The 143,582-nt window shown below is 37.5% G+C and overlaps 8 protein-coding genes, 3 long non-coding RNA genes and 3 other non-coding genes across 18 annotated transcripts; 4 read left to right on the top strand and 10 right to left on the bottom strand.

Moving 5' to 3' along the window:
• Positions 1 to 14,315: 14,315 nt before the first annotated feature.
• LOC132139638 (LIM domain transcription factor LMO4-B-like) lies at positions 14,316 to 26,166 on the bottom strand. Of its 3 annotated transcripts, XM_059548141.1 has the most exons (6): positions 25,797 to 26,166; positions 24,430 to 24,573; positions 19,789 to 20,034; positions 17,138 to 17,234; positions 15,564 to 15,722; positions 14,316 to 15,337 (listed from the first exon to the last, which is right to left on the bottom strand). In XM_059548141.1, exons 3-6 carry the CDS (start codon positions 20,025 to 20,027, stop codon positions 15,329 to 15,331), a joined length of 504 nt encoding a protein of 167 aa, XP_059404124.1. In that variant the 5' UTR covers positions 20,028 to 20,034; positions 24,430 to 24,573; positions 25,797 to 26,166; the 3' UTR covers positions 14,316 to 15,328. The 3 variants fall into 3 exon arrangements, with proteins under 3 accessions (XP_059404124.1, XP_059404123.1, XP_059404125.1); XM_059548140.1 differs by lacking the exon at positions 24,430 to 24,573; XM_059548142.1 differs by lacking the exons at positions 14,316 to 15,337; positions 24,430 to 24,573 and having other exon boundaries at positions 15,558 to 15,722.
• A 2,901-nt stretch (positions 26,167 to 29,067) lies between these two features.
• On the bottom strand, positions 29,068 to 32,239 carry LOC132130711 (CCN family member 1-like). The gene is made up of 5 exons (XM_059542510.1): positions 32,154 to 32,239; positions 31,298 to 31,511; positions 30,736 to 31,083; positions 30,384 to 30,586; positions 29,068 to 29,856 (listed from the first exon to the last, which is right to left on the bottom strand). Exons 1-5 carry the CDS (start codon positions 32,226 to 32,228, stop codon positions 29,539 to 29,541), a joined length of 1,158 nt encoding a protein of 385 aa, XP_059398493.1. The 5' UTR covers positions 32,229 to 32,239; the 3' UTR covers positions 29,068 to 29,538.
• A 13,888-nt stretch (positions 32,240 to 46,127) lies between these two features.
• On the top strand, positions 46,128 to 47,516 carry LOC132139642 (DNA polymerase epsilon subunit 3-like). The gene is made up of 5 exons (XM_059548147.1): positions 46,128 to 46,261; positions 46,452 to 46,532; positions 46,661 to 46,746; positions 46,833 to 46,951; positions 47,060 to 47,516. Exons 2-5 carry the CDS (start codon positions 46,467 to 46,469, stop codon positions 47,215 to 47,217), a joined length of 429 nt encoding a protein of 142 aa, XP_059404130.1. The 5' UTR covers positions 46,128 to 46,261; positions 46,452 to 46,466; the 3' UTR covers positions 47,218 to 47,516.
• A 594-nt stretch (positions 47,517 to 48,110) lies between these two features.
• Positions 48,111 to 51,764, bottom strand: LOC132139641 (large ribosomal subunit protein uL11-like). The gene is made up of 7 exons (XM_059548146.1): positions 51,601 to 51,764; positions 49,897 to 49,970; positions 49,542 to 49,640; positions 49,374 to 49,455; positions 48,611 to 48,697; positions 48,245 to 48,357; positions 48,111 to 48,161 (listed from the first exon to the last, which is right to left on the bottom strand). The coding sequence occupies exons 1-7, from the start codon at positions 51,635 to 51,637 to the stop codon at positions 48,156 to 48,158; spliced, it is 498 nt and encodes a 165-aa protein (XP_059404129.1). The 5' UTR covers positions 51,638 to 51,764; the 3' UTR covers positions 48,111 to 48,155.
• Positions 48,431 to 48,558, bottom strand: LOC132140136 (small nucleolar RNA SNORA65). Its single transcript, XR_009433728.1, has one exon. It is a non-coding gene; the product is annotated as a small nucleolar RNA SNORA65 (small nucleolar RNA).
• On the bottom strand, positions 49,155 to 49,281 carry LOC132140135 (small nucleolar RNA SNORA65). Its single transcript, XR_009433727.1, has one exon. It is a non-coding gene; the product is annotated as a small nucleolar RNA SNORA65 (small nucleolar RNA).
• LOC132140137 (small nucleolar RNA SNORA65) lies at positions 49,711 to 49,840 on the bottom strand. Its single transcript, XR_009433729.1, has one exon. It is a non-coding gene; the product is annotated as a small nucleolar RNA SNORA65 (small nucleolar RNA).
• A 108-nt stretch (positions 51,765 to 51,872) lies between the features above and the next one.
• Positions 51,873 to 60,877, top strand: LOC132139639 (E3 ubiquitin-protein ligase LRSAM1-like). Of its 3 annotated transcripts, none has more exons than XM_059548144.1 (25): positions 51,873 to 52,041; positions 52,268 to 52,428; positions 52,528 to 52,584; positions 52,730 to 52,774; positions 52,855 to 52,932; positions 53,030 to 53,098; positions 53,736 to 53,820; positions 54,069 to 54,190; positions 54,318 to 54,408; positions 54,623 to 54,732; positions 54,830 to 54,859; positions 54,944 to 55,066; positions 55,207 to 55,346; positions 55,477 to 55,521; positions 56,171 to 56,241; positions 56,505 to 56,604; positions 56,936 to 57,023; positions 57,196 to 57,270; positions 58,050 to 58,130; positions 58,420 to 58,515; positions 59,324 to 59,422; positions 59,508 to 59,639; positions 59,750 to 59,819; positions 59,926 to 60,089; positions 60,252 to 60,877. In XM_059548144.1, the coding sequence occupies exons 2-25, from the start codon at positions 52,357 to 52,359 to the stop codon at positions 60,372 to 60,374; spliced, it is 2,166 nt and encodes a 721-aa protein (XP_059404127.1). In that variant the 5' UTR covers positions 51,873 to 52,041; positions 52,268 to 52,356; the 3' UTR covers positions 60,375 to 60,877. The 3 variants fall into 3 exon arrangements, with proteins under 3 accessions (XP_059404127.1, XP_059404126.1, XP_059404128.1); XM_059548143.1 differs by having other exon boundaries at positions 52,331 to 52,428; XM_059548145.1 differs by lacking the exon at positions 58,050 to 58,130 and having other exon boundaries at positions 52,331 to 52,428.
• A 1,758-nt stretch (positions 60,878 to 62,635) lies between these two features.
• LOC132130722 (uncharacterized) lies at positions 62,636 to 64,633 on the bottom strand. The gene is made up of 3 exons (XR_009428762.1): positions 63,901 to 64,633; positions 62,934 to 62,999; positions 62,636 to 62,826 (listed from the first exon to the last, which is right to left on the bottom strand). It is a non-coding gene; the product is annotated as an uncharacterized LOC132130722 (long non-coding RNA).
• Positions 64,634 to 64,835: 202 nt separating this feature from the next.
• LOC132139643 (carnitine O-acetyltransferase-like) lies at positions 64,836 to 74,120 on the bottom strand. The gene is made up of 14 exons (XM_059548149.1): positions 73,956 to 74,120; positions 70,202 to 70,480; positions 69,967 to 70,085; positions 68,562 to 68,615; positions 68,254 to 68,419; positions 67,874 to 68,048; positions 67,341 to 67,519; positions 67,105 to 67,205; positions 66,898 to 67,017; positions 66,649 to 66,771; positions 66,382 to 66,517; positions 65,797 to 65,859; positions 65,531 to 65,668; positions 64,836 to 65,325 (listed from the first exon to the last, which is right to left on the bottom strand). The coding sequence occupies exons 1-14, from the start codon at positions 73,980 to 73,982 to the stop codon at positions 65,110 to 65,112; spliced, it is 1,896 nt and encodes a 631-aa protein (XP_059404132.1). The 5' UTR covers positions 73,983 to 74,120; the 3' UTR covers positions 64,836 to 65,109.
• Positions 74,121 to 74,577: 457 nt separating this feature from the next.
• Positions 74,578 to 83,804, top strand: LOC132139644 (serine/threonine-protein phosphatase 2A activator-like). Its single transcript, XM_059548150.1, has 10 exons — positions 74,578 to 74,701; positions 76,452 to 76,561; positions 76,903 to 76,989; positions 77,139 to 77,264; positions 77,581 to 77,698; positions 79,057 to 79,156; positions 79,369 to 79,493; positions 79,827 to 79,927; positions 81,136 to 81,243; positions 82,606 to 83,804. Exons 1-10 carry the CDS (start codon positions 74,662 to 74,664, stop codon positions 82,678 to 82,680), a joined length of 990 nt encoding a protein of 329 aa, XP_059404133.1. The 5' UTR covers positions 74,578 to 74,661; the 3' UTR covers positions 82,681 to 83,804.
• Positions 83,805 to 87,754: 3,950 nt separating this feature from the next.
• On the bottom strand, positions 87,755 to 88,866 carry LOC132139645 (immediate early response gene 5-like protein). The gene has a single exon (XM_059548151.1). The coding sequence runs from the start codon at positions 88,697 to 88,699 to the stop codon at positions 87,791 to 87,793; it is 909 nt and encodes a 302-aa protein (XP_059404134.1). The 5' UTR covers positions 88,700 to 88,866; the 3' UTR covers positions 87,755 to 87,790.
• A 20,036-nt stretch (positions 88,867 to 108,902) lies between these two features.
• On the bottom strand, positions 108,903 to 112,733 carry LOC132130736 (uncharacterized). Its single transcript, XR_009428766.1, has 3 exons — positions 112,496 to 112,733; positions 111,675 to 111,857; positions 108,903 to 109,855 (listed from the first exon to the last, which is right to left on the bottom strand). It is a non-coding gene; the product is annotated as an uncharacterized LOC132130736 (long non-coding RNA).
• On the top strand, positions 112,434 to 114,137 carry LOC132130728 (uncharacterized). The gene is made up of 3 exons (XR_009428764.1): positions 112,434 to 112,620; positions 113,161 to 113,215; positions 113,763 to 114,137. It is a non-coding gene; the product is annotated as an uncharacterized LOC132130728 (long non-coding RNA).
• The last annotated feature ends 29,445 nt before the right edge of the window (positions 114,138 to 143,582 follow it).

Consider the following 143,582-nt stretch of genomic DNA (forward strand, 5'->3'; position numbering starts at 1 on the left):
CAGTGCTGAGGTAATCACATACTCTCCATAGTCTATCATATGGCTATTCATAGTGGTGCTCCCTCTTGACTTTTTCTCAACATTTTGTTGACTAACTTGGCTTGTCTAAAGCTCACTGGTCACTTTGGGGTAGCGCTCTGTGGCCATGCACACACACTAGATTTCAACTTAAGCATGGTGTTTAGCCTCCTCACTCTCCTTCACATACACTTATGCTCCTGGTTTTGCAAGCTGCAAATGAAACCAGATTGACTCATTTATTGCCAATTAGCTCCAACGCTGTAAGTGAAGCCTCACCTATACAATTTAAACTTTTTTTTATTGAAACCTCCCAGCAGCTCTAACACTGTATCTCAATAAGAGGGCCTAACATCTTCATAACTCCACCTCCCACCATCCCACCAGGAAAGAAAGAGAAAGAGGCTGGAGTCTTTGAGGTTTCTTTCCAGGCAGATGTAAAGGTATATATACCTACCGTTCATTAGTTTAGGTTGGAAAGATTAAGAAGTCTCTTTTGCTTACAAGGCTGCATTTATATGATCCAAAAATACATAAAAAATAAATATTTAAATGTTTTCTATTTTAAAATGTCATTCATTTCTATGGTGGCAAGGGTGACTTTTCGGCAGCCATTAATCCAGTGTCACATGATTCTTCAGAAATCGTTGTAATATATTGATTTGGTTATCAATATTTTTGAAGAGACCATTAAACTTTTTTTTAGGACTTTTTTAATGAATTTAAAGTTCAAAAGAACAGCATAAATTTGAAATATAATTTTTTAAACAATTTAATATAAAAACAAATGAATCTCAAGTTAATATTTATTGTCTATGTATTTATTTGGTTTATTATCCCTCACATATCTTTATATGCTCAATATTTATTACGTTCTTAAAAAGTTTGTTTTATGTTTTGATATATTTATACACACACACACATCAGACATAGATTGTGTAAATTATGTGATTCTGAAATATATAAAAAGAAAATGGGACAGCACTGAAGACTCAAACGGTCTTTATATAACTTTACACAGTGAGCCAAGAGGAAATGGCTAAAGGGGGTGAACACATGTCATTAATCCATGGAGCCACACATTTGGAGGTCCCAAGAGGAGGATTTCCCATTAACACGTCATTTTGGTCAGATATACACTGTGAACTCCGTACCAGTCACAGACAATAATGCTTTCTTTCCATAGTGGCATATTCTTACTCAGTTAATTAGTTAACTGTAATGATGTTAAGGTTTAAGAGTAGACTGTTAGTCTTTCTTTAATCAGAAGGCCATTTGTAAGTATTCATGGAGCCCTAACAGTAGAACTTGGTAGAACCAGGGTCATGGGTTTGAATTCTTGGAAATGCCAAAATTTAAATGGACATAGTGATTTGTGTTTTTTGACACACATGTACTCAAACACTTGCTTGTCTTCCTCTGTAGTGACCTTGCTTCATATACCATATAGTTTCCTGTGATCTCACCAGGTGCTTTATATTGCTTCTAAGAGGGTACTGAACAATTTAATGTTTCATGTATTGAATAGACATCCAATCGCTTTCTTTTAATTGTCAGATACATGGCAGCTGGTTTTACAGATTTTGAGACTCAAACTTTGATTAAAGTCCTCACATTAAAATGCCAAAGTGATGAAGTCTGAAAAGTTGCATGTTAATACAGCCCCATGCATGTTTGCTTATTAAATATTTGGGCTTGATGGATTATGCATTCAGCTAACAACACATTGTAATAATTTCAGCACACGAATCTGCATTAAAAATGTGAAAAATGTCCACCGATTTTAACCTGGGCTTCATGTTTGCTCTTTAGGTTTCATTAATAAGCTTCAGTAGGGATGACCTCTGTAAAATATATTAAATGTACCACATGCAGTCCAATTAGGTATACATCTGAAACCTCATATCACATGCCTCATGACCTTAATTAAAATGCCACATAAATCTGACTGACTGTTCCTTTATCAAATAATATACTCAAACGTTTTGTTTCCGTTCTGAATGTGTGTCGATGGACACGAACCATTAATCACGTTCCATGTGACCTCTCTGTTGTTTTATTTTTCTCTCCACCCTCTATAAGCCAAGCCATATGTCTGCTGACTTGCATGTCGCATGGCTCATTGACACACAGCCCCACCCACCTCCTAATATGTCCTGCCCCCTTTCTGCTCTTCTCCAATCAGTTAGCTGTTAACTCAAAACCGCTGTGGGGAGCATTCTGAAGTGATTGTCATTTCAGTTGATAGTGTAGTTTAATTCATCATATTTTTATTAGTGCTACTCTTTTGAAAGCAAATGTAAGTGCTCAAATAGAAAATGAAAAGTCTGTCATCATTTATTCACCCTCATGTGAGTTCAAACCTGTGGTACACAAAAAAGACTAGTAATAAAAGAGAAATTAGTGTATAGTGTTATTGTGTTTGGGCAAAAACATAGATATGTTGATAAAGACTTACATCTGAATTAAAATTACAGAATCGAAAAGAATCCAAGAAAGTTTTGTGAGGGGAAGACACATGGATGAAGCATTGACGTTATTTGTCTCCAGGCGGAAGGAAACACGTTCAGTTAATTTGTGTGTGTGCTGTTTCAGTGGACTGAAAATGATGAGGAAGAGGTTATTTTCAGTGCTCCTCACTGAGACTGGCGCTAATTGTCCCTGCAATGCTAATCAGTTCCGCCAATCCCAAGTGGGTCAGAAAGAGAGACCAATTTTCCTGTTACTGATCTCATGAGGGGGTGCGTGTGGGTAAAGGTATGTGTGTGAATGTGTGAATGTGTGTCTTTACAGTTATGTATGCTTGTGTGTGTGTACCTACTTAACCATATTTTGGGGACAAATTTGTACCCAAATGTAAGCAAAACCTGACAAAATCACCAAAAACTTCCATTTGGGAATGTCCTCATTTGTAAAACTGGTATAAAAATAAAATAAAGTTCTTTTTTTTTGTGAGGGGTAAGGTTAGGGGTGGATTTAGGTTATATATCCATAACTATCAACTATATAACTATTATTAGTGTATAACTATCTCTATATAAAAACAATAGAAGTCTATGTAGTTTGTGTGTGTGTGTGTGTGTGTGTGTGAAGTGCAAAACACCTAAAGAGTTCCCCTGGGAATCTCAGTGTAGGTGCTTGATTAGTACACCTAGCACTTAAAATGTTTGTCATTTTTAAATCAAATTTTAAATAAAGAATTTCAGGCAGGGGTATGATTTAAGCAACCCATTTTAATATCATGAGCTAATTCTTAATGGCCAGTCGAGGATTAACCTGATCTAAGAAGTAAACCTTTCTGGGACAGGCCTGAACAGCACATGACCAGATGGACAAGATTATTTTCAATTCAAGTTTATTTGTATAGCGCTATTCATGATGCAAAGCAGCTTTACAGAAAATTAAAGTTTCTACATTATATTTACAGTAGTAGTAGTTTATCAGTGGTGACTATCTCAAGTTGATTTCGGTTGTGTTTACAGTTTCAGTCAGATATTGTTCATGGGTGTAACTAACATTAAATACTTAAAATGTGGAAACACCATAGCTGCAGTTTCAATCTGGTCAGCCAGCTGGATTCTCCCTGGAGGATTTAGCCCGGCAAGTGCAATTTGTGTCTGACAAACTATCACAACACATTACATGTGACTATGTGGTGCTACACAACACACACTGCGGCTACTGCACAGATGTTAGAATTACAATGGAACTATATCTGATTTTCTGTATTCCATCTTTATGAAGTCCCTTGAGATGAAATTGTAGGTCTTGAGTTTGTTAACAGCACAATCAACCGACCTTATAAATCTAATTCCTACCTACTGTATAAAGAAATGTAAAACAAGAAAGACCAACTTGCCTCAATTCCTGTATCCTCATACTTAATTACTCATAAAAATAAAATAAGTAAGTAAATAAATACATTAACATACTGGATTTCTTCACTCAAATGTTTCAAGAAGCAAAATATAATTCTTAGCACTAAGGACCTTTATGGTTACTGACACACTGTAAACTTCTGGAGTGGTATTTTGTTTACTTTATTTAATTTGAATTTAAAAATGCACTCTTTGGACAGACTCATATCATTTTTATTTTATGTTTTTGCTGTGTGGCAAAAGTCTAAATGCATGTCGCTCAGATGTATGACTAGTTCACCTGAAAAAATCAGTTTGGATCCCTGTGAGTTTCATTGTATGGACAAAAAAACTGTTCTTGTTTATTTTAGAGCGAACTATCCCTTTAGGACAGAGTGCAAGTGAAGCTCTGTTTTATTCAAGTGGAAAGCATTTACATTTCATAATATGTAGCATAACTTCATCTTCTCAGAAGCATATTTATAGAAGCAGTGTATATAACAGGTGATGTGATTTCAGTGGGACATTAAAAAATGATGACGTTTGACCAGTCCTTCCTGCCAACAGTAGCCTTTTCTGGATGAGGAGTGCTGTGGAGACGTGGGAGGCCTGGAGGGGGTGTCAGCAGCGTTAATCAACAAATGACTCTAACACCATTGTCAGCTCCAGCCCCCCTCATTAAAACATTCCCCAAACTGCCCATGTTGGCCGTAAAGTACGCATTTTATTTTTAGGTGTCTAATTAGGGGCCTTTGGCTTAGGCTTCTCGCACTCTGAGTTGACTTTAAAGGGGTTATTAGGGAGATTATGTCTAGGCTGCTGTGAGAGTTTAGGGAAAACAGACCAAATGGATGGATAGATCAGGCTGGAAGTCTGGAGCAGGCAGAAGAGCATATAAGGTTGTGTTCCTGTTTGGCACCAGCTTGGCATTGTGAGGCTGGCAAGACAAACATGTCCCATAAACCAGACCCAAAAAACAAGCTCTAAATAACCATGTTTTCCATTACAGTTCTCGAAAATAAGGTGAAGTAAACAATTTTGTGCCAATCGTTTGTATCATAAAGTATTTATGGAATATAATTTATGAAATCAAATAAATATAAAAAATATTAGGGCTGATTTAATAAATCAAATAAAGATTTAAAAAATCAGTCAAATATCAAAATTTTTGTAATTAATGGCTTAGTACAGTTACCTTTTTAAAGGAAAGAAAAAAACCCCAAAACAATAAAGTTTTGGGTTCAGGAGTTTGTTTGGACGACACTTGTGACACACGTGTGTATAAAGACTGGCATGGAGGCTGATTTATGCAAAAGTGCTTTTTATTCATCTCATTTACACCACTCTTTTCTATTTTTGTTCTATTTTGTTCTTTATTTCTCAGACTAAGTTTTGAGAGGAAGCTGCTAGGTGAGTATAACATATTTGAATGCATGTTAATTTATTTCTTTAAAAGCGAGTCATTAATATTCGCCATTTTAATATTAATTATATATACATATAATATTATTTAAAAGGATTGCATTTTCTGTTTGGTGTCAACGAATGGTTGAGCCTTTATGATGGAAGTGTAAAGGAAACAATACAAAAAAGCTTTGGAAAAACTTAGAAATGTGATATTGAGTCTAATTAGCAAACCCAGTAGAAATTCCGACCTTGTCTTAAACAGCATGCATGCTGTTTTCAAAAACCCAGATAAAAAATCCTAGCAATTTCCTTTAAATTCCCACAGGGATGTGGGAAGGGATGAGTGCAGAGGCACTCATTTCAAATGCATACACGGCCCTTTTTTAAGAGACAGGCTAAGATTTTGGTGCAAAATCTAAGGTCTATTTCATTTTTAGCTAGTCCTAGCTTAAACTTTTCATTATAAATAAAAGCCAGAGCTTGCTTTAGAATCGGTACTAGAGGCAGACAGAAAAACAGAGGGTGATTGGGGAGGGTGGCACTGGACCAACATGGTGTAATGGAGTTGGAAGTGTCCTTAATTACACATGTAGCTCTGTGAGAGTGAGGCAAGTGAATCTGCTCAAGAGAGAACACGCAAAAAACTATAAGCATCACTTCTCAAAATCATACTAAACATCTAAAAACAAAGAATCTAGAAAGAGAAACAAAATGATTCTGTAGGCAGACAGAAAAGCAAGAGGAAGCAGAAAAACAGGGAGGGAGGAAGAGAGAGGAGGGCTGCTTGGTGTGGGCCCCGTGCTGTAAATTGCATCTGTTCCTAATTAGGGAGTGCTAATGAAGGCCCGTGTTCGTCCCGGTCCCACTGAGAGACGGGCTGGCCCACAGCCTTCATCACAGAGAGACTAAAAAAGAGAGTGAGAGGGACTTTAATATCATTCGGTTACTTAACACACTACCATCTTTATTCTAAACAAAAGACTGAAAGGGAATATGGCCGAAACTGCAGACAAATTCAGCTATTTGGATGCATATTCCTACAGAACTACTCTGGTGATGGTGTCTTGTGTCTTTTCAAGCTTACACGCTTGGCTGTGTAAGTGTGTGTGTGCACATTTGTAAGCAGCAGGCGTAATTAGCAGGGATTTCTCAGATAACGAGTTTTTCCTCCAGCAGCAGGGGACGCGGTAAGGTCAGGCTGAGTCGGACATTCCCACACCCTGCAGTGAATACAGGTGGCCTTCCTCTTCAACACACCCTCCACGGCGTGCACACGCTCACTCATTTTTGTTGAGTACAAGCTCGTTGCTAGCATCTCACCATCCCAGAAGTGCAAGTCCATTCAAGTCTTTTAAATACTACTAATTTTACTGAAAGTTTATTGTACGTCTCTCAGAAGAAAATGTCAAAAAGCTGTCACTGGGGTGGTCGAATGGTACCATATACCTTTAAGTACTCATATGCACCGTTTAGCAGCAAATAAGGTACGAAGGTGTACCTTTTGGTATACTGTCCCGGTGATAACTTTTGTTATTTTTTTCTGAGAGTGAATAGAAAAAAGTTACATGAGCTCAATAACTGATTATATTAGGCTACTGAACGAGTTCCAGCAGATGTCTAGTTCCCAGCATGCTTTGGATCAGACTATATAGAGAGAATAAATGTTGATATTTTGTGTTCTTTTGTGTATTTTTGCACAATCAGATTGTATGAGTTAGCTTAGTCATTTCCAATTAAATTGCAATCAACATGCTTGTGTAGTAAAAAAATCTAACTTAATTTATGGTCACATTTACTGTTGAAAAATCCAGTCATTTCAATAGGAATCAGTGTGATCAATTACACATGAGGCCGAAAGGTTTTACCACGCAGGTTTCACTCATTTTCAAGCTGGTTGCATGAACTGCCATGTAGACTAACAGAAAGCTGCTTAGTTTGAAATGGACATCTTCGTGAGCTGATTCATACATCTCTATGCTATTGTCAATAAATGATGCAGTTTCGCTAAGGTGACCTCACCCTCAATCTTTGAGTTGTTAACTTAAAATGAATGCAAATAAAATCAAGAAATTATTTGGAAAGGGTCAGTACTCCCTGATTGGAAGCACCATTTGACCAGAGGATGGAATGCAACCAATGTGTAAAGCTAGTGATGTGGCCCAGTCACAGTCCGTTGTAAAGGTATTCAACTCGTGCAAAAGGAACAGCTTGTGTGCTTCCCTTCCCAATTACTGACCCTGACAGGGGTAAACAGAGCTCCCCTCCAATCTCGCCTACATCTCCCACCACCCAGGCCAAGCTGCGGCCCTTTGATCAGCCTGGAGCTCATTAATGCTCTTATCTGCTTTAATTAGCTCCCAGGGTCACGGCAGCCCCTCTAAAGCCGACCCTAGACCAGCTGTTCAAGAACTCAGATCAGCACACTACAGAGGGAGGATCTGGGTCGGAGTTCTTTCCAAAAGTGGAAACAGGATCAGTTTTTTTCAAGTTCCATCATGAAGCTTTATGCATGTATGCTCTGGATCAATAGCTTTTGAGTTTTCACTCTTCATTGCTTTTGATCTGACAGGGTCAAATTTAATTCCATATACATTATTTATGTTTTAATATGTCTGTATTTGGGAAGAGCGTGACAAAATCCTCATTAATGAGTTATTTGGAAGCTTAGGCCCAGATTAGGTCATACCACCCAATGTTACCCATCAGCCAACAGCCGTACGCTCTCAAGTTTCATGAGACATCTCATAATGAGGTCTGCTGGCTATAAAAGCTTACAAAGTTACTCAAGCATTCAGCTGTGCTGCTGGAGCTGAAGACAAACATTTGTGTCATTTAAAATCAAAAATTCATGCACACATGTATACAAGCAGGTGTCTGTCCATTGTTGTTTAAACTAGCACACAGCATGTCTCTACTGTACTCACAAGAGAGGGGAATAGTGCATCAAAACCAAAGCAATTAATCCACAGCATGCTCTCCTGCTGCTCAGTAGGACAGAAGAAGGTAACACAGACAATTAACTAGAGATCAGGTCTGGACTGGGCCCACAGATGCAGAGACACAGGGAACTGAGAAGATACTACACGAAATGTTCTGAAGGTTTTTAATATGATTAACTGGGTCATTGTTGTTATGAAGTTTACGAACTTTTACAAACTTATTTTTAAATAAATATCCCAGTGTTATATAAATACTGCAATTCAGAATGTTGCTGAAAAGCCTCTTGTAATATCACCAGGGCTGCTTTTATTTGATCAAATATACAGTACAAAATGCAAAACATTCTTATTACTACAATTTCTATTTGAATATATTTTCAAATGTTATTTATTTTATAACAGCTGAAATTTCAGTAGTCATTACTCTCACATTCAGTGTCACGTGTTCTTTCAGAAAAAATTCTCATATGATTATCTGGTGCTCAAGAAACACTTCTTATAATTATCAATGTTGAAAACAGCTGTGCTGCTTAATATTTAGTTTAAACCATTATTTATCATGATTTATTAGATTTATTTGTATAATGTCATTTTTGAACAATTTAATGCCCTTATGCTGGATAAAAGTATTAATGTCTTTAAAAAAAGTCACATTCACCCCCAAACCTTTGAATTTATTATTATTATTTATTATTATTATTAGTATGTATCATAGCAATCATCTAATTGTAACTAAATCAACTACAGAATTCATTTAATCCATTGTTAGTAGTACTTTCTGATATGTGTGTTGTTTTGTTACTGCTAGAAATGATTTTACAAAACACTCAAACAAAACGGTCAAAGGACGAGGGCACATAGTAATACAATTATTACTAAAGAAAACAATAGTCAGGAAAAAAACATTGTTTAAAACATTTTGATTACATTAAGGGAATATATAAAAAACTGTAATATTGATTAATAGGTTGTCTTTTTTTACTATTAAAATTCCAACACACAAGCGCATATCGCAAAATATTAAAATCCTCTCAAATCAAAGTTTTATAATTATTTAAAACTCACATTCAATGCTCAATTAATTTTGACTGATAGACAAGTGTGATATTTCATACAATATATTATGAGGTATATGATGAGGACATGAAAATATACAAATAGGCACATTGTGCATAAATTCCAAAAAACTATGCTGGGAAAAATTGCTAAAAAGTATTGAATCTTGATCATGAGTCTACAACAGCAGTATCAGCAGTTTATTTGGATTTTCTGTCTGTTTAGTTGCGTCCATTTATAATTATTCAAAAAAGCTGTTCACTTCAGTTATGACATTTAACACTTATTGTATGCATACCATATAAGAGCAAGAAAGACAGAGCAACAGCCACACAAGTTCCAGTATACACAAAAATCTATGCTGAGGTGAGGCTCCACATTGCTCCTGGCGTCTGCAAGCACCTGTAACTTTATGACAGTCAATCAATAATGATTCATTTCATTAACATCAGACGTGTCGGGCACTCGAACGTGTGCATGCAGCATGTGCACAAAGTTATTCCTGTAAGTGAAGGTGGATTGGTTAAAAAAAAAACACGGCGAAGACCCTCGATGTTGCTAATTCATTTACAGATTTAATTAGATGGATGGAGCCCCTCACAGTTATTAAAACAGAGGGGAGAAAATGTTGCCAGCACCACAGCACTTTTTAATTATGACTCCAGATCCCTGCTTGCTGACGTCTGGGGAACTGCTTAATTAAAATCCTCATTATTTTACTTTTAATTAGTTCCCCCTCTTTTGTTTCCTCTCACCATATGGCCATGTTCCATGGTCAAATCAACTTAATTGAGCTAATTAAACTGATCAGTTTAATTATTCAAAGTCTTCTGATTGGATGGAATTGCTGTCCAGCATCCGTGAATCTGTGCACCCCCCCCCCCACCATCCCCCCTCTTCCTTATCACCCCCTAATGAAGAATTTTTGTCATCCTCTCCTCCTCAGTTATGCTCCGGTCGAGCTCATTTATTTATCAGTGAGGTGCACACTATGTCCAGTGACCTCACACCCCCTGCTGCTGGGACAGCAGTGTCTACTGAGCCTATTTTGGTGTCCCTGAGGTACTTTACAGCCACATAAATCCCTTGGTAGTAAGATGAGCTGACAACCAAAAATGTACTTTGACCGTCCGTCAGTAAAATATATCCTCACAATATTTATCTGTGAATAAAAACAGAACCTTGCTCTCTGGTGTTGTTTGCTGACTCTGACTGGCCTGTCTGAGTAAAGTAGTTACAAGGTCATTAGGAACAAGAAATGCTCTGCTAAGTCTACTAATGAGAGCCACTAATGATGGCTGACTTGTCTATGTTTCTGCCAGTAACACCTCCACCCTTCACCTTTTATTCTTCTTACTGGTTTATTGCTCTGTTTAAAGAAATAAAAAAAGAAAGGATACTGTTGTGTTCTTATAAGCCACAGCCACGCTAGGCAAAGAGTGATGCAATATAATCTATATTGATCAGTTTGTTTGTATTTCTGTTGCGTCACGCCAGGTTGCCCCGCCCACACTGCAATCTCATTGGACCGGAGTAAAGTCACCAATGTATGTCGGACATCAAACAAAGATGAGATGATTTTGATTGTAAAAGCTTACAAGGAAACTTACCATCTGAAGAGTATTCATACCGTGTGGTGAAGCATTACAGAAGTCATGAAAATGTGACGTCTTGGTTTTATGCTTTTCCGCTGCAGAAAGAGCATTCAAATCAATCCACTGTTTTGATTGGCTGCGCTTTGAGATTGATTGCGTCACATCACACACCATTTTGTGTGAGGTGTAGACAGACATTTTGCTTGTGGAGGGAATCCAGCCATCTAAAATGCTTAGAGTGAAAAACATGTTGCTTATTAATGTACATTCGTGTATTTACTAATACTTATTAAAGACAATGATATTAAAAGACTAAATTCGGTATACAGCTTGATGATGCATGCTACTGTATATACAGGCAAGCATAAGTTTTCTCATTAAATAATTAAAATGTGATGTAATGCATTATGTGTCATTGCATGTTTTGTGTTTGTATTCTTGTCTGTGCATTTGCTTGCCTAGCATCATCAGTAAGAATTTGATTGTTTAATATACACATTTTAGAATGTCTCAAGGACAGATTAACCTGGTTAAAAAATAGTATATACTTTCTTCTACCGCTTTTGCTGCAAGATGTTTTCAAAAGAGATACTGTACAATCAGCATTGAGCATTCTAAACTGTTCATAAAGTTTCCTTACCCATCTTCAGTCTCTCTTCCGTCTCTCTTTCTCTCCAGTATGCTGTTTGGCACTCTTCTCCGCTGCTTCTCTACCACTGAAGCCAAACAGCTGTGGAGTTTATGATGCTGGCAGCTTAAAAACAGAGTCTTATATATATATATATATATATATCTCAGACAGGCAACAGGATCTGACTCCATAGACTGCTGAAACAAAAGATAGCTGTGCAAAAGAGTTTCAGATCAAATGCACCAAAGTAATACAGGCAGGGTATTAAACCAAAAGCCTTCTCCTATGACTTCTCATATTAAATGACTGAGCATTGGATTAGATTTTCAGATTTCTGTGCCTTTGTGGGACATCTCTGAGTTATTAGAGTTACTTTGGCTGTGGTTAGCAAGCACACAATGACACATGGATATTATAATAGACCTCTTACAACGTGACTGCTCTTATCCAATTGCCTGAGCTGTTACTGAATATGGAAGGCCGTTTATGATACAAAATTAAAAAAAATAAATAAAAAAAGTTATTTGCGACTTTTTATCATACAATTCTAAGGTTATATCTCACAATTCTGACATTGTGTCTCACCAACTCAGACTTGTGAGATACTGTATAAACTTGCCATGCTGACATATAAACTCAGAATTCTGACTTTCTTACCTCGTAAATCCTGAGTATACATCTCACAGTTCTGACTTTTCCACTGAATTCTGAGTTTGCATCTTGCAAATCTTTGTGTTTTTTTTGGGGACAACACTTTTATCCAAAGGGTCTTAGATTGCATTAAAGGTATACATTTATTCAGTTCTGAGTCTTTATTGTCACAGATGTCGGAATTATTTTAGGAACAACGTCACATAATTTTCACACAGAATGATACAATCTATTTTTATAGACTGTGCTTAGGTTATTGTTTTCTTCGCTTAAAAAAAGTATTCATAACATTACGGTTGAACCACTGATGGCAGATGGAGTATTTTGACGACGTCTTTCATACTTTTCTGGACAAAATATCTAAAATATCAAAATATCTATAATAATATATATAATTGTGTTCTGAAGACGAACAAAGCTTTTACGGGTTTGGAACGACATGGGGGTAAGTGAATAATGACAACATTTTCATTTTGCGGTAGAGGATCCCTTATAGGAATAATGTAGAAGTTTACAGCCTATGCCTTCCTTCATCTGTTCTGCTTTTTCCCATCTTCACACAACATGAGGTGAGGAAACAACGTAATTACACTAATTTGCATGTGTTAATTTGATTAATTAGTGAATTGAAGATGGGGGTGGTGGAACTACATTCATGTCCTCACAGACAAGGGCTTCTCGAAATCAGTGTACTTAAAAATATAGTTTCTCCCTTTTTTCTTTCTTTACAAGTTGCCAAAACCTTGTGGTAGAGTTCTGATTTGAGAAACCGTTAATTGGCTTTTGAATATGTCAGACTAATTAGAGATGCACAGTTGAAGCATGATCCGTTTGAATGCAAAGAGCTACTCGAATGGCCAAGGGATATTTTTATTTTATTTTTGCGATTTGCTATCCCCTCCTCTCACTTATCTAGATTTGGAGATAATTGCAATTAGAATCATTTGCATAAGTTAATGAATTTCTTTTTAATTTTTTTTTAATGATCTCATGCCACAAAATAATTATGGAGCATCGAATTTAAAGTACATGGTCTCAGGATGCATGGGACGCCAGATTGGCTTCATGAGAACCTCCAAATGATTTTAATTGGTTAAACGGTACTGTAAACATTCACCGTAATGGGTTTACCACACAGCAGCTTTCTTTTCAAGCTGCTTTTCCTGATTTATGTTTGCTTTGACATTGATATCAGTGATTTTATTATTTTATTAAATTGTTACCTTTTTGATGTCACAAACCCCCAAATATGATCCCTGTAAGAAGTACCTGCTTCACAAAATATATGCTGCTGTTGCTGTATATTTAATGTACAAAGAACTACTTACAATATGGAGAATTGTTTTTTTAAATTTTTATTATTATTATCTTGTATCCTCTGGTACATTTTGCCCACCCCCAGAGTGCTATATATAATATAAAGAAAGCACACTGAATATATATATATTTTTTTCAATGTGATTTAACCCCGCACATGATTCCACAAACATACAGAATTCTTCAATGTGAAGAAGTCACAGCTGGTTTTACACCCTCTACCCAACATTCACACAAACCAACAGCCATAATGAGGTATGCTTGCCTTCCATTTTTGTCATAAGAAATGCAAGGGAAAGGATTTTTTTATAATTCGTAAATTGGAAAGGAGCACCTTGTGATTGCAGGCCAAAGTTAGCTGAAAAAAGAAAGATGGGTTTAATTAGCTAATTAAATAAACAAGAGATGGGGGGAGTTTAATGCCAAAAGGCAATTACCAAAAATGCCATAATGAGAAAACTTTTCAAACCTCAGCAAATCAGATAAAAAAAAGACAGATTTTGAAAAAGTAAATAAAATGTTCAAAGGAGAGCCAGATGAAAAAAAGGGCGGGAATCTAATGTTGATTTCTGTAGCGACGTTCACAAAGATGCACAAGACCTCCTTTAACAAAACCCACAGATTGAAATCTCGGCAGGAGAAAGAGAAAGTGCCAGCTCAAAAGCCTTTCATTACTCTCTATAATGATGCAGATGCAAGAGTTTGTGTTGAAATCTGGAGGTAATGAACCGTGTATTTGGCCAAGGACTATTGGAGAGCCGTCTCGACTTCCAATGAGAGTCCAACACACCGAGCCAAAACCATCGAATGTTGTTGTACACTGAACAGAGATGTAAAGATGACATTTGTGATGATTATAGTTATTTAATTAAGTATTTTATTTCTTTTACAGATATCTTATTGTTATGAATGCTCCTCCATTTAAACCGAGGACACAAGGAAACAGGTCAACCATTGAACACAATACAACAGCACATGAAATATGTACAATTTTACTCTCCATCTCCCTCATTCTCCCAAAAGTCTTGGCAGACACTGAATAGCAGTCTCTATTAGAGAATATGCATAAAGACATATCATTTATTCTACCAAACCATGGGAAAAAAAACATGCTGTTTCCTCTGCAGTCTACGGTTCTCTCAAAAAGAGTGCTTTATATGTCTTAAACTCGAATAGACAAAACAATACATGTTCACGTTTCTGTACTGTGCATGTGTATGATTACTTACTAATAGGAAGTAAATGACAAAGGAGGAAAAACTGGACATAAAAAGGGTTTTAGGCACCAAAGATGACAGAGCCTTTTAAAAAAAGAATAAAATGACACTTAAACCGTGAAAAGAGCCAGTAAGCAAAAGGCAACCACCGCTGAAACAAACGGCTAGTTTTAACAGTCTTTTGATCTATGGATGTCATTTTGTTGGCAGGTAGTGATATCTATCATAATCCACAGACCCCCGCAATCCAAAATATCAGGTAATGTCCACAACATTTCTTGAGAAACTTCTCAAAAGGGAACAAAATCATGCTGAGCATCACCCCCACTTAAATTAGCTGCTCTTTAAGAGTCTAAGCCTTTCAGGCTCGGGCCATTCCAGTCATGACCAGACAGACCAAATACGAGTGCATATGATGATTTTCAGATTCTTTCTTCAATATGATTATGTTTCCCTCGTTAGGGGTGATTGTCTCGCAAGTGACTCACAGTACTTGCGTAGTTCTCTAAGATGGCTGGATGCACGAAAGTGGGCTGGAAGATCCTGGGTGTGGGTGGACTTTCACAATGATAGATTGAAGGAAAGGTGTGAGGAAAAATTTGAAGAAAAGGCACACCGCAAATTAAAAATCCATGTTTTTTCAACACACCTGTGTAAAAAGTTCAAATAGCCGATCAGTTTGTTTGCTAAATAGAAAAATTATTCAGTGTAGCAATCCCTCTTAATTTTTATCAAATGTTTTTCTATTATCTGGAACAAATTTACATTTACAACATCTGTTAAAGTTACAGCTTTAAATGCAAGTTGAGGGATATCATTGACACTTATAGGTTTGCACAAAGATGTCTTAAAAAGTCGCAGTGTTTATATCATACCTTTTGGTCAGGTAGGAGGGTGTTGTTCTGCAGGGGGGTCAGGTGACTACTGAGCAAAGCTCCACCTGGTCGGTCATGTTCACAAAAGATGGTGCCGTTGACATAGTGGAATCGGTCACCAGGCACCAAGCGATTTCGACATGTGGCACAAGTGAAACACTGTGGCGAGAAGAAAAACAAAGCAAAAAGTTATTTCACTGGAAGTCTCGTGTGTCATTTAAGAAGTCAATTAGGCTAAAACATGATTAAAGCTGAGAGGAAATGGAAGTAGTGACATCTTTTCATTCATATTTTTAGATATGATATGATTTCAGAAAGAAAGTTGTATATATAAATAGTCCTATATATAAAGTTCTTTATATAAATATTTTTCCACTGTTAGAAGAATTGGGGGGGGGGGGGGGGGGTTTGTTTGAAAAAATCAATTATATTCCAAGCTCACATTTCTTCAGATACTCACAAATTAGAAATTCTGTCAGGATGCAGTTACCCAATTTTGGAAACTTATGCAAACATGGACCACTGGGAAACCAAACTGATCCACTCAGCTTAATCAGGGAATGGTTTCCTTTTCCAGTCAAATATTATTAAGACAGGTTGACACCTACACCACTATAATTAAGAAGGAACGTGTGGCGCAGTTGGGAAAACGCTTAGTTGATGAGTTTTGGTTGGCGTCTCTTGAGATTATCCTGCTATCAGTGTTCAGTAAATGCAAGACTTCAGCTGACAATTCAATGAGAAATATATTTCCTCATAAAAAGGCTACTTCAAGTCTTTACAGATGTTTCCATTCCAACCAAATAATGTGAAGTATAAACACATAGATTAATACGATAATCTCTCGAATTCTCACTCTGGAGATATGGAATGTGGGTCCAAGTCTTACCAAAGGCAAGAATTATGCATTTCAGTCTTTCAACTTTTTTCCAGTCTTAAGGGAGTTGCAATGCAATATTTAAAAAGAAGTACAATTTAATAAATCTAACTGTGAGGCACTGACTCAAGCTTATGTTGAGCAATTCCTGCTGGCTTACATGCCAGTGTCAAAGGGAATTAGGTAATTGCAATGTACAAAACATTCCCTCGTGTTTGGGATTGGTTCAGAAATTGTAACCATACAAGTTTCGATGTTGAGTAATTCTGTCTATGACCTGTCCTGTGATAGAAAGGTTTGGCTCATCTTTTCTCAGATTCATTTGAAAATAGTCTTTAACTTGTTTTTTTCTAATGGTTTGTTGTCAGATAAGTTATGATGTAACAAAAGTATCAACATATCTTTTCTTCCGTATAGTGACGTACTGTACATCCATCAAAAGAAACAGAAAGGAAATGGGGACTTTGTTCTATCCATCAGTAAATGTGAGCTTGCATTCATTGTAAGAAAGGAGCAGGGTTTAGGTGGACAGAATTATTGGATAAGTCTAGCACGTCACCAGAAAGACATCATTATTCCACTGAGTTGAGGTCAAAATTCTGAGCTAAAATAGAAGGAACCTACTGACAATGGTGTCATCCATTTTTTTTTAAAATACTGACAATGTGTTAGTGTTTGTTAACAGGCTATTGTTCACCTTTAGATGGTAGACGTTACCCTGGGCCCTCATCACCATCTCACTGGCAGGGATAGACTGCCCACAGGCATTGCAGGCTCCACTGTGACCAAACAACCTGCACAGTTGGGGGTAAAACAACAACTCAATAATTATTCAATAATATTTAAAGAGTTACAAGAGATCAGTTGAAACTCAACATATTATAACATCCAAAATCCCATATTGCAAAATGACGCACAAATCAACCAGAAAATAAATAGGCTCGCACTGATCCACTTTTCCTTCCACAATTGGGGAAATGTATTTATACATCTATAGCTTGAAGTTGGAGTGCTTTGCAATGTAAGTTTGTGAGTGTGTGGCAGGGCACCAGAGCTCCTCTAGTCCTAGACTGCAGCCTATCAGCTAATCTGGAGTGGCAGTGTAATTGGTGGCAATGGGTGGGGGTGGCTATAGGAGCCTCTGATCCACCCTTGGCTCCTAATTAGGGTGCACTTGATTACTCTGCTGCCTAAGCTTAAGGTTGCTATGGGCAATTTTAGGAAAACATTCAAATGAGTTGTTCTCTTGATGTGCTGAAAGAAAAAAAAAACGCTTCTACACACAGTCATATAGAGATAAAACTCAGATGCACACAAACAACACGCAACATACACGCATTGTACTCGCACACATGCACACAAACAACTTGTTTTCATTCAAAACACCTGGAGCCACCATGTCACAGTCATGTTTCAGTAGGAAACATTTCTTCCACTCCCTCTCTGGGGTCTTTATGGTGACGGTAACCAGACCAGTTTGGCAGCTAATTCTCACCGCCTCACTTTCTCCTCTTCCTCCCGCCCTCTCTCTCTCTCTCTCTCTCTTTCTCAACCCCTGCTCCGCTATCACTGTCCCAGCTCTGAATGCTTGCAGTAATGAATTTTTGATCTTAATCCAAACAGTAATTTAATAAGAGACGGCAGAAAGGAGCCCTGTTTTCCCTAATTAATGCACCCGACTTTTATCAGACCTCAGGCTCCAAGCTGTGTCATTTGGTAATGAAGCTCTGCCCTTTTGATTAGCTGTATTATCCATATTTAATACACTGCAGATTGAGTACAACTTACATGCATTCATAAAGGAAATATCCACATGACCACCCTTGACACGTATAACATGTTTGCCGAATTACAGAGTTGTAAGAGATGTATGTCTTTCTCAGCTAGAACCCAGAGTTGTTATTAAATAACAACTAATAATAATTTAATCTTAATTTAAAATGTATACAATATAACCAATATAAAAAAAAGATTTTATTTTATTTATATATATATATATATATATATATATATATATATATATATATATATATATATATATATATATATATATATATATATATATATATACTCAATCTTTACGTTAACTTACAATTAACTATGACAGCTGTTCTGTATTTGTAATATTTATTTCAAATATGGCAGGTCTGCACAGTTTCTCTGGCACTTCTAAAGCAATCACAGGCAAAAACAAAAAAAAGCATCTGCGTGGCAATGCCAAACAGTCAGACATCCCTGGTTGAGGTCCAAACAGACCAGTGTGGGTCTAACAGGCAACAATGGCGTGCCGTCATGGACCAATGCATCACTGAACACATCCAAACACACAGAGGTCAATTTCAAAGCCTCAGTGATTATAAACAAATCTAATCTCCTCACCTCTGATGCCTTCAGCTTAAAATATACAAGGGAATACAGGCCAAATTCAATCAAAGAGCTATGTAATCATCATACAGACATACGAGCAATCATAGACCCCAGCGGAAACCGTCAGAAAAATAAACAAATGATTTTTAGGGTTTGCAAAACAAGGTTATGGTTGTTTTGTAGACTGGTCAAAATTTATAACATAATGACAATTCTGAGTTTACTTCTAATTTGATCACCAACTATGTGGTTAAACACTACGGCTTGAGTCTAAAGTGGTGTACAGCACATGAAAAACACGTGGGAAGCCTTTGATGAATATGGCTGCTCCAGATGCCATGTTACATGCACCCACACACTTCCTGTCATGATCGCTGAACTTTTCTTGTACAGTTTACACAGTAACATGTATTACAATGCGTGACCTCCGAGAAGATGTCTAATATCAGTACCACACACATAAATGCTCTACATTCATCCCAACAAAATCTGCTAATTTCAGATAAAATTATTTTTCACAAATGGCCAAATGAACACTTGGTTTACTTGTGTAAATTTGCCCTAAACTTGGAATTCTAATTTTGGTCAAAATAAATATTAAACTATAAATAGAAAATCCTGGCCCAAAACAAAAGTCGTGCAAGATAAGTAACATCAAAAAAATGGCTGTTTATGCGAGATTTGGTGGTTTTATCTATTTTCTTATCTTCTGTTTAGGCCAAAATAAATAGCAAACACGGATTTAAAACAAATCTGTTTACTAAATCTGGAAATGAGATATGGACATCTTTATTTCATATGGACACGATATGAAATAAAGATCAAGCTCACAAATCAATGACATATTATTGATTCGTCTCAGTAAGATTCTTGTGTAACACATTACGCCTGATGCTGTGACCAGAAACATCATTTATTTGCTCTTATTCAGCGTTTCTGCATCAGTCCAACCAAATCCCGTATGCCCGTTTCTTTTAGTACCTGATGTAATCGTTCCTGCAGAGGATCATTCCTCCTTTGCTGAAGCAGGTGCTGCCGATTTCTCCGAGCTGAGCCTGGCAGCAGGAGCACTTGAGGCAGCGCGTGTGCCAGTACCGATCCATGGAGAAGAGCAGGAAGCGATCTGAGATCCCACCTCCACAGCCTGCACAGGAGCGCACTGCCCCGCCACTACCTCCTGTTACCGCAACGGCGGAGGTTTCCACGCGGCTGTTCACCATCGCCTGTCTGCAGGATAGAGCGGAGAAACTCGTAAATCAGCAGATCTGGCCTGTGTTCTCCAGAGGCATAGTTCTACCACTATCAGAAGATCAGCCATTAGAGATGTTCCTCCAAACCTCCTCAAACAAATCACCATAATACATCCTTATCATCCTGAGGACACATCATAGCAGAATAATGGGACAGATATATTTGTCGCCCCGTTGCTGATTGCGTTTTCAGTGTCCCATCCAGAGAAAATGGATAAAAGAATAAAACTGACTGACTGGGATTATAATAACAATTCATATAAAGGAAAGAAAGAAAGATGTATACTATTGCAAATTTTCCCAGGATGCACTGCCAGTTGAATACATAATGTGGTTTCATAATGCGTGGAATTTTTTTTTTTGTTGTTGTTATTTGCTTTTTTACTTCTCTATGGCTCTGGTCCCCATTAGGTTCTTGTAATGAAACATTCATTTTATAACATTTAAAAAGATAATCACTTTTCTTTAATATTCTGAATGAGGAAAACTCACTAGTCAGCTCACAACAACAGTAATGCAACCCTCCAACAGTAGATATCTTATAAAAAGTTGAAATATTTTTTATTTTCTTTAAGTAATGATTCCTTATAAGGGATTATTTCTTATTTCTCTATGTAACAAGGTGGAAGCAAATGTATTCTGTACAAGTTTTGCTGGCTAGGAGAAACTTAATAAAAGTAAATAAGTTTCCCACTCAAAGGGAACAATAATCAGCAGAACTGCATAACAACATATTTTATCCCACATTGCAGTGCAAAAATTGATGTGGTCTATACCATAAACTGTTAATGAAGCTAAAAGCAAACAGATGACTGATGATAAACAGAAAGCAAACTTCCCTGTATGTCTTGGCAGAGCTTCACCAGTACAGAGAACAACCCTCTCTTATTAAAATGAATGAGTAACGGATAAAGCCATTTCTTTAAGGCACTGCTAAACAACCTATGACCACCATAGAAATGTTATAAATGTGATATTTTATTAACAATATTTAGCAACATTATGAATAACACATTAAATCTGTATTAATAATAAATCCATTCAAAATTAAAATATGCTTGTACGAACATAATGATGTTCAATAAAGTACCTCAAGAAAAGTTATAGTTAAAAGTTGCAGTTAAAGTGCAATATTATTGCCACGGAACTATATTAAAACTCATGCTGCAGGCGATTCTATGGAAATGATGCAGTCCACAGATTTTTATATCTGCCTTAACATTATCAGTTTATATCTACAGCTCATTTCCAGAACTTTCACTGCAAATATCAGTGGAGATCAAGCCCAGCTGGAGGCAGTGCTGCTCTCAAATGGCAGTAACTAGAACCATAAGGACAAACTAAAGTCTGTTCCCTTTCAGAGTGTGAAAGCTGATCTGAGGTCATATCCATATGGCATCTCCAAATAAGAATATTAATTTTAGAATCAGTTATCCTTAACTGTATGAGACGTTATAAACATGACCTTGGTTTGCCACGGTTCTCACTGTACCATGTTAACAAAAACAATTCAGAAATTAAACTTCAACTCCTTTTCTTTTTTTTTATGATATGTCCTAGTTTGTAGCTGGTATGCCTTGTGGTAAACAGCCTTCATCCAACATGAGAACTCAATCACAACACCAACCACTGTTAATGATGTTTTCCAAATGGAAGTGCAGCTGATTTGTCATTCCCTGTCTGATGATTTTAGCTTGAGTATGTTTTCACTTATTTGGAGTATATTCCCTTGATGAGTTACTGTTCACCAGCAGGAACGCAAACTATTCCCACTCTCAGTATGCACTTCCAGAAGGATGAATTCAGACTAACCTCTAACCATCCGCACTGCACACACATACAACTACATTTTTAGTATGTCTAGCTTCAGGCCAGCGTATTACCTTTTCTAACATTATCTGAAATAAACATGGAGACTGTGGTTTGAGAAGGTTAGACCGTCCAACTGAGCAAAAGACATTCAGACTCGAGGCACAATACACATATGTGCAAACACATTTGGAAATGCTTGCACATTTTATTTCTAAAAATAACTTTGTGTCTTTGCATTGTTTTCTGAAAAGACACAAAGCGAGCTTCACTGCTGGATTCGGAAACCTCAGCAAAATCCCGTGAGGACCAGACAGTGCAGTTTTCTGTTTTTGGATGGCAGCAGCAATGCAAGGAAGAGGCTTTGGACATCTGGCTGAGGCTGTATCACTTGTTATTTCCTCCCTCTGTTGTTCTGAAGGAGAGGTCAGTCGGCAGCAGACTGGACATGGAGGCCAGGTTAGAGGTCATAACTGAGCCCTGTTGATTGGTAGGGTCGACCAGGGGTCAAAAGAAGAGAGGAAAGCAACAGGAAAGCTCTTTGTGCTTTGCTCTAAAGGACTGGGAATGCTTTCCTCAGGTCCTATCTGTCTTCCTAGCCTTGTGTCGGACATAAGATATCAGCCACCATGCGCTTTCCCACAAACAGATGCATGAACATCAGGTACATTAGGTTCCTAAAGGGACAGTTACCCTAAAATGTCATCTTTTACTCATGTCGTTTTTCCAAATTTCTTGGAAAAACTTCTCCTGGCTTTTTTTATTTGTTTGTTTTGTCCATACTTTTAAAATATCTTATTTTTTGTTACACTAAAGAAAGTAAAGGCTGAATTACACTACACAAGTTTTGTCCAGATTTTTGCCCCGATTTACAGTCTAGACAAATTGATGCTGGTTGCAGGATGTCAAAGACAATCTGCAGAATTTGGGCAGTCTGTGTTCACAGATTTCACAGAAAATTGTATAGTGCATGATGAGCACAGAATCTGATTTTTAGCTTCAGACTATGATTCTATCCATTCTTAGGATATCAAAAATTATATTTTGAGACGATTTTTGTTTTCATTTGTTGTGTCTCCAAGCAAGGCGAGTGTTCTGCATATGTTTATTTTGTTCAACAAAAAAAAAAATGTTTTAGTCGTTTAGTGTATTATCCCTAGTTTTTCTTCAGTTGCTATTTACAAAGTTATACATTTATAATGCCTAGTGTTTTAAAATTATTTCAGATTTCAAAAGTCATGTAGTGTATTCGAGCCTTAAGTCATTCAGTTTTGCAACAACATGACAGAGTATATGTAAATATACAGAATATTCATTTTTAGGGGGAACTATAATCCCTTTGAATTTTGGAAGATACAGAGGATAAAAAGTTTTTGTTATAACACCTTAAACACAAAGTGGAAATCCTAAACCTAGCAATCTGTAGAAAAATAACCTGGAAAGACAGATCTTTTGCACGTGAGTGGTTTACATTCCCTCAACTTACCTGATAAAACTGACCAAGCAGGTCTAGTACAACGCTCAGAGCACTGCATAAGCATTTCCTCCACAAGCACGAGTATGCCGAAACTGACATGAACCTGCATGCCTGAATTTGCCAGGCACCAGTTTAAAGCAATTTCCAACACCCTCTGCTCTAATCTTCTCATTGTCATGTCAGAGTAGGGTATATTTGTAAGTCTCAGACAAACTACAAGCCTGATATCTTATTAAGTGCATTGGGATCAGCTGTACAAGACAATAACCCTAAATCAAAAGTAAATTTATTCAGCGCTCCTACACAAACAGATTTTGCCTCAGGACCTTTCCCCCATAAATGACACCGGTAACAAGCACCACAGATTGTCATTCTCACACACCTGCAGAAGTGCCATTCCAAAGCAGGTTGCCAAAAACTTCTGCAACAGTTAATTTCATGAAAATGCAAATCCCCCATTTTTTAATCATCCCTTTCCTGCAGACCGGAGAGCGAGAGAAACAATGCAGCCGAATGGGACCCTGGGGGAATATCACACGCTTTGAGGCTTGGCTGTTTCAATACAGAACAATTACATTATCCCTCTAATAACTTAGGTAAGTTAATCCTTCACAGGAAACGTTTGGCGACATCCTTTTTTAAGCTATGAGGCTTAATGTAGTGTGTTATCACAGGGTACCAGGAGTTTGTAACGCTACAGGCCTACATCTTTGGCAGTACGCATTGTGTTATTATGACCAGTTCATGACTAAGAAGGCAAGCCAAATTATGGCTTACATACTGCTTAAGAGGGGTGCAAGGTTTGTTTAAAGGTAAGACAAATAGATGATTTAAAAGCTGTACATCAATAGACAGATTCATCAAAGAATTTGATATATGCCAACACTTCTGGAAATTAGATAAATGGTGGAGAATTTCATCAAAGCTCTGCAGACTTACTTTAACTCTTTATGACACATCTCTCAGTTAATTATACCTTATACAAGTTTAATGGAGCAAGATTAGTTAGGCTGCATTTACAAAGCTGGTCTTCAAGTCGAGCATTCATCCTATTTTCCCAAACGTATAAACTGAACTCTGATTAACCAAGTACAGCTAGATTCGACGTGAGCAGCTACTCCTGAACCAGACCAAACTCTTCTCTCTCTTTCTCTCGTTATTTAAACACTGTCATCAGAAAGGTCAGAGAGGGGTGGGGGGGGGCTCGTTCAGTTCCACTCGACTAACGGCCTGATTGATGAAATAAGAGGCAAAAACAGAAGCTAATGAAGAGAAACACAATACCGTCGCTGACCGAGCGCAGACTGATGGATTGGTGTCGGCTTGACGGAGCAAATGATGGGTCTACACCACGAGACAAATCACATATAATCAATTACTAGCCTAATGGTGTAGTAGGAGACTTAAGAACACAGTATTATGTTTTATGGTTGCGCCTCAACTTTTCCTTTTCTTGGGCGGAACGTCTGTTGAGAACTAACGCGAGAGAACGACCGAACCATTTCGCTATTTCAATAACTATATATTGACTTGTGTTGTAACTGTTCATTTTAAGTGTCATAACACGTCGCTTAAGAAAACAAATAACTACACAAAAACCCAGTGAGAGTCGCTGATAATTAAAAGCATAAGCATAACGCCGTGGTTTGCAGCCTCTAAAAATAGTATCGAGTCCAGTCACAGTGAGCAAATGACCAAACCCTGTTCGGCACCACCGCGAATTAGCAGTATATCCTTCTCTGTTAATAATGCGCTCTGGGGCCTTATAACTACACGCTTCGCAGTTTCATTAAAACGGGTTTCTTTTTAATTAACACTCCGCGCACAACTCCCCATTGTGCACAGTTCTCCGCTCCAGTGACCGCGTACATCCAAGATTGTGTGTCAAAACATAGTGTGCTGCCTACTTAGACAGCATTTAACCTAGTCCCCAACTGAGTCCAACTGTCTAGGTTGGGAGCTCACTATGATTTGAGATCAAGCCACTGAGTGTGAGTTTAGTGAGTTTACTGCACGGCGAAGTTGCAGCCTAAGCACGCATTACGCAGCAATGTAAAGTTTGATTATAAAAGGTTGGCGATGCTGTGCTTAAATAGAAAGAATTATCATATAGCCTAACTCTAAATAAAACTTACATTTTTTGGCCCATAGCTAAACTTGTAAAGTAGCACTTGCAACCCCAATATATGTGCACTAATGGTCTGCTTTTGGGAAACGCAGCTCTGGTAAATGAGGAGTAAATTGCATTAGATAAAGCAGCTAAATGACAAATAACTACAAAATGTGTGATAAAAACCAACAAAATGACATCTTATAGGAATAGACGTTGTGAGGTGCGTGTTTGAACACGCACCGACTTAAGTGGAAACTGTTAAAGCAGAAAGCCATATTGCAAAAATCTTAACTATTCACAATCTCTACGAATGTAATTTTTATTGTATGTTTTTACTCACCGTTATTTGTACGCAGTCTGGAAAGAAGTCAAAAGGTGTTGGGATCACTCACAAAGTATTAAACAGTGAAAGACTGGCTGTTTGCTTATGTATTCTGTTTTCGTCCTCCCAAAAAGCGTTGAAGAGAATGCGTTTTTGATAATCCGAGTGTCTCTTGTTCCAACAAACTTCAAGATCGTCCCTCTCTTTAGAAGCGCTCCGCTGCGACAGTAAGATTCATGTTAGTGTTGAGCTATTGCACATGATATTTGCGGCGCTTTCCTAAAACTATAGTTTATTAAAATTCGCTTCCTTATGACTCAGTGTCTAAAACCTCCTAAGAGCCGCGAAACCTCACTTCTGGCATCTGTTGACAGTGAAATTACTCATGAACGAACAGGGAGAACATTTTAAAGTCACTCCTCTGATGACGTGCCATAGGTGCTACCTCCGCAGCCAATGAACGCCGAGGGGGCGTGGTATTTGACAGGATGATGGATGGCTGTTTGGGCAACTTTAAACAATTTGAAACTAATTTAAATTGCCCATAATCACTACGGCTGAGTTATGCTGAAAGGACTTAAGAGCAGTCTTTATCCACAGCGTTTAAACCTCCTGACGACTGGCGCGGCAGTTAATTTTTTTAATTAATCAGTTACGCTCTTTAACCAATGGACAGTTTAAAGCTATAAAGAAAACGACTATAGATTCAAAAACAGACAGTCTAAATAACAGATGTGCTTACGCGAGAGGAAAACAGGCAGCTGTTAAACTGAACACCACCACGTGCTCTCACCTTATATTTGCTGCATCTCTCGGCAGATCGAAGCTGCGAACATCTGGCCAAGATGGAAAGCCAATTACCTCTGGCGCCGTAAATCTTTATTTAACCAATGCAATACTGTCCAATTTGCCTTGATTTACCATTACAGGCTTAAATGAACTGGCCTTGGCCTCTCACTTACAGGCAGTGAGTGCTACCACTGAGAAATGCTGTGAATTATGTTGTCAAATACTAAACACACCTGCGAGGCAAAATCAATGCCTTATAACGGTAATGGCACAATTTGACAAGAAGTCTTATACCTGCCTTTGTTCTCTTTGTATTATGTAGTATGTTCATAGTTTAAGTTGCATGAAAATTAGTGTAAAATGCAAAGGCATTATGTAATACTTGATGTATTGATGCGTGTGGAAGAACTGACAATAAAGCAGACTTGACTTGACTTATTATTCAGGTATTGAGGGACTAGCGACATCTAGTGGAGGATTCTATGAACTGTTTTGTTTATACACATGGCTAAACTGGAAGCATAAATATATAAATAACATTTCTAAATTTGACCAATTTCTCTCTCTCTCTCTCTCTCTCTCTCTACTCTAGAATAAGAATATACTATATATACGATATTCTGTCTACCTTTGAATTTGCTCATTGTGCATTTTGCTACATAGCCTATTCCTCAACAAAATCTGCAGAACCATCTCTCATTAACCCGTAAGTATCATTAGAACACAATTAAGTGAACACTGAAGGGGTCAAAGATGGGTCATAGAAGGATCTACCAGCTCTATTCTGATTTAAGGCAATGTCATTTGTTTAAAAAAAGGGGGACTATCTATTCAAATCCAGGCTCTGCATACAAAGACTTCAAAGCAAGCAGCTCTAAGACACATACACTCTGCCTTGGGGATCACCTGAGCAGACTGGTCTTTGATGAGACACTGTGGAGTCCCCTGCCACTCTTACAAAGGTAGATGTATCCCCCAACCCCCTGGTACCCATCTCCCTGGTGGCCCCATTGTTTCATAGAAAATCAACCCTTTGCATGAGATAGAGAAAGGAAATAGACAGAGAGAAGACCACGAGAGCTGGACAGGGCACATCAGCATGGGTGAGAAAATATCTAAGTCAGGGAGGGAAAGAGATAAAGAGGCAGACAGGAAGAAACTGTGAATAGTGAAAACAAAGTCAGAGGACACTGGGGTGTTAGACCAGTTTTCATTGTGGAAATTGCTTATATACATCTTACTAAGAATCTTTTTTGTTTGTTTGTTGTTTGGATGACCTCTCTCCCTCTTTCTCTTGTGAGCACATTACAAGCAAAAATGAGGTATTTTGACATCTTAAAAGGGATTTGGGTCTGTTGGCTATAAAAAGGGGTTTTATGTTAAAATTAGACAAGAAGGTTAAATCGTTATGTTGTCAGTAGCTAGAAATCATATACATGTGTCATTGATATCGTTAGTCAATCTGAAAAAAATTTCCTTTATGGTAGACTTGCCATATCATATGCCCATCCATAAGTACCTTCATCATTCATAAATTCTATTGGAATGGTGAAGAATAGTGTTATAAAAACATAATATGCATTCAGATTGAATTTTTATCGTTTATCACAAATGTATAATAAAATGGAGCTAAATGGAGCTTAACTCATCCATGTTTTATACAATGCAGTGATAGAATATGATAATGAATACAGGAGTTTCTAGAGAAGTTCTTTATTGTTTCTACTTCTGAGGCGTCTTTTAGCCAATAGAGGGCGCTCATATTCACATTTAATCTGGAGATCTTGAATACAGAGCAGGCCACAAGTAGCCTCTCAAAATCTATTTATAGCTTCCCTGTTTTAATGGACGTTTTTATGGGTATTCAAATAACGAAGTCACGTACAGAACCGTTACATACAGAACGTTTTTAAATAAGTGCTTAAGACTGGATTTAACTACACATACCTAAGTCTGTGACAGATTCTAACAGATTCTAACAGATTCTGTCATAAGCGGTGGGTGTGTTACCCGACATGCAGACAAAACATATGCTGACTAATCAAATAGTGACACATGTTCACAGTGTGTGTGGCTCAAATCTTCTGTATTCTGTGGGATTGTACAGTCATCACATATTTCCACCTGCCATCCCGCACACCCTCAACACATTCAGACATTTCCTGCTCCCCGTCATAGCAGTGCTGAAAGTTGTAGATGTGTGTGTGAAAGTAAGAGACAGAGACAAAGCAGAGAGAAACTCAACAAGAGGAAATATAACAGTGGCAACATTGAAGTCCTTTAGAAAAATTGGCCTGGCCATGTTGTGTTCTAATGAAGGTATTAGTGAACATTTTCTAATTTAGAAGACAAGATCTTTTTTTATTATTAATAACTTAATTGCTAAAAAAGCATAATTTTATTGCAATTCCACGTCTATTCTATTCTATTCTATTCTATTCACTTTTATTGTCAATATCATACACAAAGAACACAAAGCCAAAATGTAAACTGTAATTTTATTTTACAAAATGAAACTACTAAAATTTTACAAATAAATGTATTTGCTCCATATTATTATTTGGCATTCACCTCAAAAAATTGAGGTTTGAATATGACACTTCACAAGAACTGAAGTCTGTTAAATATTATAAAATAGAAACAATCATATATGTACAGTGGGATTAATACATATTTACACTATATACAGTAAATCTTGTTTTATGACTACAACAAAAGGGTATGAATATTGAATTATTAGCCTGTGTATGGTATGGATTATACTATATTTTTCATTTTATATTTTTTATAGTCATAATTTTTCTCATGTGTCACTACAAACCTGATATAACAGCAATGTATATATCATTTACATACATATTATTGTTATATTGAGACTATACTGTTGTATTGATGAATGGACTAAAACATTTGCACAGAACATTGGGTACAGTAGAAAATTGAGAAGATGCCTTTAAATAGGTTCTTTAAACTAATGTCCATGTGTGTATGTGTGTATATCATTTGGCAGATTGAAGAACTCTGCTTGTAATGACAGGCCCTGTCTGCTGTTTCTTTGACTGCAGTTGCAGCGGTGTATCCACATGACATTGCGGGTAAAGTCATCTCGTTCTGGCTCGGGACAGTGAAAGTGTAGACGGATTGTGCGTGTCACAGAGGGAACACAGATGCGACCATCTGAGCAGGATCCACATGAACGAGGCCGGTAACGGCGAGCAGTGAAGCATCCTGCAAATACGATCTGCACAGGTTTCGGTGGTCGTGTGGTTCTCTGACATTTCTTTCCTTTCTGAATAAAGGAATGGAGAGGAGGAGAAAGAGAACGTGAGAAAGAGAGAGAAATCTACTTCAATAACAAAACAGAAGCCATTGACCAAACATCAAAATATCTAATTTATTACCATTATTAAAATTCTAAAAATCTACAAGCAGATGATTATATGTATTCATTTATTTGTTCTATCATTTTATATTGTTTAAAATTTAAAATAGATTTTATATTCCTTATGGTTTCCCCAGATAAAGATCTGATACACATGCATTTATACAAACCTAACTCATTTTGATAGGTTTAGTTATAACAATAATATATATATATATATGTGTGTGTATATATATTAATTTTGTGTTGTTTAAATATGATATTATTTATCTTATTCCCAGATACAGATGTATTTTTTAACCACTCAGTGATGGTACAATGTTGAAAATATTTAGAAAATTACTACTACTAAAAAAAAAATCTTAGTCATTTTGTAACGTTACGGTTTTTTTTTTAAAGCTAAAAAATTCTATCAGACTGCAGCCACCACTTACCTTCAGTGATGGTGCAGGGTTGACGTCACATCCTCGTATCTGACAGAGCCTAGTTTCACTGACGAGCCGACACTCAGGATTACTGTTGGTTACACGGCTGGACACGCCCATTCCACAGGTGGCTGAGCACGGGGACCAATCAGTGACCTGCAGTAAGCAGGTGGGAGGAAGGACGTCGTGGGACTTAACGGATGAAATCCACTCTACGAACATATAAAAAGTGTTTATAACCATGATTCATTTTTTTCTGTGACCAAAAGTTATGAAATACTGCTGTACAGTAGCTATAGAAATGTATTGGTTATGTCATTTGTTTCTTTCATGATCTTTAAAGACAATGTTATTCATCTACCTTGATAAGGGGCTCCTGCACTGCTATCCCAAGAAGTAGATGGAGCTACAAGTAACTCGTTGCCTATTAGGTCTGTGTGCTTTTGTGGATGTGCGTCAGGCAACGGATCCTGTTCAGCAATGCGGTTGTCATCATCACACAGCCACTCCTGGCAGCAGCGGCCGGGCAGTTTAATGAGGCGGCGGCGGGAGCAGCGCCAGTCGGGCAGAGAGATGCGGTGTGGGCACAGTGGGACGCAGCCGACCACTCCATCCACGCACGTGCACTGATGCTCACAGGTGTGCTGAAAGTCCTCGCCATGCTGATACACCCGTCCATCCAACTCACATGGACGACCTTGAGCCTCAGCTAGTCGTCATGCAGAATTAACAGTATTGATTGATTAACACGAGTGCCACAGTTCGCCTTAATAAAAATAAAAAGTGATTTTTTTTTATTGATTCTGTTGGCTGGTTTGCTTAAACCAACTAACACCAGTAAATCAGTTTAGCCTTTTTAAAAATGTTTTGTTGTAGTTAGTTAACAATAACGGCACTGTCTAATATGTCCTTATTCCTCTTACCTCTACACACGCCTCTGTCAGGGTCTCCAGCGGCCGCTAGGTGGCAGCGCAGTCCTTTAATGTGGTCGCAGGGCTCAGTAGGGCTGCAGTCTTGGTTAAACTGCCTGGCACAGACCCGACAACACCCACATGAGTCCAGAACCGAACTGATACCCGGAGGACACGAGGGGGGCGAGGAAGGACAAGAGCATTTTAGTGGACAGCCTCCTTGCACCTGAGGAAGCACAGAAGAAAACAAGTAAGGACGGAAATTGTAATACACTAGACTATATGAGATATTTTTCTTTCTTCCATCCCACAAATCAAGAGATAATAAGTTGCTTTCACTTAAAAAATTAAAGAAAGAATTTAAAATGCCATAGTTTTGTAATGAAGCAAATTATTAGTTGCAGTAACCTCCTCAGACACTATAAAGTCGTTATAAGTTCATGCTGCCTCTATATTTGACCACATACAAGAATAGTACTGGGTCTCTAAGCCAAAACCTGACACAAATAAGGCACAAAAGTGGATTAAATGCCCTATCACACTGTGTACTAAAATTATTTTATCTGTAACAGATGCTTAATGTAAAAGTTTTATCTGCAACCGAAAACTGACAAAAAATTGTGATTAAGTGATTTTTATACCAGTGCATATTACAACAGTATAACTCTATTCAAATCATTAATCAATAAAGCTCTCAAATCATAGTTTATAAAAGAGCAGTAAAAAAATGTAATGTATCCTATATGGTAAAGGTAATTTGCTGCATTTATTGGTAATTGTTTTATTTACGTCAACCTGAATGTCAGATAATGAGCATATAATGATGCACATTCCAGTTCAAACCATCAAACATAGCACAAAAACTCACCTCCACAGCGGCCCATGACAGCAGCACCAGTGTGATAAAATGTCCTTGCCTTGCTATGATCCTCAGAGGGGACATAGTTAGTTTTATCTAAAGCAGTGTTTCAGATGTTCAAAAAGTGCCTTTAGATCCTCTCTGCATCTGTCAGTTCAAAAATAATTTGTCCGGTTGACAATCCCTTCTCGCCTCTTTTTCTTGACGTCTGTTTATGAATTGATAAATGCACAAAACTCTAAAGCTCTGTTCTCAATAGATTCCCTTAGTGACTGCCACTTTTATAGACAGCCGTGTGCAGCCCCCTCTGACATCACACACACACACACACACACACATACAGATTTGACAGGTCACTTTAGAAAAAGATATAGAGTCAAAACATTTTAGTTGGTTTGCCTGTCTCTTTTATTATGAATTAATGGTAAGAATAAACATCTTTAGATATATATATACTTCTATTGATATATTATTTTGCCTTCCCTAACGATCACATTAGACAGAAATCATATGAAAACTAGAGCTGGAGAAACTGCTAGAAATACTGAAAGGTGTTTGTGTCTGATTTCAGGAACTAGTCTGGGCTGTTGTGAAATACAGGAAAGGTATTCTAGCACATTTTGGTCAGAGGAGAGTCCAGTAAAAAAAACACACACACACACACACACACACACACACACACACACTGAGCAATCCCTCTCACCTCCCCTACAGACAGCACAGACAGTTTTGTCAGACGGCACTCGCTCTCACCACCATGGCGGCGAGACATCACACACACATGGCACATAGCTCATTGACGTACAGCATCCACTCACAAAAATCTGAGTTAGAGAGAAGGAAAGAATGAGAGGAAAATGATCTGTATGAAAGAGTAGGTGGTGTAGAAATATCACTGTGTGGAGCTTTTTTTTTTTTTTTGACAAACGTGCCAGAAGAGCAGTTGGAATGATATTCCCCTGATGATGATTCCTATGGTGTGACATCTACAGGGTCAGAGGTGAAGTCAGATTAGTCACAGCCAGAGCCGGATTATCCATAAGGGCACTTGGGCCAGTGCCCAGGGGCACCAACCATTCACAACAACTAGGGGGGCACCACATGACACAAGCTATAAAAATATTTTTCGTAAATTGTTTTATTATTAACTTGAAATTCTTGAAAGACCATACATAACTCGTTTATGAACACTAATTTAACAATAATAATAATAATAATAATAATAAATTATAAATAAATAAAGATTACATGACCACTACTATCAGTTGGTCCACAACAAGTACGCGCAAATGTGTAATTTTTTTAACGACTACAGAAAATGAATCAAAATGGACAGACGTCAATTGAGTGGTTTTGCAAAAAGAAAGTTAAAGAAAGACAAGGACGCTAGACGTTTAGCTACAATTCACAATGTTCCAGTGATCGAAAGTTTTTTTCTGTGAAAGTTTTTTCGAGTGAAGAATGAGCTCAGGGCGACAATGACACAGAAGCGATTGACTGCACTGTCCCTGTTTACCATTGAAGTTAAAGTTAAAACATTACCGTCTACAGCCGCGAGAGGGCGCTCTATGCTGCTCCGTGCTCCTGTAGTCTACATTGAAAACATAGGGCGCCCTCTCGCGGCTGTAGACGGTAATGTTTTCTCTTGGCTCTTGGTTCTTAATAAATGCGACTTATAGTCCAGTGCGACTTATATATGTTTTTTTCCTTGTCATGACGTATTTTTGGACTGATGCGATTTATACTTAGGTGCTACTTATTTAGAGAGAGGGGGGGGGGGGGCTTCTGAGGTATAGTGCCCAGGGGCACCACACTGTCTTAACACGGCCCTGGTCACAGCATATGCAGCAAATGACTGGAATGGCTGATAACAGAGTCATACGGCATGCATTTGAACAGGTGAATCTTAGTTAGGACACACACTGTAAGGACGTATTTGTGGCATTATGACACAAGTGCTTGAACTTCATGTGCAATTCATAATGATTCATCAATGGATAGAAACCATTTTAAGGAAATTCATGATTTCACTGAGGTTTTGAGATTTCCTATAATAACATAATAGTTCCATGGTAGATTTGTGTTTATGCGTCAAAATCCAGGTTCTCTTAAAGAATCTCATTTAATCATCTTAATGAAACACAAAAGACGATATTCTCAAATATGTCTTTCTGTTTTTGTCCATTTTGGAGCTTTTATTTTATGGACATGAACAGTTTAAAGCTTCTCCAAAATATATATATTTTTGTATTCTAGAGAAGAAAAGACAAGTTTGGAATAACATGAGGGTCAGTCAAACTTTTACTCTTTGACTAGTTTATTTATCATGTCTTTAATCTGTACGTACATCCATCACAACAGCATTCTCAAACTTTTTTTTTCTGAAAGTCATGAACATTTCAACCACATTGCCATCTATTTTGTGGTTCATATTTTTTTCTCTGTGTTTATTTTCAGTCCAACACAAGTCATAATAAAGTTATTTGCCAAGAGAATAAATAATATTCACATACTAAGAGTGAATATAATAGTAAATCATGCAATTTACTTTTTTTTTAAATTGCAGCACAATACTTCAGACCACCAAATGAGACCTCAATGACATGACAAGCCAACTAGGAACTAGAAATATCCACATCAAATCTTGGGTGTCACATATTTCTCAATATCCTTAATTCACCATGATTCCCACACATACTTCTAATTTTAAGTATGAGTTAGACTATTTGTCAGACAAAACAGATATCCATCCTGAATGCTAAAAGAATTAAAAATAAAGTTACAAACTCATGTTTGTTTGTTGATGTCTGGAACATCATTGCATTGCTATGGAAGCAGTCAAGTGAGGGATCAGCAGCTCTGCACATTAGCAAGAGAAGTATGTCAAAACTGCACAGTGGGAAATCAGTGTGTGTATATTCGTCTGTCTGCCTGGGAACAGAATAATAAAAGTCTTGCCTAAAAATAGAAGTAAAAAAGTAATAGAGATTGAACTAACTAATAAACTAATACCATGGCAACACTTAGACTTGCCACACAGAGTCTGCAAAGCAGTGGAAACCACATCTGCTGAAACCAAGGCAATCTCAAAACACTGAAAGGAAAAAAAAAATCTATCTAAAGACAATCTTTTATACTTGAGAAATACTGAACCAATCCATTAAAACCTGTGGCTGTAAATGCCTGGTGGTGGTTCCTTTTTGGAAAACTGTATGTTCCTTTCTTTCAGATTTCATGCATTTACATGTACCTCGAGATCCCCTGCTTTTTCCATTGTTAGATGATTCCAGTCTCCAGTTGAATATTCATCAGAAAAGGACTTTATCAGCTGCAAGTACTGCTGCCAAAAAGACTATTTTGAAATTATGGATCGAACCATCCACTTCCATAACTTTCACTTGGCTATCATACTTCAGAGACATTGTCTTGCTGGAAGGTACCACTGCCAGGCTCAACGGTGCAAAGGACAACACTATTCGGAGTTGGACATATGTTGCTGAGATGTTGCTAGATAGGATGAAAAGTTGACATCCCTACTATGCTTCACTGATTTTTTTAGTGCTTTTATTTTTCTTCCTCTTTCTCTGTATAAGTGGACAGCTTCATGGCATCTGTTTGTACATAGTTCTTTTGAACTTTAACTTGTGATTTATTTCTGAAAGTGAAATTAATTTGTATAAAAATGTTGATCACAAAAAAAAAAAAAATCTGTAATGTGGAAAAAGAACTGAAATCTCAAGAAATTAGAAAATGAAATATTTGAAATGAAGCAAACATTCTACAGTTAATAACCTTTTTTATTTATCTGTTTAATTTTTGCATTGTACTATTACAAATGACATTTTATACATGTCTCTAATGCATTATTTTTATTATTGATTCTTATCACAGTCATACAAATTACTGTAAAAATACTGTAAATAATTGTTTTGTGATGTTTTTTATTCAAAACAAATTTTAAATAACTAAAAATGTTACCATGATGTATAAGTACAATAACATTTAGATATTAATCGTTTTTTCATGTTACAGCAATAAGACTAAATTTATTGGGGTTGGAGAGAGGGGTCAGTGTTAAACTGTTCTTAAAATGTCAAATACAAAGAATCAAAGGGTTATAATAGTAGACTTTTTTTATTTTAAATTAATATCAAATGTGACCTTGAGACTCCTTCACGAGATTGTCATTTAACATCATGAGGCTTAGATTGAAATTTTCAGTCAGTTAATGACTTTGCAGTGAGTGTGTGGGAGAGAAACTGCTGGGAACCAGTTTGTGCCCCTGGAGCTGTTTAGCTTTGCTATTTGATGCAGCAACATCTTTAAATGTTCCTGGAAATAATCTGCTAAACACACCAGAGATGGAAAAACGAAGATACAAGTGCCAATATTAACTCCCCAAATGTGTTATCTTTCTCCTCTATACATCCGTTTTTCAACACAACTCACCTTGTATCAATAACACCTGTTTTTGATATCGTTCAGAGGGCAGCTGAAATATGCCACTTTCAGGCCAACATAATCAAACAGACGGTTCACCCGTTGAAGAGTCGAAAAAACTGAAAGGGTTGGGAATACTGGCATGGTGTGAAACACTGCTAGCAGATACCAAAGATACCTCAGGGTAATTAATGGAATGGTCTGCAGGATTTGATGATTCACTTAAGAATGCTCAACACTCGTAAATCACATGGAGGGAAAATCGTGGATATGAATTATTTTTGCAGTTGATATTTTTTTGCAAAGGTTACAGTAGGTATGTTAGGTCTAGAAAGAGTAGACTCAACAGGAATTCAAACAACCCTTTGTGTTTGTGTGTGCACATTCTTGTCTGGATATTTGGAGATTCCTTCAATTTCCACTTATAGCGCTCAAAGAGAGCCAAGTGAATTTTATCGAGTGTTTGTATGTCTGAGTGAATGCACATACCGTATTTTCCGGACTATAAGTCGCACTTTTTTCATAGTTTGGCTGGTCCTGTGACTTATAGTCAGGTGCGACTTATTTATCAAAATTAATTTGACATGAACTGAGAGAAATGAACCAAGAGAAAACATTACCGTCTACAGCCACCAGAGGGCGCACTATGCCTCTCACTGCTCCTGTAGTCTACACTGAGCAGCATAGAGCACCCTCTCGCGGCTGTAGACGGTAATGTTTTCTCTTGGTTCTTGGTTCTAAATAAATGTGACTTATAGTCCAGTGCGACTTATATATGTTTTTTTCCTCGTCATGACGTATTTTTGGACTGATGCGACTTATACTCAGGTGCGACTTATAGTACGAGAAATACGGTACATGAGATTCACTGTGTATATGTGGTAACCATAGACTGTATAAAAACATGGACGTAGTGTCCGTGACGTCACCCGTAGACTCCTGAAGAGAGTTTTTGAAACCAAAAGTGTGTAGAGCGGGCCGTCGCCATCTTGGCAGCGTGTCACCGCGCGACTCTCCCGGACAATCAAAAATGGGCAAAAAGGCGGGAGCTAGTTGCTGTAGCCACACCCACCTAGCACGATGGCAGTGTCAGCAGCGGAAATCCACCTGTCACTCAAGTGGCTACGCCCTTAATTATGCAGAACTTTAAGTCTTAATATAATTTAAACGGATGAGTTATAAAAAAATTCACCCCCCTCACAGTTGTCATGAAGGGCAAAATTAGCTATTTAGACCAAAAGCATTTTTGGAACCAGGCTGTAAACATGTTTTTTCCTGCTGTAAAGTTGGGCATTTTAACATGGGATGTCTATGGGACTGACTCCCTTTTGCAGCCAGCCTCAGGCGGCCAGTCGATGAATTGCAGTTTTAGTCACTTCCTTATTGGCCTCACGAGAGAGAGCGGGAGGTTGGCGCTCGGTGGTAACCAGCTTGTGATTGATCGAGAAGTTCAGTTTCCGTCTGACCCTACACTGGCTGGTCTGTATTCAGAGCTGGGGGCTCTCTGACAGGCTCATGCATCATCACAGAGCTGCTTCTGTTTGTTTGCTTCTGATGAGCCCTGTGCCCAATGTGTACAGAGCATCCCGACTTTTTCCACTGCCAGTGCTGTGCAAAAAGACATTCCTCAAATGACGTCTGTTCAGAATGCTTTATTTCATTTCAAAACTGCCTCATTGATCGCAATCATTTTTGAGCCAAGGTACACTTCTGGAGTCAAGCTGCCTTGAGTAGTCTGAATAAGTTAGATTTTGTGCCGTCAGTTGTTCATTATTTGAAAAGTATTACAGTATATCTATACTGAAGATCTAGATTCACTACAATTGGTAACTATAGCTGCGTCCGAAGTCGCATACTGTCTATAGTAATTTGGGTTGAAACTTACTTCAGATCCTTAAAAAAGATTTGGTTTTATAATAGTATTAAATGTGAGACCTATGTATGACATTCATATGTGTAATGTTGTCACTATCATGTGATCAGTGTCAGTTGTGTTGCTTCACTGCCATTCACAACCTCTCTTGTGTGGGATAGTACAGTCGTGGCCAAAAGCTATGAGAATTACATAAATATTAGTTTTCAAACGGTTTACTGCTAAACTGCTTTTAGGTCTTTGTTTCAGTTGTTTCCGTGATGTACTGAAATATAATTACTAGCACTTCATACGTTTCAAAGGCTTTTATCGACAATTACATGACATTTATGCCAAGAGTCAGTATTTGCAGTGTTGGCCCTTCTTTTTCAGGACCTCTGCAATTCGACTGGGCATGCTCTCAATCAACTTCTGGGCCAAATCCTGACTGATAGCAACCCATTCTTTAATTATCACTTCTTGGAGTTTGTCAGAATTAGTGGGTTTTTGTTTGTCCACCCGCCTCTTGAGGATTGACCACAAGTTCTCAATGGGATTAAGATCTGGGGAGTTTCCAGGCCATGGACCCAAAATTTCAACATTCTGGTCCCCGAGCCACTTAGTTATCACTTTTGCCTTATGGCACGGTGCTCCATCGTGCTGGAAAATGCATTGTTCTTCACAAACTGTTGTTGGATTGTTGGAAGAAGTTGCTGTTGGAGGGTGTTTTGGTACCATTATTTATTCATGGCTGTGTTTTTGGGCATAATTGTGAGTGAGCCCACTCCCTTGGATGAAAAGCAACCCCACACATGAATGGTGTCAGGATGCTTTACTGTTGGCATGACACAGGACTGATGGTAGCGCTCACCTTTTCTTCTCCGGACAAGCCTTTTTCCAGATGCCCCAAACAATCGGAAAGGGGCTTCATCGGAGAATATGACTTTGCCCCAGTCCTCAGCAGTCCATTCACTATACTTTCTGCAGAAGATCAATCTGTCCCTGATGGTTTTTTTGGAGAGAAGTGGCTTCTTTGCTGCCCTTCTTGACAACAGGCCATCTTCCAAAAGTCTTGGCCTCACTGTGCGTGCAGATGTGCTCACACCTGCCTGCTGCCATTCCTGAGCAAGCTCTGCACTGGTGGCACTCCGATCCCGCAGCTGAATCCTCTTTAGGAGACGATCCTGGCGCTTGCTGGACTTTCTTGGACGCCCTGAAGCCTTCTTTACAAGAATTGAACCTCTTTCCTTGAAGTTCTTGATGATCCTATAAATTGTTGATTTAGGTGCAATCTTAGTAGCCACAATATCCTTGCCTGTGAAGCCATTTTTATGCAACGCAATGATGGCTGCACGCGTTTCTTTGCAGGTCACCATGGTTAACAATGGAAGAACAATGATTTCAAGCATCACCCTCCTTTTAACATGTCAAGACCATTCTAACCCAATCAGTCTGACATAATGATCTCCAGCCTTGTGCTCGTCAACATTCTCACCTGAGTTAACAAGACGATTACTGAAATGATCTCAGCAGGTCCTTTAATGACAGCAATGAAATGCAGTGGAAAGGTTTTTTTGGGATTAAGTTAATTTTCATGGCAAAGAAGGACTATGCAATTCATCTGATCACTCTTCATAACATTCTGGAGTATGTGCAAATTGCTATTATAAAAACTTAAGCAGCAACTTTTCCAATTTTCAATATTTATGTAATTCTCAAAACGTCTGGCCACGACTGTAGTGTCCATTGAATCCTCCAGAATCTTGGCAGAAGTGGTAGGTCATGGGAAGGGTCGTGTCAATTTGAAACATGGCAGACACACTAACACATATTAACATATCTATAATTTATATAGAGAGATAAGTAAGTAGAAACCATGTCTCCAATAAATGGTAAAAAGTTAAACACTTTCCAGGTTTGCTTAACAAAAACGTTTTTTTTTTTTTTTTTGATACCATAGGCTAAATAAGTGATGGAAATGAATAATTTTCATCCTTTTGAATTGTCCACAATATAATTATTTTGTCTTGCTTCCTCAATGTGTGACATGAATGATAACGGATTTCCAACTCAGGGTACAAGCTTTCCACGTGCACTTAAAGGCAGCCTGTCAGAAAGATCGTATTTAAAAATTGATTTCACAAGAAGAACCTTAAAGTCATAATTATAAGTGGGAAATGAGTTGTTGGGGGCATAACAATAAGAACAATAACAATAAGAAAAAAATGTTAGAAGCAGTGAATGCAGCACCTGTGGTTGAGGTTATTTGAAATGTGTGTGTGTGTGTGTGTGTGTGTGTGTCTTCATTTACAATAACACTGCTAAGTTTCAAAATACTAAGCCTGTACAAATGATGCCTTAAAAAAAAGAAAAACTAAAACTCTAAACTAATTCAGATCTACTGTAAAGTATATTCTAATCTGAACATTTTTTATCACAGACAATGTGGAAATGTTCTTTGCAAACAGAGACAGAACATTTCACATAAGATTTGCACCTTTCTAAGCATAACTTAGAAGCAGAGTTTGGACCTCTTCCTTCGTTCAGGCCTTTAGCTTTGGTTTCCTGTAGCCTTTCTCATCTACATTGCTACTACTCTGTGTAGGTTCTAGATTTAAAAACTTCATGAATGTGTAAAGTAAGTGTCCATTGGATATGAACATCAGAATCTTGGCAGAAGTAATAGGACACCAAAAAATGGCATGATTGACCAGCTGTGTAATACCATAGATTAAAGTAGTCTGGAAAGCTTTCATGTGGAGAGATGTTTGTTCAAGATATTTACTGCATATTCATAACCACATAATGTGAATCAACTGTGTCTTCGCATGGTGTTTTCTGTCCCCTGTATTGCAGCATGTGGCCCCTTAACCTCATAAATAGGTCAGAAGTTCAAACAGGTGAAGGTGGTGATCTCAACAGGTGTGTGTCAATGAGGTTCATTCAGACATTCACTTCTCCTGTTATTCATTCAGGTTGAGTTCCTTCACTCTGTCAAAATGGAGGTGTTGACAGCCGTTGGGAGAGCAAAACCACCCTCCTCACTCCTCCACTGCCCAAACTTTCAACAGCACAACTGTCCTCTGTGAAAGACAAGATCTCCAGGTGTGCAGTAGATATGAGGTGTAATATAAGATGCATGGATGAAGATTAGGTCCCTGCTTAAGGGAGGATTAGAGGCGAGGCTGAGGTAACTGTTGATGGCAGCTTGCAACCAATGTTTTGGTTCTGTTCTTGGAAGTTTAAAATATGTTATGACAGTGAGAAACTCGGACTGCATAACACTTTTCATCTTGCAAAAACCTGGATCAATCAATGTAATTAATAATAGAAAAATGTAAACAGTCCATAATAGAGCGCTTGGCAGCTAGTATGCAATCGTGTTGATGTAGCAAATATGCAAAGACAATAGATTTAGTTAGATAGTGCCATTCTATACTTATTTTAGTAGTCACCCATAAGTTTTGATTCATTTTATTAGCCCCATGATATGTGCTGTGTCTACAGGCTTCTCCAAGCAAGCAGTTGTCTCTTTAATGCCATTTCTAGTTTGTATAAAAGTACACAAAAAGGTCAAATTAAATTCACAAAAAGACCACTCATGAAAACACTTTTTCCCACATGGAAACGGTGACTCAGGATGCATGAAAGAAAGCAGATTTTCATAACATAATTTTTTACAAAAATTACAATCTTTTAAAAGGCTCCATGGATAGAGTTTTCATGTATTTTGATGGATTAGAGACTGTGAGAGAGTCTATTAGAGAGAATGAAAGCAATCTTTAAACAGATAAAACGGAAACAGCTGGCCGAGAAAAAAACACAATAAAGAGTGTCTAGTTATGCAATATATTACAAATGCAAATATGTAATACAAATCATTTTTGACAAGTTCACATATCCATTCCCGAGTGTGCTGGAAGTAAAAAGATTTGTCCAAAATGGGAACAGGTTGAATGCATTTTGCCATTGAATGCCATTTTAATGACTTAATTATTTTGACTTGCAAACAGGTGTGAAGGCCAATCAGAATGCTGCTATTCATTGTATATATGAAAGTAAATATTAAAATAACAGGAAGCAAGTGCGAGATTAATGATATTTAATGAAGACAATGATACAGACAGTACTTGAGACACAAACAACGCTGGGAGGAATACACAGTCCAAGATGGTGGTGATGAGTGACGAATCCGGAAGGCGAAGGTGAGTAGGCAGCAGGAGAGGGTGACACAGGAACTGCGGGGAAGCGAATCGAAGGTAAGTGGTGTTGCTTGGTGGTGGGTTGTGTAGAGTGGACGGGATTCCAGGGAGAGACGGACATCCAACGCAGAAACACACAAGAAAGCAAAGCATAGGTCATAAACATGAAACAACGCTCTCACGAACACAAGACGCTACACAAGTCAATATCTAGGGATGAGTAATGAGTGACAGCTGTTGCTGATGACAATTAAATCTGTACTATCTGCAGCCAGTGAACATAAAATAAGAGCACTGCAATCTCTTAGAAAATGTATATAAAACTGAGATATATTCCAATACAAATGAGCCAATTTATTCCTTCAACATAAGCCTTTGGGTGACCTCTAGAGCAAGACAAATGTCCAGACAATGACGGGAGTATTTATGTGTTCTTTTGGTTGTGGCCTTTCCTGAGAACATCTATTGGAGTGGGCTGCTTGATGGACTTTCCTGTTTCGATTCAATCTTTCTTGGTTGAACCTTGAAGGGAAATGAATGAGACTGGGAAACTCAGACTTCCTATCCTTCCTTAGCAACTGTAACCTGTGGAAGCATGTGAATACGAGTCATAATAATAATTGATGGCCTTTATGGTGGAAAGGTTGTAAATCTGACACGTACAACTCATAGGAACATATTTTTCAAAAAATTGTTTGAGGAGTTGATTTTTAAATGCATTTAAATGATTGATCTACAGTTCAGACCTTAAGTTCAGCTTAACCATTCTTGTCATCAACTTTTATTTTCTTGTTGGAAATTTCCATTTAATTAAAGCATCAATTTAGAGGTGTGAAATCCTGACTTTTGTCTACATCTGACCAAGCCTATACTATACAGTCACCTATTTATATTAGTCATCTGAATTAGTGGGACAAAAAATAAATTATATAAAAAATTAATAAAAATAATGAAGTCATTCTCAACTGGTTAAAAGCAACGGCAACAATCACACATCACCCTTTAAATTTCACTGCACAAAAAACACCCTGCATTAAGTTAGAAATTACAGCTGAATAGTTGAGAAACATCTTTCACTTTTGAATTCTTATGAAGTCCAGTGAAACATTATGGTGTGGTCTTAAAAAATGTCTTAAATGGAAACAGAATGGCCCAAATCCTGCATTATTTCAAGCAGAAAATTGATAATCATAAATGCTGTAGTCATGAACATAACTGGGGAAAAAACTGAATCAATATCTTAAAGTTGTTTAACACACTAAAGCAGGTGTGCTGTATTCTATACATGACATTTTTTCATATAAATAACATGGAAATCTAAATAGTCTCCAGGTCACATAATGTAGTTCAGTTGATTACAATTAATAAAATAATGAAAGAGACAGCTGCTTTGGAGGTGACGCAGTGACTTTGCTTTAATTATTGTGAAAGGAAAGCTAAAGTGAATTTTCTGCATTTTCCTGTCAAATTCTGCATTTTCAATCTGCATTTTCCTGTCAAATTCATGGGACTCCTACACTGAAGGCCAGAAAAATAAATAATTAATTTTACTAATTAATTAACAATTATTCCTACAATAGAGAGGGTCTTAATTATAAGAGAGAGAAAAGGAGTGATCTTCACACTGCTGCTATTAAAAAAAACAACAACAGCAAACTGTCAGTAATAGTATTATTAGTGACACCTGGTGTTGCTATCATACACTACCACCATTATACCAAAATTACATCCACATCCACGTTATCAGTCTTAAATGCTATTCAGGTGTAAAGATGTGTAGAAATATTAGTCCTTATCTAATGATTTCCCATTATAAAGAGAGCTGGCATTAATGAAAAAAAAATATGATTTGTGGAATTTAGAAGACAAAACTTTGATCTCATTTGAGATTGACTCTGAACATTGTCAAATGTGATGGCCTTTGTTAGATCGAATTAGATTCCTGTTATTAAGTCTGGTTTATCCTAATTAATCAAAACTTAGTTCACAAGCTAGTGTAGCAAACTGCAGCCAGACGAAGTCTTATTCAGAGCTAAAGATGTCATTAAAAACGTGAGCATTTGAATGACATCATTGGCAAAGGGTGAAGACAACAATGAAACTTGAAACAATCTCTATAAAAAGATAACATGGTGTTAAATGTTAATTGCTTTGTGAGCTAACATATGACGCTAACCTCAACCCATTTGATGAGCATCAAAGAAATCAGGGAAAAAAGTCATGGAAAGTCTTTGCCATTTACCACAAGTGAGGTTGACACAATTGTATGGCAAACTTTAAAGGGTGATGAAGATTCAAAAAAGCCACGCCCACAAACAGTTATCTTTTATGGGTTTGTTCATTATGGAAAAATCTACATGAAATTTGTTATAAATCCTTAATTATTTCAGGGGGGCCACACATGGAGACGAGACAATTATGCTTCATACAGTTATTTATTTTTCTTTTTTTAAATCTGTTTAAAGCCTCAACATTAATTAGCCTATACTAATATTAATAATAACAGTTTTCCACCATGTGAAAATAAATAGGCTATATAGATTAGACACTTTAGGCAAATGCTTCAAAACCTTTTGAAATAGGCCTATTAAAGTTTTTCCCATTATTTGCTTATATGGTCCAGCAAAGCAGTGAAATGATGTTTCACATTCATAATCACGCAAGCAATACTCTCAAACATTTGAAACATAATGCTTTAAATAGAGATGATCTCAGAAAATTAACAAACGCGCTTGCGAGACCATGAAATTACTACAATATACATTCCGTGTAAACTGAGCAGTTGCACTGTATTGGTACGTGACCACTGCACATGCTTCCCACTAATAATAAACACATTATTCATGTGGACTGGTTTCGCGATAAGATGAACAAGAGGGCGTATTGTAAAGAAAAAAAGAAAGAAAGAAAACGTTCAGTTTGTAAAAAAGGTTTAGCTATATGGGTTTATACTACTTCACACGATCTGAGATGCAGATAAATTAAATTGCCATCAAATGCCGCTGAGTGGCCCAAAAACAACAGCCCACAAGCCGACAAATATCAAACACTGAAACAGCACTGAAATAGGTTTTCCCCATTTTACTTTGATAAACCTTTATTTCACACTGAAAACCCCACGCGCAATTCTTCATAACTTACTAGAAAAATAAATATAAAACCCAGAAGACAATAAACATGTTTGTTCTTTGTTTTAGATGATAAGTTTTCAGTTTATGACTAAAATAAGACTAGGTCCATTGTGATTTTTCTTCTGTTGCTAAGATTACACAGGACTAAAACTGCCACCAGGATGTGAACCGTCATAATAATTGTATTGTTATAGACATTATAAAAAAAGCGGCTTTGAAATTCACATTTGAGGTATTCTGTGTAATTTATATTACAGGTCAAACGTGAAAGTGCGCAACCATGCGCACCAATCTGGCGTAAATATTTCAGGTTTGCCTACAAATTGACGTCATAACTGAGCGGCTATTGGTTGGTTAGAGGTGAAAGGTCAAAGCCTGGGTTTGGATGATCAAGCGGGTTGCGGTCTAGTAAAGCACACATTAACTTTTGTTCGCATTCGCTTGTTCTGTATGCAGCTGACTTGCTGATAAATAAGCTAACGCATATTTACGGTAACGAAATTCGATATTTAACACAGTTCAATCGTTTTGTATTGTAACTTAGTTGGTGTAAGTTAGGCGGCTAAGCTAACAAAAAGTTTTCGCGGTAGTTCAGAGAGACATCTGATCACGCATGTTTATCAACCCAAATCGGTTAATATAAAATAAAAATATTACATTGTCGTGTTTCATCTCTTATAAGTGTGTATACGGTGTAATGGCTGAGAGACCAGAGGACCTCAATCTTCCCAATGCTGTCATCACGCGCATTATAAAGGAGGCAGTAAGTGTCACCACAGCTGGTTATTTTATCCATAGAGACGAAAGCCTTATGTAAATTGTCTCTTTCAGTCACTGTTGTCTATTATATTGTGTTTATTATACAAGGTAACTTGTTTTCCTCGTGTTTAGTTGCCAGACGGAGTTAACGTGTCCAAGGAAGCGAGAAGAGCGATATCTCAAGCAGCCAGTATTTTCGTTCTCTATGCAACATCCTGGTTAGTAAGACGTTTCGTTTCATTTCGTATGAGAAATTCTGTTCTGGCAACCTACCCAAATGTAATCTCTGTTGTGTTGACACCAGCGCAAATAATTTTGCTTTGAAAGCAAAAAGGAAGACTCTGAACGCCGGAGATGTGATGTCCGCTGTGGAGGAGATGGAGTTTGAGCGCTTCTTACAACCACTGAGGGAAGCTCTTGAAGGTAAATATTATATGAAACACAGGAGTTCTGGTCCAGAGATCTATGAATTCATGAAAGCATCTGATTAATGTGTATGTTTTGTGCTGACATTATGCTTTTTTAAATCAGCTTACAAGAAAGGTCAGAAAGGCAAGAAGGAGGCAACTGAGCAAAAACGTAAGGATAAGGAGAAGAAAATCACAGATGAGAATGACAAGAGTAGAGATGAAGAGGAGGATGAGCAGGAGGGAGAGAATGAAGAGGAGGAAGATGATGTGGAGAATTGAGAGGAAACAAGACTATTTAATTGTTCAATCCGTCCTGGTTTCCATCAACTATGGCAAATGGCAGTTTCCACATTAATAGTGGGACAAAGACAAGACTATGGTTCTGAATGTGTATTACTTCATGAAATTGAGCAGCTGTGCAAAAATAACTGTGGCAACATTCCTGCAGAGAGCTCATTTGAATACAGTATGGTATATTTCAAGAGAAACTGTACAATGTCTCTTCCAAATTCACTTTAATCAGTTTGATACAACACGTAGTGGCTATAGGATTGAAGCAAATAAATGGTACTGTTCCCTGGTCAAGAAATGGGGGCGAAGGGTGAAAGATGTTGATTTAGGATGAGAAATAAAATGTGGGCAGCTTAAAGTACTCACTTCATAATGTTCAGCCGTTATTAAACTTTTTATACTACGCTAGTTTTTTCCCCTTCTGGTTTTAAATGTCAGGCTCTTTTTTTTTCCCCAGGGCAACAACTCCTACTCAAGCTTACATGGTTTTGTACAACTCAGGAATATTTGATTAGATGCAAGCTATTTTTTTTTAAATAAATAGCTTTAATGGTTTGTGTCATCAGTTTATATTCTTGGGGTCTTAAGTTGAATGCTCGTGTTTCCAAAAGATGGTAACAACTAAATAGTTACATACACTTCTAGAACCAATGAAGTTCTGCCGGTCTCTATGCAGAGGTTCTCTATACAGTCTTCGACGTGTCCTCTAGTATTTTTGCTGTTATCACAGTGCTGCTGGTTTACAATCTTTAGCAGAAATTGGGAATGCATAAAGACTTATTTTTCCAAAATAAGTTATGAATTCTGTTTACACCTTGATATGCGTTTGATATTTTAATTAAGCCACCTGTTTGAGAAGCAGTGAAAGAAAACACATGGACTTTTGTCATTTGAACAGTTTTATTTTTTTGTCTTGAGTCCACTTCTTACTCCTGGAGAAAAAAGAAAAAAATTAAAACCAGTTACTGAAAGACAAAATATTTGTCTCCAAAGCATAATGGGACTTAATACTTACAGCTGGGCATTCAATTTTGCCACTGTTGATGTCATCAATGACATCATGGGGAGGACGACCATCAATGGTGCAGCCTACAGACTGAGCTGTGCCAAGAATCTCTTTAATGGTACCTGAGAAACAGACGAAAAATTGGTTTGTACGATGATCTAAATCAATATAACTCAAATCATACACTGTTATAATACATGTTCCAGGCTTTTTGGCACAGGTTTAACCACTGAGTTTGAGTATTCCTGCTTCCTAGAACTGGGTTATTATTAGCCTCCTCTGGACAGTACACAGTCCCTTTTACAGACTAGCACAGTGGCGGGAGGCTGATCGATTAATATTGCTGCCAGATGCATAAATTCTTAAAATACATACCACTAAGTTCCCTGGCAATAGATCGTGGCCTCATGACACGGGCAATGTTCATGATCTCATCGAAAGTAACACTTCCAGAGTGCTTAACTACAAAAGAAAAGGGAAACATGATACAAACATCAGGACATCTAGAATACACTAGTCACAAACTAATAGCATGTACATTACCTTTCAGAAGTTTGGGATTGATGAGATTTTTAGTGTTATAAGCAGAAGTCTTTCTTGCTAAAAACTTCACATTTTGCTTTGAAAAACAAAGCATCCTGGCTGAATTAAGTCTTACTGAAACATTAAGGATCTTAAGTTTCAATCAAACTTATTAGCAGTTGTTTGCATAAATTTCTCTTCGTGTAAGGCACGGTCCATTTTTTCTGTTAATGTGCTATTTGGTTTCAAAACTTCTGTAAAATTTATAGTTTTCAAAATGGTCACTTTCGATGAATCGAATGCATCCTGGCGGAATTAAATTAATTCTTACTCACCACAAACTTCTGAATGACAGTGTGCATCATACAACATTTTGGCCAACAAGAAAAGCAACAGAACTTGTTCCAGTCCTTTCGGCACAGAGTCAGCCATTAAGTTGGTCGGCCCTGTTTCCTAGAGCTGGGTCACTATAAGCCTTCCCTTGGCAGTACACAGTCTATTTTACAAACAAGCACAGTGGCGGGAGGCTTATGGGGAATAAACATATAAGACCAGAAAACACAAAGACATGATTCCTCCAATACAGAGTACGAAGGTGGGGCAGAAAGCTACTTACTGTTCTTGACCTTCTTCCTGTCACGAGGAGGTTCCTTCAGCGCCTTGATGATGAGGGCAGAGGCTGATGGGACCACCTCAATCTGAAACCACAACAAAACCTGTAAGCATCTAAAGGCTACATGAACTCAAGGGCCAATATAGGGGTGGAAACACTTCAAGGGCTTACCGCTGCTTGTCTGTTCTGGATGGTCAGCTTCACAGTGATTCGCAGGCCCTTCCAGTCACCGGTGGCCTTTGCGATGTCATCACCCACCTTTTTAGGGGACTGAGGGAAAGAACAGAAAATTAAATGACAATACAGCATGGAACAGAGTCAATGTGCTGTGACACAAGCGGTTTGTTCCAGGCCTTTCGGCGCAGAGAGTTAGCCATTAGGTTGGGGCCGCCCCGCTTCCAAAAGCCGGGTCACTATTAGCCTCCACTGGATTGTTCAAAGTCACTTTTACAGACTAGGACGGTGGCGGGGGGCTTATTTTTGATAAATAAGATCAAACAATACAGACTAAGATGGCTATACTTACAAGACCCAAAGGTCCGATTTTGGGGGCCAGCGAGGAAGTGGCACCAACCTCTCCACCTGTGCATCTCATGAACACTGGAAAAAGAACAATCAAAAAGTTACTTTTACTAGAATTACTACAATTTAACCACAGAACCAGTGGATGCTGTAAGATTGGGGGGGGGGGGGGGGGGGCACCATTCATTTAAACTGACCTGAATGCATCATTCTTGGAGGGTCAGTTAAAAGTTCCTTTGCAAATAACTCAAATGACTAATAGTCATACATGGATAATGCAAAAAAGGCAGACCTGTGCAGCATTACAGCAAATCTATTCTGTACAGCATGTTCTTGTTGGGGTTGAGATTAAAACCCTTTTATAGCACACATGCTATTGTGCTTCAAGAACAGCATGCAGAGATGCACCACCAAACAGAAATCACACATAGGGTTCGAAGACTTTGGCGAGGTGGAAAGCTAATGGAATCCTGTCATAATTTACTGTATAACGCACAATGTCACAATTTGTTTTCAGCCTCGATAGTACATTAAAACGTAGAACTGCTCTGAGAAAGTCCCTTCATGAGCATTTTCCCAGTATTTTCAGGGTAAAATTTTGTATATATATATATATATATATATATATACACACACGTATTAAAAAAAGATATAACTTCGGTTTAACATGAAATTGTGACTGATACACATTTTACTGAACGATAGCACTAATACTGATGCAACTAAAACATTTATGAAATATTTACCAGATTTTTTTTTTTTAATCAGAAACCGATTAAGCCAAAAAACGTAAATACAAAACAGTATTTCTGGGGGAGGGGTGTACACTTAACAAATCAATTAGTTATAGATGCTTTTGATTACTACAATAATGGAAATATTAAAATGCAATAAAAAAAAATTCAGGTTTTGGGAAAATAAACGAGTTTGAGGAAATAAAGTTTCACAGGGTCTTTATTTTGTAAAACTTAATTATTTGTTAAATTTAAAATTGTTAAAGTTTAAGTTTCATGATTCCAATTAATTAGACACGCTTTTATGATAAAATTGAACCATTATAACGGTTTGAAAAAATTAAACGGGAGGAAAAGTAAAACTGACTTCATGGGGCCCTACATTTCACTAGACGGAAGGATAAAAGGGTTCATTACTCTGTTCCCAACCTAACCCTAAGATATGCACTATTACTAGAACCGTAATTTTTGTAAGAAACTTCCAAAACGTTGCAACTCCCCTAAAGTTTAACTAGTTTAAATATCTAACTTACATAGTCTGGATGGATAACAGCAAGATGATACACTGCAAATGGTACTCTGACGTTGCCGGTCACTTTTGCTCGCTTTTTGTGGTAAAACATTTAAAAATATCCACACATATATACACACACATACTTCCTGAGTGTTACCGGTATATTATACATTCAAACCGTTAAACCTAATCGTTCAAAGCGCCTCGTGCAAGGATAAACTGCAGACAGTAACGTTATCCCCAAATATACTACAGAAAGCGTTCCAAATCCACGCCTCTAGGTTAAACTACATGTTATTGTATGTACACATTCAGTTTAAAATGATTAAACTAAACTACACGTTAATTCCTTGTAGGTTCACCTTTCTACTCGTTTACTAGTCCCTGCGCGCAGACAAGGCCGCTCAGACCTAACGTTAATCTGAAACCCGTAAAAACGGTTACCGTATTCCAAACATACCGACTTTAATCTCGTTGGGATCGAATTTAGGAGGCATGGTATATCAGATGAAGTTGAGCTCAGTTCGATTAGAATTGGTGAGGGTGTCGGATGAACCCGGATTCGGGACGACCGAAAACTGTTGCACCTTCACCACGACAGCGAAAATGGAAAAGGCAGATAAAGCGTGGTGCCACTAATATATGGGCCACGAAGTATCGCGAGAACTGAACAACCTTTCACATTGCGGCGAAGCATTACGTCATTCACAACGTCCGAGAAGTTGTTCCTGGTGTGTGTGTGTGTGTGTGTGTGTGTGTGTGTGTGTGTGTCTACTGCTAGGGACGGAATATGCTAGGTAACACGGATATTGATATTGAAACATTTCAAGGAGCCCATGTTTTGAAGAAATAATTTTGCCAGTTTAGCGTTTAATCGCGTACATTCGTCTTTTTGCGCAAGGTATGTACATTTATTTATATCGTGCGATATTTGGTTTCAAAAGAGGGTTTCTGTTTCCATGAAAGTCTAATGAAAAATAACGTGCATTTGTATAGTGCTATGAATTTCGATTGATTATAATTTTTAATAGAACCAATGTTTGTTTGTGTGTTTCTTGTCATACTTGACTTTGTTCCCGCTGTCCTACTCTGTTTTTTGTTTCTTTGGGGTGGTCAACACCCCACAGTCAGTGTCACACAAGTGTCACACTAACATCCAGTGGCTTCTGTGGATGTTTGGTTTTGACTAGACAAACAAAATCTCACTGGCTTCAGGATGTTTCTGTTCTCCAAAAAGAAGAAACCCAGCGAGGAAGCCATAAAACGCCTGCAGTACCAGCTTTGCTTGGTGAGTTTCTATTGTAAGTGGCTTATGTTTTTAGCAACATGTCCCACTGTCATAGTGCACTGCATCAAATCTTAACACACATGCCCATGGTTTGTGCAGGCCAAAGAAGCAGGTGCTGATGATATTCTGGACATTTCTGCTTGTGAGCTTACAGAGGTGAATTACACAAGCCCTAAAATCATTATTTAAATATTGGTGAAATGCTGGTCTAAGATAGAGGATGAATTACAGGATGAATTATTGCTAGATATCTGAGATTCCATCCATATCACAGCAGTACTTACACAATGCTTGTCTGCAGGTTCCCTCCAGTGCCTTCTCAATATGTAAAGTCCTCCAGAAGAAAGTGAGTTATTTATTTTTTTTCTGAACTTTTGGTGGTCAGACAGAATAGATCTTTCATAGCACTCTCCACTTTAACTGCAGGTGTTAATTCTTCACGGAAATGACCTGAGGTCACTTGTTCCTAAAGGTTGCTGCATTGGTGCCTTAGCAACTTTAAAGGTGAGAGAAATTGATTGATGACAACAGTGCCATGTAAATAAAATAACCATTTTACACTTCTGTCTGGTAACAACATCTGTGTTTGTCAATTTTTAAGGTGTTGGACCTGCATGAAAATAAGCTCACATCTCTTCCTGATGACATTGGGCAGCTTTTGTCCTTACAGGTATATTTATTGTATATGAACAAAGCTTTTCTTACTTGGCATTTGAAAACAGAATACTGTTACTGATGCTGATTCGTAAAAGGCCTGTTGAATTATTGTTGGTAGATTTATATGTCAACAGTTTGGGGTCACTACATTTTTTTTAATTCGTTTTTTATTTTTCATCAAGGGTGCATTAAATAAAAAAATTACAGTAGTAAAAAGCAATAAATGTTTCTATTAATGAAAGAATACTGAAAAAAATGATCATGGTTTTACAGGAATATTAAGCAGCACAACTGTTTTGAACATTGACAATAATAAGAAATGTTCCTTTTTAGAATGATTAAAGAAGGATCATGTGACACTGAAAACTGAGTCATTGAAAAATGTTTTTACAAATCAACTTTGTCATCACAATAATAATTTTTTTAAAGCATATTACAATAAAAAACAGTTGTTTTATAATATTTCACAATATTATTGTTTTACTGTATTGTTTTTTTAAATACAGTTTTGGTGAGTAAAAGAAACTTCTATCCAAAACAACAACAAAATAAATCCTCTAGAGAGCAAGGAACAATTTTTTTAAATAGTTTTTAATTGATAATTAGCATCCTATTTATTGCTTACATACAACCTTGATTTCTTCTCTAAGGTGCTGAATGTAGAGAAGAATCGATTAAAACAGCTGCCGGACTCTATAGGGGATCTACGGCATCTACAGACGCTTAATGTGAAAGGTTTGTTTTGTGCTTTTTTCAAAAGTTTTTTTGCGCACCAAAACGTGTTCACTGATATCCATTTTTAAGCATCTTCTGTAGACCACTACAGTAGATTCCAGGTAATTATGAATCTTTTTCAGAGAGATTTTGACAGTTATTTGAATGTTATGTTAACGAGTTTATTTTATTTAGACCTTTTAGGCATTAAATTAAATGGTGAAAAAGCCTAAACCATTTCAATTAACAAAATATTTTGATGGGTATAGAGAACAGCCTTACTGTCATTCCTGTGTCTGTGGGACACATGAGCAGCCTGCGTACACTGGACCTAAGCGAGAACAGCATTAGAGAATTACCTAAAGAGCTGGCCAGTGTTCGCACTTTGGAAGTGAGTATTTTAAATCTTAAGCCTGTTTAATATAAAAGATGTTGGAGCATATTTGTACAAGCTCAAATGGCAATGTGACCACTGCAAAGACATTCTCGTGTTTGTATGTGTGTATGTGGTGTGGCAGAGCCTGATCCTGGACGCACAGATTATGAGATATCCACCTGCGTCAGTGTGCACCGCCGGCACAGAGGAAGTGCAGCGCTACCTGTGCTCAGGTACAGATATTTTTCAAAAACACTTAGCTATATTTTACACAATATTCTTTAATTACAGTCTGATTAGATGCAGACTGATAAATAAAAGTTGTGTACAATACAGATTATGCACAAGATCTGACTAAATATTATTGTAACCATGTGTGATGGTAGAAGGCCGTTCTATGCAGCTGGTTTGTTTAGTCGTTTCATAATTCATTTTAATGGGATGTAGAGATAGGTCTGGAGTATTGCCCTCCATCTCAGTATCTCCTGCCTGTGCTGGAGCATGATGGAAGGAAGCAGGAGGTGGATTGTGTTGATGGTGAGGAGAAAGCCTGGCAGGTCAGTCATCACTATTTATCAGCCATTTCATACAGTGCCCAAAAATATTGTGTGCCGTTTGATCTGTTAATGTAACATTGTCTATCTGACACTGCAGAACAAATTCATGGACTATGAGAAAAGAAAGGTATGTTTGATTTGGTTCCTTTTTGTTATTGTTGGATCATCCAGTGAAGTAGTATGTATCTCATTCTCTCTTTTTCTCCACTAGGAGCAGAAACAGCTGGAAAAGTTGACCTTTGAGAAAGATCTTGAAGAGAAACAGAGAGAGCACACTCAGCTCTTCCTCCTCAACAACTCCCGCAAAGAGGATGTCTTGCTGTCTGTCAAACTGGTAAACAATTTGATGGTAAAATAGAATTACAAAAACAATCTGTTGTACAATATGCCTCCACCCTCAACGCCAAAAGAAGTCTGTCTGGGCAAAGCTGCATTTATTTGATGCACACGTCTCTGTGCTTTTCTGTCTCTCAGGAGCAGCAACGGTTGGAGTTAGGTGTGTCTCAGCAGCAGAAGACCCAGGAAACAGAGAGGCAGAAAATACTGGATAAAGTACGTCAGGCAGAGAGCAATGTCATGAGTCGCATCTCTGACCTCTTGCTTGATAACAAACGGTGTGAACCACTTTTGAAATACCTTGCTTTTTCAGTAGCTATCATTATCACTTTAATTATGATAAACCCATTAGTACTGTGTAGTTGAAGGGTCTTTATTTATTGTGCATTTGTGCTCATTGGGTTATAGCCAGGCAAAGAGCGCCGAGTTTCTGCAAGCTCTAGAGGAAGACCGGTGAGTGGAAATTACGTATGGATTAAACTCTGTAATGGAATATGAGCTGCTGCCATCAATGCAGCTCTTGCTAACTGAATTTCTTTCTGTCTAATGGCACCACTTAAGAAATCCTCATTCTAGATTTAGTGCAAGTACTGAGCTGTTTGGGCAGTGCTACTGCTGAGGTGCTGCTACAGCACACAGAGCTTTTGGCCCTGTTACATTCAGGTATTTTTGGAGATGTCAGAAAGACCTGGAGTGCTACTTTAAGTTGTGGTTTCACAAACACTGCAGTGGGGTGTTAGTTGTTTGTAAGATATACACTACCGTTTATAAGTTTTTGAATATTTTGAAAGAAGTCTCTTACGTTCACCAAAGCCACATTATTTGATCCAAAATACAGTAGTATTATGAAATTATTTTAAATAGATTTACATAATAACATCATAAATGTCTTTACTGTCAGTTTTGAATTATGTAATGCATCATACGTTGCAGAAAAAAAGTAATAATAAAATGAAATAAAAAGTAATAGTAATAATAATTTCTTAAAAAATATTACTGACCCCAAACATTTGTTGTTACTTACAAAATGGTGAAATCTGGGACTTACCTTGATGTTTTTTCTATGTGAGTAAAAAAACTGTTATGAATGTGTTGTTTTCAGTATACGAATGGAACACCTTACTGCCATCACACATGATGAAGCCAACTCTCTTAGGAAGAAGGAAGTGGCAAGTGAGTTTTAGAAATTACATTTATCATTAAAATGGCCTTATTGTTTTACTGTGATTTCAGATATTTGGTTTTATATATGGTAGGAAAATCATTAGAAACTCTCATGTCATAACTCATGTCCCAGCCCCCCTCCCCCCTCCCATTTTTTTGCCAAATCTACTGTCTTTATCGGTAAAAACAAAAGTCTCAAAAGCCCAAATGCATAATATTTAAAAGAAACTCAGCTATTTGCAGTGGTACTGAGGAAGACTACATGTTTGCAGGTGCCATGCAGAGGATGCTGTCAGAGAGCTACTCTTTAAGGTTACTGCAGGAGGCCAGGGAAGCCAAGACACAGATTCTGGTGTCAGAGACCTGCAGGAGGTGCTTCAGTTCCCACCAATACATATGTTTTTGAACTCTGTCTAGCACTTTTTTTACTCTGTTAGATATTAACGTCCATCTCTGTGATCTGACCACAAGTGGTCAGGCGGGACTGATTTCTCTAGGTATCTATATAACATGGATTTCAATTGCATGTCACATGACCACTTGTTTGGATATCAAAGGAACTTTCTCTGACTTTGAAGTTGCTTACCATGTTATTGTGCTTATATTACAAAAAAAAATAATGAGTATGAATTTTCATTCAGCAATGAGTAAACTGTCCTATTTTTTCTTGTGTAATAATTTCTCTTTTTTTTCCTTCGTTTAGTTTGGACTATATGGATAAGAAGTTTGACCAAGTGTTGTCCCTGCAGCAGCTAGACAAAAGCAAAGCCATTAGTCAGATCCTTCAAGAGGTAACTATTTAAATCACTAACATACAACTTACATAAATTAAAAACTAGATTGCACTCCATCTGTCCATTCACTCCACAGGCAAAATACATGAAATGAACTACAGATACAGGTGGTGCACTGTTGGTCTAGTACGTCTAGAATGATTAACATTTATTGGCTCTTTGTCTGCAGGAGGAAATGCAGAAGGCCGCCTTTGAAGCTCTCCAACTCCAGAAGGACAGTGTGCATGCTTATATCCGTAATCAGGTATGCTGAATAAAGTTTCTTTTAGGATAGAACCAGAGCCAATAAGACCCCATGTATACAGGGATTTATGTCCTACTACTGGTTGATGGAAGGAGTTAAACTGTCAATTATTAACATATACACTACCATTCAGATGTTAAAGAAATCTCTAATGCTCACTTAGGTTGCATTCATTTGATTAGAATGCTGTAAAATAGTAATACAGTTTAAAATAACTGTTTTCTATTTTAATGTATTTAAAACTGTCATTTGTTTCTGTTGCAAAGGTCTATTTTCCTCAGCCATTACTCCAGGCTTCTGTGTCACATGGTCCATCAGAAATCATTCTAATATGCTGATTTGGTGCTCAAGAAACATTTCTTATTATCAGTGTTGAAAGTTGTGATGCTTCTTATTTTTGTCGCAAAGAAAAACATTTATTTGTAATATTCTAAATGTAAATGTTACTGTGAATTTTGATACATTTGAAGTGCCCTTGCTGAATAAATGTATGCATTTTTTAGAAAAATAATTATTGACCCCGAACTTGGTAGTATAATCATTAACAAAGCTATTCAGTGGGTATTTTGTAGTTGGCTTATTTAATGTTAGAGTAAGCAATGTTTCAGATGGTCTTCTTCATCAGATGTAGTCATTCTAGTCATTAAAAGCTTTTTTGGTTTCAGTCCGCCCATGCTTCTCACATCCCACCTCTCACTGGATGCAGAACCCAAAAGGTGGCTGTTTTATCATGTCTCCATGGGGCCATTCACACCCCTACTGTATGCTTGTATCCATAGATTAAACTCATAGAGGCAGAGTTAATGCAGTTGACAAAGCTGGAGGTTAAGAGGAGGAATTTGGACACTGAGAACCTGCAGGTACGTAGCAGCAGTAGATGATGTGGGTGGTTTCCTGTCAGTGATCATCATGCTGTGCAGTGTAGAGCGGAGTAATGATGAGTCTGTCATCGCACATCACTTCTCTTGCTTGTTTTTACATCTCTCTTTCTCTCTCAGATTACTTGGTTATTTCATCCCATTCCTGTTTAAATAACACGCTCACACCACCTCTATGAGTTATCACAGCATTCTAGGAGTATGAATCCTTTGTGTGTGTTTTCACTGTATTCACAGTGTGTGTGTGTGTGTGTGTGTGTGTGTGTGGTAGGAAGTTCTGGCTGACCAGAGGACTGCTCTGAGTGACCTTCTGCAGCAGTTACTCAAACAAAAGGACCAAAGGGAGGAGGAGCTCAGGATGGTTTTGGTGAGTGATTCTGGACCAGCTTTGATTTGATTTCACAAAAGAGACACTGGAAATCGGATCAGTTAACTGACACATTTCACATGCTTCAGTGATTGTTGGAAAAATCACATTTAGGTCACAAAGATATTTTCTAAAATTATCATTTTCAATTTGGTGTAAATGTGTATGGAACAAATATTATCATAAAATACATATTAAAGGGGTCATATGATGCCATTTTCAAAGCTCATTATGTTGTTAATTGGGTGTAATATGTTAGCATGCTTTAATGTTAAAAAAATGCATTATTTTTCACTGACTTGTCATTATTGCAGGTCCTCTATGCACAGTCTTTCTAAAACATGTACATTTCTACAAAGCCCCTCCTTCAAAAAGCACAGTGTGCTCTTATTGGCCAGCATACAATATCAAAACAATACATGTTATTTAGCCTTTTTTTAAAAAAAGTAAAATAATCTTTATATAATAGTTAAACACATTTATTTATTTAGTTCTGTTCAAATTTTATTGTATTGCCATGCATTGTGTTTTGCTGCTTAATTTCTGTAATTGGTTGTTCTGTAACAGCCTTTTTAAAAAATATTTTATTTTCTGCCTATTTCTGTCAATTAAAAAAAAAAAAATACAGATCAGCTTGAGAAACCCTGCATTATACCTGACTGATGAGGCAAAAATTACCTAAATTTATGGCATGGTAGTCTCCACTAAATAAACAAGCAAGCAACATAGTATTGAATTTGCGTAGGACTTTGATAAAAACAACAGATGCTTATGTATGATTATTGTATTTTTTTTTTTTACTCTTCAGGTGGAGATGGACCAAAAAAGTGATTCGAATCAGCAGAACTACTGGATGATCCAGTATCAGAGGCTCCTGGACGCCAAACCTCTCTCTCTGCGGATGCAGGTTAGAGCAGCTCTTCTACAGGCCTAAAGATCCTGGGTGAAAATGACAGAATCACGGACACTGCTGACCTCTCATTTCTCCACAGGAAGCAGCTGTGGATGGGGATCTGGGGAATCTGCTGTGTAAACTCTCTGCTCAACACTACCTGCCAGTCATAGCTCACCACAGAATCACTGCTGAGGCCTTGCGACACATGACCACCAAAGACCTTAGGAAGGTCTGTCAATTTTACCACACAGAGGTTTTATAAGAGTATTTAAGTGTGTCTCTAAGAATTTGTCATCACAGGTTTATGTCCATTAAAATCATCTTCGTTTTTTATTACAGTTGGGGATTAATGAGGTTGGTGTCCAGAAAGCTCTTCTCCACTGGGCCAAAGAACGCACTCTGTCTGACCGTAAGATCATATATTTTCAGTCAAGGACATAATTAGGAGACATTTATGAATTCTGCTCAGTGTTGTTTTTAAGATTGAGAGTATCAAAACATGTTCGTCCCTTCAGCATTTCCTAAAACGGCAAAAGAGATGCAGGAAGCTGGTCCATCCGCTCCAAGTGCCCCGCTTCAACAGCAGCTCACTCCTCCACTGACCCCCAACACCCCCCTCACCCCCACAAGTCCTGAAAGATTCAGCAGTTCTGAGTGTGTGGTGTGCATGGAACATGAGGTAAGGCAAACAATTCTTATTCTCAATTCTATAATTCCAAAAAATATTTTTAAAAGAACTTTTGTTTGAAATAGAAATTCTTTGTAACAGTGTAAGAGTTTTGCTTTTCAGCAGCTTTGAAAGAAACCATGATTTCCTCTCCTGTTCTGTTTTGTGTCACAGTCACAGGTGATCTTCCTGCCGTGTGGCCATGTATGCTGTTGTCAGACTTGCAGCATTGCCCTGCAGTCCTGCCCTCTGTGCCGTGGCTCTATATCTCAGCGTGTCCGTCTTTACCACGGCTGAAGCCGGTCAGCGTCATACGTCATGTGTCGTTTTTGTTCCTTCCTCCCATTTGCTGCATGAAATCATAGTATGTGAACCTTCAAGCACTTTAGAAGTTACTGGATTTTTTTTTTCCACTCCAACTTCAACTAGCCAATCAAAAAAGAACTTATACAACATGACGTTTGTCCAATAGGAAGTTTTATTGTTCATCATAATCGTGTCAGATTCCAAGAAATTAACAACTACAAAGTATTAGTAACTCAAACCTAATAGGAGTAGATATATTATAATGACTGTTGAGCTTTAGTATCTTCCTTGATGTACCTACTATAATCACTTGAGCCTCTTCTGTATTTGATGTCAGCTCAACCCCCCTCCCTCACTACATTTTAAATATCTGCATGTTCTCTATAGTAAAGCTAAATCTTCATTCACTCACCACAGTCCCTCCATGCCCTGTCCTCCATGTTATTATAGCATCATCGCAGTACAGTAAGATCAAATTTATCACCATTCAGGGATGTTCAGCATTTATTGATCTTGAGCATTTAAAGTGGAAGCTGACGTAACTACAGCGCAGTTATAATAAACAGAACGCTGCCCACTGTTGGTGTGGATGCTAATACAGTTATGGTTATAGTTATCTACAGTGCACACTTATAATAAACAGAGCATTGCTGTTTGTTGGTGTGGATGGTTATATAGTTATGGTTATAGTTATCCTTATCCTCACTGTTCTCTGTGTGAATGGGCCTTTACCCTGCAGTGCCAGTAGAGGGTATTTTAATACTTCAACCAATTATGTTAATTTTTTTTTTTTTTTTTTTAATGTCAGACTTAAATTTACAGTATAAATGTGACTCTTTGAATAAATTTTAATTTACAGAACAGAGACTTATAAAGGCTTCATTTTGAACTGACTTTGCAACACAGCATAATTGAAAATTATAGGTTGAAGCTGAAACCTTTCTGAAAGCACTGTACTTGCAACATAATGCTCCAAACGTTCATCCTAACAAATGCACTATCAGTCCTTTTATACTGTCGACTATCCAGTTTCAGGAGCTTTAAGTATTTCGCACACACGCAATAGTGTTTCATTGTGTACTTCTGTGAACCTCTCTTCATCTAAGTGCTCTTAAATGCAAGTCTGCTTCTCACTGAACATGCACAGAATGAAAAAAGAACTTAATCTGTCTGTAAATAAAACAAAATTCATTTAATTTCTTATTTCAGGAAATGAGCTTTAAGTGTTTTATCAGCATGATAAATCACATCACAAACTTTAAATCCTAGTTCTTTGTGTGATAGTTATGCTGAACGGATCAGACTGGACAAATATTATTTTATTTGCTGTGCATCTGTCATTTAAGAAAAAAAAAACTATGAAAGCATCCCAATGCTAAGTAGAATGTGTAAAAGGAGTTACTGTAGTATAACCTACTCTCTGATGGCAGGTTATTATTAATTATATACACACTGTAGTAATGCTCTTTTTTATGTCATAAGAACTGATAAAGTTTCTGGTCATTTTATGCAACACAAATGACACTTTATCTGTGATGACAAAGTGAGATTGTTACCTTCATTTACAATATATCTGCTGCTATTTCATGTTTTCCCTTGTTGTCTATATATTCAAAATAAAATGTAATTTTTTTTTAAGTTTTATAATCGTACCCAACCAACCACATCTGCTGAAGTGCTGCCTATTCATTTTTAAGTGTTATCACACCTGTCAGACAAAAATAAACAATGCAAAATAAACCTGCTAGACAAAATGCTCTAGTGTCATTTTTTTTTATTAAAAGGATATGACTGGATATCAGGCTGCTTGGACTGTTCTCCTTGCTTCACAAGCTCTAAAAAACACACATTATCCAGACACTCTTCCACACTGTAGATCAGTGTTCATCAACAATGAAAACTTGTTCCATAATTCTTCTTCATGGACAACTGGAAAAGTCATGGGGTCTTTGAATATTGTTGTGAAAAATGGGGGACTTGGAGTCAAAAAGGTTAAGAACCACTGCTTAAGAAAATCTTATTTTAATGTTCTGGTTTAGGATTTTTGTCCCAATCAAAACCACATAGCTATGCCACTTTTACTGTCAAAGTGTGCCACAGATGTCAAGTAGAGTTCAAACTTGAATGAAACGTTGGGCTCACCTTCCACCTGTGCCTCCAGAAGGCTGATCTGAGCACAGTGATTGTGTTTGTCCTCCGAGCCTGAATCTGTCACCCGAGATTCAGCACATCCTGCTGCAGCTGATACGCTTGAGTAGTGGAGGAGCCCAATGCCCCAGTTAACCAATTAGTTGTGTGTCAATGTATATGTTTACGTGTTTTTAAAGGGCTTTTTTAGGGCCTTTAATCTGACTGGAGAGCAGGAAATTGGAGTGTGAAGAAAAGGGTAGGGCACACCTCTTTTGCGGTTCTGTTCCTCTACCTTTTTCAGACTCATACTTTCCTAAAATACAAATGCCATTGAAAAGATTATTCATTTGCATTTAAATATATAACATTTATATAGCATTTCAGAAAGTACTGTACAGAAGTAATAGGCTCAGATCTTACTTTGTTATGGAATTTGCTGGGATGGGGAGATTGATGAGTCCAGATGTGTTGTCTGAAGAAATATGGCTGTTGATTGAAAAAAAAATAAAACTTAATTATTATTGTTATTATTATCATTATTATTGCAATACTATTTTCTCTTTTAATATATTTTAAAATGTAATTTATTTCTAGTTACGCAAAGCTGAATTTTCAACACCATTGCAGTCTTCAGAGTCACATGATGCTTCAGAAATCATTCTAATATGCAGATTTGCTGCTCAAGAAAGAAATTCTAATTATCACTGTTTAAAACACTGCTGCTTAATATTTTTCTTGAAACCATGATATATTTTGATGAATAGAAAGTTCAAAAGAACAGCATTTATTTAAAACAGAATGTTTTGTTACAATATCAAACTCTACTCACCTGCAAGCCTTGACTAGTGTTTGAGTCCGCTTGAGGTGGCACTGCTTCCGGCTTCTGAGCATCATCGATGGCACTTAGCTGACAGAACCAACGTTTCTTTGCTATACGTATTTTTTAATTTTCATTTTAAAGCATCATTGTGGTCACGGTCATATGATCAAAAGCTGCTCATCCTCAGAGCTTTACTCGTTGCAGCTTTTCTTTGCCCAGATACAGAGACATTGAATTTCCACATTTATAGATGTCCAGCTGCACAGCAAACATGCCAGACAGACTCATTTAAATTGTCAGTAAACTGATTAGTTCAAAGAGTGCATGATGAGCTGTGACTAATCAACTACAATTAAAGAAGTACAAAAAAAACCACAATCTGTATATTTAGGAGAATTACGGCAGTATTGTAAATGATTCCACTCAGCATCATTTACTAAGAAGAAACTTCTCTAAAATTAAAAGATGCTCTAAATATTTCAACATTTATTTAATCTTTATATTTTGATAGAATGTGATTTGTCTGTTCAATACCAAAATAACAATTACAAAGTTGAAAACAATCACCTGTCCCAGAGAGAGTTTCTGTAAAAGTCATCCAGAATTGGCCACCTCCACTGTGTCCTCAACATCAACAGCTTGACCTTCTCCTGGGACCAGAGTCTGATGAAGCCTCACTGTTCCACCGGGCCACGCATTCTGAAAGAAACAGGCTCAGAGGTCATTTCACCAAATACATTCAATCTCTAAAATTTACATTTTCTTTTGCATTATAACAATTTTGCAGAACCCTGGAGCGTTTGAGTAAATAAGAGGCACACTTTGAGAAACAGAATCATTTATTCCAAAATCAGAAGTTTCTTGGAATGCATCAATCTTCCTTAAACAAACAATTCAGTTTAAGTATTGCCTCCTTACAGAACTCAGGCCAGGACTTTTCTGAGTCAAACATTAAAGGCCAATGTTTTCCTGGTCATCATCATAAATCAAGTGACAGTTACAGGGCCGAACCTGTGGACAGGTATAAAGAGCTGATAAATGCTACAGTATATATAATGAAACAAAGTTATAATCTCATTTACTTGATCAATGATGCATATAACAATAAGTGATACTGTAAAATTAATGTTATTTGAACCGTAATCCAGACTATAAGAAATGTTACTCATTTCTTATAACAAGGCACAGAGTGCATAGTTGAGTATCTATAAAATTCATCTTGTACAATATTAACACAATATATATATATATATATATATATATAAAAACAGACCCAAAGAAGACAACAGTAAATGGCAAAAAAATTCAGATGAATATGACCTCAGCCAAATCTACACAGAATTTAAAAAAAGGTATAAACAGAATTTAAAATACATGATATTTATTAAAACATTGAACAAAGATGAAGAGTCAAAAGATCTTTTTTTATCACAGGTTCACAGCACATACCGGGTACATTCTCTGTACGGAGAACTCGTTACAAAGAAAACACAAATCAGAAATACCTGTTGACAAACCTAATTGATTTATTACATTTTTTTTGTCTGTTTGAACAAATTGAATGTCAAAGCACATAATTATACAAGAAGTTAAGAATGGTCATTTAGTGTTAAGGCTCATTAAAGACCGTGGTCGAACAGAGTCCAGACTGATATAGACTGGTCAAATACTAAATAAAAATCTCTTCTTAAAATTCCTGTTCTCTTGAGTGCTGTTGTAAACTCAAATGTCTTGATTGAGCTGGTCAAAGATCAAGTCTAATTGACATAATCAACTTTAAAGCTTGGCTTTGGGCGTCTGTTCCAGGAGGGTCTTGATGTCTAACAGAGCGTCCCCTAGGGCTTGGGCCAGACGTGCTGCGTTAGTGTCTTGGCAGCTGTTGAAAGCAGAGACTGCAAAGTTAATGTGGGTATCCATGGGATTGTAGCACACACCATAACCATCTGGAACCACTGGACCGAAGCACATCACACAGTTGGTTTTAGCTGGCACCTGGGAGAGTAGAGTGCAAAAATTAAAAGTACAATTCAATCTTATGTAAAATCATCAATTTTACAGCAATATAATTTAAGCAGATTTGAAGAGCCATTGTTGGCTTATTTCAGTGATCAGTTGATCATTACCAAAAATGTGTACAGTTTTGCAACATGCACTTCAGTTTAATTTGTTACATCTGACCCTGGACCAGAGACAGTACCTGGCTGGTGGAGAGGTTGAAGTGCAGTGCCACAGCATATGAGGTATCCATGAATATCTCTGGCAAGGCTGCCAGGTCCTCAATAGCCTGCAATTTCAGTCCGAGCAAATGTCTGTCGATGGCTTGACCTCGGATGGCCTTCGCATCCACACATGGGATAAAGAATGTGGAATTTAAATGGTGCAGATCAATAATGACTGACACATGTGCTTACAGCAGAAACAAAATTGTGATCAACTGAACATCACTAGCATGCATTTACTCACCATGTCTGCGTAAGCTCTGTGTGCTTTAACCGCTTTGTCTAGCAGAGCCACTTTCTCTGTGTTCTGTCAATCAAAATGAGATTGTTACATTTTCATTCATGCTGGATCAAATTTACAATTGCATTAGGAAAATAATAGGATGATATTGAGATTATGACTTTGAGGATGATTTTGAACTACTGTTTAAACGTTTGGGGTTGAAAGTAGTTTCTTACGCTCACCAAGGCTGCATTTATTTGATAAAAAATACAGTAAAAAATTTTTTTTATTTATTCCTGTAATGGCAAAGCTTAATTTCCAGCACCCATTACTCCAGTCTTTGGTATAACGTGATCCTTCAGAAATAATTCTAATTTGCTGATTTTCTGTCAAGACACGTCTTATTATTATCAATGTTGAAAATAGTTTCACCGCTTAATATTTTTCTGGAAACCTGATGCAGTTTTTCAGCATTCTTTGATGAATAAAAAGTTCACAAGAAAACATTTATTTGAAATAGAATTTTTATAACAATGTCTTTACTGTCACTTCTGATCAAATTAATGCTGACTAAATAAACATATGAATTTCTAGAGGTGACCGTACATGTTTGGCTGGGTCATCCATGGCTTTGACAAATTTATCAGACTCGATGGATGTTGAGCGTATAGTGTCAGTTCGGCCCAGTCTGAACATGCGGAGGGAAGCGCTCTCATAGGTGGGACAACAGCGCTTGTAAATCCTGAAACAATGAGTCTGTGTATCAGCTGAAAGATTAAACTGATCATGAACTTCCTAATACCAACAGAAGGATGTTACAGTTAAGAAATAAATAAAGCAAATACCATTAATGCCAGTGCTGGTGAAGTTTACCTGTAGTACGCCAGCTGGAGAGCCATCTGAATAAAGGCATCAGGGCTCATCTTCTGTGACTTTGGGAAATCTTTCCCAAAATGGGAAAACACACTGACTTTCATGTCCAAGTCATGTACCATGCTGCAGAGGAGAAGAGAAACCCTCAAACTTTCAACTTTTAACATACTGCCATTTTGTTTGCCCAACAAAACAAACGATCAAAATGTTGGGAATGCAAAGAGTTAGTGGAATATCTCAATTTCTTACTTGTTCATGTTTTGTTTGGCCTCCTCAATGTCCTTTTTGATTTCTGGCGTGATGTTGAAACGAAGCTTCTGAGGCATACGCAGTGGCACCATTGGGGTACGGACCATCTCTGACTTTTTCCTTAACAAATATGAGGTATCTCTTAGGTGTGTTAGCAATGCTTACAATCTAGCCATGTGAAAACAGATTCTCCACTGTTAATCTTACATGTATTCCCCCACATGGTCGATCAGTGACACGATAGGAGGACCCTCAGCGGGGGCATGCTCATAGATCAGCCCACATGTCCCGTCCTCTCCAATAATAAACTAGAAACAGTATTAATCATAACAATATCATGATCTTGTACTTGATACATTTCTAACATTCCATAACATCAACATCAATGTCAACATCAGTGGTTTGGGCTTCATTTCTGAGTGAGAGCCCACACACATCAACACCTGCAATGTTTTGTCGAACCAGCGATTTCCGCTGTTCCACCTGCTTCCCCCTCCATGCAGCATCTGGCCTCCAGCACGTGTGCGGTACAAGTCATCAGACGCACGCGGCATGGGAGCATCCAGACAGACTGTGAAGATACTCTTCTGAATGGCTCTCACAGACTCCTGATTTGTTTTATCTGAAAGTGACACAAAATCAATTAAGTAGCACTCTAAATAGAACCCTAACCCTAAATTACATGTATAGCTTATCAAGGTTTTAGCTCCTAGCACTGAAGACACTACATTTTACATTTTTTACATTTTTATTCACTTAGCTGACGCTTTTATCCAAAGCGACTTACAATTGCCACATATGTCAGAGGTCGCACACCTCTGGAGCAACTAGGGGTTAAGTGTCTTGCTCAGGGACACATTGGTGTCTCACAGTGGATTCGAACCCGGGTCTCTCACACCAAAGACATGCATCTTATCCACTGCGCTAGCACCACCCCTATGTCTAGCTAAAAATAAAAAGTGTTGGCAGTGGCCACCCTTGATGAGGTTGTTGTAAGCTTTGCCCCAGCTGTTGCGGTGGTGGGAGGTGAGGATGCCAATGGGCTCTTTGTTGGTCTGTAAAGAGGAGTTCCAGATCTTCTCCAGCTGAATGTAGATCTGGTCTACGGTGAGTGGCGTGCCGTCACTGTTGTACACATCCAGCACAAAGAACTGCATAACGAGAAAAAAAGAAGAAGATGAAAGGACGCTTCACCATCAAGTAGTAAGATGCACGGTACAAACAGATCACAGTCCTGGATGCAAGAAAGTATTAAATACAAAAGATAAGATTATATTTTTTAATATTCATTAAATCTTTTGTAAATTTTTTTGAATTCACCTAGCATTGGAAGCTACGTTTGGAACAGGGACTGACCTGAAAGTTGTGCACTACGGTGATATGTGTGGGAGGTCTCTTATCCAAAGTGTAGTTCACCACAGTGTCCCTCGTTGTTCCAGGGATCCGGCAGGACGAGAGCACCTGATAGTACTGGTTCATACAGAGAGGCTTTCCACCCAGATACTCCACTGGCAATGTTTCACTAATCAAAAAGGAAAGACATTATGCCTGACTGGACCATCTCATGAATTTAATTAATAGTAATATTCATGTTTATCTAAAACATATACAGAGATTTGAATGGCTTGTGACTTCACAGGGAAAGTAAGGAATGTGTCACTCACTTGTCAATCATGCTCTTGAAATCTAAAACTCCAGCGATTAATTTAGCAGCATATCTGTGAGGGAAAAAATACTTTTACTTTCTTACAGTCATTTTGAACCAGCTTGACACCAACATACTGCCAATGAATTATTCTACTATAAATACATCGCTCCTGCTGTGCCATGTGCCTTTGGCTTGTATGACTTAAGATATTGACAGAACACATCTTACTGCTGATCTGTGGCCAGTTTTAGCAGTCATGTGTGAAAGCTGTCATTAGAGTTAATGTTACTATACAGCACTTTACTGAGAGCAACAGTTCATACTCTCCGAATTGCAAAGCTCAACTTGGCAAAAGAGGGTTAGTCTGTATAAAGGTCACCATTGAGGTAACAGAAAACCACTGCCTCACTGTGCACTGCAGTAATGTTACTATGTGTAATTCATGTGAATTACCGTTGAATAATATTTACAAAGTATTTAAGCTCCTTTAACTGGCACAAGCAACACCAAGGTCATTCCCAGGGAGCACACGTACTTATAAAATGAAGTTGCAAAAAATAAGAAGTATTTTGTACCTCACCAGTAGACATTTTTGATTCAGGCATAAATTTAACAAACTTTTGTAAGGTTTATACTTTAAACAACAATAACCACAACAAAAAAATATTTTCCAACAATATTTGGAAAAATAAACTAAATTCTAATATATGAAATATATCTAAAAACTAATTTTATTATAAGTCACGAGACATACATCCAAGTATGGTGACCCATACTCAGAATTTGTGCACTGCATTTAACTAATTAAAGCATTTAAAATCCAAAGTGCACACACACAGCAGTGAACACACACACACACACACCGTTAATACACACCCGGAGCCATTTATGCTGCGCCATTTATGCTGAGCCATTTATGCTGCGGCGCCCGGGGAGCAGTTGGGGGTTCGGTGCCTTGCTCAAGAGCACCTCATTCGTGGTGTTTTGCCGGCCTGAGACTCAAACTCACAACCCAAGGGTTAGGAGTCAAACTCTAACCATTAGGCCACGACTTCCTCCCATAAATGTATTTATGTTAAAATACAAATATATTTTCTATATAAAAAATATATATCCATGTGTGTGTGTGTGTGTGTGTGTGTGTGTGTGTGTGTTAATATAAATATTAAAAAAATATAAAAATGTAAATTTTATGTAAAATATATTAATAAAACTGCAAAATAAATATATTTTGCATTCAAATAAAGTAAAATATATATTAAAAAATCATTGTATGACTTTAACCAGTTTCTGTTAAGAACTGTGTAGGCAAATAACAACACACTTTTAGTTCTAAAGAACAATGTTTGGCCAACTAAAAGATGTGTGTTAAAAATTGTCTAATCCTAACACATTCTTATATGAATCCACACTGGTCTGACCTCATTTGGCCTTGGCGATCACTGAACTCCATACGGGGAAGGACGACCCCAGGACTTGAATGGACAACAACAGGCATCCGGTAGTCTAGGTAGGCTGTCTGTAACCACCAGTCAGAGAGCTAGCAGTGGAAATGATAGAGAGACAATAATGCAACATTAGAAGAAGGCCTTTAAAAGAGTTAGTCTTGCCAATCACACTGGTCTTCTGACAAAGCATCACCTAACAAGTTATTACCCAGTTTTCCATCTTCTTCCCTCGCTGTTCCAGACCCTTCTGAAGTCTCTCTCCAACACCGCCTGGCTTCTGAAACTCCTCCAGCAGTTTCCGGGTGTGATTCAGCTCGTCCGGGTCCATGATGGGGGTCAGGGTGGCCAGATAGCGTTCGCATGTTTGTTGCAGTGGTGGCACCGGTAGCTTAGGCAGACCCTCCTGGTGGGCCAAGTAGCGCCCAGCGATCCGTGTCACTGACACTGGCTTTACCAGGCAGGAGGGTTTCACCATGCCAGCCTTGACCTACAAATTGTATTATATCTTAGATAATAAAGAGACATAGATAATACAGAACTTTTTATAATATGATCATATGATATGATGGCATTGTTCTCTGTTAATATGTTTGAAGGTTTTATCATATTATTACCCAAAAAGCCAGGGCCCCTTTGGGTGAGTCTGACCACAACACTATTTTTCTTATACCAAAATATCGCCAGAAACTTAAAGTGGCGAAACCAACTGTCAAACTTTTTAGGAAATGGTCCCCACAAGCCATAGACATATTACAGGACTGCTTAGACTCCACGGTATGGAGTAATTTTTGGTCTGATGGTCAGGATATTAACATCTTTACTGTATGGAAGCATATGGGTAGCAATATTCAATTTGGGATGTAATATGCAAAATGACAATGCAATATGTAAAATGACAATGCATTTCTGTATTTACATTTACATTTTCCAATACATTTGTGCACAGTTTGGTGCAAAATGAAAATGAAATTACATACTTTTCATTTGCAATTTCATACACCAGTTTTAATATGTAAAATTAATACTAATTTAACGCTTTATAAGTTGTAAAATGAAAATGAAAATGTATTACAGAAATGATTAGATATGTATAACATGTTCAACCAAAAACTGTGGCAAAATGATCATTTAAATGCTATTTTTCTTAAATGCATTAACACTCACGGTCAAGACACTTAAGATTGCATTTTCATTCAATGTCCCGCAATGAATGTAGCAAAATTCAATGTGCACATTGAAAATGCATTCCGAGCCAATCACGTCTCCGCCCCCTCCCGCCATGTCAATCACTGCGTGAACAAGGCGGGGCTTGCAGAAGGTCAAGAGACTCAAATCTCAAGAAGAGGATCCAAATGAGAGAACATGGACAAGACAGTTGGCCCGTGTACGTTTTGATCATTTCGGTTTATGGCTTCAATATTTCATTCGCACTTGTGGGCGGAGCTGAAACGCTGCTTTCATCTGATTGGTCGAATCGCTCCACCTTCAGCTCTGTCTTTTCATTCTTTCATGCAGAATAAGAGTCAGTACGAGTGCGGCACTGTAATGTCTGAAACTACACTCACTGTTAATTAGCATAATATTTGAATCAGATGTAGCTTATTGTAGCACGAATTATGTGCCCAGCTACATCTGATTCAAATATTATGCTAATTAACAGTGAGTGTAGTTTCAGACATTACAGACACCACAGTTTTTCCTTGAACATGTTAGACATATCTAATCATTTCTGTAATACATTTTCATTTTAATTTTGCAACTTATAAAGCGTTAAAATTAGTATTCATTTTAAATATTAAAACTGGTGTATGACATGGCAAATGAAAATTATTTAATTTAATTTTCATTTTCATTTTGCACAAAATGTTGCACAAATGTATTGGAAAATGTAAATGTAAATACAGAAATGCATTGTCATTTTGCATATTACATCCCAAATTGAATATTGCTACCCATATGCTTCCATATTACTGATACCGTTACATCCTATATTCAATTTTGTGAGAGTGTTTGTATTCCTATAAGAGCTGTTCATGTCTTTAATAACAGTAAGTCCTGGTTTAATAATGTAGTGAGAGTTCTATGTAAGAAAAAACAGGCTGCTTTTAAGAGTGGTGATATGGTACAATACAAATTACTGAAATATGAATTTTAGCGAGCTGTGTTGAAATCCAAGGCTTCCAATAAAGCTAAGCTTTAATAAGCTAAGCGTTAATAAACTATATGCAAATGACATCAAAGGTGTCTGGCGTGGGCTGCAGGACATTACTGACTATAAGATCAAACACCATGCTCCAGTCAGTGACCCCTCTCTTCCTGGGAGGCTTAATGACTTCTACTGTTGTTTTGATAGCGGAGATCATCTGCCCTTTGTGGACTTTAGCTCTGCATTCAACACCATCGTTCCTGTGAAGCTGATCAACACTTTACAGGAGCTAGGTGTTAAAACATCACTTTGCAAATGGATTTTCAACTTTCTACGCAATAGGAAGCAGGTGGTTAAAATGGGTGATTACGTCTAACAGTCAAAGTTTTTGAACACTTGCGCCCCTCGGGGCTGTGTCCTTTCCCCACTTCTGTACTCTTTATACACACAATTCTGTCAATCACACACCAGTTCAGTTTTGTTGCCTAAGTTTGCTGATGATACCTCAGTAGTTGGTCTTATTACTAATGGAGATGAGTCTGACTACTGCAGAGAAGTGGAGGGGCTGGTGAAATGGTGCGAAAGCCATAACTTGATACTTAACATCTCAAAAACCAAGGAACTGGTTGTGGATTTTAGAAGGACCCCTAGTCCCCTCCCTACGCTCTCCATTAATGGGGTGGAGGTGGAGAGGGTCACTTCCTTCCAGTTCCTGGGGACCACAATCCAGAAATCCTTATCATGGGAGCTCAACACAAATTTTAAGATCAGTAAAACTCACCAGCGACTCCACTTTCTGCAGCAGCTCAAAAAGTTTAGAGTCAGCCGAGTTGCCATGACCCACTTTTATAGGTCAACTATTTGAAAGCGTGCTCACTTTTTCCATGCTTGTCTGGTTCGGTCACACAACCGCTCAGAACAAAACTAGGATGGAAAGAGTAGTACGCAGAGCATCAAAAATTATAGGCTGTAGTCTCCCTTCACTTTCTTCACTTTTCTCCACCAGAATAATCAGAAAGGCTAAAAACATCATAGCGGACCACTCTCACCCTGCTCACCATCTCTTTAATCTCCTTCCATCAGGAAGAAGATATAGGAGCATTAAGACTTCCACATCACGTTTCAGAGACAGCACTTACCCTCTGGCTATCAGACATCTGAACTTGCACTAACTGCTAGCAACACTTTATCAACTGTATGCACTGTGCACTTTCTCTGCCGAGGGGTATTGTCTTTTTTCTGCTGGGTTTTGGTCTAATGTCTTACTGGTTGCTGGGTATTGTTGGTGAACATTGTCTGTGGTTTTTTTGTATTTATGATGTTTGTTAACCTTTTAGGTTATTTACGTCTGAGAGTTGTACCAAGACAAATTCCTATCAACTTGTTGTCTTGGCAATAAATTTATTGAACTGAATTGAATTGAAAATTGCAATTGTACTTTAATTTACACAAATGCACATTAACAAACTAATATAGTCAAACATTTAGAAATAACTGGAATGAAGCACTCGAAATATAAAACACAAGAGTCAGCATTTGGTCTCATTGAAAAAGTAAAGAAATGTATTAAAGACATTTACACATTCACACGATGTGTTAGGTACCTGCATAAGTATTTAGGCAACTGTCAGTGAACACTGTTTCTATCACTGCCATGAAGTGTGTGTCTGCACTTCCTACTGCTCTTAGCACCACCGCTACCTAACCATAAACATTCTTAATGTCTCTCAGGCTGACAGCTAATGTTACCCTTGTTTATGTCAAATAAAATATCAGAATATGTTTAAAAGCCCGGCCATATGCATTGGTTACTCACCATCGTCCTGGCAAGAATGCCCAACATAACTGAAGTTCACTAAAACGCCCCCAAAATCAAGTCTGAGAGGAGGCACGGAATCGACCAGTTGTGGTCAGAGTCCACCGCGCGAGCGCCGCAGGAACACCAGCGTCATCGCTTCTGCGCTGCTCCGCGTCACCGCTAGACGGCGCGCGCGACACAAAAACACTCCGAGGCCAGCCCCCGGTCGCGTGACCCGTGTCATCGTTCTGCTGAATGATCGATCGTTCTCGATAATCGGAAAGACATTGATTGAAGAAAAAAAAGAAGGTAAAGTCTAATCTAGTAATTAGTTAAAAACCAAATTGGCAAGACTCCCAAGGTCCAGAATTTAATATCCCAATACTGTTTTTACTGTTCCACAACAACGCAATGTACTTATATTGTATGCATACTGCATGTACATTCTAAATAATAATACATCACACATAACAAAAATGATAATTTCTAAATATTAAATTAAAAGAAGTCCACTGATAATTTTTACACAGTTAAGAAAACTTCTTTTGATTCCTTATAATTAAAATCGTGCAACAAAAGTCTACATTTACATATTACATATTATGTTACAAATCATACGATAGTCGCAGTAACATTTTCTCACAGAAATTTACATTCGCTGATCAAGTCTTTTAAAAAATGTTTTACGCGAAACTGCGGGTGTGAGTTGAAGGGTCGTGTTTTCATGTTCACGGTAAACATGGCGGAGACTGAGCAGTCGTCAGGTAACTCACATCAGTCAAATCTTCATTTAAACACGGAGAATTCAAAAGCGACGATACCAGTGATATATCTGCAGATTATACATGTTGTCGTTCAACATCTGAAGGGGGAAAGGGATGTGCACGTGCAGGAAAAACGCTTAATTGTGGCTTCACCGCGCCTCATGTAATGAATCGATGAGTCTGACAGCTCTGCGCTGTGACGCATGTATAGTTTATTACGCATTTTCTGCGAACAAACGACTCGATGTTATTATTTATTTGCAGTATTAGTGTAGTTACAATGCAGTTTAAAACATATTTTAGTCAGAGTATTGAACATAGCGGAGGAACACATTTAGCATGTTATTGTATTTTGATGTCTGTGTATAACTGAATAATGAAAGTTCATTTTCTAATGTGTATTCTGGGAACAAACTTTGCCTATGTTATTTATTATTTTTGGTAAGAAAATGACGAACATGTCCTCTTAGGGACAGTAATATGGGGTTCATAGGTTTTCCTCAGACTTCTATAATATCGGTGGACTTTAGGATACGAAAGAAACCTCTTTGTGTAAGAAAATTATCATAAGGGTGGGTGGATGAAGTAGAAATATATGTAAGGGAACAAATTTAGGACGTGCTCAGTGAAGAACGTTGTGTTTAGACATTGTTATATTCGGAGGTGGACAGTAACTAGGTACATTTACTTGAGTACTGTACTTAAGTACACTTTTTGAGTATCTGTACTTTACTTGAGTATTATTTTTTCTGGAAACTTTTTACTTTAACTTCACTACATTTGAAATAAAAATATCTTGCTTTTTACTCCACTACATTTCTGTCAAGGTCCTAGCAAGTAGTCTTGACGTCAAACCATTCTCATTTTCAACCAAAATACAACGTCTGTCCAATGTTGGAGATTAACGTCAATGTGACGTTGGATTCTGACATCAACCAGGTTTTCGTTGGGTTTGGTCTTCTAAATGTGTATTTTGTCATTGTTTTGGAGCACACTAGCTTTTAGGTAACAGTAAGGCTAACATATTCATACTAAAAGACACAAAAAATAAAAAAAGAATAAAAAAAATAGGGTACTATTTGAGGGAACCATTGTGGACGTTATAGACTGCATTAATCTCACATTCAATCCCACTACTGGAACTATGTTCTAGAAATATATTTGATATTGATCTGAGGGAAGCCAGGCATAGATTCAGAGGCATATGGTACTGTAAGTATTAAATACAACAATGTAACAATAATAAAACAGTGCGTTGACATTTACTTTTTACTTTTGATACTTAAGTACTTTTAAAAAGAAGTACAGATCGGTCCTTACAACTTTTACTTGTAACGGAGTAATATTTGACCAGTAGTATCTGTACTTTTACTTAAGTAAGGAAGTTGTGTACTTTGTCCACCTCTGGTTATATTTTTATTTTGACATTTTTTACTTTAGTAAAAGTTTCAGCTCTTACTAAAACTTCTTTAATCCCTTCTGTCAGATTACCATACAGCTGCTGGGAAAGGATAAATGATTATTTTTCTGAACTGACATGTCCTTCAACAGTATTAAAATATATATATATATATATATATATATATATATATATATAACCAGTTCAAGTTATATTACATTAATAAAGAGTTTAGAATCAAAGAATCCATTTTTAACTAAGTTGCTTTTGGTTCTTATTAGTTTCATTAATAGTATTAATATAGTTTTAATATGACACAAAAATTGGATGTGTCCATCATCTCTTGCACAGGCCCTTCCCATGAGGATGACAAGCCTACCAATCCTGTCGATTTCAACTTCATTGTGCCAAAGAAGGAGATCAGCATGGTGCCTGATATGGGCAAGTGGAAAAGATCACAGGTATGTTGTACAGCCCACTATAAGAGCAGTTTATCTGCTACTCTGAGAGATGGATCTTTCCCCAGTATCTCTGGAGTTAAAAGTAATGATAGGAATCACTTTTTCTTGTGTGGCATCTTACATCTTAAAGAGACAGTTCTAAAAAATTAAATGAGAACCTCTGCATTTATTATTCCTGTTAAAAATGTGCTCAATGGTTTTAGACTTGTTAGAAATTTAAATACAAATATGAACATTTCTGGCCTATAAAAGCTGCTCTATTGTTATATTGAGGGCAGTCTTAACAATCAATAAACCCCACGTTGCTTGCATTTGAGCATGTTTCTGTTTTGTGTAAGTAGGCATATGCTGACTACATAGGATTCATTCTGACCCTGAATGAGGGCGTGAAGGGAAAGAAACTCACATGTGAATACCAGGTGTCTGAGGTGGGTCACTGTCCTGCTTTTCTCTATACTGCTGTATGTTGATCTGTATGTAATAGATTAAGTAATTGGTGAATATGTTTTGATCATGATGACGCAGGTTCAAGGATCAGCTCATAGAAGTGTGCTTTTATGCTTTTCTCTGCTATCAGACAGTGGAGAAGCTGCTTGATATGTTGGGAACATTAGATCGCTGGATCGATGAGACGCCACCAGTAGATCAGCCTTCTCGCTTCGGCAATAAAGCTTACCGCACATGGTATGCTAAACTAGACCAGGTAAGTGCCTGCATGAAATCAAAATGTCCTTCTACGTATATGACCAGTGTTTACCTTTATACTGCTTTAGTTTGCTTTGGAGTCGGTTCTTAACCAAGCATTGCCAGTAACTTTAAGCATACAGTGCCTTCAGAAAATATTCACCATCCTTTTGATTATTTCTTCTTACATTGTGTTTCTCCAAATTAAAACAGAATTTTTCAGTCCAGTATTTGAAGGAGGGAATTGGTTAAGGTGAATACTTTTTTATGGCAATGTATGACTTGTGTGCTGTTGGTTTGAGGTGAAATGATGTAAGAGTGTTTTGTGTGTGCAGGAGGCGGAGGCTCTGGTCACAGCCGTTCTGCCGTCAGAGCGTCATGAGGCTGCTCCAGAGATAGCAGTCTACCTGAAAGAGTCTGTGGGCAACTCCACCAGGATTGACTATGGCACAGGTCTGTGTGGGGATACACAAGAATACATCTTTATTTTATTCATTAAATGTTTGTGCATGTGTGTTTTTCCATAGTTGTCTTTTCACACTTTTATCTATTACTCTTGAATAAATTTAACTGTCACCTCAGAGAGAATAATAAACGCAAAACATGAACTTCTCATTCAGATTTTTCATTTTAAAACTTCAGCTATATGGATTTTTTTCACAGACTGATGATGTGTTTTCAGTTAATTTTTTTTGTATTTTAATTATTTATTTATTTGTTTTAAGTGTGTGTACATTTAAAACACTATACTTTGTGTCATGTTGAATTGGCACTAAATTAAGGCTGGAATACACTACACTACTTTTAAAATCTAAACAGATTTTTTAAAAACTGGGCATCATACACTAAATGACTGAAGATTATACACTACCAGACTTTAAAGTTGTTCTGATCACAACAAACTCATGCAGAAAGATATGCCTTTTTATTAGGAGACGCATGACGAATTAAAAATGGTTCGGGTTCTAAAATTGGCTAAAAATATCAAACATATTAAACCCAAATCTGCAGACTGGCAATGATCAACGACTTCTCCAGACTTAATTGGGGCAAAAACTGTGTAGTGTATTCCAGCCTTTACACAAAACTAGTTAACACAGCTGCATGAGTGTTTCAAAAACAGCAGCTGAGGAAGTGATGACATCTTTCTCTCTTCCGACCAGTGCAATCAGTCTCTTGATATTTTTTCCTCTTTTGTAGTCATTGTTGTTATTGGAGCAAATGTGAAAATCATTAGCTGTAGTTTCTGTTTATGACTATAGATGTTTACCGAACTATGATGCCTTAAGATTCAGAGAACTCTGGGACTGTGAAAAGGGTCCATTATATACTCTTAAGAATATCCAAGTGTATAGTTAATGTCGTTCTTCTGAATGATCACTAGAGGGTGCTGTTGAAACACAAAACATTTGCCTTTGAGAGCTTCACATACTTTAGACACTGAATGATAATAAATCTTAAGTACACTATACAGTTCTTGTTTCAAACTAAGTCTGACATTATTCATGCTGATAGTCTTTTTGTGAAAATAATTAAAAGTTCATAAGAGTGAGTTATTTGTTGATTAAGTTACACTGGGTCATGCTATGTTTTTGTGTGTGTGTAGTGTAACCAACAATGACAATGCAAACAGAAATACTGTAGAATCACCTTGCTATAATTTTGTAGTACAGTGTCATTTAATCTCATCACATTCAATTCAGTCTATAAACTCACCAATTAGGTAAATCGCTGTGGTGCTCTAGATTCAGCAGTGCAGGAGCCGCTAGTTGCATTATTTAGCATAAGAAGTAACATGTTTCTGTGTGCAGGTCATGAAGCAGCATTTGCTGCGTTCCTCTGCTGTCTTTGTAAGGTGGGAGCTCTGCGCAAGGAGGACCAGCTAGCCATCATATTTAAAGTTTTTGACAAGTTAGTGCATCTTTTTTTTTGCTTGACTTCTTATTTTGAATATGTTGAATCTATAACTCCCAGCATCTTCAATGAGCACGTCTTCACTTTACTGCACACTAAATGCCAACAAAACAGTTTTGACAATGTATATTAGTGTTGCATTTTGTGGTTGATGGTGTAAAGCAGTGGAGAACTCATTTGCATCAAGCATTATGATTTGATTGGCATAGGTATCTGCAAGTGATGCGCAAACTGCAGAAGACGTATAGGATGGAGCCGGCAGGGAGTCAGGGAGTGTGGGGTCTGGACGACTTTCAGTTCCTACCCTTCATATGGGGGAGCTCACAGCTTATAGGTAATGACTCCTCCTTTGTTGCCCATTTTGGCTCTATAATTCTGTAATGCTAATATTTTTATTTCGGATTTATTACAGTTTTTAATAGTTTTAGTTTATATAAAACACTGTACCTAGAGCAGGGGTGGCCACGTTCAGTCCTGGAGAGCCACAGTCGTGCAAGGATTTGCTCCAGTTTGATTAGGGATGGAGCTGAACTCTGCAGGACCGACGGTGGCCACCCCTGACCTAGAACTAATACATTAATTTTGAAATGGCTGGATCCAGGTTGATGGAGACACCTAGTGGTCACACTGTGTAACTGAACTATGTTTGTTCATCTATTGTGTGTAGACCACCCAACCCTGGAGCCCAGACACTTTTTGGAGGAGAAGGTTGTAAACGAGCACCACCAAGACTACATTTTTCTGGACTGCATTAAATTCATCAGTGAGGTGTGTGTCATCTGGCATCTACTCATGGAAGGACCGTTTATCCTTTCATTTTCATTTAGTTGGGGGGATAAAATTTAGATCACACACAAACAAAAACTCTTACGTTTCATTCATGTAAATACTTAAAAATACATAGTTTAAATCTCTCTTTCTCAGGGAGGTTGTGCTTGGACTCCACTCGTATGAGTCATTTCCTTCCTTTCCTGCATGTTGTTGTGAATCACTCCTAAGGCCCCTAGAGCCCACCCCCTCCTTTCTCCCCCCCCCCCCCCCTCTCTCTCATTTCCTTCTCTTCATTCCTCTTTGAGGGGCTAGTAGGTCTCTGGAAAGTCCAGCTTGATGAGAGCTGTGTGTGTGTGTGTGTGTGTGTGTGTGTGTGTGTGTGTGTGTGTGTGTGTGGAGTAAAGCCACACAGCACTGCCATTCATAAAGTGCTCTTTCCCAAAGGCAGCCCACAAGCCCCTCTCATAAACTCCTGTGAATAGACTTCATAATACAGTGACATGATGATGACTGTCAAATTACTAATGCTACAGAAGAGTAAATAGTCTTTTGTTAATATTCATATAATTTTATTATGTTTATTTACTTCACACATACATTCTACCGATCAAAAGTTTGGGGTCAGATTTTTTTAAAGAAGAAATTAATACCTTTATTCAGCAAGAATGCATTAATTTAATCACAAGTGTCAGTTTAGACATTTATAATGTTAATACTATTTCTGAAAAATGCTGTTCTTTTGATATTTCTTTTGGGGGGGGGGGGGGGGGTATCAATGTTTGAGCATGTTAAAATGATTTCTGAAGGCTCATGTGACACTGAAGACTGGAGTAATTGCTGCAACAGTTCAGCTTTGCCATCACAGGAATAAATTACTTAGAAACACCTGTATTCTATTTTTATAATATTTCATAATATTACCGTTTTTCTTTCTTTTCTTTTTTTAAATTAAATAAATGCAGTCTTGCTGAAAATAAGAGACTTCTTTTAAAAGTTTTTTTTAAATCTTACCCACAGCAAACTTTTCAACGGTAGTGTATTTTTTATTTCCTCCGCAATCAGAGACATTATTATATAAACGCTATGAATTTAGATTTTCAGTAGCTTAATTCAAATAGTTCCATTAAATCTAGCTTTAATGCTGATTGCACGGTGTATCTTAAGCTTACTACCATCTCAATCGCTACATATTTTTCCTCTTTTAGATGAAAACAGGCCCTTTTGCTGAACACTCGAATCAGCTTTGGAACATCAGTGCTGTTCCTTCTTGGTCCAAAGTCAATCAAGGTCTCATACGAATGTATAAAGCAGAAGTAAGTATCATGGTACTTAAAACACTTTTACACGTCAGGAGAAAAACTTGTGATAGTGACTCCTTATATAGAGTATGTAAATGGTCTATTGGTAGTTTGTGCACTAAATCCAGCTTTATCATAGCTGAAAAAAATCAATTAAAGCTCTATTCAAACAGCAGAATTGCAGGCTACCCACTCACATAGTCTACATGTGACATTTATAAATGTGTCATTTTAACTGCCAAGCCGTGGATTCAGTCTGTGAAGTTTCAAGACCAGAGCTGAAAGAGTTAACTGAGCATGTGTTTGAGGGGAAGAACCGGGTGTCCCACCCCCTCCTCCAAAGCCCACATCCTGTGTTGTTGAGAAGAGGGCAGTGCTCCCTCCCCCTTCTCTCCCTTCAGCACAGAGCGAAGCTGAGGGGCCAGTCTGTCTGCAAATTCCCCTCCTCCTTCCCTCTCTCTCTCTCTCACCCTGTCGGTCTTTCCCCACCCCCCGTATACATCACACTCCGGTTCTCTCTTTGCCTCCGTCAGCCAGGGATTCGTCACTGTTACTGATGTCTTTCAAAGTCAAACACAAGCTAAAGATGTTTTTTTTTTTTTCGAATATGAAAGCTATTTTATATGGCTTGATTTAATGCTGTATCTTTAATGTGCTTTTTGTCTCAATTTCACTTTTTTTTCTACATTGTTGTAAAAATACATACATGCTGAGAGGTTCCTGCTTCACCTCTCCGCCGACCTTATGTGTAGTTTGAGGATCCTCTACACTTTAAAAGTGTTCCATGGTCCTAGACTTTTATTCAGCAGCGATGCATTTAAATGATCAGAAGTGGCCGTCAAGATATTTATAGTGCTACAGAAGATTTCTTTCAAATTAATGCTGTTCTTTTGAATGTTCTATTTGCCAAAGAATCCTTTTCATAAAGATATTAAACACCACAAATGTTTTCAACATTGATAATAATAAGAAATGTTTCTTGAGCACCAGATCAGCATATGAGAATGATTTCTGAAGGATCGCTTGACACTGAAAACTGGAGTAATGGCTGCTGAAAATTCAGCTTTGCCATCACAGGAATAAATTACATTTGAAATATATTTAACTAGAAAAAGTTGTTTTAAATTGTAAAAAATATGTCACATTAATTCTGTTTTTGGTCAAACAATTGCAGCCTTAGTGAGCATCTTTAAAAAAAAAAAAAAAAAAACTAACAAAAAAACACTTTTTAAAAGTAGTTTATGTGGGAATATAACCTCTGTATATTGTCTTAGTCTGTTTGGACTCCATAGCATTAGACATTTTGAAAGCTAGCAAATCTATTCTCTTGCTGTAAAGTTGATTGATACTAACTTTTTCTCTGTCATCCTCTCACAGTGTCTAGAAAAATTTCCCGTCATCCAGCATTTCAAGTTTGGCAGCCTGCTCTCCATCCAGCCAGTCAAACCATGAGAGACAAAAAAAAGAATTTTCACCTCATCAGAGAGCACCACCAAAACTCCCACTTTGGACGAAACCACTTCAGTTCAAGTTAACAAACCTAAATATGCATTCTCATCACCAGCGGTGCTTGGTCTTACTCCTGAAGATCTGCTTTCCTGGAGAGTTCTGTCCCAAAGCTGCTTGAATACATCCAAGCCTAAAAGATTTAAGTAAACCTGAAGACCTAGATCAGGGTAGGCAACGTCGGTTCTGGGATGCTGATGTCTTACAGAGTTTAGCTCCAATCCTGAAAGAAACCTCATCTGCCTATAGCCTTAGTAATCCTGAAGACCTTAGTTAGCTTGTTCAGGTGTGTTTGATTAGGTTTAGAGCTAAAGTCTGCAGGACATCGGCACTCCAGGACCGATGTTGCCTACCCCTGACCTAGATTATCAGGTTCAGGAGTATTTGAGTTGAGCTGAACTAAACTCTGCAGGACAGTAGATATAAACAGCCCTGCTCTTCACAATCTACTAGTTGTGAATATGAAACCCCCCTTCTGATATTCCCTTTAAGTGATGCAATTAGTCTGAATGGTTTTATTTATCTATTCCCTGCAAGCAGGAAGTTGTACTGCTACTTAGACACCTGCAGTAAGCATTCGCAATGCAGTTATCCACATACATTTTCATCTGGATTGGCATTTATATATATTTATGTGTATATAAAGAAAGATGAACGTTTGAAGGCTTGGTTTTGGTTTAATGGATTCTATTTCCTGTGTGCAAAGGTCTGAAGCCAATGAACAATAATGTGTGTGTGTGTGTGTGTGGTGGGGGGGTGTTTGTGGGTTTATGGAGCACCAGTGTCTCAAAAGGCACTTGTAGTAAACTTCTTGCTGTTCAGTTATCAAAGATTGCTGAGGCATGCGTTTGTTGTGAGTGGTTTTGATAAGTGTCATTTTTACCTATGTAAGGCATTAAGAAGTTGTCAACCACTCTAAGTTTACATTTTTGCTGTGCTTGTTTCTTTCATATTCACTTCACTGAAAATCAGATGAGTAAAATAACAAAAATACCTTTATAGTTTCTGAACAGCCACATGTAGCTAATACCCCAGTCTTCTGTTTGCTAAATTAAAGCAATTAATTTGCATCCAGAAGTTAAGTATATTTCATTTCTAAACTACATTCTGTATAAATGAATGGTTTCAGTTTTCTTCAAAACCAACACAGAAGGGGTAACATTTCAAGATAAATGATAAAATTACTGAAATATTGGTGCAAAGCTTAATTTACTCAAATGTAGAAATTCCTTATCCTGTTAGAACCGGGCAAAGCATCTGTGAACACTTTTTTTTTTACGTCAGAAGAAATATCATTCACAGTGTAAGTTTTATATAGTTCTGCACATTATTGCAAGCACTTTAAATTGATGAATGGTGTCCTGGGTTGAGAATAAAATCATTTTAAAATGAGAGGCACATTAAACCATGCCTTTTAGTCCTGTCTTAGTTCATTCGGCCTAACAGAACTGACAGACCTGGGCTGCCTTTCCGAAATACTTTGTAGGCCTAAGATATATAAATTCAAATGACATTATTGATGATTATAACTAAGGATTTGCTTAAACCGTTTGTTACGACCAGCCTCGTATTTTTAAGTCTAGTCACAATTTCAAAAGAATATCCATTGTCAAAATCATTACTGTCTTACAACGGGCTTTTTGAGTTTCAGTATTTAATAAAAATTGTTTTTAGATTGGAACTATTTAATAATGGGACATAACACTTACTGTTTTTGTGCTCTCTAACCACCACAAGTAAGGTTTAAGTTAATTAATCAGTACGTTGTGTCACTTCTAATTCTACAGAGACTTACCAGGGTTAACAATTTGTGAATTGGGTTTCTTTTCATCAAAATATACAGTTCACAGAAATTTCAAGTAGTTTCAACAGTTTCCTGTTATGTGACATGCTATAATTCATCTAAAACTATATCATTCAAATAAAAAGTTCTGTTGCCTCATAAAGGGAAATATATATATATATATATATATATATATATATATATATATATATATATATATATATATATATATATATATATATATGATTTCAGAGCAAAATGGTTATTACATTTCATTCAAGCTAAAATTGTGTTGCTGAATAATAATAATATTAATGATTAATAAGAAAAGCTTTCCATGCTTTCCAAATGGGATCTCTGAAACAAGTTGAGTTTCAGTTGAGTCATTTTCGGTTATATTCGGTTTCTGCCCTGTCACTGTCCAGCCGCCCCATTGTGAAACTCCGCGCAGCTGGCTGAGTAATTGACATGAACGCATGCCCCCCCCCAATTGTATTGTTCAATTGTATTCAGACGCAAGCTCCACTGCTGAGTTCAACAGGCGCAGCTGAGATAAGATAAGATTAAAGTCGTGCCTTTTGTCTTCATTAACATTTAATGTAACCACTGCGCCCCTTTCACAAAGCGGCTGATTTTGGAAGGTGTAAACAGAAGTGTACTGGGTATATACATCACGTCCAACGGTTAATGAAACATGTGCTAGGCTATCTATGTCGAATGGTTTGTGTGCGTGTAGAATTGACGGCACGCGGATCCTTCCATTATGTAAAATTAGAAAATCTGCATTCGTTTCGTGCGCGCGCTCTCCATGGTAGCGTTTCCCGCGTTGGCCACGCGGAGGAGCTCGCAACACACCACAGACCATGTTGTGCATGCCTGTCAAAGTTTTTTACTAATATACAAGCGGTACTTTTTATCAAATTGATTTGGTAACGCTAGCTTAGACAACTTTCCCCTAAAATCAGCCTATTCAGAATAAGACAAACGAGGATCTCAAATATAAAGTGTTACGCTCATTATATATATAGCCGACATTAACCTTGTTGAATCATTCAGTTATTTCACTGACATGTCGCAACACAAACCAAGCAAAACATATTTGCACGGTTTTAAACGCTTCATCATAATGTACTACACAACATACCGTGCGAACGAATTACCTGCGTTATTAGCGATATTTAAAAATGCGCGAGGCAGCTCGTCGAAAATAGCCATGGCAACGACCTGATAACAGCCTATGTGTGTTGGACGTTGATGAGTCGGACGTACTGCGGTATCTCAGATTGAGAGAAGCAGAGAGGTTTCGGCTAGAGATGAGATGGAGACCGGAGAGAGGACGGGGAGGGGAGGGGAGGGGAGGGGTGGGGTGGGGTGGGGTGGAGGGGGTTGAAGCGGATCCGAGGTCAGCCCGAGGTGCCGCTACATAGGCGCTCTAATACCTTCATTCATTGATTTTGAAGAACACCACCATGTGGCATACAGCAGAGATAACACAGTCTGCAAGTTTAGAGGGAGTTTCTGGCAAAAAATTTGCGCGCTCCTTAAAACCAGTGACCGCCAATAGGACGTGAGGCGCGTGACAGGCTAATGTTTGCTGTTAGGGATCCGATCCTTGCTTCAAAACCCTCGTTTTGAATGTAGGCTTCATTAAATGATACACGCTTTAGTATCATAGTATCATAGACAGTTTAGTATCCCGCAGGTAATGGCATTTATCTAAAAGTAGATTTCAGCTGATCCAAACCAATGCTGAAAATATAAATTTAGGAACTTAAGTGCAGTTTTGGCCATTTTGGAGCCACTGAGATCAAGAAATGCTTGCCGTTTATTTCTGTAGGCTAGTACTTGATTATAAATCTAACATTTCTGTTACAGTGAGGTATGGAAAATTTGGCAAATATAATGAATATGACCTTGTTGTTGACATGGCAGATGAGACGTGCTAAAGAACCTTTCTGTTGTGTAGCTGCTTTGACTCAAGCTCAATATCAGCAGGCCTGAATTTTAAGGCTGCTTTAATGAACACTGTAGGCTTACCAAAAAAGAGGCAATGCGAAGTAGGCTTCATTTTTTTTATTAAGGTTATAAATTTTAAACAAATAGTTTCTAAAACAGTTTTACCCGGTGATATACAATTTAATATGCACAAAAATACAAGAATACCAACAAAATATGGAGAATACGCCTGAAAACGTTTTTAATTCAGTACACATAGTGCTTATATAATGCGAGGACGTATGGCTATGAGATTGCCTTTTTAGAACAAAAGGTCTAAGTTTGTAGAAAATAAAATAAAACCCACAAAACCAAGCAAATGCTGGCATTATGAATTACTGTGAAGGCTTAAACTTTTTTTCTGAGAGCAAGGGGGCGGGAAATGGATAACGCTAGAGACTGGATAGTCAACATAAAATACCTGGCAGATTAAATCACGGCGTGCATTGTGGGAGTTGTAGTGTTAATTAACGGCCCCAACGTTCAGTGTTGATGAGGTGACTGGCGTAGGCGAACTACAAACACACTTAGAGGAACTGGAGCTGTAGGTCAGTGCAGTCAACAGAACGCACCAGTCCTCGCCACTTTTAACAGCACATTTCAGAAAACAGAACGACAAACTCCGACAGGGTGGGGGTTCAAATATTGCACCTTCATTAGCCTACTTGATTGCCTTGTAGGCTATGATATTAAAAATGTAGTCTGTGTACGCCAGTCCTCTTCCTGTAGCTCTACGTTAAGGACAGCACGAGCTCAGAGAGTCTTGTTGTTGTAGCCTGTTCTACTAGTAAACTGGTAGTCGTTCCGACATTAAAATGTTATATTAAATATGACGGCTGCTTAAAGTGTTATGTGAGAGAAATAAGCGTGCAGTGTGCAGGCTTCTCCGTTTGCAGCCTGTTATTCATAACATTATATGGGTTGTAATGTTATTTTACAATACATCTTTGTTAAAGTTCCTGGGAAGGGAGAGGGGGAAAAAAGAAACAATCCACGAGCGAAACATTCAGAGACTTTCAATGTTTGTGGCCATAGCTAGCAGTCTGCGTTGGGTTTAAGGCAACGAAATTCAACTTCGTTTTAAAACGTTTGTCGTAATATCGACATTTGTTTTAAAGGATACATTACAAGTGGTAGGCTACAACCACTGTCCGCCTCCCCCACCGAAACGAAACCAAAATAAAAACGCTTAAATAACTTTGCTGCAAAAATAAAAGTCAATTTGTCTTAGACTTTGTACAATTTCATAAAGTATCTGTATTCGCATTAACCACAGAATCAAAAGGCTACAATAGCTCTCGTCCAAGCCCCTAAACTCGCAAGGGCTTGTTTGCTACAGAACTGTCCGTTTAAGGCTTGCTCAAAGTCCGCTTGTCTGCTCACCAGTCCCGTGAACCCCGAGCCGAAGATCGAGATGAGGTTAGAAATGTTCGACGTGTTCAAGGGCTCCGTGCACGCGTAAGAAGAGTCCTCGAATTTCGCTCTTTTGCACGGCGTAAAATCCGGTACCTCCTCGATCTCGGACACGTAGTACCCAAAGTCAAGCTTGCGTTTCTTGGCCGGGCTCTGCGCGCCCTGGCAGCACTGTTGGAGCGAAGCGCAGCAGTCCTGATGCAAATACCCGTTCTCTACTGTGGTAACGACATGCGTGTCCAAATCGAGCACTGTAGTTTTGTTGCAGTGCATGTTGTTTACCGGCGAAAAGTCACAGTTGCACACGGGATAGGCTTCCGCGCAGCAGCTGCGGTAGAACGAGGGGTCCGGCGATTTGCAGACCTCTTCGTTTTGGAGACCTAGGGGCACCGAGCAGGCGCTGCTAGGCTGTATGTGCTGCACCGAAGGAGCCTGGTGACTGACGGGTAGGAGCGCGCCGCAGAGGCTCGCAGACTCGCTCGCGGTGCCGCAGCAGTCCCCAGTCTGCTCCTCGCAGTCCTCCACCAGATCGAGCGGGTTCAGCTCCTGGATCTCGTTGCAGACGGTCATCACCTCCTCGTACTGCTGCATCCTGTAGATTTCGGCATACTTCTCGTTCATGTAGACTTGCCTGGCGTTCCTCAGTACATAGGAGACAAGCAGGTTTTTGTGCAGCTTGATTCCTCCTCTCTGCGTTCGGGAGTTGTGGATTTTCCGTAAAGATATCGAAATGAGACTTTGTGCATCCACTGCACACTCCATGGTGCTGATCATGGTCGGGGTCGTGATGTTTTCCCACTTCTCCAACGAAGGGAACCAACTTTATTTCACTCTGAATCACGAGATTTCGTTCGAGGATGAAGGCTTAAGTCAGCTCTGTGGAGAAACATTGAACGTGGTCGCTTCTGCCTCAATGTGTGAGCGTAGGCAATCATTAGCCTGCGCTTGCTGCCATGGTATATATATGGCGAAGAACTTTCCGCCCACTTTGCCTCCGGCCAATCAGGGACTGAGAATATCGTTGAGTGACAAGCAAATCTCACCCAGAAGTTTTGATCTCGTCCAATCACAGAGAGGCGGTTCTTCTGTGCTATTCAAATTCCAAACTGACTTTACCAAACTGGAATGTTCTCATGAGGCGCAATGTACATCGGAGTTCGGAGTGCGCGCTCTTGTCATGTGTGCTGGAGAAACCACTTGAAAGATCTGACATAAATCCACTAAAATCATTTGTTTAATACGTTAAAACGAACTAAGCACTGTAAGTTTAATACAGCTGACGCTCTGCATGAGTTAATAAATATTTTTAAAACATTATACTCATTGGCAAGTTAGGTTAAAAACCGTACCAGCACATGAAACATTACACTATTGATTATAAAATATCTAAGTAAATATAAATATTTGATGTAGCTATCTTTATTTGACATAAATGATAGGCTTACAGGTATATATGAGAAAAACATTAATTAAATGGAGGATTCAAACTCAAAAGACAGCAAATGTAATTTTTACTTTATCAGTAGGCTATATATACAGTGAATATACACTAGTCTTGAATCTATTGCATTATGTTCTCTAATATAGTTTGTCTATATAGTTTAGTAAGGTTTACATACCGTTCAGACTCTATATGCAAGAACATTTTAGTTCTAATTGAAGACATTGAGGACAACACTGATATATTTTTTAGTCAAGAAAGGAAAGATGACAAATAAAGTTAGCAAGTATTTATTTCAGAACAGATATTCACAGATATATTAATTTACCCTTTGGACGGTCAGACAGACAGTTCTAAGCTCAGAATCAACAAATGACATCTATTTTTAAACTGCTACTTAGTTCCAGGAAAGAAACAGTTGTACAAACTTCCACAAAGGGCCGTGTCATATAATTTCATCATCTCTATAAAATGTTTCAACCCAAACCTTTTACCTTTTGACTCCATAATATTCTAGAAGAATACATCTTTATGACCACTCCACATTTCTTCAGTCAGCATCTGCCAAATGTGAAATTACGGACTGTATTACATATTCGATTTTTCTAAATATCATATTTGGTTCTGTGAAAGTAAAACATTTTACCCCCCCCCCCCCCACAAACACACACAACCAGTGAGAGCTAATGCTTACAGCTCTGCATCTTAACAAAGTCAGAACACAAAAATCTTCACAATGTTTTGGAACCAACACAAGTAACCAACACACACTATCAAACATAGATGATGAAAAGAGCACATTACAGTCATGTGTTAAAACAATGGAACGTCAAAAAGAAGTGAAGTTACCAAACATTTATAATTTCAGGTGAAGTTTAAGTCTTATAATATGAGGAAGATGCAATTGTCCTGAATCTTTATCTTGTATCTGATGGAATCTTTGCAATGAAAAGTGATATTTATGTACACATTTAGAGCACAGTTTAGTTGTGTTTGAAAGTGGGTTTTGTCATGCAGCATTGGTTTCAGAAAAGCTATCTACTAGGTACAGTATGATATGCAATAGATTTATGAAGATATTTAGAAAATTAGCTGTCTTTAATAATAAAAAAAACTACTGTAATTCAGTACTAAATGATAAGATGTTTCTTGCACTTAAGAAATACATGCAAGCACATTCAGTCTTTCAGTGGTGAAAAGCTAATAAATCTGCCACTGCTGAGTCAATTTTGTCCTTTCATGCAACACATTTGAGCAGCAGTGCATCCCTCCACTCTATACTATTTGGACACTTAAGACACATTTAAAATGTATGAATGTCATTGCATTAGAAAACAAAATATCAAATCAAGTGGCATCAGCAAATGATGCAGACTGTTTTTCCGATCTAACTTTTCTTTTCTTTCTATTTTTTATTTTTTTTGCAAGTACTTTTAATCATCTAACCTCAGGGTGATTTTGGTAGATATTTGAAGTCAGTTCATCTCAATTTCATACAGGTGTCCAAGCAGAGTAACCGTGGGTGTAGTTTATCATGTTAACCATTTGTGATTTTAAAGATTTTCAAATAAGCAGGCTTTCTACTTTTGAAAGAACAGCTGAATTATATCCTGTTGCTTTCCAAAAATAAAGTTTAAGGTACATCAGAATTCTTCACAGATATCTAGTGACTTCAGACTAATAATACTAATGCAGGCTAATTTTGTCTAATGGGCCTCAAAACATAAAGCTAAATAAAAATGCTTCACCTCTCATTTAATGTCATACCATTCTATTACATTACCGTAACAGTATCTTCAGAGGTGACCATTTAAACACTAACCTTCTCATTCTTATCTATCTATCTATCTATCTATCTATCTATCTATCTATCTATCTATCTATCTATCTATCTATCTATCATCTTGAGAATGATATGCTGGCATTACATACACGTTGGGGTCAGTTTCAGTATTTGGATCATGAGGGTTGTTACTAATCATGAGGAATTAGTAGCATTTTAAACAGTCTCTAGGTGCACTATAGGCTTCTTGCTTTTAACTTTTACAGATTTAAGTTGCTAGGCATTTTCACATTTTTTAACAAGAATACTCACATTTTGTTCCAAGTGGGTGCGGTAAGAGTGTCACATTCAGTGACTGAAGGTGGTGTAAATGGTCCTATAAAACACTTGTTGGATAATGAATGGAGATTTCAAGATCAATCAATTCAGGTTTCATTATAATTTAAAATTTAAATGTTTTAGTTTTTTAATCCTATTAAATAAATATAAAATAAACTTATGTTATTTTTGCATAGAAAGCTAAGAAAAGTTGTATGGGCAGTATTTCTTTTTGTATTACTTATTTTTCAGACACAAAGTTATGCTTTATTTCTGCTTCACTGGAACATAGTCTTATCCATTTATGAAATATCCATCACAAGAACTAAATAATTGTATTTACTGACAGGCTAACTTAAAACTAGCTTAACTTAAAATTTGTCATTTTCTGTCAAGTGAGCTAAAAAAATAGTTTAAAAGTAAGTCAAATACTGGTGCTGGCTGCTGGGCAAACTCTCAGAGAGGACTGATTCAGATCTTAGTTTAGTTCATTTAGAAAAATAATAATAATATGAAAATAATCTAAAATGAAGCAACTATCTTCTTCTATAATAACATATATAAAGACTGTGAGACCAATCGTTGGATTTTTATTACATCTTAAAAATTACATTTGGAAATACTTGCTAATTTCTCACCTGAATCTGACCTTAACATTTTCATCTTGGTTGCACATTAATTTATACTCGAAAGACTTCAAATCAAATTTCAAGATTCAGATCAAGATGCCTTCTTGCATCTTTTTGTAGAACACAAAAAGTTATAGGCGAGCTTGAGCAGATTAATGTAGAGTCTTGTAACTGTTTTTATAGTAACATAAAACATTTATTTACAATGCATGTTCTATGTCATGTCCTATAGTCTCATAAACATAAACACTACCCCCAGCGACAGTGAATCATCAGTCAATGGTACAGAGGGGAAAATATTTATTTGATCCCATGCTGATTTTGTAAGTTTGCCCACTTATTAAAAAAAATGAAGGGTCTGTCATTTTTATGGTAGGTTTTGTGCAATGTATAGAGATAGAATATCAACCAAAAAAACATATTATATAAAGGTTAGAAATTGATTTGCATTTCAGTGAGTGAAATAAGTATTTAATCCACAAGCAAAACATGACTTAGTACTTGTTGCAAAAACCCTTGTTGAAACCCAGAGGTAAGATGGGTTTTTTTTAGTAGTTGGTCACCAGGTTTGCACATATCGCAGGTGGGATTTTGATCCACTCCTCTTTACAGATTCTCTCTAAATCATTTAGGTTTCTTGGTTCTTGTCTGGCAACTTGAATGTTCAGCTCCCTCCACATATTTTCTGAAGGATTGAGGTCTGGAGACTGGCTGGGCCACTCCATGTCCTTAATGTGCTTCTTCTTGATGCACCACTTTGTTGCCTTGGTGGTGTGTTTTGGGGTCATTGTAATCCTTGAAGACTTATCCATGACCCGACCCATCTTCAGTGTTCTGGCTGAGGGAAGGAGGTTCTCATCCAAGATTTTACAGTACATGCCCTGTCCATTTGCCCCTCGATGCGGTGAAGTCTTCCAGTACCCTTAGCAGAAAAGCAGCCCCAAAGCATAATGTTTCCACCTCCGTGCTTGACAGTAGGGGTGGTGTTCTAGGGGTTTTAGACAGCATTTCTCTCCCTCCAAATACGGCTAGTCGAGTCAATGCCAAAGAGCTCAATTTTAGTCTCACCTGACCACAGCACTTTCTCCCAAGCCTTCTCTGAATCATTGATGTTCACTAGCAAACTTTAAATGTGCCTTCTTGAGCAGGTGGACCTTGCGGGCACTGCAGGATTTCAGTCCATTGCAGCGTAGCGTGTTACCAATGTTTTGCTTGCTGAGTGTGGTCCCAACTGCCTTTAACTTCATTAACAAGCTCCTCCCGTGTAGTTCGGGGCTGATCCCTCACCTTTCTCATGATCATCCTTTACCCATGAGGCGAGATCTTGCACAGAGCTCCAGAACGAGGCCGATTGATGGTTGTTTTGTATTTCTTCCATTTCCGAATAATCGCACCAGCACTTGTCTCCTTCTCACCAAGCTTCTTGATGATTGTTTTGTAGCCCATTCCAGCCGTGTGGAGATCTAGAATCTTGTCTCTGATATGCTTTGACAGCACTCAGGTCTTGCCCATGGTGGTGGAAAGACACAGATCGTGTGGACAGGTGTCTTATACACCTAACAAGCTGACATTAGGAGTAACTTCAGGACTTAACTGTGTTCCACATGGGCACATAACCAATCTGTTGGAGCCAGAATTCTAGGGGATCAAATACTTATTTCACTCACTGAAATGCAAACAGTATTCTGTCTCTATCCATTAAAATAAACCTACTATAAAAATTACACACCCTACATTCTTTGTAAGTGGGCAAACATACAAAATCAGCAGAGGATCAAATACATATTTCCACCAGTTATCTCTCCAGTTGTAATAGAGGTCAGTGGCTATAAACTTCCATCATCAGAAAGAAAATTAATTATCTTCTAAAAGCTTAGGAAGGAATATAGGATTTACTGTTTTCTTGTTAGTTAAAGTGATCACCTCGTTCTTATTGTCTATCATAAGAGATATGATTGCTATATACTTCAATAACATCCTTCAGTGGGATCAGAACAAAGATTACAAAAACATGCAACAGTAATGGAAGTATCTAAAAAGTAATATTTGCTGATTTTATTAACTTACTATGAATGACATGCATTGGAAGTCCCTTTAATTTGAATAAAAATAACTAATTCAAGTTATTTTATTTATTTTTACCACGAAGATTTGCGTTTGACATTTGTAGCCTATAAATAAAATAACTTTTCAACCATGCATTGGACTGCGGAAATACACTTTAACCCACAGCCTATTAAACACCTTAAATCTTTTAATCAATGTACAAGCTCACCTAAGACCATTTTCTTTTCCTTGCTCCGTCGTCAAATGCCTATGAAAAACTAAAATATAGGCCTAACCAGAATTCAAAAATAAAATGTTCAATGAGCGTAATTCTAAATTAACGCGAGAAAAACTAGGCTACATTCCCCGGTCTTGAGGCGTCACTAAAGTAGTTTTATCAAAGGAGGAGCATTGTGGGATTTGAAGTGTGTTTTGCGTTGCTCAGGACACTCGCGGGCATTCCGGTGGCAGGAGGACCAGTGGGTGAAATATCAGGGCGGAGCTTTCCCCGCTTGGCAGATGGATGGCTTGTGAACTTAAAGGCAAAGTAATCAACTTAACATAAATCGCAAGATGCAATTTCACAGGGTCGTACGCCACCATACGTTCTAGACTGTAGTAGACATTTTTTTTTGACAATAGTAGGCTACTACAACGTGACTGACAAAGCTGCTGAGATAAAAACTGACACATCTCAAAAGGCACAAATGAATAACCCACGAGGCAAGCGCATTGATCTGTAACATATTTTTCTTAATCGAACTTTGGTAGATTAAATTTACCGGTATGACGCGACGGTGCTTTGTACGGTAAGATGTTTCTGTCTGGATTTTGAACATTATGTTTTATCATAGGAAAATATGTTGGTGCTTTGTTAGGCTACATTTGGCCACGTTTTCACACGCGCTTTCAATAGAGTGTTGACGATTCGCCTCCTTGACAAAAACAAATAAAACGTAAATGTAGACTTTATAACTCGGTTTGCAAGTTAGATTATTATCCTATTTATTTATTTATTTTTTAATAAGAAAGTGGGATAACCTGTGCATTATTATGGGAGAGAGTTTTCAAGACAATCATTCAGTCTTTGAGTTTTGCGCTAGCTGCAGAATTATATCACAATTAAAAACAACTGTTCTTCTCTCCCTTCTGCGTTTGTCTGTTGCGCAACTGTCTTTTCATTTTTTTTACGCGTCTAGAGCAGGAGCACCAGTCTCCATAATAATCCTGCATAGCCTATATTCATGTACCATTCTGACTTATCCTTTGCTGAAGTATTTTTAGCCCCGGCCCACAAATTGTATTTTATTTCCCCTTTAAGAGCACGAACTGTGTTGGGAGGGAGGTGTCAAGCCCAGAGGCTGAATTTCGGCCAATTAAAGTCGTCGACCCCCTCTGCAATACGTCATCCCGCTAAGGGAGGGCTCTGAGCGTGAGCGATGTGTGCGGTTACCAAGGAAACCACTTGTCCTGACCTCCCCATCCCTATCCCCCTCAGGCAAGATTGGTTTCCATGGTAATGATTGTATCTCCCCGCATGTTTCTATTCCCGTAAAGCGAGCTGAGCGAACGGTCGGAAAGTCGCCTGCTTTCCTCCAAAGTCTGTCGGACAATTTCTATCTGCATTAGTTCTGCAGGAAAATGTGATTTGAAAAAATGCGATATATATATAGGGCAGGGTAAAACCAAGTGTGATTATGCTCACTAATACAAATAAACTATTTTCCAATTAAATAAATACAGAGCTGCAAGCATTAAACAAGTGTAAAATACACAGGTTTGAAATTGTCATCTCTTCGGGCTGGCTACATTTGGCAACAAACAGCCTACACAGAACACCTTTAATGACCTAAATTATTAAAAATGAACAGCCCTGCTTAAGATGCACCCTAGTTTTTCAGTTGAATCAACGACTTTCTTAGGAAATGTTTGAGAGTTGATGTCATATGTGACAAATGAGCCTCTCCTGTCTGAGCCTTTCTAGCTCTTCTGGAATTTCAGCTTCCTGTAACTTGTTGAGACTCATCTGCATGCCATGGAGTGAGGGTGTGTTCACCAAAGGGATGGGGGTGGGTGGGGAGGGGAGGGGAACTGGAGAGATACAGAGAATGAAAGAAAGAGGGAGCTGTATCTCTCCCTCACACAGGTACACACACACACACACACACACACACACACACACTCAAACTCTTTTTTTTTTTGCTTTTTTCATCTCCAACACAAGCACAAACAAACACACATGCACAGTATTCATGTATTTTCTCATATATTTGATAAAAAACCCAGACTATCTTTAAGAAAATAATTATATTTAATTTAATTTGACTTCATTTTGATTCTACACTCAAAGTTTAGTTACTATAACCCAGCTATGGGAGTGTGCTGTAGTGGCTTCTTCTAATAACATAAGGTATTTACTTTTTCATCCTCTGTTCCATCTATAAAGTTACTCTTGATATTTTGTTGCTTTGCAGTTATAATTGTGTACTAGACTATATTCATATAATCTAATACACATTACACATCCTTGGGGATCAACACTTGGTCCTTTGCTATTGTGTTTATTTATTAATGACGTTCCCGAAATTAGTTTACATTCCTCTATTCAGCTTTATGCAGGCGGCACTGTTATTTACTTTTCTCATTATGATATTTCATATATTTAGTCCTCTCTGCAGTTACACTTGAACTCATTACAGGATTGGTTTAAAAAAAAAAAAACTTGTCGTTAACAAAGAGAAGTCCTGTAGTATGGTGTTCTTGAAAAGATGCCATCGTCCGCACTCTTTTGATTTAGATATTAGTTTTGAAGATGTGTCACTCCTATCTAAAGTTGACCTATTTAAATATCTTGGTCTTTGGCTCGATTCTGAATTGTCCTTTAAGCATCACATTGATTCTATTATTAAAAAAATAACATATGGGTGTCCGAGTTCTCTCTATCGTTCAATTAATTGCTTTTCATTTCAAGTAAGGATAAGATTAATCTCACCATTAATTCATCCTATTATTGACTATGCAGATATTATTTATTAAAATACTTCTGAGACCGGTTTAAAACCTCTAAACATTGCTCAGAATTCTTTATGTAGGTTTGTTTTGAGGTGTCCTCTATAGAAGTCATCGTTTTATATATTACTTATGTGTTGTGTTTTATGTATGCGCTATTGGGTCCCCCTCGAAAATGAGATGTAGCATCTCAAGGTTTTTTTGCCATTAATAAAATTTAAATATCTGTCAAACACATCAAATTTAATTTAAAAGCTGTTAATACATTCCATGGAGTAAGAATATCTACAAAATATAGCAATTTCTCTATTATATATTTATAAAAAAAAGATTTGGGCATAGGCTACACCTCATCAAGTTTGGATCCTTTATTTCAGAATTTAGAAACAAACCAAGAAAAAAAATCAGCCTTTCTGTTTTTAATGACTAGAAATAGGGTTTTCTTTGGCTCTGTCCTTGATCTGGTAATCAATTTCATTGATTTCAACACGAATGGCAGCCTTGGTTCTGACCAAAGTATAAATAATGACCCCAGGGGTTTTAAAAATACACCACGACTTTGTAGTGTTTTCCTCTAGGTAAAATATCACCTGGTTTAAATTAAAATGAGATCATCTTAAACACGACTGTAGGTCACAGTGCCAGGAATTATTCTCCTCACTACCCTCTTCAGTCGAAGGGGGGTGCATTTTTGACGGCTTCTAGTTGGATATGGACATCGAGGTGCGCGCGCAGGGACTCATGCACGCTGCAATAGGTAAACCTTTCCACACGTGGAACACAGCCAACATAACATTATAATGTATGCAAGCAAACAAAACAAAAACATACTCTGTGTATTTAATGTGTTTCATATGAACGTCAAATGTTTAAGAGTAACATAAATTACAGTTAAAATGCAATTTTAGGTGAATAACGTGTTTTTTCGTATAAACGACAAACATGCAGACATATCTTAAAAATGGTTCTTAAATTAAATATCGTTCTTAATATGGTTTCTATAGTGCGGTAGAGACGCACAAGTTAAATGTTCCACATGCCAGAATGCATGTTGTACTTGCGTGCCTACTCCTCCTTCCAGCTCAATAGAGCGTGCGCGGGCTCGCCCACGTGTGCGCGCTGCAGGGTGACAGCGGAAGACAGAGGTTGCGCTTTTAGCACGCACTATAAGCGTAGGAATGAGCGAATTTGTGGGAAAGGTTTTTTATTTTATTTTTTATTTAAACTCCAAACTGTAATTCATATAATTTAGTTTATACAAAATTTAGAGCTCCCGTGGAAGTGTCGGCTGCTATATGGCCGTTTTCAAGAGTGTAGCCGGTGCCCTATTTTTATCCTTCAGCTTGTGTGCGTCACGAATCCAATGGCTGTGGTGACACTTAGCGTTGATTTCGAGGTTCGCCTACTAATGCTCTCCTGCAGAGGGCCCATTTCTCCTTGAAGTGCTTAGACCGCCATGTGTGTGTGTGTGAAATATTAGAACGAACAATTTCTTCTGAAAATACGAGCTTCAAATCAGCTCTTCCAGTAATGACATGCTCAAACGGGCAGCAGGAAAAATTACATCTAAAATATATTAAAAAGTATAACAGTCAGCAGATTTTGTTTTATTAAACATAAAAAAAGTATTTTAAATTTTATTAAATTGATGTAAATAAATGGCTATTTAATAATAATTAAAAAAGTAAGACAAAATAGTTAAATGTTAGAAATTGCATCTCAAAATCTTTCTTTTACAAATACTTGCATTTTTATCATACATGTGTGTAAAAAGACATTAGTATGAATAATATTCATCTCACATTGTAATTTAGATTTTTTTCGTTTATACAGACTCTGCATGTCTTTAATGTATTATCGAACGTTTTATTAGTGCAGCATTCTTCTTTGTTTCTCATATGATCTTTGTGTCTTCTCATACATATAGGTAACGCATACAAGCTCAGACGTACAGGACTATGATTGGAACGCAAAACAAACATGGCCTGCTCTCCTTCAGAAGCTTGCAGTGTTGGTTGCTGCTGGATGCATTGTGTGCGGCTTTAGGGAGTGTCTCTGTATTGAGGAAATTCTTCTCAGGAAGTGGCGTATAGGTTGGTTTCATGTGCAGTTCACTCTTCATACACTCCCTCTACTGGTGTCCACCCGGTCACTCTCCCGGTCAGAATTATGGTTTCTACCTTCGGAACCTGTTGGAGGGGGGATTGACAGAGTGTTTGTATAGCCAACAATTGGTTGAATGTGAATCTAGTTTTAGACACATTGACCTGTTTATTTGTCCTTCCTTGCATTGATTTTTTTTTATGAAACTGTTTAAAATAATATTTAAAAAAAATAATTATTGTTTAAAATAATTTTATGATTCATTTTTGAAAATAGCTTTGACACCACATCAGTTTCATGCAAATATTTGAGAGAGGACTGAAATGTTAAATTTGTCCAGTGCAAAAGAAGCATTTCCTGTTGAGAGTTTTGTAAGCCAAAAGGATTAACAAGACACGTTTGTCTGCTGAGAGAAGTAGAGAGAGGAACAGGTAAAGAAAGAGAGGGGAGGGGGTCAAAAGCAAACACATAGTTGTGTTTCAGACATTTTTTTTTTCTGTAAATATTTTTGTCAATTTGGGTCTTTCTTTTGTTAGCAGAAATATATGTTGAACATTTTATGTATTTAACAGGTTATCTGCAGAGCTGCTCGTGCATGGGTAAGTGAGTTTTGGATAAAAAAGCAAGATATGGTCTTAGTCTTAGTTGGTGGAATCAGGACAAAGAATTCCAGAACCATGTTTGGGAAATATGGAACACCCGGAATTCCAGGGGGGTGGGGCCATAGCGAGAGAGAGAGAGAGAGAGAGCACTCCATAAACAAATACTCAGGCAAATGTTAATCGAACACACATGCTCTCTCTCACGAAGAAGAGGGGGAGAAAAGGGAGGGCACGGGTACTTTCCAAGTCTCCTAGAGAAAATCTCCCTGAGTTTGCAAAGTTCTTGTTAATAATGTGCGCCTCCTTCTTTTTTGCGAAGAGTGCAAAACTCTGTGATACTTGAAACGCATTTCATTTATGCTTTATACTTTTTAACAACCACTCCTTTAGGCATTCTGTCTGATCCACATCTAAATAAAGCTTCATTTGAGAGAGAAAAATTGCTGTTTTAAACATATTTGACAAACTGTGAACTGAAGCCCAGACCTCGTCGGAAATAGAGCTGCGTGCACATTGTTGCCTTGGTGTAAAGTCACTAATGCTCAATCAGGTGAAGCACTGTTTTTATCCTAAATGACTGCTGAAATTAAATGTCATTCACCCTTTTCTTCAGTGTCAATATCCAAAGCAATTTGCTCAGAGCCTGTGACTGTATAGAGCTCTAGTGTGGGTTGCCTGAATCTAGGGCAGGGAGTAAGTACTCCACTGAAGTCAGCACTTAATGTAGCACTAGTAAGCGCTCTTATTCTCATATGAGGCCCGACAACCAAAATTGTGCTATATTAGAGCTGCTGTCTATCTTTTTTTCTTTTGACTAAATAACAAAAAAGCCTGTTTGAATATTTGAAGCATGAAATACTTCATCATAAATAATAAACTCAGTATGTTATTTGTATAAAATATATGCCCCAAAGCAGAGTTGAATTTTATTTTTAAATAAATCATTTCCTACATATAAAAAATTCTAAGAATGTCATTTTTGTTATTATCATTATTTTAATTCTTAAAAGGATAATTCAAACAGAAATGAAAGTTTAACACATATGTTTACACTTTCTTTCTTCTGTGGAATACAAAAGAATTTTGAAATTTTTGAACATTCTTTTTTTAATCTTTTTGAAAACAACAAAAAATATATTTAAAGCAATCATGCAATAACACAGTTTGAAGCAGAATAAAAAGAGAGGTTTTGAGTGCTTTGCTATTTTGAGCTCAGTAAGAATATAATTTATTTATCTATTTGTTATTATTGTTAAATTATTACTTTAATTCATCACTGAATGTTTTATTCATCAAATAATTCTGAAAAATATCACAGTTTCCATAAAAATATGACGCAGCACAAATGTTTTAAACATTGATAACAATAAGAAATATTTCTTGAGCAGCAAATCAGCATATTAGAATGATTTCTGAAGGATCACGTGACACTGAAGACTGGAGTAATGATGCTGAAAAATCAGCCTTTCCATCACATAAAAAAAGTTACTTTTTAAAATATATTAAAATAGAAAGTTATTCTAAATTGTAATAATATTTCACAGTATAACAGTGTGTACTATATTTTTGAACAAATAAATGCAACCATGTGCACTTGTGCAGTGATTTTTTTTTCAAAAAACATTCAAAATCCTGCAGACCCCAGCATGTGAATTCTTGAAACTTTTGTAAGTTTACAGCTTATAAGAGTTAGATACACGTTCCCCCTTTTCCAATAGCATGATACCAGTAGTGGTTTCGAAAATTAGGTCAGCAGAGTCCGTCTTGGATATGCTGAAGAATGAAAATTACTACCATGAAGTGTTCCAGAGCAATTTCAGGAGAAAGTTCTGAAAGGCTGCATTCAGAAAGGTCTCCGAACCTTAAGATGAAGCTCTATGCATGTGTGTGCATCTAAGTTTGTGAGCTTGTGCCTTTTGTGTACATGCATGTGCTTGTGTTTGCGTTAGTGTCTGTGTGCTGTGTGCAGCTCCTCCGATCTTCAGCTCACAGGGTTTGGATGAGCTGTTTGAACTCGGTGGTTAAGCTGGTAGACTGAGATGAATGCAAGAGGAGCTCAGTCTCTTCTTTGAAGTTTGACACGGGGGTTTACCCCTCCCACCAGGAGGGGCTTCAGCAGAGAGACAGAGAATGAGAGTGGGGAGAGAGAAAAAATTGACTCTTGTTTTTTGTGAGAAACACTAGAGGTCCAGCTTGACTCTTAAATTGTCAGAAGGCTTCTGCTTGTTTTAATTACTTTCTCAGAGAGCTACTCTACTATGTGTTATACTAGTATCTTAGTATTATAAAACTTTTCGAAGCCAGATGTTGAAAAGCTCCATTTTTAATATTGTATTACAAACATTATTAATTCTTGAAAGTCATTGTCTATCAAAGTCCCCTTTAAAGAAATTAGCTCATTACTTGAAGACCTCCCACTCTCGCTGTCTCATAAGCATGCTGTGTCGTGTCTGGGAGAGACCTAAAAGGGTGGCCTGGCCAGGTGTGCAGCTGAGACTGAAGATGATACAGGTATGAGCAAGCTCTTGACAGATTCAGCAACAGATTCAAGGACTCTGCTCTGTCTTGTTATCCCTCATCTGGCTCTACTTTTTCTCTCTACTGTGTTTTTAAACATGCTGCTGTATGGTGTAAATTTTTCAATTCCTAAAAAAAATTTCTAAAATACAATAGAAATATTTCAACAAATTATGAGTAGAATTCATAATTGTTAGTGCACCACCAACCATAATTTATAGATTTGTTTTAGCCTCTATTGCCCCGTTTTTGTTTTGCCACATTCAAACTTGTGTCGTCCATATCTCCATTAGAGTTTGATGTGTGAAAGCATGAACTACTAAGCCACAGTTCTAGATAATTTTTGATCAATGAAGTAAATACATTTTTTTATTTTTACTGTACCGTTCAAAAGTTTGTATGCAAAATGCAGTGAAAACTGTAATACACAATTTAAAGTTTTCTTATTAAATTTGCTATTTTCAGTATATTTTAAAATGTCTTTTTTCCTGGCAATGCTGTATTTTCAGCAGCCATTACTCCAGTTTTCAGTGTCGCATGATCCTTCATAAATCATTCTAATATGCCAATTTAGGCTTTCAAAAGTCATCATAACCTGTATAGCTCCACTGGTAGAAAATAGATCCCCACCATTTGATCTGATAAATGTATATATCGAATATCGAACACACTGTCAGTTGCTTTGGATAAAAGCATTTACATTAGCACCTTTACTTGGAATGATTCAACACATTGTTATGGGTTGCAGTACCTGACCAACAACTACCAGCATTGTTTCTGGAGCTCTGCCACACCCTCACGTAGCCCTCACTGTCCCCATAGAAGACAAAGACTTGCTCAGGATCCTTCATTGTATGACACAATAATAGGTCTCAGTTTTCTTGTTAGATTTTGGAGGTGTGGCTTTAAAGAATGTTTTTTTTTTTTGCCAACAGACAGCATCAGCACATCTAAAAACAATAGCTGACAGCCATGTCATATATGTGTGTTCAAATGTCTGTTTATCTATTAGCCACTTATACTGAGCATTTGCTTTCTGAAAATCGTGATTGTCTGAAGACATGACAGTAAAACAAGCCATTTGCAAACATTACATATCTATTTGTGTGCTATAAGGGTCTTAGTAAACAAAGTAAATCAATCGTTTAGGCATCTGTGCATGTTGTTTTTAATGTAATCTTTACTGTAATTTTTTGTTTTTCTGAGTAAATTGTTGATGTGCAAATAAGTTTACTGTGTTTTCCCATGACATTCGTCTGTATGTACATGTTTCTGTGTTTGTTCAGGGACACATCAGGTGTTTACACACACACACACACACACACACACACACACACACACACACACACACACACACACACACACACACACGCAGTGACTTTGGTGCCTCCAGTGGCAGGTTCATGACGGTGTCTTTTAAACAGTGATTGCACCATAGACAGTAAAAGAAATGGACACAGCGACCCCATTGGAACTCAATTGAGACAAGTGAAGCCCATTTTTAGCGATTTTTAGCACTTCCGTTTCTGACGCGCAGACTCAAACTAAGCTTGATGACGTCAGCAACCTGTCTGACAGATGTAAATCTTCTAGTAGCTGTGCGTGCAAACTGCCATCGTTAATCTTGCAGAGATGGCGAGCTTGAGCGGGGAGTTCTTTGGCGTGAGTGAGCAGGAGTACGTATTCTGATTAATTATTTTGTATAGTATTTTAATATGTAACGCCAGTACGCCATATTAAGTTTGCCTGCGAGCTTCTCCTCCTGTCTGTAGGGTAATTTCTCTACTGTGCGACAGAGAGTCGAGTGGTTATGACGCAATCATTAGCCTATTTTTACAAAAACTTTCTAAGGGGCCATAATGTAACATAGAAGGTAATGGAGCCCTTTATACATTGTCGTGTATCTTTAGAAATAAATAATGGACAAATGGAGTCTTTAAACGCCTCAGATGTAAAGTTATTCGCTGTCAAAGTGACGCCAAAATGAATGGGAGTCAATGGGATGCTAACGCAAGTGAAGTTCTGCTACAAGATGGCGGCACGCGGCCGACTTCAACTTCCGGTCGACTTCCTTCCCGCCTGGATTGGACTTCCAGTCCTTTATGATATATGACTGATATTCAAACTGTATGAGCACAGAAGAGTAACACACATGAGTGTTGTTTTCTGAGAATTCAATCAGAAAGTGACCAATGAACACTCATATACAGTATATGCTGGTGTAAGTAATGCAATAATGTTCATAAAAATATCTAGATTTTGGACTTATCATTCACATTTTATAACTGTGTAAATGTACTATATGTGTTTATGGTTAAAAAAGATGAGTATAAGAAATATCTTTCAAACAAACCAAATTTATGCTAGCTATGTGGGGAAAATTATTTAAAAACCAAGAAGCCAATTTCAGGAAAATATAAATTTCATGAATGAGCTGTTTCAGTTCTATTATAAGGTCAAAAAATCTTGTAGAAATATATTGCAGTTAAACAGTGTGCGTGTGTTAAAAATACATTTACAAAATACATATTATAAAAGATAATTCCATCCTGACCCTTTAGATTTTAGACTGTGCTGTATTAATTGAAATGAATAATTTCTGCGTCATGCCTAATAACACCCATTAGCCATGATGATATGTATATTTGTTGTATATATGTATATTTGTAACAGATTTCTGCTGATGTTACTCGGCTGGATGGAGAAATGTTTAGCAATGCTTTTTTTATCAGAGTGTAATAATACACATTTGCATCTTTACGTTTACCTTCTAACCACAACTGACAAAGCCAGAAGCAATTATAAAATGATGATTTACTGAGAGGAACCATGTTTCACACAAGTTACATGTGAGTGTGTGTGGCACTCGTAAGAAGGGGCAGGTCTCATTAATCCGTTTTACAAGCCAGAGATGAGGAGCGATACGGCACAAATTCTGATTTACAGCCTGTGAGCTTTAGTGAGTGATAAAATATGTTTCCTATCCTCCTACATGTAAGCTCAGCGCTCCAGCCCTCCAACTGTGCCCAGACCAGTTACACTGACAAATGCTGGCATATACTGAAAGACTTATGATCAAATAGTTATACATCTGAATATAAATATTCAACATTTGAATTAATACAATTTCATTGGACTCTAAACCTGTGTACAGTCTTTTCATCTAATTTCCATTTAGTTCATTTGGTTCACGCTTGTTCTCTTTAATCTCAAGCCTAATCACCAATCTGTTGTATAAGAAACGTCTATCCTGGGCAAACTTTTTCTCATTTTAAATGGATAATTATAAGAGAAATTGAACACTCATGCATCAGAATCTGTTGAAAACTAAGACTTCGGGTGATTGTCTTGATTAAAAATGTAGCTTGTAAAATGAGACGTGGATGAGCTTCTGATCTAAATACACTTCTGGCCTTTCTCCTGTTATATATTATTATGGGGCTTGGTAGAGTAGACTGGTACCAGACCAGCCCATGGGCAGTGTTCATTTTTACACAGTTTTGGTCTTTTGATGAAAATATGAATTTTTGCTGTTATGCTGTTTTGTCAATAAGAAATTTTGGGTCGGTTAGAGATTTAAATGTTTTTGAAAACAGCTTCTTATGCTCACAAGGCTGCATTTATTTGATCAAAAATACAGTAAATACAGCAATATTGTGAAATATTATTAGATTTTAAAATAACTGATTTCTATTGAAATATATTTTAAAATGTAATTTATTCTTGTGATGCAAAGCTGTATATTAAGCAGTCATTACTCCAGTTTTCAGTGTCACATGATCCTTCAGAGATAATTTCAGTATTGCTGATTTGCTGCTCAAGACACATTTCTTATAAATTTTTTTCAGGATTTTTTGCTAAAGTAAAAAAATAAAATAAAATAAAAAAACAGCATTTAAAAAAAAAATGTATTGTAATAAAAGTTTTCTTTGTCACTTATAATCAGTTTAACGCATCTTTGCTGAATAAAATTAATTGCTTAAAAATATCGGACACCAAACTTTTAAAAATGTATGAACTTGTGAAAACCTGAAATAACATTGAGTACCCCATGTTGTGCTTCTTGATGCTTTACTTTTTCGCCGTTCAACAATCATATTTATGTAGATTTTTCTTCTTCAAAAACATTGCATTATTAATATTTTATGTTACTTTTGGTACTTTTATTTTATCTTTTCTCATCATATTAACATTATTAGTAAGTTTTGATTTAAATCTACTCCTTATCCTCATTATGCATATTTTGCATATTGTCTTTAGCATTACTGATATAATAATAATAATAAAAAAAAGAAATTGTCAGTAATTTTGTTGGCAAAATTGACACTGTTGTGACTAACACTATACGTATCCTGTTTACCAGATTTGCCATTTAATGATTTCTTTCTTTTATTTGTTCTTGTCCCTCTGCCTTTGGCTGAAGGGACAGCTCGTCCAGCTGGGCACGAATCACCCATGAATCTCCAGCGGTATAGCGAGGGAGCAGGAAATAGAACGGGAGGCGTTAACCTGATAAGACTGCTGTTGCAGAGCGGGGACACTTTCCCTCCCTCTCTCATTCTCTCTGTCACCCTCTGTCTCTTCATTCTTCTCCCTTCTTACAGTTGCTACACCAGGCTCTTACATAAGCCAGTTGGATATTTTCAGCCTCTCAGCACAGATGCAGTCAAGTTGAAGAGAACGCATTAAATATTTCATTTTGCCTCCTCCCAGACCTGTCTAGTTGGGATGAATCAACATTATAATACTACACTGTTTTTATCTGTGTCTCCGTGCTTTGTTTCAGAATGGCAATCAATCTGATGCTTTTTCCATTCAAATGTGGGCTACTCTATGCAGAAAATGAAGTAAAATGAGGCAGCAATAGCTGGGAAACACCATTAGAGATTTCCTCTATACCATCTATTTAGTAAAATGACCTACATCTTAATGTCAAAAAGCCATTTTAAATGTTGTGTTAAAAGCTTAACCTCTCAGGGATCTCAAAGAGACTCACTGTTAGCAAGGTGTTCTCTGTATATGATGAGTGAAAATCTGTTAGGTCAAGAGGAACATATCATGTATACATTATTGTAGCCATACTAAACGGCTTCCATTGGGAATTGAGTAGAGGTTAGTTGAGTACAAATCTCTCTCTCTCTCTCTCTCTCTCTCTCTGTGTGTGTGTGTGTGTGTAGTGCTGAAAGTCACAGATCGCACAGCAGTTATGCAGTGCAAGAAGAAGACATTTTTTGTGAGGATGACAAAAATATGTGTGTGTCTATGTTTTGAAGCTCATTTATGTAAACCACTTTGCTGAACCCAGTTTCCCAGCATGCAACGTGGTATGACTAAATCATGCAATTCACCAGACCAGTTTTTACTGTTTACTGCCTTTGCTGTGGCCTTGTCATGTTTGTTGTTTCGTTTCCATTATCTGTCATATATGTTTTCTATAAATAACATGATTTTGGGTGTCACTGTCATTTTGTTTTATTGTGTGGAATGCTAAGGATAATGTGTGCCAAACAGTCATCGTAATATCAATTTTATTCAAAAGGTTGTAAAAATAAATAAATAAAATAAATAAATTCTTGGAACAAAAAGCAACAAGTTGCATTGTTTAACCTAATGCACTGTCCAGTGAAACATACAGATCATTTGTCCACGCTGTGCTGTTAAGTTGCTTTTGAAGCCTTTGCCTTCCAAATACCACTCATAACTAATTAAAACAAGATCATGACTATGAGGAAGTATTGTAAAGGGTCATTTGACATTTATCTAAAAATCTAAAATGAATTTAAAAATAACTGATTAATAAAATAAATACATTTAAATGAATATTAACCTCTCATGTTCTTATAGCTTATATGTCAATGGTGCGTAAGGTTGTGGACCCCTTCAATCTTCTTATCCTTTCTGTGCAAGCTTTGTTATTGTTGCATTCAGGTTGAATCTTGATTCACCAACAATAGAAAAAGACAAAACACTATTTTATATGACTCATTCTTATTCTGAGAGGATGTGATGGCTTGGACTGAATTCACATCCCTTACTCAAAGGTGTGGCTAATTAGTTTTATGAATCATCGGAAAGTGATAATTAACGTTAACGTGTTGTAGGGAATTTGCTGCTAATTAGGTCAAAGAGGTAGAAAAACAGACATTCCTTATAGATAAAAGTTAGTATTCTCTCACCTCAAATTCTCTACCCTTGACTGCTTTAGAAAATCTGTCTAAATAATATATCAAAGCATGCATGTACTTTGAGGGCTTGTATCTTAAAAAGCATCTCAGTAGAATTTTCATCCTGTATTGGAGATACTGTCTACATATTTGTTCTGGTGGAAGCAATATCATAGAATTTGATTATACACAGTCATTATGGAGACCCCCATCAGGCCACCAAGGAACAGTTGAGCATATACATGATTTTGAAATCTGTAATCAGAACTCTTAGATCCATTCTGAGAATATTTCAGTAACATTACTATTATAATATAATATTTAATGCATATTTATATTTTAAACACAATATAGTAGCTGACCCTAGGTTTACATTTCACTGCAAGTTACGTTGAATTTTTAAATCTTAGTATGGATTGTCAAAATTTGGAAACAGTTTACAACTATTTTATGAAGATAAACAGTACAGATGTTCTCCAACAACTGCTCGGTGACCTGAGGGGAGCTGTGTAGTATGACAATCACATGAATCACTGTTGATTTTCAAACCTCTCATCCAAGCAAAACATGAATTTTGACAAGGGTACATTTGATCTTTCTATGCAACAAGGTCATTTTCTTCAAAAGAAGAACACTAAACAATATAGAACATTGGCATCAGAGTTTTTCAAGCTTTTAGGAGACAGCTAGACCTTTTGAATGAAACATCACTGGAACAGCTAACAATCTTTCCTCTGGTGCACTTGACTGAAATGTAGATATGAATGTGTGATAAGAATTTCAAAAACAAGCCATGCTCAATCTGCACTCCTCTTCTGCTGTGCATTTCACACATCATGGCTGGTCTGGCTTTCCTTGTCTCATAGCAGTTTTTGTGTTCTTCAAAGAGAGATGGTTCACACTGTGGGCAATTGTAGGTCATCCTCCTTTCCCCCATTCTTTTTCGGCCTTGCTCTCTTTCTTTTCACTCTCTTTTTTTATACTATTTCTCTCATCCTTGCACCTTCCACCCTCTCCCTTCATATTTTCTTGGATTGGTTTACAATGCAAGCGAGTGTTGAAGAAGAAAGCAGATTAGATGCCCCGTTTGCAAGACAGCTGAGGGGGAGGATACGCGTTAGAACTGGGGAGCTGGAAATAGGCGGCTATATTTGGTGTTGCAGAATGTGTTAGAGAGGAGATGGGAAGAAATTGCAATTCGGTTTACAAGGCATGGAGGCTGGGTACCAATGTGGGGTCTAAGGAGCTTTGGGTCCTGGAGGCCTCTTTGGCAGTCTCTCTTTCTGGCTGCTGTAGGCCTTGATGCTTGCAACACTGCCTTCAACAACAAAAACAGAAGAAGAGAGCACTGGGCAACCTGCAAGAAGTGTCATATATCAGCTTTAGATGTTATTTATCCAAAGGAAAGATAGTACAGTGTACTTGAGTGACAATGGTGATTATAGCCACAGTAACGCGGCCATTCTGAGTGTTCTGTTACATTAATGGTTTGATGTAGCTGTAGAAACCTATGTGGACACCTGCATTCCATCCAAAATATTACTGTTATTTCAAATTGATTGGACAAACTGTTTATGAAGACTAGCATACAGTATGGTAGCTCTATATAAGCATCACAATCTTTATGCCACTTTAAGCAGCTTTGAATTTTTCTGCTGTAAACTGTAATATGCAGTATTTATGATATCTGCAGATGCTGACTTACAGGAAATCATTAAAATAGATGTCAAATGTAAATACAAGTTTAATATCTATTAATGTACAAATCACACACACACAGAAACACACTCAACCGTTCAAACGTTAGGTTCAGTTACTTTTATTTGTCAAGTATGTATTAGTTGATGGAAAATGCCACTAAAGACAATTATAATGTTACAAAACTCTTCAAATAAATGCAGTTCTTTTCAACTTTCTATTCGTCATCCTGACAAAATGTCCAAAAAATAGAAAGCAGCACAACTGTTTTCAACATTTATAATAAAAAATGATTCTTTAATCAGCATATTAGAATCATTTCTAAACAATCATGTGACACTGATTAATGGCTGCTGAAAATTCATTTTCGTCATCACAAGAATATATATATATTTTTGTATATTTTAAAAAAGATTTTTTTATTGAAATAATATTCCATAATATTACTGTTTACTGTAATTGTTATACTGTAATTTTAATCAAATAAATGTAGCCTTGGTGAGCATAAGAGCATTCCTTCAAAAACATTATTTTTTAAAAAAAGAGAGAAATTTAATTGATAAAATAATATTCCCAAAATTCCCAATTTTCCTCAACATTTCCCTTTTAAATAAAATAAAATATGAAAAAACTTGAACTTATTTATTTCAGCTGTCATTTAGTTTAACTTTAATAAATAAAAACAACTAAAACTGAAAAAAATGCATTTAGAAAAAAACTAAAGCCAAACAATGCACCAAATCACCAAATCTTTAACTAAACCTAAAATGAAAATAGAATGTATAAAAATAAATCTAATTCAAAATATTAACAAAAACTATAATAGCAACTCAGTTGTTATACTAAGAACTGTTCAGCTGTGTTTATGCTTTTCAGAGGAATCTGCCTTATACTCATACACTAATACCCAACTTATAGTTGTCTAGGAGATATCGTTTTAACACAAAAAATATTACACACTTCACCCATGACCATCTGTCCATATAATGGCCTTGATAGTTGCTAAAGCTATGGTTACTGCAGAGTGTAGTATGGTGAGAGAAAGAGAAATATAGAACTAGATATTACAGAGGCTGGAAGAAGTGCCCTAGATCCTAGATGGAAATGATCCAGATGCAACACATCTGTAAAAACTGAAATACACTGGAATTCTGGTCATATAAAAAACTGTGTTCCATGTTTACTAACTAAATTTAATGTTTACTAACTGAACTGATACTAACTGAATTTAATGAAATATCAATTTTAAGGTAAGTTTTCAGTGTTGGTTAAATGACAGTCAAAACCTTAACGAGTCTTTCTGAAATTCTTGTGAACCATGTATTTAAGAGAAAGAGAATGAGACAAGTTTGATAAGCGTGTTAGCGTCACAGTGTAAGTGAATGAGACAAAGGGTGAAAGCAGTGACAGTGTAGATATGTATGCATGTAAATATCTACCTCACTCATTTGAATCATGCCGTATGTGTGAGAGAGTTGGAAGGAGGGCTCCGAGTCATTCCCAGCCTCCCTGCATTTCCTGGGCTCTGGATTGGGAGGAATTTCCATGGCTACGGCAGGTGGAGTTGAAGAAGCAGTGTGAATGCTCTGTTTGTCTCCAATCAACACTCTTAGAAATCATGTCTAAAAGAAAAGAAAATAGAGGACCATTTGAAATGTAAAAAATATGACTGTTTGAAAAATCAAACAATTTGTAAAAATGATTAACGTCACTGTATTTTATTACTGTATTTTAATACTTCACCCAAATGCATTTGTTAAGTCAATTCCTGTTTATTTTTTCATATTAATAAATATAAAAGAATGTAAAAACATTCAAAATTTATGTAAATATTTATTATGAATCACTTGCTTGTATTTTATACTTATTTATTGTATTCAATATTACACAGACTTCTTGTATTAGCACCATAGCTTGGGGCCTTGTGCTAATCTTCAGTGAAACATCAGTCTTGAGTGACTCTTGTGTGATACTGATTAACATATTAACTGATCTATATTAAATAATTAACCTAAAACATAATGACATGCACCACAATATTAGTGTAATCACAAAATGTGCTGCCTTTGTTTACAAGTACATTTTCATTAAATTTCTACACCAATTGAAAATGGTATAAAATGCTATTAACAAATATAACACATATTTCTGAAAAGTAAACATCAGCCAAATTTCCATTCTCAGAATAGCCGCGATAATCACCATGGTGACAGTGACTGAAGTATATAAAAGATGGCGACTTCAGTAGGCTCTAGTTTACCTGCCAAATCTTGATTAATGGAAAGCAGGAGTTTGAGGTGCAGCAACTGGACCACAAAGCGGACGGGAACTGCTCCAGTGGAAGATTGGATCTAAAACCTTCGAATGACACACTGTTTATATAATGTATGTTACGTCTGTAAGTTTCCGAAACTAAAGCACGCACCACACACGAGAAGCGCGCACACGCTATGTGATTATGAACCAGTCCGGGTTATAAATCCACGAGTTAATGGAAATATGGTTGTGAGTCCTTAAAATGTAGCGGTGCCACGCTTGTTTATTACTGAACTGTGTGTGAACGTAACTGTATTTAGCACTTATGGCCAGTTCACAGAAAGCAAACGTTTCCAACCTTACTGTTTTCTATGTAAAAATTCTGTAACGTTATAATAGATAGACCTAAATGAGCTGTTTTTCCAGCGTCTTGCACATTTAAGATGCCATTGAGTTAGAAGTTGTTTCATAACGCTTTTAAAACGTATGTAACAGTCAACGTTCTGTGTGAACGGCTCCTAAAACAGTAGGTTACTGGCAACAGTGTTCTGCTGCTGTGTGTGCCAGGGCCTCGATCATAGCATTTTTTGGATTTTGCTATTTTGTTACTCTTTGAGAGTTTGTCAGTTTGAAGTTACGATTAACAGTTATGATTATGTGGTCTTTCAGAAGTGTGCTGCTCACATACTTGTCTTCAGATGGGAAAGACGACAGGCCTTTACAGGTCAGTACTGTTCCTCCCAAACACACACAGACACACCCTCTTTCAGATCTAGTTTAGGCATGTCATTGCAGGCATTTTTTTTCACTTTTAACTTCCTCAAACATTATTAACCCTTGTCTATTGGTTTTGGAAACAAAAACAGCCACTATAAAATATAACTGAATAAAATATGCAGTTAAATGCACTTTAATCTATCTAACTTCAAGCTAAATACAATGGAATGTATTTTTAGTTACATGTTGCTGTTTTACATCTTTTTAAAATATTGTAAAATATAATAGGACATCTGGATCCTGTCAGTGAAAGACATCCAGCATGTTAAATAAAGTCCTTTCTGCCTATTTTTTAAAAAAAGTCAGTTTATTTTTGTGCTGTACTTTAATATGGCAACACCCAATATTCCAGTCATCGTTTGACAGACAATGTTGGCTTAGTATTACTACTTTTGAAGTTGCTGATTTGGATAAGACAAGCAGATGATTTGTCAGTACTATTTGTATGTTTATTGTTTATTGTTAAATGTTACCTGCTGTTTTTATTTAAACAGATGAAGATACTGCTTTTTTGGTGATGGGTGATGTTTGGTCACCAGTTTTTCTTTTTTTTTTTAAAGAACATCACAGCTCTTGTCTCACTTGTCTGTCTTAGTTTGATATCTTGAGGAATTTCACAACAGGGGGTATTCCAAAAGGATTCACTGAGACATCTTGTTTTTTCAAACCTGATGCTTTTCTTAGAGTTTTAAAAGGGGATTTATTTGTGGAAGGAAATTAGGAATTGTGGAACTTTCTCCTCAAGGAATATTTAAATAATCAGTCTGCTTTTTCAAAGAGGTCCAGAACTAGGTGCATTAACAATTTTAAAATTGACCCATATATGAGCATGTGTGATGAAAGACTTTATATTTATGTTCCAGTTTTGGGGAATTTTTTTTAAAACCCCTTTAATTAAAGCTTTTATTGATACCCTGTATACAATCAAGTTCAGTCTGCACATTCTTTGAAAACAAGTTCTGTGTTACAATCTTTATACATGTGCACAGACATCCTCACACACTAGACATCTAGCCTCCCTTTTTCTGCGACCCAGTTTCTCGAGCCCAGTAGCATTGTATGCTTCACCTCACTGGTTCCCAGTTTCACAGCTGTGTCACAATTTCTCATCTTAAGGCCGTAGAAACAGTCAGGTTATTGGACCTGAGAGAGAAAAAGGAGGAATAAAAGTGTCAAGGCATACCACAAGGGAAGGTGAAGAAAAGAGAAAGATGGAATAGAAGAGAGTCTTTGCTTTTGTGTGTGTGGGTATGTGAGAGAGAAAGAAGATGAAGTGGAAGAATTGAAGGGGAGGGCAGAACGGATAACAAACAAATCTAGACATGTTTCCTCCTCCCCTCCTGGTCCACCACAGACTGACTGATTTGCATAAAGGGCTGCAGGGCTTTTGACTGACAGGGCTCCACACAGCACTGCGCTGCTGCTTCCACTTTAAGTGGGCTGGTGTTGGGCACGGGGAGGAGGAGTCAGCCTGGACACAAGCCCTCCCCCTCGCCACTTCCAACCCCTGCTCACTAATTGAGATATATACTAACTCCGTCCTATATGGCGCGCTGGAGAGGGGAAAAAGAAAGAAAGAGGAAGAGAAAGAGAGTTTGTGTGGGGGGGGGGAAGAGAGACACTCACATGGAAGTGATTTGTGGTCGTGATGACACCTTGTGTGTCGCTGGTGCCTGTGCATTTCTGCGGCACTGGAAATGCTCCACAGCAGTGCTGCGTGGTCGTGTTTAGATGAGGAGAAACCGGAATATTTGCTTAATTTAAACACATGTAGTGGCTGTGAGTGGAGCACTGGAAATGAATCCTTTCTGAACTGACATGCAGTTGTCTTTATATTTGGAAGCATGAAGTTTTAAGTAAATTTTCCTGCACTTGCTGCAATAAAGAGGTTGATATCATATTGAAGTCAGAATGTATAGTGTCACACCGCTGCAAAATTTTGCCTTAAAAATGGTACTGACATGACATTTAAATGCACATAAATCACTGAAAATTAAAGGCGTGAAGTTATTTGACAATGAAAAATTGGTTTCAGAAGTAAAATGTGCTGTAAGAAAAAGGAACAAAATAACCAGATACCACTATTAACTTGACAGGCTTTAATATACCACATAATATTACAGACAAACAAGATAATAAATGAAGATCTAATTAGATATCTGACTTTGTATACAGTACAAACCCGATTTCAAAAAAGTTGGGACACTGTACAAATTTTGAATAAAAACCGAATGCAATGATGTGGAAGTTTCAAATTTCAATACTTTATTCATAATACAACATAGATGACATATCAAATGTTTAAACTGAGAAAATGTACCATTTTATGGGAAAATAAGTTGATTTTAAATTTCATGGCATCAACACATCTCAAAAAAGTTGGGACAAGGCCATGTTTACCACTGTGTGGCATCCCCTCTTCTTTTTATAACCGTCTGCAGACAAGTTACACATGTTGACAAGTTGCTCAAGTTTAGGAACAATAATGTTGTCCTATTCTTGTCTAATACAGGCTTCTAGTTGCTCAACTGTCTTAGGTCTTCTTTGTCGTATCTTCCTCTTTATGATGCACCAAATGTTTTCTATGGGTGAAAGATCTCGACTGCAGGCTGGCCATTTCAGTAACCGGATCCTTCTTCTACACAGCCATGATTTTGTAATTGATGCAGTATGTGGTCTGGCATTGTCATGTTGGAAAATGCAAGCTCTTCCCTGAAAGAGACGATGTCTGGATGGGAGCATATGTTGTTCTAGAACTTGGATATACCTTTCAGCATTGATTGTGCCTTTCCAGATGTGTAAACTGCCCATCCCACACGCACTCATGCAACCCCATACCATCAGAGATGCAGGCTTCTGAACTGAGCGCTGATAACCATTTGGGTTGTCCTTGTCCTCTTTAGTCCGGATGACATGGCATCCCAGTTTTCCAAAAATAACTTCAAATTTTGATTCGTCTGACCACAGAACAGTTTTCCACTTTGCCACAGTCCATTTTAAATGAGCCTTGGCCCAGAGAAAACGCCTGCGCTTCTGGATCGTGTTTAGATATGGCTTCTTTATGGACATATAGAGTTTTAGTCAGCAATGGCGAATGGCACGGTGGATTGTGTTCACCGACAATGTTTTCTGGAAGTATTCCTGAGCCCATGTTGTGATTTCCATTACAGTAGCATTCCTGTATGTGATGCAGTGCCGTCTAAGGGCCCGAAGATCACGGGCATCCAGTATGGTTTTCTGGCCTTGACCCTTATGCACAGAGATTGTTCCAGATTCTCTGAATCTTTGGATGATATTATGCACTGTAGATGATGATAACTTCAAACTCTTTGCAATTTTTCTCTGAGAAACTCCTTTCTGATATTGCTCCACTATTTTTCGCCGCAGCATTGGGGGAATTGGTGATCCTCTGCCCATCTTGACTTCTGAGAGACACTGCCACTCTGAGAGGCTCTTTTTTGTACCCAATCATGTTGCCAATTGACCTAATAAGTTGCAAATTGGTCTTCCAGCTGTTTATTATATGTACATTTATCTTTTCCAGCCTCTTATTGCTACCTGTCCCAACTTTTTTGGAATGTGTAGCTTTCATGAAATCCAAAATGAGACAATATTTGGCATGACATTTCAAAATGTCTCACTTTCAACATTTGATATGTTATCTATATTCTATTGTGAATAAAATATAAGTTTATGAGATTTGTAAATTATTCCATTCCTTTTTTACTCACAATTTGTACTGTGTCCCAACTTTTTTGGAATCAGGTTTGTACACTGATGTCTTGTGATGTGCTTGATATGTTGTTGAAAACTATGAATGAAGTGAATGAAGTCTAGAGTTTCATGAAAGCCGCTTCTAGAATGTCTAGAAGTTGATACAGTCCTACTTATATCTTTCAAGGAAGACAGACATGTTCAAGGCAGCTGATTTTCAGTGTTTTTTTGCATTTGATTTGTGCTGCATGCTTAGGTTGTGGACGTATTAGGGTCATACTTTTGTTCAAGGCCCACAAGACCCTGGTGAACTTTATTGTGGAAATGACCTGTGATAAGCAATTTTTAAAGCTATTAGAGGTCTTGTGCCCCAAACATTAATTGAGTATGCTTTTTAATTTCCAGTTGAGTTTGTGAATTTGAATTAAATTTGAATTGTTGTAGAATTGTAAACAGAATGCAGCATTGAATTTATGGTATTAGAATGAAAATAAGGAATTTGTATAAATTCAATGACAGTAATTTTTTTAAAGGTTTTTAAAACAGATTTGTTTGAAATGTCACTAAGAAATTTGTACGTGATTTATGTTTAATATGTTTATTTTCATTTTATGGACCAATATCGAAGAACACTTAATTTACCAGAATGACATTAGAATGAGCAAATTCTGACTTCCGTCATTCCGATTTAAATTGCAATTGTTTTAAACAAGTCTTGCATTATTGGATTTACATGTAATATGGGTTGAGATTATTAATTTACACCTAAAGCTTCTGGTACCCTGATAAACCTACTAGCTAGTTTAGAGCCAGTAAACAGAGCATGAAATCCAGTTTTATTTCTCCCCAAAATCTGTTTTATTTATTTAATTTTCCAAATTCAGTTTTTTGTCATAATGTTTTTTTTGACAGCCTAATATATCGGCCTTGGTGATATATTGGTCAACCACAAATTTTATTTTTACCAAATTCTTTTTAATTGTAATTTTCTGGATTCCATTTTAATGGTTTACTTTAATTGTAATAAAAGCATTTTATTTTATTTAAATTTAAATTTTTCTGGTAATTAAATGAAGGCATAAAACAATATTTATCTTTTAATCAAATGAAAATGAAACGTATCCATCCATTTTTTGCTAAACAATGTGATGTACAACAGAGATTTATGGTTAAAATTAAAACATGGAAGAATAGGTGTGTGATTTATTCCTTAAAAATAATTTATTAATAATAATTTTATTAGTAATATTAGTACTAACATTACATTAAGTAATATATGTGTGACAGATTCGTCAGATTAAAACAAACTTTTATTTTGATAAGTTGCTGTAAAGATCTATATGTTTCTTTTTGTATACATGACGATAGTTTTCATGCTTCAGTATGTGTGTAGCAAATGAAACCGTGCGTCTGCACCATTCATTCACACAGGGACACATCCAGGATTCATATTTAAATTGTAATTTTGCAGTTTAACATTCACAGACACTTATTACATTATATTCCATGACATTCCACATTATACAGTATATTCCATTTTTATGACGGGATTCTGCGATTCTATCCGTGTTTTCCGCATTGTGGAAATCATAGGGCCCTACTGGTTAAAGTGACAAACTTCAATCACTGAGCACCACAAATGCCCCCACAACATATGTAACTTGTCCAAATAATTTTTTGCAGATTAGACAATGTGCACTTCCTCTGGGATGTGTACAGATTACATTATAATCACATTTGTACTACAGCCAACACCATATTCAATTTTATTCCTAAATGTTTCTATCATTGTCTGTGAAGCAATGTCAGATAGACATCCGTGCAAGGTGCAAGGCATTACTTGCACCGAAAGTGATACTATATGCTGTATATAAATTAATTTGTGCAAGTTAGAATAGTGAGCAATTCTCTGTGAAATTACCCTGATAAATAGTCTAAATTGCTGCAACCAGCAGGCCGTTAGATGAAGTGCAACAACAAATGATTCTAATTATTCCAGGTGAAGAACCCCCCACCCCCCTTTCATCACCACAAAGCTTTGTTTTTAGCATCAGTGCTAATTCTGTAGACAAATGTTTTGCTATTTCTGTAAGCTCTGTGCAACATTCAAATATGAACATTGTTTTAGAGAGACACAAATTTTTATGTCTTGCAGAAAATAATCATGTAAAGCCTGTATTATTTTGTGATAGTCTGCTGAACCAGTCACTTTATGTATACAACCCAAGCTCTCTAATAACTTTGTTCAACTTTGTTCATGTTCAGAATGTGTCATAAAGTGAAAAAGGGTGGAACAGGAGAGATTATCAGAAAATGTCCCAAAACAACCTCAGCTATGACAATGCATTGGGACATGAAGTGATTCTGATTGTCTGAGTGGAGTCATCTCTGACTTTTCCAGCATATCCTCCCAAACATAAAGTGTTCATGTCACTTTTTCCAATAAAACATGATAGAAAAGGAACAGAAAAGTGTTATAATGAGTGCTCTCTTCAGTAAATGATATATTTCTTTGTCACAGCTAAACTCAAAATGTCCAGGTTAGCAAGTTAAATCTGGAAATAGCTCATGTTAATCCGATATCTCATTCGGTAACGTATTTGATACCTCTTAATTTAGTGAGTTTAGTGTCTTTCATATCATGTCCATCCATATAACCAGAAGAATTCTTCTGAATGCCGCCGTATTCCACAATAGACTGTTCATTTGACAAAGAAACTGGAAAACAATAATTACAAAAAGGAACATTACAACATGTTTTCTGTTGTCATGGAAGTTGACATTGTTTGTGCCACAGCTAAAACTGTCACAAACAGCATTGAAAGAACAGAAAATTGTGACATTGTTGATCTGTTATAATCATTATCCACTGAATCAAATTCAACAAATGCTAAATGCGTTCATCTACTGACAGTTAAAGAACGAATCTATGGCAATAAAGAAATTGAAGGCTTACAATTTCAAGAAAGCTTGTGAGAAACACCAATGATTTGTATTCTGATTTGGTGTGCAATAAGCAAAGTTAGCTCATTGTTATTATTAATTTCCATCAAGGGACCACATTACTTTCAGAAGTAATGACATTTAAACAACCTTCTTAACCACACAGTGTGAATGTATTAAATAATTGAATTATTCCAAAAGATGACTGCAAACAGGTTGGTCTACTTAATAACCCCAGTAAAAGCCATATGTGAATGCATACATATTATATTAACATGTATAATAATTATAGGCTAACCTCTTAAGGCAGAGCTGCAAACTAATGCTGAGTACTAATCTGAATCAGTGAATGTTATGAGGCAATGGTACGAGTTTTATCAGTTCATACATGAAAGAAAATTTAATTCTAGAGGCTCTACCACTTAAAATGTCAGTTTTTTCATTATTAAATCATGAAAAATGAATTCTTTCCACTATACCTAAACCAAGTGTTTATTCAGTAAACAGTCTGACTGGGCAGTTGCAAACACAGCATAATGGCTGCTACAGAGTTAATTTTTATATTTGGTTTTGCTTTGAAGCAATAGTTCATCCAGTTCTGTCATTATTTAATAACTTAATGCATTTTTTTATTATTTCTTTTGAGATTTTCAATTATTTGTTGACCTGTCTTAGAAAACTAGACTGAATTGTTCACTTATTGAGTGAAGATTATTATTAACCAAAAATGTAAAATTTAAGGAGTTGAACAGACTTTTATGATACTTTTATGATACTTCAACTAGAGATCGACCGATATGGGTTTTTCTATAGCCGATGCCGATGTTTAGAGGTCAGGGTCAGCTGATGGCTGAAATGTGCTGCCGATTTTTAGGGCCGATATCTTGAAGTTTTCCCCTTCATTTGCATGCTAAAATGTCACACTAATAATAAGTGGATGCACAACATTTCTAAACTTAACATTTATTGAGCACTGACTTGAACCATCTCTCGAATCTTAATTTTGTGCACTGCACGTTATTAAAATAAAAAAAATGTATCCAAAGTTAACTAAATAAATCAATAAACTGACCAAGTATTGAATATATAAAACGGGTAAAATATATATGTCAATCATTTACATAAAAGTTTTAGGGAATTTATTAGTTTTAGAGCATTTTTCAAGATTGTTGGAACATAAATGTAAACTTAAATATACATTTAAATAAAATAAATACAATTTTATAAATAAAAATCAATTAAAATGAAAAATATAAAAAATAAAATATATAAAAAATAAATAAATAGTAGTGCTGCAAACACACTAGCAGCCAGCAACATTTGTGTTTGGTATAAATGACACGGAACATCTAAAGTGCATTCTAATTTCAAACTTACATCGCAGTCTGTTCATTATTAAAATAAAGTACAGTCAGCCAAACATATAAAAGCTTACACTTGTCAGTTTAAATACACCGTAGTATACTGGTCCACTCTGCTGTTATGCCAAGGATGTTTTTGCTCATGTGAAGAGGATGATCTTTTCCATCTAGTTTACATTAAAAAAATAAAAAATATTATAGTTTAACATTCAGATACATTGCGAATATGGAAACATTTGGATATGTGCAGAACGAGGCGTGAGCAATAACCTCCAAATACATCTAGTCAAACCCGCGCTCGCTCGTCCTCGTATGCACGCACGCTTGCACTGTCACGATCTAATGCACTGTAAATGCTGGATTTTTAAAAACAAATAGGCCTAGCGGAACGCAAAAATTTAAAATTGAACATTTTGCAGAACAGGATCAAATAAAGTACTGGTCATAATACTTGCATAAAAGGTTTGATGTGAAAAAAGTGGTTCACTGACTGCGAAGCACATCCACAAGCATCACAATTACATTTGGGATATTTTTATTTTTAATACTATAGTGTCATTTGAAAACATTGCAATTTCGTTTTAAAATACAACAATGAGCACCATGAAACCATTTAAGCGGGCGTTCACATATCGCGTCTTTTGCGCACTCAAGTTATTCCAGGTGCGCGGTATGCTCACTCATAATGGAAGTGATGCTTTTTCAAGGTGTGTCCGCATCGCATTGAGTAAAAAGCATCTCAACTTTTCAGAATGCCACAAGCGCACCGCAACTAATCAGCTTCCTCACCTTTTCTGTAACAACGTTGAAAGCTCAGCCAAGATGAAGGAACAGCTGATCATAGCTGTATATTGATTGCCATTTTTAAATAAATTTAGTAGCAGAGCTACTGCAAGCAATTTTAGTGCTGCAAATCCATTTATCCTTTGCTGAAATTTCTGCGTCTTCATGGAGAGAGCAGGTCATAGTTGCATAGCAATGGCAGACACCTCAGGAGCGCAAGTGCTCGAAGGCTTTTGGAAAAAATTAGAAAGCGATACGCGTTTTTAGGTGCGATATGTGATCGGCCCCTAAAGAGGCGCATTCAGCGGTCTCCTTGATGGGAAACAGTCAACAAAGTAAAATAATCTCAAACGTTTGGCTCACTCTCTTCATTTTACCAAATGATCATAATCACATCTATTCATTTTACAGTCCTGCTACTAGCATTTTATTCAGACCAAAACCCCTTTAATTCGGGTGAGAAAGTTTTTTTTGCTTTTGCACAGAATAATAATATCGCTGCAGATGCATTTTGCAGCATTAAGGTTATTAATTGATCGTTAATTTAAACGAGGATCGATCATGGAGATTATCGAATATTGACATCCCTAAATGCAAATGAGTTGGATGGAAACCTGGCTATTGTCTGCATCAAACTATGCTTCCGAACAAATGTCACCCCATTTACAGAGTGAAATTCTCGGACTATCTTTATTTCCCAAGACCTTTGTTGAATCTTCCAAAAGTTTTGGCTTTGGGTCCTTCACATGCGGCAGCAGCACTTTCCACCGCACTAATAACACGGCGCTGCCCGCCAACGTGCCTGATTTTAAATCGCCGATACTAAACACGTATATCGGCCGATGCCGATATATTAAAAAATGACAAATATCTAACTTCAACCCTCTACGCGCACCTTGGCAATATAATCGCCATTGGCTAGTACATTTTATTAGTTACTCGCCAGACTGATTTTACACACAAGCACACACACACACACACACACACACACACACATGATTCCAATCAGCTTATCTTTATAAAATGGCACAGCTTCTTAAATCTTAGCTTCTTAGTCAATCAAGCATTATATAATTATATTGATACTGATATGATAATTAAGCACCATTTGAAGATAGAACTTTAATGATTAGAACTAAAACTTGGTAACCATGTATGAATGCATATTTGTCATTTTAACTGAACTTAAGACTGGTGGAGCTGCTGGGTTCATGAATATTAATCACGTTGTCTGTGTTCGGTCAAACTGATTTGCTGAAAACAAAACAAGGACCGTAATAAATGAGCGCCAACCAATGAAATTACCATTTGCACATTAGCTCCGCACACTACTGGAGAAACCGGCATATCCTCTGCTTGTTCTAAAAAGCTGAATAATTCTAAATAAACTCCATTATTTTGACAAGAAAATACAACAAAGAATATAGTTTATATGTAGCATGTCGATTCAGCGTGGTAAGACTCTCACTCTCTCTCTTTGCATGTGTGAGAAACAGCGCTATCAGCAAAGCAACGGCGAATCATGTGCCTTCACACAGAGTTTACAGTTCGGCAAATACAGGTGCGCGGTGCGTCCACTGAGATGAACTGAAAAGTACAGATCGCTTGATGAAGAGCGAAACTCTGAAGCGCTCAGTCAGTGTTCAGCGAGTGAAAATGTGATAATCTTATAATAGCCTTGAACACACACACTGGCGAGTAAAATCTAAGAATTTATTAGCCAATGGCTAACGATAGACATCATTTAGCCGCCCAGAGTAAAATTTAGTCACATATGCAGTGTTTTACTCGCAATGTAGAGGGTTGTCCTTCTTCCCAGTCTCCATTCATTGTAATTGTAAGCAAAAGAGTGACCCACACAGTCTTTAGAGTTTCTCTTTGTGCTCTGCAGAAAAAAGAAAGTCATACAGGTTTGGAACAACATGATGAATGATAAGAGTTTTAATATTCAAGTGAAATTTCTTAAAAAAAAAAATCTTATTTCTTTTTGGTCACTTAATGATGTCTTTCTTTCTTATTTTAAAAGTTAATCAACACCAAAATAGGCAAACCCATAACTCATGAAAGAAAACAGATGGATTAAGAATATCGTACTGGTTTCTAGTTTCTGATCGCCTTATAGCAGACCACCACATAATGATTCCTGTGCATCTGGAGGGGTAGGTACCGAGCTAAAAATAAATAAAAAAAGTCACTGAGCATGTGTCTATGTGTGTGTGTGTGTGTGTGTTTGCGTTAGGGAGAATGAGATAGAAAGAGATAGAGTGGAAGAGAGGTAGACGAGACAATCTATGCCTATCTGTCAGTCGATTGGCCAGTTAAAAATGCATACAATTACTTCCATCGGCTCAGAGGCAGAGCAATTTACATATGCATACGTGAGGGTACTGCCGGGTGTTGAAATGAAGAAAGAATGTGGGGATGGAGAGAGAGAGAGAGGGTGGGAGGGAGAGGGAGAGATGCAGAGAGAGAGAAACATTAATCTTTAAACACTCAACATGCAGATTTATTGCAGACAGCAGGATGACAAAATAAAAAAATTCACTTGAAATGAAGGGATAAAAACTGAATTGTTAATGCAATGTTTGATTTAAAGTTCAGGTGTTAAATAATGGTTTACTCAAATGCATAAACATACACACACATACATATATATGTGACCCTGGACCACAAAACCAGTCTTAAGTCGCTGGGGTATATTTTTTGCAATAGCCAAAAAACATTGTATGGGTCAAAATGATAAATTTTACTTTTATGCCAAAAATCATTAGGATGTTAAGTAAAGTTCATGTTCCATGAAGATATTTAGTACGTTTCCTACTGTAAATATATCAAAACTTACTTTTTGATTAGTAATATGCATTGCTAAGAACTTCATTTTGGACAACCTGAGAAAATAAATTTTTTACTCATCCTCATGTCTTTCCAAAACTGTATGACTAACTTTCTTCTGTGGAACACAAAATAAATAATCTAGAAGAATATCCAAGCTGCTCTTTTTCATGAACTATATATCATTTTTGCGAGTTATTAAATACTCTTGTTTCGTTGTGTTAAACAGACCATAACAGAGGCTCCCTCAGAAATATTTTAGCCCTTAACGGTGTGATTATTATATAATTTTATCACTAGAATAGGTTATTATTCATTTTCTTTTGATAGATATATTTCCAGTCATTTTTGTCATGTTGAACTTTTGTGTCAAGCAACTCATGAAAGCATGCTAGGTAAGATTAGCATGCTAGATCATTGGATTGCAATTCAAAACCCTCACAATACGCTAACATGTCTATTAAGATGTTTTGTATCTTGATTTATTATTGATTAAGAGATGCAAAAAAGACAATCTAATTGGGCAATTGTTTTTAGATAAACAATAAAAAAAACAGTGATCTGTTTTTTTTTTTCTAATGACAATAATCTCCATAACAATACTTTTGCATAACCAGATCTTAGTCTATAAAGTCTGATCCTCATTGCAGATTATTCAGGTCAAGAAGTCTAACTCTAACAGGAATTATTTCATTAGTTATATTGAGATATTGAGAAGAGAGCACCTGTGCTTGATCTGCATTGAAGATTGACTATATGGCAAACAGCTTAAGGTTGGACATGTTTATATGTCCAAAAGATGTTACAAGGAACACACTAAGTGCATATGTTTAACTTGGCACATGTGGAGAGAGTGAGAGCAGAACATGGACAGCTCAAAGTGATTAAGAATGTTAAACCGAAATTGTTGATACAGTATTGTTGTGGTGATGCTGTTATTTTTCTTCCATGAAAAAGCATGAAGAAACTTTTAGTTGTGTTTCAGTGTCACTTTATTTACCTCTACATAGGCTCTTGTTAGCCTGACTACGTCAGACTTCGTACTTCCGGTCAATTTTCAGTTCGCTTCTGTACTCAGTCTGAGATCGCGAAGTATCTCCCAGATTTCCTCCGGCTCCGCAACAGCCGTCCAATCAACGAACAGAGAGCAGGCTAAGAGCCGTGACGTAGAAGCTAAGTGCCGAATTTAAGATTGTAGTTTAGCAAAATCAAAAATGACATCGGACATGGAGACACGGGATGCTATTCGCTCTGTTGCGGAGAATATTCCCGGCATTTGCCAACTGAAGCCCGAACAAGAAGAGTGTTCGTTCACATTTTGAATGGAGGTGTTGTTGTGGCCCTACTACCGACAGGTTTCGGGAAAAGTTTAATTTATCAACTGTTACCAGTCGTCAGCGAGAATCTGGGGAGGCCAAAGTCCGGCAAGCCGATAATTTTGATTGTGTCCCCCTTGGTTGCTCTCATGGAGGATCAGGTTAAGGAGGCAGAAAACTCGCTCGATGATTTTGTTTTCACAGCATACCTGTGTTTACAGCGGAGGTTTGAGGTGGCTGAGCAGGCACATAACCCACATCATAAGCAAATGTTTTTGTGATTGGCTTATGGGTACACCAATGATTTTACGTCAGACAAGCCCCCCCCCCCCCCCACACTGAAGGTATCAAGGGCTATTTGACCAAGAAGGAGAGTGATGGGGTGCTGCGCCAGATGAAGTGACCTCCACAGTCACCGGACCTGAACCCAATCGAGATGGTTTAGGGGTGAGCTGGAGCGCAGACAGAAGGCCAAAGGGCCAACAAGTGCTAAGCATCTCTCGGGGAACTCCTTCAAGACTGTTGGAAGACCATTTCAGGTGACTACCTCTTGAAGCTCATCAAGAGAATGCCAAGAGTGTGCAAAGCAGTAATCAAAGCAAAAGGTGGCTACTTTGAAGAACCTAGAATATGACATTTTCAGTTGTTTCACACTTTTTTGTTATGTATATAATTCCATATATAATTCCACATGTGTTAATTCATAGTTTTGATGTCTTCAGTGTGAATCTGCAATTTTCATATTCATGAAAATAAAGAAAACTCTTTGAATGAAAAGGTGTGTCCAAACTTTTGGTCTGTACTGTATATATACACACACATTCTGGAAAATGCTTATAAATTAAAAAAACAAAAAAAAAACAATCCCCTCCCTGTCTTGGTCTGTGATGACCCTTGACCTTTCACATAAGTCTGCTTCCTTGAGTGACGCAGGTCTCGTAAAGCTCCTCTGTATCTGACTAGACTGAAAGAGAGTGACAGAATCCAGTGGTCTGATTCTCTCACTCTAACGTCCTGCATTAAAAATGTATCACATATGTATTTCTTTTATTGTTCCCACAAATCTTAGAAATATTTGGTCGGGATCATTATGTTTAAAGGGATAGTGCACCCAAAAAATCTAATTTGGTCCTCATTTACTCATGACATTCTAAACCTGCAGGACTTACTTTCATCTCTGGAACACAAACAGTGGAAGTCGATGGTAACAAATGGTTTGGTCACCATTCTTCAAAATATCTTTAATGTTTTTTTTTTGTGTATCACATGTTCTTTTATGTATCAGCATGGAACAGCATGAGGATGATTAAATTATGACAGAATTATCCCTAAAATATCCCTTTAATTTGGATTCAGTTTTGGTTGATGGAAGTCTTTCCTCATGGTTGGCATAACGGGTAAAAAGACCAAACCACTCAAGGCTATGTGAACACTTTCTACCCAACACTATCCTGTATCTTTTATCTGCACTTCCTTTTGCAACAGCTTAGCAATTATTTATACATTTTGCTGTTGAACGGGTAGTTGCACAGAAATGTAAAGATCAGGGCCGTGCAGAGACCTTTGGAGGGGCAGGTGCTCAAAGTATAAAAGTGGCACATGGAACAAGACTTTAAATAGCGCTGTTCAAAATATCAATACAGCAATATATTGTGATGCATTCCTTGCTGATTCACTGATATCGATATGGATGATCATGTATTGATATGGCAGCAAATGCTGTGATGCAGTTTTGAAAAAGAAACGGATTAGAAAATACAATTTTAAGTTTAAAAGTAAAAAAATATATTTTCTTTCCACCTAATAATAACTCTGGGATTAGAAACTGAAATGTCTTATTGTCCCAACCTGATGGCTTTTTCTTCTCTGTTCTACAGAATAATTAAGAACAGCGGTTATAGTAAAAACTATAGAAAACACTCATGCCTCTACATTTTCCTCTTTCTCACCAGCCTCTGTCTCCTGGCTTGCTGTTACCTGCTCTCTTTCTGTCACTTATGCCTCTACATTTCCCTCTTTTTCTTCCTCTATCTCCATCTCCTCATCTGGTCTATTACTTTCCACTCTCTGTCCATCTAGGAACAAGGCACAATTTACTATTTCAGCATTAATCTATTATTTTAACCATCACTACTACTCTTGCACCTAATTTATAAGTCCACCTTAAATATTGATACAAAACATTAAACAACTGATACACTGGAATATAGTGATTAATATTATTATTACTGTTGTAGTTGTTGTTGTCTAAAATAGAACACCTTTGCAATGTAAACAAATGACAGGCTACATTTATTCATCTCCTTCACACTGCACTTTGATTAGTAATATGCATTGCTAAGAACTTCATTTTGGACAACCTGAGAAAATAAATTTTTTACTCATCCTCATGTCTTTCCAAAATTGTATGACTAACTTTCTTCTGTGGAACACAAAATAAATAATCTAGAAGAATATCCAAGCTGCTCTTTTTCATGAACTATATATCATTTTTGCGAGTTATTAAATACTCTTGTTTTGTTGTGTTAAACAGACCATAACAGAGGCTCCCTCAGAAATATTTTAGCCCTTTACGGTGTGATTATTATATAATTTTATCACTAGAATAGGTTATTATTCATTTTCTTTTGATAGATATATTTCCAGTCATTTTTGTCATGTTGAACTTTTGTGTCAAGCAACTCATGAAAGCATGCTAGGTAAGATTAGCATGCTAGATCATTGGATTGCAATTCAAAACCCTCACAATACGCTAACATGTCTATTAAGATGTTTTGTATCTTGATTTATTATTGATTAAGAGATGCAAAAAAGACAATCTAATTGGGCAATTGTTTTTAGATAAACAATAAAAAAAACAGTGATCTGTTTTTTTTTTCTAATGACAATAATCTCCATAACAATACTTTTGCATAACCAGATCTTAGTCTATAAAGTCTGATCCTCATTGCAGATTATTCAGGTCAAGAAGTCTAACTCTAACAGGAATTATTTCATTAGTTATATTGAGATATTGAGAAGAGAGCACCTGTGCTTGATCTGCATTGAAGATTGACTATATGGCAAACAGCTTAAGGTTGGACATGTTTATATGTCCAAAAGATGTTACAAGGAACACACTAAGTGCATATGTTTAACTTGGCACATGTGGAGAGAGTGAGAGCAGAACATGGACAGCTCAAAGTGATTAAGAATGTTAAACCGAAATTGTTGATACAGTATTGTTGTGGTGATGCTGTTATTTTTCTTCCATGAAAAAGCATGAAGAAACTTTTAGTTGTGTTTCAGTGTCACTTTATTTACCTCTACATAGGCTCTTGTTAGCCTGACTACGTCAGACTTCGTACTTCCGGTCAATTTTCAGTTCGCTTCTGTACTCAGTCTGAGATCGCGAAGTATCTCCCAGATTTCCTCCGGCTCCGCAACAGCCGTCCAATCAACGAACAGAGAGCAGGCTAAGAGCCGTGACGTAGAAGCTAAGTGCCGAATTTAAGATTGTAGTTTAGCAAAATCAAAAACGACATCGGACATGGAGACACGGGATGCTATTCGCTCTGTTGCGGAGAATATTCCCGGCATTTGCCAACTGAAGCCCGAACAAGAAGAGTGTTCGTTCACATTTTGAATGGAGGTGTTGTTGTGGCCCTACTACCGACAGGTTTCGGGAAAAGTTTAATTTATCAACTGTTACCAGTCGTCAGCGAGAATCTGGGGAGGCCAAAGTCCGGCAAGCCGATAATTTTGATTGTGTCCCCCTTGGTTGCTCTCATGGAGGATCAGGTTAAGGAGGCAGAAAACTCGCTCGATGATTTTGTTTTCACAGCATACCTGTGTTTACAGCGGAGGTTTGAGGTGGCTGAGCAGGCACATAACCCACATCATAAGCAAAAGTTTTTGTGATTGGCTTATGGGTACACCAATGATTTTACGTCAGACAAGCCCAAGCCCAAAAAACGCCTAGGACTGTTTGTAAATAAAGTTAATTATTGAATTGTTCTTTACACATTTGATTGAACATTAACCCATTTCTGTCAAGCAAAGGGTTTGAAAAATATATTTTTGGGTCAAAAACTTTTCACTTTTGTTGTGTGAGGTAGGATTTTCAGTAATAAATGACAAAAATCTCATTTTTGTTTTGAAATTCTCTAGTTTATTGTACAATTTTTCACTCATACTTCCTTTATAAACATATTGCATGCATGCTTATGGTAGCTTAGGGTCTTCTGAATCCATCGATACCAAATACATGGTGGTCCATCATCATTACATATGGTTTATAAGCCGAAATGTAAAAATAGAGAAAACGGACCAAAAAGGGCTTAGTCCCCTAAGGGTTAATCTATTATTTTAACCATCACTACTACTCTTGCACCTAATTTATAAGTCCACCTTAAATATTGATACAAAACATTAAACAACTGATACACTGGAATATAGTGATTAATATTATTATTACTGTTGTAGTTGTTGTTGTCTAAAATAGAACACCTTTGCAATGTAAACAAATGACAGGCTACATTTATTCATCTCCTTCACACTGCACTTTGATGTCAGGTATATTATTCATTTTATATTGACATTGATATTTCTACATTTATTTCCAGAGAGATATTATTGAGTTTACAGGCTAAAGTGCTCTTGCTGTTGTAAACACTGTTGCTATTGTAGAAAAAATACATCTGTGTCACATTTAAAATATAATTATATTTTAATTCATTTCTGAATTGTTTTTATTTTCATAATGATAATTCAGAGAATGGGAAAATCTGAATAAGCCTTACCAGTGTTTTGATAATTATTTTTAAGGCACTCTACGTGTTAAAAAATAAAAAAAATACTGTAATATAATAATAGTTTAGTCAAATAACATAAAAAGACCAGACCCCTCGATAGGGGCATCATGCAGTTCATGATTTTTGAGGGGGCACTTTTTTTTTGGGGGGGGTAGCTATAAGTCATGCTACGAAAGCACTGTATAACTGATATAGGCTTATGTTTTATTTATCTATTTTTCCTATTTATTCAAAACAATTCCAAACATGCTTAATATATCAGGAAATATCTCGATTCTCAAACATGTTTAAGTAAACGCGTTTTGCACCTTTATAGATTGTTATTTGATCAATAAATGGAAAAGTAGTGTAATCTATTAACTACACATAAAAACCCGACTTTTTACTTAAGTGCCATATCATGCCATAACATTTTTTTAATACAACTGAATTTGCAATATTGCAAATATTGTAAGTTACTTATTTTAACACTTTCATTTTACAGAGAGTAAAGAACATTTACATTATCAAAGAGAATAGTTTCTGATTGGTTATCATGAATCGTTGTACAAACACATCTGTCTCTGGCTCAGCGCCAGACAGCGAACGCAGATTTGAATTTAGAAGCTGATGCTGTTCACTGAACTATCTAATCACACCGCTGTGATTGTATAAAATATATAAAATATATTACTCTGTTTGGAAGCTGCATTTAAAATCCACTTGGCTCAGAAATCTGAGGGGGCACGTGCTCCCTCACATGACGCCTCTGCCCTCGATGCCTGTGAAACGTTTCTCCCTCAAACAGCATGCTAACGTTACTCTACACTACAGGCTACACACAGCCATATAAACAACATATCTGCATGTTCTCACATCACATCGTTCTTGTAAAATAATAATAAGTAAATAAACACCAAAATCACTTCGCTGAGAATGAAACACCTCTTACCAGCTTGTTGAAAATATCCTCTGGCAATTAAAAAATGCCGGTCGGATGAGGTCGTCATCGTCAGGTGAAAGGTCATTTTATTGACGGCTAAATTATTGTTCAGAAATTGTACTAATATTTAGATTGGGCATGGGCAGGCATTCACAAAAGGGTATGTGATGACAAAAAAAATTGAGGAAATTTTGCTTTGACAAAAGGGCACTTTGGGCACCAAGAGGCAAAGGGGCAGGTGCTCAAGCACCCAACGCCCCCCCTTCTGCACGTGCCTGGTAAAGATGGAGTATGTAATTTCTGGACTAGGGTCAGAAAAACAGATAGCCCTATTCAAAATCATGCCATTGGCTGAGCCAGTTGTTACGCTGTCAGGCTACTGAAATGAATAGATGTTATATTTAAATCGGTTGGGTTGAGTGGAGCAGTGCACAGTTTTTTTATGTGAAGATGTCCTGTAAATAATTTTTTCCCTCCTGGGATGATACAGTGGCAATAATACTGTTGCTCCAAACCATCATTTTATTCTTGAGAAGGTTTAAAATGTTCAAGCGTTGGATGATTTGGTGAAACCCGTGGAGAGAAATGAGGTGTTAGAATCCATTCAGTGCTGCAATCATGTGCCATGACACTAATATGCAAGCTGGAGGCAACAGGCTCGTTCCAAGTATTTCAAGGCGTACAGAAATGTTAAAGTTTAGTGAACAGAACCAGCAGTGTTCAGAATCTAGTGAAATTATAGCCCCCCCCCCCTAATTTTCACACAGCCTACAGCTAAGTGAAGTCTGCTGTAAAGGTACATGAACTCTTGAGTTCTAATATGATAAACCTGTGTTACAGTTGGAGGTAAGTTATGGGTTACGTTAATAACATGCAATGTTCTAGATCTGAAGTATTGTGAGACCTTAACTTGTGGAAAAAATGTCTGCAATGTTTTTCAGCAAGTAATTTCTATTTTAATACCATATTTGTTTGGACAGGATTGTGATTCCATGGTATTATTTGAAACATCCTAGATTTGTATTTGATCAAAAATACAAAGTTTATTTTGTGAAATATTATAACAATTAAATAACTGTTTTCTATTGTAATATATTTTCAAATATAATTTATTCATCTGATGGTAAAGTTGAATTTTCAGCAGCCATTACTCTCCAGTCTTCATTGTCAATAATTCCAATATTGCTGATTTGCTGCTCGAGAAACATTTCTTCTTATCGTTAAAAACAGGTGTGCTGCATAATATTAAAAATATACTTTTGTAACATTGTAAAAAATATTAATTATCATGTTTTATCAATATAATGCTTTTTTGCTGAGTAGAAATATTAATTTCTTAAAAATAAAAAAAAACGGTAGTGTATGGTAACTACAATACCATGGTGTTGCTGATACCATCACTCTGCGATGGAAAAGCACTTTAAATAGTGTTTCAGATTCTCTGTAGTGTACTTCTTTTGACCTCTGCTTCAGTGCTCTTGGGCCAAGCACAACCCCATCTGCCTGATGCCTATGCCCTGCCACTGTCTGGGTCAGATTAGCATTGGTATAGGCCAAGTAAAGTAACCTCATGCTAATTTGGAATAATTGGGAATGCATTACAAGATACAGTACTGTTTCTTACGATTTCTTGCTGTCCCAAAATTCTTATAAACATGTGAAGCCTCATTTTTAATAAGCATGGATCCTAACGGATACAGCTACGGAACTACATCCCAATGTATGAATGTGTTTGGAAATGGGAAGAGGAAACAGGAGACCACAGCTGAAGGAGCTCTAGTTTCAAATCCTGTGGCAGGAAACTCTGCCGGAGACTCACCCCTCCCGCTCACCCTGTGTATGTGCGTGCGTGTGTGTGTATTTTTGAGTATATAAAACTATAAAGTGTCCTGTTTCATCTATCTGTTGCCAATTTAGTTGATGTTTTCATTTTACATTGTTGCATATGAAATTGCAAGTATTCATTTGAAAAATTGCTCTTTCGAGTCTCTGTTTGTTGTTGGGTATAAAGTCACATTTGTATATTTTCTGTTTAAGCTTCCTCGTTCTTTTGTCCCTGACTATTGCTGCAACTCTATTTTTATAGTGTTTACATAGTTAGTCACTGCTCGTTTGCGTCAGTCTTCCTCAATGCCTGGCTCTGTTTAGTGCTGTAAATACATGCACGTTAACAGATGCACAACGCACACACGCTTTTGAAATCTGAGGTTGAACAGTTAAAATTGAGCTTCACCCTCATCCTGTTTTGTCTACAGTTGCTCTTGCTCTGTATCCCTTTGCACTCGGAGAGGAGAAACCCTCTATCAGCTCTGGATTTTAACACACATATTCAAGCAGAAAGTGTACACCACCATTTATAGCTACACAAATGCTCACACGGGCGCACACGCTCACGTTCTCTGAGGTTAGGCTGGAATGTGTGTGATGTGTGATTGTGGAGGTTGGAGGTGGTGGAGCAAGTTCAGCTTGACGGAGCGGAGCAGGGCCTCTCCTATTACAATCTAAACCAGCTCCCACTGTATTTTTCTAGCGCTCTCTCTCCCTTGCAGTCCCTCTCTGCTAAATCTGCCTGCAGTTCTCTTTTGCTTGCTATTTCTAACCCTATTTTTTTTCAGATTTCTTTCTCTTCCTCTCTCTCCGATCCTCCCTCCCTTGGTAAATGTCTCTCAGCTTTCTTCAAATATCACTCGCTCTCCCTCTCTCTCTCTCACCAGCTCTACCCTTCTGCCACTTTTCTCATTCTATCTCTGTCGCTCTCACATTCTGTCTCGCTCTCTCTCTCGCTCCTCATGGGCTGAAGAGTGCATTGCAGCGACAGCTGCTGTTATAACCATCAACTGCAGGCTCCACGGCAACCGTTACTGTGGAGGAGAGAACACTGCAACAGCGCTTCATACTGCAGACCCTACCTTTGTTACACCGTTTAAGACAATTACAGATTGATTATGCTTTCTCTGTTGCTTTGTACATATTTTGCCAAAAGTTTCACGGAACTGTACTGTCAGAAAAAAGTACAAGAATTGCACCTTTACAAGCTTTAAAATTTGCATGAAAGCTTGTACCCTCAAAGTGACACATTTTGTGTCTTATGCCACTGGACATTTTAGTACCTCAAAGTGCTAATTATTAAATAATTTGCCGTATCTATTTTCTAAATTTATGTTATAGAGCTTATTGTAAATGATTCATAAATGTATGCACTTAATGTAAAAAAATCACCATGTTTAATTAAAATGTCATAACTGGAACTTCTTGAAGTGACGGACTTCTCTCTGGTGACATTTGCAGGACTTCTCTAATAACTTCTCTTAACAATTTAAACCCTGCTCCTGCAAGCCCACAGTCACCTGTCTCCATTTTTGATGTCTAATCAACACCCAATGCATTTTTTTTCTTTTGGATGTGTCACAATATAGCAGAAAAGATCTGTCACTACATCCATTTCTACTCAAAAAAGAATATTGTCATTATTTAGTCACCCTAATATTGTTCTAAACCCATAAGACTTTGATTCATCTTTGAAATACAAAAAAAAAAGATATTTTAAAGAGGTCATATGGTATTTTAAAGTGTCCTAATATTGTGTTGGATCCCCCTACGGCAGGTTTAAATGCATCTACTGTAAGATCAGAAAACATTGTAATTTCTCAGAATATACATTTGATATTAGAATAGTTTCGAATAATTCGTTCAAAGCAGTTCTGGGATTAAGATGTTCTGGTGACATCACCATGTCACGTTTATGAACTTTTGGTTTCCTTATTTGGTCCTCTTCCTCTTCTTGTTTTAGTTAATTGATTGATCCTCACCTGTCCCCAGTTCCCTCATCACCTGTGTGTTTAAATACCTGGTCTGTTTAGTTCTCCCTTGTCCGTGATTGTCTATGTTTAGCATTGTTAATGTGTCAAAGCTATATCTGTATGTTAATGCTAAATGTAATCTTGTATATTGTCTGTATTCTCCGTCGTCTTCAGTAAACTCCTTATTTGTTCCAGATCCTCGTCCTTCCTTTTGTTTTACTATTAGCACTACCTCAACCTGTAACAGAATCACGGACCTAACAGTTTAGTTATATTAGCGGCGTTTTTTCTTTCATTTATTTTTTGCTTTGTTTTTCTCCTCTCCCGGAATGGCCATCCCAGCGGAATGGCCATCTCCTATGCCTGGAGCAACTGGACCGTTCGCTGGAGGACCACACCAGGGACTTTTTAGATCTGGCGTGCCTTACTAACTTCCCCGACCGCTCGCTCTCTAACTTTTTCTACACCGGCCTGAGCGAGCGGAGTAAGGCACGCCTACCAGCGAACGGTCCCCGAGAGGATTTCGCCGCTTTTGTGGAGTGGGTGCTGGAGAAAAATGGATCGTCATGGACCATCTGCACCGCCGAGGACGATATCTCCAGCCCCACTCCTGACCCAGAGACCAGCCAGCCACCATCTCGACACACGGAGCCAGAGCCCACCACAGCCGCAGAGCCCGAGCCATCCTCTAACAGGAAGCAGGATCTCGAGAGCGCGACTGACCAGGTGTGTGAGCTGGCAACACCGTGCATCGTGGGAGTCCTCATGGAGATCGAGGGCGTGGAGGCAAGACCTGTCCACACTCGTGCGACTGAGGGTGAGCTGTATTCAGTCTCAGGAAATATGGAGCAACTTATGGATCTCATGGACTGGTCTACGGAGGTAATTCCTGTATCCCCTGTTTTTCCGCTGGTTCCATCCAGCCCTGATCCCCTTTTATACCCTCTCAGTCTCCCACTCCTACCTCCTCCATTCAGTTCCTATGCTCCATTTCCGCTGGTTCCGCCCAGCCATGAATTTTCTGTTTCTCCGCTGGTTCCACCCAGCCCAGAATTTTTTGTTTCTCCGCTGGTTCCGCCCAGCTATGAATTTTTGGTTTCTCCGCTGGTTCCGCCCAGCCCTGAATTTCCTGTTTCTCCGCTGGTTCCGCCCAGCCATGAATTTTCTGTTTCTCCGCTGGTTCCGCCCAGCTATGAATTTTCTGTTTCTCCGCTGGTTCCATCCAGCCCTGAATTTTCTGTTTCTCCGCTGGTTCCGTCCAGCTATGAATTTTCTGTTTCTCCGCTGGTTCCGCCCAGCCCTGAATTTTCTGTTTCTCCGCTGGTTCCGCCCAGCCCTGAATTTTCTGTTTCTCCGCTGGTTCCGCCCAGCTATGAATTTTCTGTCTCTCCGCTGGTTCCGCCCAGCTCAGAATTTTCTGTCTCTCCGCTGGTTCCGCCCAGCTCAGAATTTTCTGTCTCTCCGCTGGTTCCGCCCAGCTCTGAATCTTCTGTGTCTCCGCTGGTTCCGCCCAGCTCTGAATCTTCTGTGTCTCCTGTACTCCCTCCCAGCCTCCCTCTCCCACCTCCTCCTAAACCTGCCAGTCCCTTTGCTCCACTACCACTGGTTCCGTCCAGCCCTGATCCTCCTGTGTTTCCTCCCATCGTTCCTCTCTCTCCTCCTCCTAGACCAGCCCGTTCATCGACCTCATCTCCGCTGGTGCTAGTCAGTCCCGCAGCTCACCCTCAGTCCACGCCATCTGGGCGCGATGGTTCGCCGCTGGACTGCCAGTCTCCAGCTCTGCCTTGGCATGTTAAGGCCCTGTCTCCGCCTCCAGCCTCCGAGCCCTGGACTCCTCCTCGGTCCTTCGACCCAGCGGCTCCGCCTTGGCTCTTAGCTCCCTCGTCTCCACCGTCATTCCACCTGCTCCACCGGGCTCCCTCGTCCCTCCGGCTCCACCTTGGTCAGTCGTCGACCATCCGCCGCCTCGGGACTCCAGTCCTCTGGTTCCACCTCGTCACTCCATCCCTCCGGCTCTGTCAGGCTCCTCCTTCCCTCTGGTTCCACCGTCATCCTCCGTCACTCCGGCTCCACAGCGGTCTTCCAGGACCCCGCCTCCGCCTTGGTCGCCAGAGCCTTCTGCTCCACCTAGGCCCTCCGGGTCCTCGACGTCACCCTGGCTCTGCGGCTGTGCTGCTCCATCTTGGGCTCCTCACCCACCGGTGCAGTCTCCTCCTGTCGGCCCCCTGGTGTCGTCGGCCGCTTCTCCACCGTGGCTCCTCCCGCCGTCAACTCCACCGTGGATCGTCGTCCTGGCTGGTCTCTGGTGGACCATCTGGCTCCTCCTGCTCCGGGCTCCTCCCTCCATCCACTCCGCCCTGGTCCCTACCTCCATGCTCCCTCGTCACCTGCTCCTGGCCTGCTCCTCGCCCGCCTCCAGAACCCCCACCCTCCCTCCACTGGTATTCCTCTTGCGGTGCGAGGACGCACCTTTCCGGGAGGGGGCCAACTGTCACGTTTATGAACTTTTGGTTTCCTTATTTGGTAAGGAATATCCTTATTATTCCTCTTCCTCTTCTTGTTTTAGTTAATTGATTGATCCTCACCTGTCCCCAGTTCCCTCATCACCTGTGTGTTTAAATACCTGGTCTGTTTAGTTCTCCCTTGTCCGTGATTGTCTATGTTTAGTGTTGTTAATGTGTCAAAGCTATATCTGTATGTTAATGCTAAATGTAATCTTGTATATTGTCTGTATTCTCCGTCGTCTTCAGTAAACTCCTTATTTGTTCCAGATCCTCGTCCTTCCTTTTGTTTTACGTTTAGCACTACCTCAACCTGTAACACACCATGCCGAATACAGCGTCTTCTTGACCTGATGTTAACACATTAACTAGCGGAAGTGTTTGTGGGCAGGTCAGAATGTTCGTATTTCTCAGGCAGGTGGGGATTATGCAAGTGTGTTACCTTGTGACGTATATAGTTAACAGACAGAAGATTCGTAAATATGGCAACTCGTTAAGGCGGTTCAGAATCAAATCTTTCTTTTAGAGACTATATTTATCATGCACGTTTTTTATTTACAACTTTGCAGACTTTTTACATTGAAGGATAGCTATGTTACAAACTGCAAAAAAAAAAAATTATTTAAAAAAAAAATCTTTTTAATGAAATCCACACAACCAAAACTGTGAAGATCCAAAAAGTTCATACAAGCAAAACTAACCCATATGATTTGAGCAGTTTAATGAAAGTATTGCTTCATATGATGAACCGCTTTTATTCCCATATAAACAATAATCGATAAACAAACATAGAGCAGAGCATCAATTATAGCAAACACAGAAGCTTAAACATCCGTGTGTGATGACTGAAAACCAAAGAAGTTTGTTCTGGCATCTAATGCATGGATATTTGAGTTTCTGTGTTTATCATATTTTATATTTGTGCCGTTATTATAAATGATAAAGTAAAATAAACCCTCATATTAAGTCTGTTCATCATAAAATGTGTTCCTATCTTTTTACAAGACTTGGATTAAGCCGCTCAATTGACATTTATGACGTTTTTAGATCATTTTAGATCAAAAGTTTGATTGCATGGACATTTAATGAACAGACAGAAAACTTTTGGTTCCCATTACATACTCCGTTTCAAGGATGAACAAAAATCTGATGGGTTTGGAATGACATGAGGATGAGTAAATAATGACAGAACTTTAATTTTTTGGGGAACTATCCCACTAAGGGTTGATATTAGGACCTAAAATCAAGAAAATGCACTATTTAGGGGTAGATAAGGCTCAAAGGTTGACGGTTCTGCCATATTGACAAGCTAGATGACATGAAATGAAGATAGTGGTATGATAAACATACTGGGAACCATCTTTGTATTTAATAAAAATAACTTCAAGTGGCATATCTAAGGAAACTTTATGCTGAAACATACTTTACAAATACCATATGATCTATCTATCTATCTATCTATCTATCTATCTATCTATCTATCTATCTATCTATCTATCTATCTATCTATCTATCTATCTATCTATCTATGTATCTATCTATCTATCTATCTATGTGCTCATATGGTATTTGTAAAGTATGTTTCAGCATAAAGCTATATATATATATATATATATATATATATATGTATGTATGTATGTATGTATACATATATTGTTTAGAAGCTGTTTTATTGTCTTTTTGTGGTTGAAACGCTAATTGAGCATTTAGCTGAGGCATGAGATGTTCATTCATGTTAATTTTGGTGGAATAAAATAAACATGCGTATCTGGACAATGAATCTTGACAACAAGAGTGGACAGCTATATTTGATCTGTAAGACTGATTTCATTTTAGAGCTTGCAAACTTTTGCTCATAATCTGTTCCTGAGTGCTTCATCTGTGATTTTATTTTCACCAGAAAACAATTGCAAATCTTCCATCATGCAGTTAAACTTAATAACACCCATCCACCCACTGAACGGCATTATAATAAGGAAAAATTATGAAATTAAAAGCTTATTGTTTAATTTGCTCCCTGTGTTTTTTTTTCTTTCGGTTAGCTTTTTTTTTCTGAATTCAACATCACAGTCACACTTCTATCAAAGTGTACTAATCTAAACTTAAACTCAAATGGTCTCATTTCTACCACCAGTGAGACACTTTAACTCTACGTCCAAAGCTCAGTGAGTATTATCTGCATTACATCACTGGTATCAGAACTGGGTTTAAGTAGAATTAATGCTAATGTGGTGCAGCAGCTTCTGTTCAGAAAGGATATACCATTAATACATTGTGATCATTAGGCGTGATGTTTATTTTTGGCATGTTTTTGCTGATCTGTTGTGTAGCTCCATGGTGCAGTCTCTACATGTTTGTGCCAGACCTATCTTACTTACCCTGCTGCCTAGACCTAGAGGACCAGAAAGCCTCCTGTTAAAGAGATGCAGATTTATGCGCAAGCAAAGGCGGGGCCCTGTGTGTTTTGATGAAAGATCTATGAGAAAGGCTTGCTCATATGCTTCTAGTCACTCCCTCTCTCTCTTTCTCTCTCTCCTTCTCTCTATCGCTACACAACCCCCCCCCCCCCCCCCCGCCTCAATCTTTCGCCTGCTCCCTCTTTTCTCTTCTATAACGGTCTCACTTTAATATGTATGCAAATGTGCCGTCCTCCATCCCCTTAATTGTCTGGCTTCCAGCAGTCAGTGTGTGTGTTTGTGTTTTACAGTGCCTCAGCTCTCCTCACTAGCCTCTGCTGGCAGAATCACCAAACCTGCACCTGAGCTCAGGAAGCTATGGCAGGGTTATGCCATTCTGTCACTTTGATAAACGTACACAGTAAGAGCCAAAAATGGCACTGTTGGTGCATTTACCCTTTAGCTAGCATATGTAACTGCCCATATCAAAGCCCTGTTTGCAATAGATTGCATTGCATTCTGAAACAAGAGATTTGTGATCAAATGATGTCTAAGTACTAGAACGGTTGGGGTTCATTTAGGTAACTGTGATTGGATATGATAGAAAATGAGACATGAAGCGAAAGTACTATTAAACAATACAATTACCCTTTCATTTCTTCTCTCCTAATCTGCAACTGCCAATTCCATACTAAATTGGCACAATCTTGGCACTAATCTGCCATAGCCTGTAGCTATTTCTAACTTCTCATAGATATGCCAGGCAACTTTTCTTGCGTTGGTGGTCCTCTTCCTGTACGATCTACCTGAAAACTGCAGGTGTATTGACACCATGTGAGCTGCTGATCACACACAATCTGCTGCTGCAACATGCAAGCACTTCAAACACATAACCTTGAGATGATGTTAAAGGTGATTTTTAAAATGTATTTATTATATACAATATTAGGTACTTGTCACCTGCAGTGGTGATTTCAACTGCAAGAATTACAATAAATCTATCTGAAAGCAACAATTTTTCCTAGAAGAGGAGGAGGTGTTGAGGGCAAACTATAACTATTTTATTTTCCTAATGATTGAATGAGTTTTGATATTTGTATAGATTTATGTAGGTTGTTGGTTTGATGATCAGCAAATCAACATCTAAATAAAATATCTGTGGAATTGTCTGCGAAAGCTGGGTTAGTTCTTGTTTTAACTATATAAAAGTACCCTGTGTGGCAGATATGCATTTGTCATTGATTATGTTTGAGGTGTTGAACGCCCCTTCATAACAAGTTGCTTCTGGAAGATGATGGTATTTTGACATTTTCCTTAATAAATACGTTTTCTATTTCAACATTTGAATAGTAATCATCATTTTGTGCTGATACAGCACCAGATTCCCTTTTTTTAAGTATTGCATACTAGTTTTACTGGGCCCCAAATGTTCATTCAAAACATCTGTGCAGACTTTTACAGAAATGAATAATTTTGGAAAGGCATAGTTGTTCAAATGAGTCTATTTGTTCTGGCCAATTCGATATTCAGTATCTCATGTTCAATAATTGCCAAAAGGTAGAGATGCTGTTGAATAATATGGTTTCATAGTATGTAGAAATGGGAAGAGAATGGAAATGTAGAGTAAAGAGAAGAACTTGGAGCTCCTGTCAGTTAATGTGCTGGAGTGTTGTGTAATGTAACTTCACAAATGTAAAGTAAACCCAACGAATCTTATTAAAATGATGGGAAACAGATTACAAAGGAGAGAGTGTTTGACAGGCGGGGTGAGTGAGGATGTTTTTGTGTCAATCAGGCATTTGGATGTAAATGAATATATCTGTGTCTGTCTTCATATTGGTTTTCATGTTTTCCGAAAGTGGTTTGTGTGAGTAAGTTTTACAGTTATATTATAACGGAGTTCTTTATTGAAAATCCTTTTACTTCTTTTTATTCTTTTTGCTCTTCATACATTTCAGTAATTAATTCAGCTTATCCGCTTATTGTATAGACTCTGTTCAGACTTGATATATATATATATATATCAGTGATGCGTGGGTCAATGTGTTTATAACCCGCACCCGACCGACGTTTTCAACTAACCCGCCTGCAACTCGGACCGCAAAAAAAAAAAAAAATATTGTACCCGACCCGCTTCCTGACCCCCATTTTTAAAACGCAGTAAATGCTCATCGTAGCGTCATTGGGCCATAGGAACGTAGGCAAAACTAACTAGGCAAAAAAAAAAAAGAATATATTAGATTTTTGTCAAGAATTATAAAAAATCGTCAGTAAGCTTATAATTTGTACTAAAATAGTCTGTATGTTTCTGCAAGGTCAGCAGACATTGAGGCTAGGGTTTGTTCCGATCAGAGCTTGTGAGCGGAGAGCGCATTTCTGAATATCCCGCTCCGCTCGCTCATTCTGTGGGGTCTTGCTCAACCCAGAATGGCCTGCTGGTTCGAAAATATGCAAGGAGTCATTTTATTGTTTAGTAATAAACTGGTGTTTTCTGTGTCGCTGCAAAAATGAAGTTGACAATGCAGACTCGCCATGAACGCCAGAGAGAAATGCACATTTCATATGGATTACATCATCAGAGAGTAGCCCATTTATTTTGGTTTGAATATTTTCGTTTAAAAGAAGACATTTCAAGCTTTCTGTAATATATATCCTATATTTCTCAAATCTGTGAGGGACACGCTGAGTTTGGTTCACATGCAATGCAAGTGATCCTGCCGGCGCCTTATTACATTGTCTGCTAGGCTATTTGCTTATTTATTAAATACAGGCAGCTGATTGATAAAACATTGATCAAAATTAAGATACAATTTATACAAAACGAAAATCTTTTAAAAATAGTTTTCTATAAAACAAAACTTAATGAAGTCGTCAAAATCATGTTTTACCAAAAACAGCGCTGTTGCTCACCATGCAGTCTTCTTTGCTGCCTCCATCTCTACGTGCAGACTGA

The sequence above is a fragment of the Carassius carassius genome, chromosome 4, assembly GCF_963082965.1.
Source record: "Carassius carassius chromosome 4, fCarCar2.1, whole genome shotgun sequence".
NCBI lineage: Eukaryota > Metazoa > Chordata > Actinopteri > Cypriniformes > Cyprinidae > Carassius > Carassius carassius.

What these genes read in the sequence shown, in the direction of transcription:
- LOC132139638 (XM_059548140.1), bottom strand. Translation starts at nt 20,027, where the DNA reads ATGGTGAACAGCCGCGTGGAAACCTCCGCCGTTGCGGTAACAGGAGGT. An exon ending in TGCAGGAACGATTACATCAG is followed by an intron (nt 17,235 to 19,788) that starts GTACTAAAAGAA and finishes CCAACTGTGCAG; the next exon opens with GTTGTTTGGTCACAGTGGAG. An exon ending in GTAACGTCTACCATCTAAAG is followed by an intron (nt 15,723 to 17,137) that starts GTGAACAATAGC and finishes TTCTCGCCACAG; the next exon opens with TGTTTCACTTGTGCCACATG.
- LOC132130711 (XM_059542510.1), bottom strand. Translation starts at nt 32,228, where the DNA reads ATGTCCCCTCTGAGGATCATAGCAAGGCAAGGACATTTTATCACACTG. An exon ending in TGTCATGGGCCGCTGTGGAG is followed by an intron (nt 31,512 to 32,153) that starts GTGAGTTTTTGT and finishes GTGCTTCCTCAG; the next exon opens with GTGCAAGGAGGCTGTCCACT. An exon ending in ACCCTGCACCATCACTGAAG is followed by an intron (nt 29,857 to 30,383) that starts GTAAGTGGTGGC and finishes TCCTTTATTCAG; the next exon opens with AAAGGAAAGAAATGTCAGAG.
- LOC132139642 (XM_059548147.1), top strand. Translation starts at nt 46,467, where the DNA reads ATGGCTGAGAGACCAGAGGACCTCAATCTTCCCAATGCTGTCATCACG. An exon ending in GTTCTCTATGCAACATCCTG is followed by an intron (nt 46,747 to 46,832) that starts GTTAGTAAGACG and finishes TGTTGACACCAG; the next exon opens with CGCAAATAATTTTGCTTTGA. An exon ending in ACTGAGGGAAGCTCTTGAAG is followed by an intron (nt 46,952 to 47,059) that starts GTAAATATTATA and finishes TTTTTAAATCAG; the next exon opens with CTTACAAGAAAGGTCAGAAA.
- LOC132139641 (XM_059548146.1), bottom strand. Translation starts at nt 51,637, where the DNA reads ATGCCTCCTAAATTCGATCCCAACGAGATTAAAGTCG. An exon ending in TCCAGAACAGACAAGCAGCG is followed by an intron (nt 49,456 to 49,541) that starts GTAAGCCCTTGA and finishes TTGTGGTTTCAG; the next exon opens with ATTGAGGTGGTCCCATCAGC. An exon ending in TATTGCCAGGGAACTTAGTG is followed by an intron (nt 48,358 to 48,610) that starts GTATGTATTTTA and finishes TCTGTTTCTCAG; the next exon opens with GTACCATTAAAGAGATTCTT.
- LOC132139639 (XM_059548144.1), top strand. Translation starts at nt 52,357, where the DNA reads ATGTTTCTGTTCTCCAAAAAGAAGAAACCCAGCGAGGAAGCCATAAAA. An exon ending in TCTTGCTGTCTGTCAAACTG is followed by an intron (nt 55,067 to 55,206) that starts GTAAACAATTTG and finishes TCTGTCTCTCAG; the next exon opens with GAGCAGCAACGGTTGGAGTT. An exon ending in TTAGTCAGATCCTTCAAGAG is followed by an intron (nt 57,024 to 57,195) that starts GTAACTATTTAA and finishes CTTTGTCTGCAG; the next exon opens with GAGGAAATGCAGAAGGCCGC.
- LOC132139643 (XM_059548149.1), bottom strand. Translation starts at nt 73,982, where the DNA reads ATGTTGGGCATTCTTGCCAGGACGATG. An exon ending in TTCAAGAGCATGATTGACAA is followed by an intron (nt 68,420 to 68,561) that starts GTGAGTGACACA and finishes CTTTTTGATTAG; the next exon opens with TGAAACATTGCCAGTGGAGT. An exon ending in GGTTCGACAAAACATTGCAG is followed by an intron (nt 67,206 to 67,340) that starts GTGTTGATGTGT and finishes TACTGTTTCTAG; the next exon opens with TTTATTATTGGAGAGGACGG.
- LOC132139644 (XM_059548150.1), top strand. Translation starts at nt 74,662, where the DNA reads ATGTTCACGGTAAACATGGCGGAGACTGAGCAGTCGTCAG. An exon ending in GCAAGTGGAAAAGATCACAG is followed by an intron (nt 76,562 to 76,902) that starts GTATGTTGTACA and finishes TTGTGTAAGTAG; the next exon opens with GCATATGCTGACTACATAGG. An exon ending in CAGGATTGACTATGGCACAG is followed by an intron (nt 77,699 to 79,056) that starts GTCTGTGTGGGG and finishes TTCTGTGTGCAG; the next exon opens with GTCATGAAGCAGCATTTGCT.
- LOC132139645 (XM_059548151.1), bottom strand. Translation starts at nt 88,699, where the DNA reads ATGATCAGCACCATGGAGTGTGCAGTGGATGCACAAAGTCTCATTTCG.